Source organism: Panthera leo, chromosome A2, assembly GCF_018350215.1.
Source record: "Panthera leo isolate Ple1 chromosome A2, P.leo_Ple1_pat1.1, whole genome shotgun sequence".
In the NCBI taxonomy this organism is placed as follows: Eukaryota; Metazoa; Chordata; class Mammalia; order Carnivora; family Felidae; genus Panthera; species Panthera leo.
Window position 1 is genome coordinate 120,905,134 of NC_056680.1, and position 140,799 is coordinate 121,045,932.

General features: G+C 52.3%; 2 protein-coding genes and 1 pseudogene across 2 annotated transcripts in view; all 3 read left to right on the plus strand.

Annotated features, from left to right (window-relative positions):
- The first annotated feature begins 1,268 nt into the window (after nt 1–1,268).
- MINDY4 (MINDY lysine 48 deubiquitinase 4) lies at nt 1,269–110,759 on the plus strand. Its single transcript, XM_042921468.1, has 18 exons — nt 1,269–1,644; nt 9,308–9,427; nt 13,324–13,559; nt 16,502–16,748; nt 22,246–22,676; nt 51,469–51,527; nt 56,570–56,676; nt 59,164–59,280; nt 60,505–60,593; nt 69,692–69,793; nt 71,611–71,674; nt 72,744–72,809; nt 78,273–78,340; nt 90,757–90,820; nt 93,903–94,064; nt 100,147–100,327; nt 100,860–100,932; nt 110,327–110,759. The coding sequence occupies exons 1-18, from the start codon at nt 1,582–1,584 to the stop codon at nt 110,373–110,375; spliced, it is 2,298 nt and encodes a 765-aa protein (XP_042777402.1). The 5' UTR covers nt 1,269–1,581; the 3' UTR covers nt 110,376–110,759.
- Nucleotides 102,036–109,195, plus strand: LOC122213629 (annotated as a pseudogene).
- Nucleotides 110,760–129,742: 18,983 nt separating the features above from the next.
- AQP1 (aquaporin 1 (Colton blood group)) overlaps nt 129,743–140,799 on the plus strand; it is a 13,165-nt gene continuing 2,108 nt past the window's right edge. The window contains exons 1-3 of the mRNA XM_042921478.1: nt 129,743–130,295; nt 139,533–139,697; nt 140,004–140,084. Coding sequence (XP_042777412.1) covers nt 129,906–130,295; nt 139,533–139,697; nt 140,004–140,084 — 636 coding nt within the window. The 5' untranslated portion in view covers nt 129,743–129,905. The remainder of the gene's footprint in view (nt 130,296–139,532; nt 139,698–140,003; nt 140,085–140,799) is intronic.

Genomic DNA, 140,799 nt, shown 5'->3' on the forward strand with positions numbered 1-140,799 from the left:
GGAGACAGCAACGAACCTCAACTCTCACAGCACAATGCAGCAGGCCTGTTCTAAGGCCCATACCACACCTGCCGGACTCTGCTGTCAGAACCCAACAGGGCACTAGGCAGAATCCGGGGACCCCAGAAACTCCTGTGGTCAGACTGACACAAATGCAGGAGCTCACAGACTCCGATGCTTACAGCCACTGCTGTGCAGTGATGTGTGTGTGATTTTACACATGCATATATGTACGTATGCACACGCATGTCACAGAATCCTGTGTTATGAGGTAAGGCCATCTAAATTGTCCCTCTAATGTAATGTCTGCTAAATTCTCCTCTACTCCCCTTTCCTTCCTCCCTTCCTTCTGGACCTCAGGGGCACAGAATTAATAATACATCTTGGTGCACAACATCCTCTCATCATTGGTCCCTGCAAGGCCATCTGTTATTAAACTAATAAATCAGTAGAAATACTGGAACAAACGCTTATGAAACAAACGCCCTAAAAACACCCAGAACATTGACAATTACTTATATTCACCCATGTGGTTCTCCCCTACCCTGTGCCCCTTCCTCCCCTCCAGAAGCAATGGCTGTTTTGAATCATGTGGTCTTCACTCCCTTCCTCTTTTTACAAAAAAGCTTTACGGAAGCATTGTATCCCTACAAATTATGATTTTCTGGTTTAAGTTGTTTTATGTTTACACAAAGATATGCTGTGTTTAGGCTTTTAGGGGTTAACTTTTCCACTCACAATTCCATTGCTAAGCTCCATTGAATATCTGAGTAGGCGAAGAGATGACAGCTGATCACTAGTGAGGCCAATGTTCACTGCTTGTCTGGGCTAATGCTGGTTTTAGGCCAGCCTGCGGCCTGGAGAAATTGTATTTGCTGGTACCCGGGTCATGCTCCGTAGCTCTGGTGTACTTAACGGCTCCGTTTTATGGAACTTGGAAAAGCATATTTTTATTTGTAAATGATTATAGATATTTGTAAAGATCGAGTCCTTATTTTGATGACAGCTGTGTTAAAATGCTTGGTGCTCAATTACTGGCAGCCTCATTAAAGGGAAGAAGGCACTAAGCGGGGGAGGGAGGGACTTGTCCTTTGATTTCAGCACCGAGTACGCAGAGTCCTGGGCCTCCTTGCCCCACGCAGTCCAGGCCAGCCGAGGTCTTTGGCCTCGGTGAGCCCAGGAGCCAGCTGTGGTGCTGTGGGTGGCCCTCTCTGGGCCGCCTCACTGTGGGTTTACTCCTCCAGGAACAAGGAGGCAGGCATTCTCCCCATTTCCCATCTTGGGCAATACAGACTCAGCGTGGAGCAGTGGCTTGTTTTAGGCCCCCTAGATGGGCAGGCCAGAGCCAGGACCCGAGCCCGGAGCCCAAATCGGGAACCTCGCCCCCCTCCCGCTTCCAGAAGCCAGAAGGAAGACGCTCCTCCCCTTCCTCCCGCCCTCCCAGCCCGCGGGCTCCGGGAAAGGGGAGGAGCTCTCCCGGCTCCTGTGACACCGTCGCCACGGCAACGCGGCCATACTGGCCCCAACGGACCGGGGGTTCTGGGCTGCGGCGGCCGCGGCCTCGTGGGCAGAGCCGGCGGCATGGACAGCCTCTTCGTGGAGGAGGTGGCCGCCTCCCTGGTGCGGGAGTTCCTCAGCAGAAAGGTGGGTCGCGCCGCCTCCGCCGCTCGGGGCCGCCTCTCCAGGGTTGGGGCGCAGTCTGGGGGCGCTCTGCAAGCCCCGCACTTCGCGGAGGGAGAGCCGCCCCTGCCGCCGCCTGCCCCGGGGATGCCCGACGGGAGCGCCGCTTTCCCGGCCTGCCGAGACTACATTTCCCAGGAGCCATCTGGCCCCGCGCAGTGCCCGCCCGCCACGCCGGCCCGCGGCCTCCGCCCTGCGCAGGCATCTCGCCCCTCTGGCGGGGGACGGGGCGCGGGACCCCGGGGACGGGGCCAGCGGGCGGCGGCCTGCTAAAGCATAGCCGCCTGGTCCGGGCCCCGTGGCCCGTCCCGGCACTTCCATCGCACCGGGAAGGAACGTCCCCCCGCTGGGGGAACCCAAGGGACTGAAAAACGTTCCCGATGGGTGAACCCTTCAGTCGCGCTCCGAGGTTGCAGCCTAGTTGTTTTGAACTTCCATTGTGTTGCACCGGAAGACTTTCCGGAGTACTCAAAAGTTGGGGAGGTCCTTAGCAGTCATCTGCAATGCAGGTGGGGACACCGTGGGAAAGAGGTTACTGCGGATGCCAGTGTAGGAACAGCCCGTATTCCTCATTTTAACTGTACAGAGTGACTCACGGCTTGTCACTCACGGTGTCCTGTGGAGCAGGGGCCGTGGGCAGTTGTTTGGATTAAACATACATAGAAACAAAATCATTTTTTTTTTAGAGATTTTATTTTAGTTTTTAAGTAATCTCTACATCCAAAATGGGGCCGGAACTCACAACCTGGAGATCAAGAGTCACATGCTTCTCCCAACTGAGCCAACCAGGTGCCCCAACAAAATAATTTTTTGAATGGAAAAGGGGAAGGGCTTTGGAATCAGGTGGAGGGTTCAAAAATAGCAACTGGTTAGCAGTGTGAGCTTGGGTACGTTACTCACTGCCTCAATTTCCTTATCTGTAAAACAGGCCTAATAAGACTCACTCTGCAGATTTATGATGAGGACTAATAATAAATAACATATGGGTGGGTGCCTAGGTGACTTGGTTGGTTAAGCTACCCAGTTGGGCTCAGGTCATGGTCTTGCGGTCTGTGAGTTCGAGCCCCCCATTGGGCTGTGTGCTGACATCTCAGAGCCTGGAGCCTGCTTTAGATTCTGTGTCTCCTTCTCTCTCTGCTCCTCCCCCACTTGCATTCTGCCTCTCTCTCTCTCTAAATAAAGACATTAAAAAATAAATAATATATGGGCAGTCCCCAGGCATTGCATCTGGTACATAGTAGGTACCTGTGTTCAGCAGTGTCTACACCCCCATCTCTTTTATGCATCTGTTTTGAAAGTATCTTTCTTCGCTTAAAAAAAAATTTTTTTTAATCAAAAAAATTAAAATTTTTCAAAAATGCAGTGTGTCTTCATTGTATTTGCTCTGTTTTTATGGTTACTTGACCTTCCGTCACCAAGTCCTGGGCGCACATTGGGTATCAGTGACACAGCCTTGTGAGGCTGCCCACCATCATCATTTCTTTTTTAATTTTTTAAAAAAAGTTTTATTTATTTATTTTGAGAGAGAGAGAGCACCAGCCAGGGAGAGGGGCAGAGAGAGACGGAGAGAGAGCATCCCAAGCAGGCTACCAGCGCAGAGCCCGATGCGGGGCTCGATCTCACAAACCAAATCGCGAGATCATGACCCGAGCCCAAGCCTAGAGTCGGATGCTTAACTGGCTGAGCCACGCAGGCATCCCCCATCGTATCTTTTAAGTCTGGGCCACCAAGCAAAACTCTCAGAGAGTTTTCCTCCTGGCTTTCCTTTCTTGAGTACAAATGAAATCTAAAGTCCTCCATGGATACCTGAGGCTCTCCCCTGTAGTCTGACCCCAGCTTAGCACCCCAGCGTTGGTTCCAGCCTCTCCCACTTGCTTTCCCCTGTTCCACTTGTGGCCTCCCCAAGTCTGTTTCCTGCAGGAGGTCTTCTTGGATAAGTCCCGTTGGAATAACTGACTTAACCTTGTCTGTGGCTTGCTCATTGGCAGTCACGTTATAGTTTATACATCTGTGGTTTATACGTCTGTTTCTACATCTCACCCACTAGACCAGTCCACAGAACTGACACCTGATCTGGGTTGAACCTTGGCAGTTGTCTGGTTCACTGGGCCTCCTCTCCCTGCCATTTTTTTTTTTTTTTTTTTAAGTAGGCTTCACACACAGCTTGGAGTCCAGCATGAGGCTTGAACTCACAATCCTGATATCAAGAACTGAGCTGAGAGCCAAGAGTTGGATGCTTAAGCAACTGAGCCCCCCAGGTGCTCCTTTCTCTCTCTCTCTCTCTCTCACTCTTTTTTTTTTTTTTTTTTTTTTTTTTTTAATCTGGGCACACTAAATCTCTGACATGAGAAAGGAGTTGCTCACAGTCACTCAGAAAGTTGTGGGGACGCCTGGGTGGCTCAGTCAGTTAAGTGTCTGACTTCAGCTCAGGTTGTGATCTCACGGCTCCTGAGTTCGAGCCCCACATCAGGCTCTGCGCTGGCAGTGTGGGGCCTGCTTGGGATTCTCGCTCTGTCCTCTCTCTCTGCTCCTGCCCCACTCGTGCTTTCTCTCTGTCTCAAAATTAATAAATAAACTTTAAAAAAAGATAAGTTTGTATAGAGCTGGGATTGCAGTCCAGAGCGACTGCTTTCCTCCTCACCTTCTGCTCCAGAGCAGAGACCACGTACTCCCCTCTGGACTTGGCCCCAGGCAGGTAGAACCTAGAGAGGTCCCATCGTGGTGTGAGGTACCTGCTAGTCGTCTGTTCGTTTTCTCAGATCCTCATAACCGTCCTTAGACAGGAATACCTGTTCCCTTTCACGTAAGACGATCATGAGGAAACGTGCCCCTGGTGCGCAAGTTAGATCTTGTCACATTCCTCTACTCAAAACACCCTCCACGGGCTTCTTACTTCAAGCAGAAGAAAATCCGAGGGAAAGCCTCACCAGGGCCTGCAAGGCTCTCTACGACCCTGCTGCAGGCCGTGCCTCCGACCTCACCTTCCACTGCTACCTCATGTGCCCCCTACCCTACATCGAATCCAGCTACACTGGCCCCTCCAAGCATGGCCGGCCCTCAGGGAGAGCCATGATAGTCTCCCGCAATGTCAGGGCCTTCCAAGGTGACTCTTCTGGTGCCCCAGCCTCCCTCTCCTGCGGTGACTTGTCCCCATCCCACCTCCGCCACCCTTTTCCAAGTGGTCATGTCCTAGGCCTGTTGTTCCCAGCAGGGCACCCTTTCTGTCATCTGTCTGGGCATTCTGTCATTCCTCACTTGCGGCTCACCTCCCTCAACAGCCTGGCATAAACTGTTCTTCAGTCTCACTCACGTCTGCATTCCACAGTTTCTGCCAGCTTTCCCCGGCCCGAACCCCTGCCCCCCAGCCCTGTCGTGACCTCTCCCCACTTCTTACCCACCCTTCATTATAGTCACACCCTCGACAACGTGCTCACCTCCTTTGCCCTCCTTGCACCATAGCCCCCCACCCCCACCCCACCCCAAGTTTTCAAATTCAGCCGGGCCTCCTCCATGCCTGCCCTGCAAGCTGAGTGGGGCTGGAGGAAAACACAGCACCGTGTCCACGTTTTCACGGCCCTTCACCATCCCCCCGCCCCAGGCATGCCTGCGTACCTGGTTAGCCCTCTCCAGCCCGTTCCCTCTCTCTGCTCTTGGATGACCGTTTCACACCTTCTCTCTCCTCCAATCCCAAAGCTTCTTCCCCATTCTCAGGTCACCGGGGAAGCAGAAGCGGTCTTGAGAAAACTCCCAGCAGCCTGTACCACCACAGTTGCTAGCCTTCCTGGGCCTGATTCATCACTCCAGCCTCTGTCCGGCGCCTACGAGGGAATTCTCCATACCCCTGGGGAAGGCCACCCTCTCCCCGCATGCCTGTCCCTGCTAGCCTGCTCAAGAACACTGCTGTCGTCACCTCTTTATTGCATATATATTTTGCCTTTTCTACTGTCGCTCCTACAGAATCCCATCCTGACCCTCAAGTCCCTCCAGCTATTGGCCTATTTTTCTTCTCTCTTCTATAACCAAACCCCATGGAAGAGCTGTGTGTGCTCCGATTCTAATCCTGCTTCGGGCTTGCCATAACCCACTCTAATCTGGCTTCTGTCCCCACCAATCCTTGGAAACAACTCTTGTCAAATTTGCCAATGATCTTTAATTTTCAGTCCTCACACTTCTTGATCTAACATTGTGTTTGGACAGTTGATTGTTGACTTTTGTGAAATGGTGCGGTGGGGGTGGGTGAAAAGAACAGCATGGACTGATTGTATTTTTTTAAAACTTTTTCTAATGTTTATTTTTGAGACAGAGAGAGACAGAACATGAGAGGGAGAGGGGCAGAGAGAGGGAGACACAGCATCCGAAGCAGGCTCCCTCCTGGAAACTCATTCTGCTTGGCTTCTGGAGACCACCTTCTCCCACTTCCTGGCCTCTGCTATGATTCTTTGCTGGTCCCTCTTGTTTTCTGGAGCTGTATGTGCTGGGGACTCAAAGACTCAATCTTCTCGGCTTCTCTCATTTTCCAGATGCCTCTGCCGGTCTACTGGATCCCAGTGCTGTCAATATGCTGATCAACCCCAAATGCCTGTCTCTGGCCAAGGTCTCTCTCAGAACTCTTACATTCTTTCCCACTGCCGATTTTATATTTCCACATAGATATGCAATAAATATCTCAGCACATCCAAAACCTAATTCCTGATTCCCTCTGTGTCTTGCAATTTTCCCCATTTCAGTAGGCAGTATCGCTGTCTTTCTGGTTGCTTGGGCCCAAACCTTTGCAATCATTCCTGGCTTTTTTCCCTTTCATATACCCCGCATCCAGTCCATCAGCCCATCTGTTGGCTTTAGCATCAGAGCACATAGAGAGCATAGCCACTTCTTTCCACCTCTCTTGCAACCACCCTGGTCCAAGCCACCTAGATAGCATCCTAACTAGTTTCTGCTTAATACCTTGTCTCCAAAAAATCTGTTCTCAACCTAGCAGCCAGTGATCCTTTAAAAATACAAGTCAGGGGCATCTGAGTGGCTCAGTTCGTTGAGCGTCTGACTTCGGCTCAGGTCATGATCTTGCAGGTGACAAAGTTTGAGCACCGCGTCGGGCTCTGTGCTAACAGCTCAGAGCCCGGAGCCTGCTTCGGATTCTGTGTCTCCCTCTCTCTGCTCCTCCCCCTCTCATACTCTGTCTTTCTCTGTCTCAAAAATAAATATAAACATTAGAAAAAATTAAAAAAAATACAATCAGTCCATGCTGTTCTTTTCACCCACCCCCACCACACCATTTCGCAAAAGTCAACAAGGCCTTTCCTTATCAGGCTCTGGGCAGCCTCTCTGACCTCATTTCCTGTGACTTTCCCCTGGTCATGCGACTCTAGCTGTACTGGCCTCCTGTGACTGCCACGGGGCCTTTGCACATGCTGTTCCTTGCTGAGAACACACTTCTCCCAAGTGTCTGCATGGCCTGCTCCCTTACTTCCCTCAAGTCTCTGTTCTAATGGCACTTAATCATGAAGCCTTTCCTGACTACCCTTTTATTAAAGTATCACACCTTTCCTGTACCCCCTCCTGGTCCTTTCTGTCTCTTGCTCTGCTAAACTTTCTTCCCCCCCGCCAGCATATTATGTTTGTTCCCTTTTCCCCACTGAATATAAGCTCCATGAGGGCTAGGACTTTGATCCGTTTCCTCCTCTGCCTCCAGCAGCCGAACTAGTGGACCAGTGATTCGTTCCCTTCATTTCACAGATGGGAAAACCGGAAGATAGGAGTGAGCATAAGTAGCTGACTATGGAAAACAGTGTCCCTCTTCTGTGTCTCTGCTCTCCCCGTTTTATCTGTGCATAGTAGTGCACGTCAGCAGCTGCTGCACTGTACGTGTACCCCTTTGTTTGTGGTCCGCTTCGCCAACAGAATTTCTGCACCCTGTGAAGGGGTGGGGTTTGTCTTATTCCTTATGTATCTCCTGCATCTAGAAGAGCCCGCCACCTAGTAGGTGCATGGGAAATGTTTGTTGAGTCATGACGATTAAACGAACCAATGAGACCAAGGACTGGCTGATTCCCGAGGGCATCCTTGCCCACTGCCCTGGTGGTTTTCAGACGTCAGTGTGTACCACGGTCCCAGCGAGTTTGTTAAGTGTGCCAAGACTTGCCGATCTGAACCGTTGACAAACGTGAAGTGTTATCTAGCAGAGAGGGACTCTCGTTATGGTTTCTGCCTCACTCCAACTGGAAGGAAAGCCATGGGGAAGGTGCTTGCTGTGAGCCCCACCTCTCCTTCTAGATCCCTCTCCCTGGAGTGCCCACACATGCCCCTACCTTTTCCCCAACATGTACACCCGTTTCTTTCTGTTCTCCCTCCTCAACTTCCTTTTTATTCTCTGTGGTTCAAGGTTGTGTTGGTACCTCTTTTTGTTTTCACAAATTCTTCTTCCCTCGTTTCATGACAGGCAACAGGTCTTGTCTTGTTTGCCCATCAGCGGGAGCCTCTGTGAGATTCTGAACACAGAGGCTGGGAGAGAAATTGAGGCCTGGATAGCACCAGGGTCTGGATCGTGAAGAGCAGAGGGGCCCCTTGGTGCCAGGCTGAACTGTTTGTGAGGCATCTCTTCCTTCTCTACTGCTCTGTGATCACCGGAGCCTGGGGAGGTGGGCAGGTAGTCGGTTCTTTTCCAAATGAAGAAGCCAGGTTCCTGGGAAGCATAGCGCCTGTCATTGCCAGACTATGTTTTAGCTGGGCCTTCTGGGAGGTCAGGGCTGGATGATGGCAAATGGCTTTCCTGGGAACTCAGCAAACGTTTACCATGTGCTTCCAGTGGGCCCCAGGCCTGACCTTGCTGACTCACAGGCTGGGATGGCGGAACCCCCTGTCATGTGATCCTACTGTGTTACCCGGGCAAATCAACCCTTGCTCCCTCCTGAGAAAGGAATCATTATTGGCCTTTTGCTTATTTCTTTTTTCCTTTGGCTTATTTTTATTTGTTATTTATTTATTTATTTATTTATTTATTTATTTATTTATCTATCTATCTATTTATTTATACTTTAGAGAGAGAGAATCTTTTCTTTTAATGTTTATTTTTGAGGGAGAGAGCGAGTGAGCACGAGCAGGGGAGGGGCAGAGAGAGAGGGCAACAGAGGATCTGAAGCAGGCTCCACACTGACAGCATCGAGCCCGATGCGGGGCTCCAACTCATGAACCATGAGGTCATGACCAGAGCCGAAGTTGGATGCTCTGCTGACTGAGCCACCCAGGCACTCCTCCTTTTGTCTATTTTTAAAGCTTCATATTCTGTGGCTCCAAATCTACTGTCAAACCCAGGGCTCCTGAGCCAGCCTTGGGCGAGTCAGTAACCTGAATCTCACTTTCCTTTCCTTTAAAATGGGCCAACAAGTCCAACCTTAGCTCAGCCCATGGGGTCACTGTAAGATTCAGAATAATAATTATGAAGATGTCGAGTGTAAAGGTTATATAAAAATAAATTCTCAAGTCAGCTTCTGGTGCTTTGCAGTATCCTTGCAAGGAAGGCAGGACAGGAATGATCATAATGAACATCAACAGTCTTTTGTTTATAACCTGCATCAGGGAATGAAAGGCTTTGGTTTAAAATGAAAAGAATGATTCAGATTTCTTCCCACAGGGCTTAAAGAAGACATGTGTGACCATGGACCAGGAACGCCCACGCTCTGACCTCAGCATAAACAGCAGAAACGATCTCCGCAAGGTTTTGCATCTTGAATTTCTCTACAAGGAGAACAAGGTACATGCTTTTAAGGTGTGGTGTAATGTTCTGGAACTGAGATTGGCAATGTCAGAGCACTCGTGGGCCCGGCCAAGCTGTCGGAGATGGGTGGTGGGAGGCTTGCCGTGCCTGTGGCCGGGGAGAAACAGACCCAGCCAAGTGCCGACAAATCCCAAGTGTGAGTTGGGCTTCCAGCCTCAGGGAGGCCCCGGGCCGCCCCTGTGGGCTTATTGCGCATGTGTGGCTATGAAGCTCACTTTGAACCTGGGCCTATGACAGTTATTCCCTGTGCTCCCTCCTCCCTCATGAGGCTGTGTTTAGTCAGACTAAAGAATATAGTGTTGGGTTATACTAAAATTTTCCATTCCCTGCCTGTGTAAGATTTTCCTTCTTCAGTTCTGAGTAATAGCTTATTTTTGAGTCCACTGTGACATTTAATGAGGCAGACCTGGGGCTTGGGCTCAGCTAACCCTGGTGCACCGGAGTTGAGGTAGCAAATGGAATAGCACTTCTTTGGTTGGGGGGCTGGGGGGGCTCCCCTGACCCCTCGGCCTTGTCCCTCCCTCCCCCTACCGGCTGTTACAAGCTTCCACGGCACGGCGCCGTGTACTTTTTCCTTTGTTGTGCTCAGCACACTTATAATAGACTGTTTGTGTGGTAGTTTAATTAGTGTCTGCTTCCCGACCACCTTGGATGCAGCAGGAGGCCAGAGAGGGCATCTCTGTTGTTCACTATCGTATCCCCTACTTAACATGTTGCCTGAGGCCACGGCAAATGGTCCATGTGTATTTGTGGATTCTATGACTGACTGAATGAATGAAGCTACCATTCTGGCTTAATTGCTTTTTCTGCTACGAACGCGGTATCTTCTTCTTCTTTTTTTAATGTTTATTTATTTTTGAGACAGAGAGAGACAGAGCATGAATGGGGGAGGGTCAGAGAGAGAGGGAGACACAGAATCTGAAGCAGGCTCCAGGCTCTGAGCTGTCAGCACAGAGCCCGGTGCAGGGCTCGAACTCACAGACTGCGAGATCATGACTTGAGCTGAAGTTGGACGCTTAATCGACTGAGCCACCCAGGCGCCCTGAACGCGGTATCTTCTAATTTGCTTGAAGAATGGGCTCTCCAGTAGGTATTGCCTTGTGGTAGGGAATAGTGTCAGAGTTGGAAAGAATCTAATGATCATGCAGTTAAGCATTTATCATAATTTTTTGAAAAGGCAATAAAATGATATTTCCTGCAGAAGTCCAGATATGCAAAACAAAGAAGGGAAACCCCCTAGTTAGATTGGGGATAAAGAGGACTTGCCTTCTTGGCCTTTTAGGGCAGCCCCTCAGGGCTGGACTAAGCAGCTTCTATTTTTTATTTTATCTTATTTTTTAAGTTTATTTATTTTGAGAGAAAGAGAGAGAGTGTGTGAGTGGGGGAGGGGATGAGAGAGAGGGAGAGAATCTGAAGCAGGTTCCACGCTGTCAGCACAGAGCCCAATGCAGGGCTCAAACTCATGAGACCATGACCTGAACGGAAATCAAGAGTTGGACGCTGAACTGAGTCACCCATGTGCCCCAAAGCTTTGAAATTACTGATAGAATGGGCGACCCATCTGGAGGAGCTGTGAGCCAGAGGAAAGTGGCTTGTCAAAATCTCACAGTGACTTATGGGGTAGGGGTGAAGCTAGAACCAGATCTAATTCTCAGTCCTACTATAGTAATGGCAGTCAAACTTCCTGTAATTGTAACCCTTTACTCAAACGATATCTTAGCAGATGAGGTTAGAGTGGGGGTGGGATGCCCGCCCCCCCCCCCAGCCCTCCAAGGCTATTTCTGAGACATCTGGAAAAACCTCAGAGCAGCTCAAAACCTGCCCTTGCACGTGTCACATAGCCCAGGGAGGAACCCAGGCCAAGTTTCCCTCAAACGAACAATGGTATCAACCTACAGGAACACTTAGGTTGCCACAAGTTCCTGTGCCTGACTTTGATGAGAAAAGGGCAGTGGCAGCCAGGTGAAGTCCTGGCATAGGTTCAGTAAAGACATCAGATCGATGCCCTTCATCCTTGGTCCCGGTGTGATACCGCTGCCCCTCCACCGCTTCTGTGTGGTCAGCTGGGGTCCTGTAGACCCCAGCACCAGACACTCAGTAGATCTCCATTGGCTGCATTTCAAGGCAGCAGAGTAGACTGTATATTTTAGAAAGGCTTTTCCATAGAAAGTGAGACGGGTAACCAGAAAATCAAATAACCCTGCTGATACACTGGGATTTTTTATGTAAATGCAACTTTACTTAATTTCCTGGAATCATCTTTGCCATTCAAGTTATTTTTATTTCTGCACTATAATATAGTCTCCCTAAGGTAATAATTATCTGAAGATACTTAAGATATTTTCATTAGATCTTGGTAAGTGCCCTGATTATTTGATTTATACAGTAGTTATTATACAATGAAATGAGCTTATATTTTACAGAAAGACATATTTATTAACCTATCTATCGCATAATGATTTTGACATTTGCACAAAGCTAGCCTGCTTCTAGGAAAGCCCTGCAATTTAATGTTAATTCCAGGAACTTGTTTTTCCCTATTAAAGATACAATATATAAAAATGCCAGTGTAAAATTAAGTTTTTGAAAAATGGTGTCTAGATTCATATAAAGGCTGTGAAGAGCCACAAAGTATAATTCATGTAACGCAGGGCTATAAATCTCTCGTATTGAAAGAAAAATAGGACGGTCTAAATTAATTATGCAACGCCTTTCCCCTGACTCTCTTCCTTGTGAGTTTCATTTAGACTTAGACAAAATAGTTCTTTTGGGCCCCATTCTAAAAAAATAAAGCTGTCCCCTTATTTTGACTGCCTGATAAATCTGTTGCTGTTGGTCATAACCCATTTGGCTGTGGGTGTGGGTCCCAGGATTTTGCTGTGCAGAGCAGGGGAATAGGAAGAGGGAAGGACTGGATGTGCCTGAGGGTCCTCTCTGTGCTAGGTTCTTTGTCAGGCGCTATATTGCTCTGATTGCAGACTCACCAAATGTCCCATGTCTGACCACACTTCCCAACAGCTTGGTGTTCCTGGGCAAGTGGGGTGGGGACTGACACAGTTCCATGGCCTGAGGTCAGCCTGTGGATTGCTGCTTGGATAACTATGTCCAGCTTACTTGGGGGAATTTTAAGAGAAGCCAGGACTCCAATCTTTGCAATTCTGGCTTAGTAAGACACAGCAGGACCTGGGAATATGTATTTTTAAAACCTCCAAAGATGATATTTGGTATTGTCAGGATTGGGAAATACTGATATCATTTCTTTCTAAAACCGACCACTATAGAGTTTCATTTCTTCCTTCCTTCCTTCCTTCCTTCCTTCCTTCCTTCCTTCCTTCCTTTCAAGATTCTGGTGTAGATTGAGTCAATCCTGATGGCCTCTCATGTTTTTTGCAATAGACTGCTGCAGAAGAGTCCCTGTGGTCCCCAGTGTTAAATGCAGAGCACACAACCTTAGAGCACATTCGGGTCCCAAGTATTTATAAACTTGTAGAGTTAATGATCCCGAAAAAAGGTTTAGTTTTTTTAAATGAAGAGATATCTATTTTCTAAAATTACTCCTAGGAGAAAAACCAAGAGGAAATTTTCTTGGGTATTCTTCTATTCATATCATATTTTATTACAGTTGTTCATCGGATCGCCTGACTCATGCATCGGATGATAGTTCTTTTAGGATAGAGATTTTTGTCTTCATCTCTGTCATACCATGGCACCTCACACATGGTAGGCAGTCACTGAAAACTTGCTGAAAGAAAGAGTGTATGAATGAATAAGAAGCTGATAAACTATGTCAAAGAACTGGACTAGTCATCTTTTCCACCTTTTTCCCCTGAAGTTGTACCTGTGGTTAATGATATTTTTTCTTCCAATGATAGGCAAAGGAAAATCCTCTAAAAACAAACCTCGAACTCATTACCAGATACTTTCTGGATCACTTTGGGAATACTGCTAACAATGTCACTCAAGAAACACCAATTCCTGCACTCTCAATTCCAAAGAAAAATATCAAATCACCACCGAGAGGCTCAGAGACCACGCTGGTGAATATATATGACCTTGCAGAGGAAGATGCAGAATGGAGAACATCGTTGTCAGAAACAAGCAAAGCCAGGTATCTCTTCTTATTTACACTGTGAGTTAGTTTCCTATCACTGCTCTAACAAATGGCTATAAATGCCGTGGCTATAACAGTCAGGGTTTTCTAGAAAAACAGAACCAATAGGAACCAACAGGATGTGTGTGTGTGTGTGTGTGTGTGTGTGTGTACATACATGCAAATATATATGCACATATATATGTGTATCCGTATTATATATACATATATATATATTATTTTAAGGAGTTGGCTCACATGATTGTGGGAGCTGGCAAGTCTGATATCTGTAGGGCAGACTGGCACACTAGAAACTTAGGCAGTATTCTGTGTTATAGTCCTGAGGCAGAATTCTCTGGGAAACCTCAAGTTTTGCTCTTAAGGCCTTCAACTGATTGAATGAGGCCCACCCATATTATCTAGGGTAATCTTCTTTACTTAAAGTCAACTAATCATAGATGTTAGTCCTATCTTAAAAACACCTTCATGGAAGCATCAAGGCTATTATTTATCCAAACAACTAGGCAACATGGCCTAGCAAAGCTGACATAAAATTTAACCATCACCGTGTCTTAAAGCAACACAAATATATTACCTTACAATTCTGAGGTCAGAAGTTCAAAACTGGTCTGGGTTAATGACAAGGTGTCAGTAGGGCTTGTTCCTTCTGGAAGTTTTTGGGGCAAATCTGTTTCCTTTCCTTTTTTGGCTTCTAGAGGCTGCCTACATTCCCTGGCTTGTGGCTGCTCCCTCTGTCTTGAGGGCACATCACTCCAGCCTCTGCTTCTGTCATTGTATCCTACTCCAGACACTGACCTCCTGCCTCCCGTCTAGCAAGGGCCCTTGTGACTCCAGTGGGCCCTCCCAGATAATAGAGGATAATCTCAAACTTTAACACATGTGCAAAGTCCCTTTTCCACGTAAGATAGCATTCATGGGTTCTGGGCTCAGGGCATCTATGGGGGGCCATTATTCAGCTTCCACATTGTGTGCTTTCCAATTCCCTGTTGTGGGGCACTGTTACCTTTCTCTGGAGGCCTTGGGAGTAGAGGAGGATGCGAGGGGGGATGCTCATGGTTCAGATGTTTAACATTTGTCAGGTTCAGGGGCTTGCTTCATTTGCATTTTCTTAAAAACGAAACAAAACAGGTACAGGATTCCCTAAGCAAGTTAACACTGTAGAATTAGACACATCTGAAAAATAAGGCCTTTTGGACCTCTTAGGGAGAAAATGAATTGGGATTCTGGATTGAACCTCCATTATTTGGAAAGCAGTTATGTTACATTACAAACTTAATAGCCGCCGTAGTCACCACCAGTGAGTCTAACTCCCCGGGACTGGGTGTTTCCTTCCGGCTTTGTTGAGAAGCATTTTCTTTCCTGAGGGTAGCCAAAGTATAGGGTCTGGGCATCGAGCTGCCAAAGGATGAGCACCGTTAAAAACATTAACACAAGGCTTTGGATGTAAAAGTGAATCAGGGTGGTACGGAAGAAGATGGTTCTTCTTCAGAGATCCTCACCGCCTGGCTGGGAAAATAAATATTTGAGACGATGAAGAGCCGGCAAAAGAAAGTAGTCGAGGCTCCCGAGTTCCACCCGGTTGCCCAAGCTACATATTTGGGTGTTATCCTTGACTTCTCTTAGTCTATCATTTTTGCCTCCATGAGTCCTTAATGACACTAGACTCTTTCCTACTTTCTCTGCCCCGACAGCAGTGCTTCAGTTCATACCCTCCCCTCTTGCCTGCACTGACTCCCACCGGCTCTTCCCTGGTCTCTAGGCCTCTAGTGATCTGCTCGAGTGCACCCTCCACCTAAGAGAGCATGAGCTTCCTACAAACGAGTCTGGCTCTGCTGGCTTCCCCACGGAAACGCCTTCAGATGTTTCCCATGGCTTCCAGGAAAAATCCAAACTCCTAAGGGTAACTTGCAAAACTCTTTCCACAGTCAGCCTGCGTGGCTCACTTGGGCCTGTCCTGCTTTTACAGGCCTCTGTGTTAGTGCCCAGGGCCTCTGATTATCTCCTGCCTACTCATTCCTACAGACTCCGTGCTGTCCTCTCTGCAAGTCGTTCTCAGCTTCTCCAGGCTGGTTCTGAGCCCTTCCTCTGCCGGACATGCCCCAGTCATGGCACATATTACCGCTTCTCTCACATGTGACCCAGTGCTTGGTGATAAGCAGCTTGGCACAGAGCAGCAGTCAGTGCCCCTTTAGGCCAGAGTCTAGTGGTAGAAAGCATCCCAGCCTGTGTCAGAAGGGCTCTGGGTGATCCATCACAGATCATAGGCGAACATCCTCTTTATCTGGGTCTCTGGCTCTGTTCTTTCTCATTTTTGTTATTCCTCCTTGCTTACCTCCCTGTGTTTCACCTTCTTTTGTTCTCTTGCTCTCTCTCTTTAACATACACCACACACACACACACACACACACACACACAATCTATCTTTCTTACTCTCTTTCAATGCCGAGCAACCCAGGAAAGAAGGCATTAGCATGCCCAACTTAACTGGACATTAACTGAATAGTTGTGGGAAAATTTACCACAGGTCTCTATCCACCAATCTCAATGAGGTACAGTAAGACTGGGTTCCATGTAACTCATGACTGTATTGAAGGGCTATGGTTTTCTATAACTTGGGTCTGGAATAAGGATGCTCTTTATATTTGAGGATACACAATATCTAAGGATATTTGAAGAATCCTGTCATGGGTCATCAATTCTGATTTTGTTTCTTGTTTCCTGGTCTTATTTTATAGGTCCGATTTGCCCTGATATGAAAGTATTTTCTGTTCTTTACCTTAATGATAGGCACTGGCTGGTTAGAATCCTGGTTGGTTAGAACCCTCGCATAGTTATGAATGGGCTTGCTCTGTGTGCCTGTTGAATGTGGAATTTGTTATCAATGTTAGCTGTTCCTTTTGGGGAATCTGTTTTAATGGAGATATATCTTTTTTTTGCAGACATGACAATCTTGATGGGGATTTACTTGGTAATTTTGTATCATCCAAAAGGCCCCCACACAAACGTAAGCCCACGCAGGCTGTCCCAGGTGAAAGTCCCCCCGTGGCCTCTGCATGGGAGAAGATGGACAGGCTTCAGTTATCAGAACCTTCCTTGGACACGAAAAGGATGGGAGAGAAGATCAGGCCAAAGTCTGGCCTGATTGTCCGAGGCATGATGACCGGGCCCATCGCCAGTTCCCCGCAGGTAGGGTTGCCGATCTCACTGCTCATGTGAGAGTGGAAAGTGAGAGGCAGGCAGGGCTTAAGGAGCTGCCTGGGATCATTGGAGGGTTCCCCACGACGTAGTCCAAGAAGCGGGGAGCTGTGAGCTGGGATGGGAGGAACACCTGCCTGTGTCTTCTCTGGTTGTACTGTCTTTCAGTACATGACTGTCAGCCAGACAGTGTACGATCCTTATGGGATCATGGCCAGGCCTCGTTTCCTTCCCTGCCCTCAGTTTACCCACCATGTCAATGAGGTGGATGCCATGGCTTTGTCTTCCTTTGCTGAGTGAGAACACATGTATCTTCTAGTTTTACCTTTGCCATTCAGGAGTGGTGGGTGACCCATCTGAGTCTAGAGAAAATCTTTTTTATTTTTTTAAGACATCATAGTTAAAAGGGTAAAAGAAGTCCCAACCCTAATAGTTTCATTTGCTTTGCTTTAAAAAGAAATTCTAATAATTTCACATCATTCTTTCATAGTCTTCCTTAAGGAGGGGCTCTGGTAGGGTCGCATTAGGTGGGGGGACTAAACCAAATGAGAGAATGAATATAAAAGGAGTTTGTGAAACAACAAAGAAACAGAAAACCAAAGGAAAACCAAACACCAAGTCACAGTATAGTATTAGTCAAACGAGGGAGCCTGAGCAAACCCACGTAGGTCATCGGTGTCCATGGCTGGTCACGTCCTGTCCTGTGCTGCATGGCTAGATGTGGGCTGTGGCTCTAGAGGCTGGTGTTATTCTCCCATTTCACTTGGAATCAAGACATAAAGAAGCCGACCCTCTCCCTGCCTCTGCCGGCGTCTTGTGGGGTTTTGGTCAAGGTCTTTATTCCTCTTGGCCGTGGTCTTGTTTGTTAGATCAGATGGCTAAGGCTCTGCCGAGCACTGGGATTTCACAGCTTGGAGATGGTCCTACAGTCTTGGTGTCCAGATCAAGGAGGCGAACCAGTGTGTGGCTCACAGTGCACGTTCACATCATGTCCCATCCTCCTGTCTTGTGTATTTGGAGAGGGACTGGACCATGCCTAGAGGAAAGCCGCCAGGAAGGTGAAGAGTTTGGCGGAAGTGGCAAGATTTGGGAATGTTTAGTCTTGGGAAGAGAAGACAGAAGGTGGGAGGAGGGGCAGAACAGAAGAGATTTCTTCCACCACGGATGTAGGAATAACCCGGTCCCAGGATGGCAAATGCCTGCAAGTGCCCGATGCTGTGCCTGCAGCAGACATTGCTAGTGAGCTCAGTGTTCTTTTCCTGTCAAGCCCGGATGTGACGTCACAATCTCCTGGGCATCTTCGGCCAGTGCTCCAAATGGGTGGACTGGAGTGGCGAGTGAGATGATCCCTATCAGGCCTCTTGAGCTTAGGCTGTGGGCCTCCTGAGAGCAGGGACTCTGCCATACTTGTGTGCAGAGTGCAGTGTGGGCTTTTGTTGGGGTGAGTGGTGTAGCCTGGCCTGATGTCTCCTGAGAGCACACCTGGGACCAGCAGGTGGAGGCCCGTATGAGGAACTTCAGTCAGAGATGCTTCAGGAGGAGAGCAGGCCATGTCGGAAGCAACTAGACTAGTTGGGTCAAGGGGAAACCAGGGACGCTCTCTGCTGGAGACATTGTTTTACACCCTATCAGTAGTTCTCAAACCACTGTAGTCTCAGGGTCTCTCCATACTCATAAAATTACTGAGGGACCTGAAGAGCTTCTGTTATGTGGGTTATAGCTGTTGACATTTGCCACGTTAGAAATTAAAACTGAGAAATTAAAAAAAAATTTACTTACTAAACCATCAACAATAGTAAACCCATTACACTTAATACAAATAACATGTTGTGAAACCAAACCCCGCCCCCCCCCCCTTATTTTCCAAAACAAAACAGTAGTGAGATGAGGAGGACTGTTTCACATTTTTGCAAATCTCTTTATGTCTGGCTTAGTAGAGGATAGTTCAAGTCTCATATTTGCTTCTCCATCCAGTCTGTCCCATTATGATAGTTTAGTTGAAGTCCATGAAGAAAATATGGCCTGACACAGATATGTAGTTGGAACAGGGAAAAGCGCGTAATTAGTCTCTTCTGGAAACCAGGGGTATTCTTTGATACTGCACCAAACTAGACAAGTTGTGGTTTCTTATTGTGGAGTCTGAAAGCATAGCCAGGAACTTTTTGTACCTTACCAATATCTATCGGTCTGCCTTGCACTTTGAATGGATCTTTTGCCACCGCCTAGTTTAGTAACATGATGCATTTGCTCATTTGGAAAATATTGGCTTACTGAGTTATCTGGGTTCCTGAGATCTTCTGAATGTGAACACATTTCATTAAAAAAAAAAAAAAAAAAAAAGAAACAACAACAAAAACAACCCAACAACCCACATCAAAAAAATCACATTGCTTCATGTTGCCACCCAATTCATCAGAAGAAATTTTTAAGTGCTGAGAAGCCCTCAAGCTCACCGTGGCTGATTCAAGTTTCCCCAAATTTTCATTTTTACCTGATAATTTGTATTTTATCACTGACCATTCATCAGTTGTTTCACTTGAAGTGACAGGCTCAGTTTATTTTCAAGAAAACGCCTGCCAGATACCCAAGTCTGAGTAACCATAGTTTGTCTGTCAGTTGTTCCGCGAAAAACATTAGCAAGTTCGTTTCACAGCTCAGATGGTTGCACAAGTGCTTTTCCTTGAGACAGCCGGGTCCCCTGCACCCAGAGGAGTGCGTATATATACCTCCCATTTTGTCCCATGGAATATTAAAGAGATGTGGACCATAGGGTTGAGATTGAATACAGTTAGTAAGTGTTATGCTTCAGCATGGACGTTCTTTCTCTTTTCTTTTTTTCCAATTTTTAAAAAAAAATATTTTATTTATTCTTGAGAGAGAGAGAGACAGAACATAAGCGGGGGAGGAGCAGAGCGAGAGAGGGACACAGACTCCAAAGCAGGCTCCAGGCTCCAAGCTGTCAGCACAGAGCCTGATGCGGGGCTCGAACTCACAAGCCATGAGATCATGACCCGAGCCAAGGTTGGATGCTTAACCATTGACTGAGCCACCCCGGCGCCCCTCATCATGGACGTTCTTAAGCAAAATTAGCATTTTACTTGTGTACTGTTATTGCAAGTGGTGGCAAATACCTCCAGTGCTAGTAAAGTTCAGTGCCACCCCCTGGATTCGTGCTACTGGCCAGCAGTTTTTCCCACCAGGGCATTTGCATTATTACGGCGAATGTCAACACAGTGAAAAAGGCAACTCATGTCATATCATTATTATGAAAAGAGGTTTGAGCTCCCTAGAAGGATTTGGGGACCTTTAAGGCTGGCGGATCACACTTTGAGAACTGGTGGACCAGATGAATGCTGGGGTCCTGTCCTACAGCGACATCCCATCACATCCGTGCACTTGAGACCCCCTTCACAACTGAGATTAGAGGCAGATTGCATAGATCTGCTTTACCACTAGGAGGTTGACCCAAACTTCTGAAGGGGGGGTTGATTGCCTCGGGAGGTGTGTTTTTCCCTTGGGGTACCTGAATCCTATGAAGGGCATTGAAAGATGGGACAGGTTGTTGTAGAATTTCCCCAGGCTTTCTAGAAAGTGTTCTGTGGACCTGTGAGTACCTTGGCCATACTTAATTGGTTGCTTGAGAGAAAAGAGCAAGATTTGCTAAGTATTTCATCATTTTTTTTTTTTTTTTTTTTTTTTTTTTTTTTTTTTACTTACTAGGTCAGCTCTGTACTTACGAAGGATGACTAAGAGGCTGGGTTCCCTGCCTTTGGCCAGAGCTTGAGTCTCCTTGGGAATGGTGACTAATATTTTCTGCACTGTGTGGCAGGGATGCCCTGGTGGCTTTCGGAGGGTTGTAGTGCCTAGTAATTTCCACTAGGCAAGAATACTACAGAATTAGCTATTTTTATTCCAGCTCGGGCTTTACCACTGGGTTCAGGATTATTTCTGGAAATTCTGAGAGATCCCAAATTTTAAACCCAGGAAAAGCCTTGCAGGTCTGTTTTTGTTCCCTCTACCTCCACTCCCCTATCCTAGATTGGTAAATTGAGTTCCCATTTCATCAGTTGATCATTGACAGTAAAATAGGACATTTCTGTTGACTCCTTTCAAATTCCTTCATTTCAAAAACTAAGCAAGCCTTGAGCGCTTACTAGGTATAGGTCACTGAGCTGGGAACTCTGGACACCAGAGATGAATGAAGATTGGCCTCTGCTGTTCCTGGTCTATCAGCAGGAGAGGCTAAGGCCCTGTGTGACTGGGGACTGGGGAAAAGCTAGAGAGCAGTGGCCGATGTTTGTTGATTGCCCTCATGGGTCTGGCTCTGTGCCAGTGCCTTCCATGGGTGTCTCCCTTCGTACTATGATCTTGTGGAAAATAGATGCTATAGGTCCCCAATCCCTCATTTGACCTTTGGGCCAGATGTGTTTTGGAATTCAGAATTTCATTATTTTCAGGGAAGAAACACCATGCACAAACCATATATCACCTAATGCTTTGCAGTAGGGTTTGGGGTAGCACCCCCTAAGCAAAAATATTGACATTTCTACAACTAAAGATATGAATATTCACACTAGAAAAAGACTATAAACAACCTCGTAACAGTTCAGAAGAATTTGCCACAGGATTCCAGAAGAAACTTGTTTTGAGAGGTTTTAGAAATTACAGATAGTGTGGGGTGCCCAGAGGGCTCAGTTGGTTAAGCCTCTGACTCTTGATTTTGGCTTGGGACCGAGACCCTGCATCAGGCTCTGCACTGACAGCTTGAAGCCTGCTTGGGACTCTCTCCTTCTCTCTCTGCCCCTCAAAATAAACATTAAAAAAAAGAGAAATTAGGGGTGCCTGGTTGGCTCAGTCAGTTAAGTGTCTGACTTGGGCTCAGGTCATGATCTCGCATGATCTTCGTGGGTTTGAGCCCCGTGTCAGGCCCTGTGCTGATAGCTCAGAGGCTGGAGCTTGTTTTGGATTATGTGTCTCCTCTCTCTCTCTGCCCCTCCTCCACTCATGCTCTGTTTGTCTGTCTCTTTCTCAAAAATAAACAAACATTAAGAAAAAAGAGAGAAATTCCAGATCGTGGATTGTGGACAGGTTATATTACAGGTGAGGGCAGTGGGGGACAGAGAAATTAATAACTTGCCACAGGGAGCATGGCTGGTAGGTAGGTGGTGATGCAGGAATTGGGAAACAGATCCGACCCTGGAGCTACAGCTGCACCTGCTCCTGGACGCTGTTCTCTGTAAGACTGTGGGAGAAGGGCCGAGGCACACTCTTGGGGCTTATGCACGTGGAGCACGGTGACAGCATTACAGATGTGGCAGCCTGTGAGTACCTCCTCAAAGGATAGGTGGGATTTTAAGAGGAGTTGGGAATGGGGAAAGATGTTCCAGGGGGAGGAAACGCCATGGGCAAATGCTTGTCGTGTGGGATGGAGTGTTTTCCCACCTCCCTTGAAGGGAATCCTCACTGCCCTTGTCCTTGCCCCTTTCAGGATTCCCTTCGCAAGCGCTCCCTGAGGCGGTCCCTGTCCTTGAGCAGCGGCGCCCCCCAGGCCCCCGAGGAAGAGGGCCAGAAAGTGCCTGAGCTCTCCGCCGGTGCCCTGGCCCATCCTGCAGCCCAGGAGGGCCTGGCATCCAGCACTGGCTCCACTTCCAGAAGTCCCCTGGGCCCACTCAGTGAGCTGACCTCAGAAAAACGGAAAACCACACCCAGCAGCCCCCCTCACTTGCCCAGCAAAGGGCTCCTGCAGAGGGGGAGCGGCAGGTGGCGAGATCTTGCAGAGGACAGCCCAGCTGTGGACAGTGGCCCGGAGGGCAACAGGATGCCCTCGAAGTTCTCCTTGCCAGGTGGGAGTGCCAGGACGACCCAGGAGAGGCTGGAGAGAGCGTTCACACGGCAGGGGACCCAGCCCCTGCCCCTCAGGTGAGCAGGCTGTGCTGAGGTGATGGCTTTCCCAGAGATCTGCCCAGTCCCCCGTGGCTCTTTGGGCTCTCAGAGCAAGCCTGTGAAGTCCAGAAAGTGGGTATGGTCCTCCCATGAGGGAGAGAACAGCCCAGAGTGCGTACATATGGGAAGCTTCAGAGGAGGGAGGGTTCCTTGGTCCTTTTTTCTTCTCACAGTCTTGATACTTTGGCATGTGATTCCCAGACTTACCTGCAGCAACATGGCCAGGTTGATGTGGCGTAAGAGATGTTTCTTGTGGGAGGCCCCAGACATGGTGATGTATCGGCTCCCACAAGGCTCTTGGGGGCAAACTTTTTTGTGTGTGTTACTCTTCTTTTATTCTTTCACAATAGACCTTGATGATTCCTATATTGATTCATCTTTGAATGTCAACCAACCTTACATCCCTGGAATAAATCTTACTTGGATGTATTATCTTTTTATATATTATTTGATTAAATTTATTAATATTTGTATGTAGGGTTTTATATATAAATTCGTGAAGGAGATTGCCTAGCAAATTTCCTTCCTTGCAACAACACCATGAGATTCCATTATCTAGGATATGCTTGAAGGGGTGCCCCTTTTTTCTGTTCTCTTGAAGAGTTAGGCACTTGGGTGCTGGTGGTACAGGCAAACTAAATAGATTATAGTCCATAAACTCCCTTTATGACCCTAGTAAGCTGGGCCTACTCTGCTTAACACATTTTGTGGCTATGTTATTCGATGCGTGTACATGTAGAAGTTTTGTATCTTCCTGTCGGATAGACTTTTCTATCATTATGAAATTTCTATCTCTGGTAATGCTTATTGCCTTAATGTCTATTTAGGGAGAGCTACCCCAGCCTTCCTTTGATTATAGTATAGCGATGGACTATCTTTTTCTATCTTTTTACTTTCATCCATTCTATAGCCTTTTACTTAAGGGTTCCGACCAAAACCCTATGGGGTTTGCCAGGATCCTTCCCTCTTTTTTAAAAGATTATAATTTATTTAAGCTAAAAAAAAAAACCCACACAAAAACCCAGTTCACCCATTCCTCCACCCTCTGCTCCCCTCAGCCTTCTTTTGTGATACCTTTTATGGCGACAGATTTTCCTCTAAGCAATGCTTTGTTGTATTCCGTGAGTTCATATGTTGTCTATTCATATGACTTAGTTTAAATATTTTCTAATTCCCGTTGTGATTTCTTCTTTTGACCCATAGGTTATTTAGACACATATTGACTGAAGCAAACATCTGGGGTATTTTTCTGGTTTCTGTTTTTGATTTCTGGCTTGTTTTCACTTCAGTCACATACACTCTGTATGAGTTCAGTCTTTTGATATTTGTTGGGATTTCTTTATGGCCCGGTATAGATTTAAAGCTTATCTCTTCTCAGCAGTGAATATTGGGAATTTTTAATCCTCTCAGATAATTTTTATTTTAGTTGGGATAATTATTGCCTTTACATTTGCCTGTTGCGTTTGGTAGGATGAAAAGATCCGCTTCTATTTTTCTCCACAGAGTAAGACAGTTTTCCAGCACCATCTACAACCTGTTCCTCACCCCACTGATTCATGAAGCCACCTTTATTCTTTATAAAGTTCCCATTTCGATGTGGGTCTGTCTTTGAGCTCTCTATTGGGGTTATTGGTCTTCCGTCCTTTTTTAAAAATCTAAAACCACATGACCATAGCTTTTATTACTATGACTTTGTAGTTATAGCTTAGTATCTTGGTGGGGCCAGTCCCCCCTTCTCTTCCTTTGTTTCAGCATTGATGTAGCTACTTCTGTTTTTTTACTTGAAAGTTTTTTTTAAAGGTTTATTTATTTATTTTGAGAAACAGAGAGAGAGGGAGAGAGCACAAGTGGGGTAGGGGCAGAGAGAGAGAGAGAGAGAGAGAGAGAGAGAGAGAGGACTCCAAGCAGGCTCTGTGCTGACACACTGCAGAGCCTGACGTGGGGCTTAGACCCACAAACCCCGAGACCATGACCTGAGCTGAAATCCAGAGTGGCCACCCAAACCACCGAGCCACCCAGGCGCCCTCTTGTAGCTACTTCTAGATCTTTATTCTTTCTACAGGTCTTTTTTCCCGTTACCCAACATGGGTAGAACTGACTTGTCCTCTTGCCATAAAGGCCCGACTTCCGAATCATTTCGTGACTGGCTCTTTCTTGTCAGTCAGATGTTCTGGACTCAGACTGGTTTTCTCTGACCAACTGCACCTCTACCCCCGCATTTCCAGCCTATTTTTTTGGCCTCTCAGCACCTATCATTACCTGAAGTTATTTTATTTACTTACCCATTATGTGTCTCCCTCACAATAGAAAATAAATTTCATGAGATCAGAGACTTTATATTCCCTGCTCCTAGAATAGTACTTGGTACACAGAGGGCATTTGATGAGCATTTGCTTAATACTATTTCTACCACCACCAGCAGCAGTAACAAGATCAATAAACTTTTGAGATTGACCTGTTTTGTGTAAGACACTGTTCTAAGTGTTTTGAGTAAATTCACTCTTTTAATCCTCATACGGTTCTAGGAGGGATATACTATTATAATTCCCATTTTACAGGCGAGGAAGCTCACCCAGAGAAGTGGCTGTACTTGTGCATGCTTATACACCTGGTAAGAGGCAGAACGGGTTGGAACCCGGGCGGCGAGCTCCAGAGTCTGGGGAATACGTGAACAAATGGCGTCACCTCTCTCCCTGAATAGAAATCCTTTCCACAGCCTTTAGGGTGGTGACTGGCTTCCACTTGAACCCCTCCTGCCATGGGGAACTCCCCAGTTCCCACAGCACTTTTGCGTGATTCTGACTGCGAGACAATTCTTCTTCACACTGAGTTAAAATCTGCTTGCTGTGGTTTGACTCAGAGGGCCTTGTTTTGCCCTCCCATGCCACAACCTGAGCGCACCTGAAAGGGAACAGTGCCTCCAACCTAATGGATGGGAGCATTCTCAGGCTGCGGTGATCGGCGGGGGGAGATGGTGGGTTGAGGGGAAAGAGGAGTGGCTGGATAGCAGGTGGCCTGGGTTCTAGTCCTCGCTCTGCCCTGGCTGACCTGCGCCAGTCATTTGTTTCTAGACTTAACTGTCTCTGACAGTAAAATGTGGCCACTGGGTAGATGAGGTCCAGGTTTCTTTCCAGCCTGTGCATTTTGCTGGCCTGTGGCTCTTACTTTCAGAGTTATTCTGGGCCCTCTGCTTCAGTCATCAGGTTTTTATTGAGCACCTACTGTTTACAGTGCTCTTAGGAGGTATGGCACATGGGCTCTGGAATCCAATGGGCTGGACTCAGATTCCATGGACTGGCAGTTCTGCCCCTTATAACCCCTGTGGCCTTACCCCAGTTAGTAAACCTTTGAAAGATGCTGTGAACTTTGTCTTACAGTAAGCAGGTAAAAGTGCATTCACATCCCCCATCCCCAATACCAGAAGTATAATCAGGGGTGTTTCACACATGTTTAATAGTGTTGACCCTTATATTGATCAATCAACAAACATTTTGGGGGGCTTTGTTTTTTACCTACCACTTACTCTCTATTTGTTGGACACTGTGCTAAGTGCTTATATGTATTATCCCATTTGCTCTTTATACTCATCGGTTGAGGTGAATATTATTTATTGTTGGTTTTTTTTCTTTTGTGTGCTTATTAAACAGTATTCTTCTCCTGAGCTCTGAACAAATTGACAAACAAAACAAAGGGTATCAGTTAGATTGAAGTAACATACATACCATTTCTGTGATTGATAAGGGGAAGATAGAAGACACAACAGACCCCGAGGCCTCGTGGGCCCAGAACTAGATGGACTTCCCCACCTCATCTCAGGCCATGGGCAGGTCAGCTCTTGTGGCCACGAGGTAGGAGCGGCTGCTCCCGGGAGAGCAACTCACTCTCAAGAGGAGAAAGGCTACAGCTGAGCTTAATGTCCCCCTTTTCTTTCTTTCCCAAATTAACTGGTCAGCTATGTCACACTTCCTTCCTTAGGCTGGAGTGCATAGAGGGAGGAGAGTAAAGGTCTGCAGGAGGGTAGACTAGTAGAGCTCCCTGCAAACTCCCAGAAGACACTGCAGGTTCAGAGTGGGCATCCTCCCACCCAACAGTTATTATCCCTATGTTACAGATGAGGAAACGGAGGCCAGAGAATTTAAGGAACCTCTCAAGGTTCTGGGTGGAAGCAGGTCCCAGGGCTCAGTTTGGTGGATGGAATATGGGTTGGATTTCAGCTGCCTCTTGTCCCCTCAGCTAGGCATGTTTGTACAGTGCACATACTACATAACCGTATGCAGCACCTTTGACTTAAAAGCCATAGTAAGCTCCCTGTCCTTCCCAACCCCCCTCTATCAGTCCTGCCCACCTATACCCCCTTCCCCATTCATTTCATTCGATTCAGTAAATGTGGATTGGAGTCATAGTGTGTATCAGACCTGTGAGCTCTTCAAGATGAGAGAGATGTGTGGGTATGTAATTATTTCATTTTATTTTTTTTAAGGTTTATTTATTTATTTTGATAGAGAGAGAGAGTGCATGAGCTGGGGAGGGGCAGAGAGAGAGGGAAAGAGAGAATCCCAAGCAGGTTCCACACTGCTCAACACGGGGCTCCATCCCACGAACTGTGAGATCATGACCTGAGCCGAAATCAAGAGTTGGACACTTAACCGACTGAGCCACCCGGGCACCCTGCGTATGCAGTTATTTTAAAGCATGGCAAAGACAGTGAGATGACAGCAGGGCTGGCTTGTGTGTGCAGCGCTGCCCCATCACCCTGCCCTAATGAAGCTGAGGAAAGGTGGCTACTTGGAGCCTTCTGTGGGCCTTGCAACGTCGGGCCCAGGGATGACCATGGAAGTCACACCTAGGGGCAGAGGCAGGGGCAGGAGCAGGGAGCATGTGTCCTGGGAGAGAGTGTGGGGAGGGGGGGGGTGGCGGATGATATGACCTGCTGAGATGTTAGGGGACATGAATATCTATGCAATCAGGCCCTTCTAACCCCTTGGATCTAACTCAGTGGCTGAAGGGACCACTTTCTGCTTTGATTTTTGTTCCTTTCCCATGTCCTTCGATCTAAGAAGATACTCAGAAAATATGTCTTCTGGGCTCCCACTGTGGGGGTTGTGGTTGAGACAATCTGTCATTTGTCACTGGTTTGTCAGGGCTGCCCTTGTTAGGTTTCTGTGCTCATCAGTTGGATCTGCTGGGACTCTGGCCGTGACCCGGGTAGTCCTGTAACCCTTGCCTCATTCTGCTTCCCGCCATTGCACTATGTTGTGGGCAGGACATTCCTCTGTACCTTTACATATGTTGCTATCACCCACATGTCTTGGCCAAAGTAGGTCCTCAGGAAACCTTAGGTGAAGGACCAAGAGCACGGGAGAGGAATTCATTATTTAGAAGTCCCCAGAGCTGGGTGTTCTAAGCCTGGTGGCTCCCCAAGTGGCACTTTGTGAAAGTTGATGGTCTGGTTGGGGGTGACCAGCCCTTGCGGTGCTTACAGACCTCTCTGAGGACGTGCTGGCCTGTCATTTGTGTAAGAATCCCTCAGAGTGAATTTCTGGGCCTTCTGATGGCCACATGGACTGTGCTGTGGTTGTTTTTCTGCACATCTGCTCAAAACCTGTCACTCTGGGCATCTGGCAATAGGAACTGGCTTCAGCTTTTATTTTCCGGGTGTGCATGGGCCACACAAGCTCCAGCCACTCACTGTTTGCCCAAATCTCCTTTGGAAACACGGTGTGTAGACATGGGCATGAAATTGAAAGTTGTTGGCCTCCCTTGGGAGTTCAACCCATGGCAGGGGCCACAGCAGCAGTCTTTAGGCACCAGAGCCCCTGAGCAAATGAGCCTCCCCTCATGCAGTTTGAGCAATGGGGCCCTGGAACTTTGGGGGTGAAGCCCAGCAGTGTGTTTTTTTTTTTTGTATTGTTAAAAAAATTTTTTTTAACATTTATTTATTATCGAGAGACAGAGAGAGGCAGAGCATGAGCGTGGAAGGGGCAGAGAGAGGGAGACACAGAATCCCAAGCAGGCTCCAGGCTCTGAGCTGTCAGCACAGAGCCCCATGTGGGGCTTGAACTCACAAACCGCAAGATCATGACCTGAGCCGAAGTTGGACGCTTGACCGACTGAGCCACCCAGGCGCCTCCCAGCAGTGTGTTTTAACAAGCCCTCCAGGTGATGTGCTTCAGGTGAAGCTGAAGAACCAGTGCCCTAGAAGCCTGAGATGGAGGGGTGACTGCATGTAATTACTGGGGTGCTCTCAGGAGAAAGTCAGTGGGGGGGGCGGATAGGGTGGGGGAAGGTCTCAGCCAGGATGTGGGGCTTAGTCTGATCTCCCAGGGAGATGAGAGTGTGAATTGACCCAGAGCTGGCCCCACCTTTAAGCTAGGAGAGGGCTTTTTTCCCAAGTCAGTCACTGGCTAAGGGTCACCCGTCCTGGGGGGTGGGGCGGGGGAGGGTTGCGATGGGCAGTGTGCCACCTCCTGGGTGAGTCTGGCAAAGGGTGATTCTGTGGAGAAGGACGCAGCTGTGAGCTGTTAGCCAACATGGACAGCAGCTGGGATGGGCACGCTGAGGCAAGGGCACCTGGGTGGGACACCAGTGTTGTCTGTGTCATTCTTGTGGCTCCTTGTACACTCGCCCAGAACTTGGTGTTATTTTAAAAAATATTTATTTATTTGTTTGTTTGTTTGTTTGTTTGTAATGTTTTTATTTATATGTGGGTGTGAGAGAGAGAGAGAGTGCACAAGCAGGGGAAGGACAGAGACAGAGAGAGGCACACAGAATCCAAAGCAGACTCCAGGCTCTGAGCTGGCAGCACAGAGCCCGACATGGGGCTCGAACCCATAAACTGTGAGATCATGACCTAAGCAGAAGTCGGATGCTTAACCGACTGAGCCGCCCAGGTGCCCCAAACCCGGGTTATGACAGACAAGCTGCAAAGCCTGTTCGTGGCCATCACCTCTGGTGCATAGGGTGCCCTGGTGAGGCAGGCCAGGCAGGCTCGTTTATAGGCTGGGAGACAGACTCTAGAGGGGACACTGGAATGAAGCTTAATTCAGGCCCACAGGCAGCCCCTCCCATCATGAAACCTCAGCCCCTGCTGCAAGAATGCCAGATGAACTGTCACTGGCTTCGTGGCTGCTAACGTCCTGCTGTGTCGATCAGACGGGAAGTGCCTCTTGAGCCCTTTTGGTGCCCAGGCCACCACTAGGGCTACAGAAGGGTGAGATGGCTCCTTGCCTCTGAAGCCCAGGGCCTTTCGTGAAGCTGTCCGTACTTGGGTGCTCGATTGTGGCCCTCAGAGGAGTGGAAGATTGGAGCGGTTAGGGAGTGCTGCGGACAGGGAAGAGGGCCTTGGGCTTGGAGAGGCCACGGTTAACGCAAAGACTTCATGGTGAAGCAGTGACATCGGGTGAGGAATGTAATTAAACTGCCTTGTTGTGCAGCCTGGACTCCGCTTTAGCCCCGAGTATCAGTGTCCCTGCCTCTGTGTGGAAGCCAGTAGTCGATTCCAGGGGTTCAGTGAGTGCCATTAGGGGGCCCCAGCAGATTTTTCGGGTTTTGTAGAATGGACAGTAGGTGGCGGCAGATCGTCATCAGTCATCAGGACTCCAGAGACCCTTGCTGGCGATTTCATTCAGCAGGCCCTCAGCAGGCCCCTCTTAAGGACAGTGCACCCTGAGGAGCTAGGAGCGAATCCCGGTCCCTTCCGGATCCCCATCCCCTCCCAGGCTCCTGATCGTGAGCAGAGGCCGGCAGGCACACAGATGCCTGGCTGCGCCCTGAGAGGGAGTGGACAATGCCATCTGGGGCTTGGCAGAGGCTTAGCTGAGGATGTGGTATTTGCGGTTTACAGGCTGTTCCCCATACCCGAGCATCCCGGGTCTGACGCCATCTGCACTGCATGGGATGAGTAATGGGTGGGACTTCCAGTTTGATTTATCTCTGCACATTATTTGGAGTCAGTCTGTAAAGATTCGAAATTAGCTGACTCTTGACACATACACATTTGCTTTCCTGTGTCCCAGAGGCCCCGTGTGAACAGGTACCGGCCTGCGGCTCCTGTGCTGGTCCGGCTTCACCTTCCTAACTGACTCCAGGGACCTCTCTTCTATGGTGGGTACGGCTGCTCTGTGCTCAGCTGGCCTCCCTCCCACCTCTCACCCACATTTACCCTACATGTGTGCTCCCCCAAGCCCCCCACCCGCGGGGGAATACGAGTTCTCGTTTCCTCACACGTGCAGGAGATTAAATAGGAGAAACTGCCCCAGTACACATTTCAGGCCACTTGGAGTCCTGTAGGACAGGGGCAGATATCCCTACCCTGTGGGGTAATTCTCGCTGCTGGCCACCTTCAGCTCCAGGGCACCTGGGTCTTCTGTCCAGGGCATCGCCTAGGGCGAAGAGACTTTCCATGACCCAGACTCCCTTTGAGATCCAGAAAGTACGGCTAAGGAAGCGAGAGCACATCCACACCTCTCCTTGGAAAGGTGAGTGGTGTCATTTTGTGCATCTCTGGACATCAGAGTGGCAGCTCCATGATCCTCCTCTGACCACATCTGGGCCTTGCTGGCTCTGCCCAAGGCCCAAGTTCAGGCACGCAGGCCGGGAAGATGTTCCCTGCGGGGAAGCCACTACTGCTGGGTAGAAGGAGGCTCTTAAGGCTCAGGGATAATTTTTGGGAGATGGCTGCCAGCAGGGGTAGTATATGGAGATTCTTCTCTCCTGGATGCTTTTTAATTTTCTTCCCCCCGCCCCCTCCCTCCATGATGCTTTTTTGCTGGTCTGCCAGTTAGCTCACTAGACCCTGGCTACCAGAACTGCAAAGAGGTCCATCTAGAGGTCAGCAACAGGACCAGGATGAGAGTGAAGCAAATGGGGCATCTAGGGTGCAGGGTTTAAGGAGCACTCGTTCTCAGGGTGGCTCATCTGCATGAACCTGGGAGTGAGTGCCTCCTTAAAATTTTCACCTTAGGTGCCTTGAATATGTCACTCTAATGGTGGCCTGATCGACATAGTCTGTGTGCTTCTCTTCTGCTCCTGGGTATCGTGGATAACCCTCACTATAGCGTGGTGACTTCATAACTCACCTTTACTTCCATGAAGTCCTTAAGGACTGGAGTGGACCTGCCTGCCTCCCTCCCTCCCTCCCTCTCTCCCTCCCTTCCTTTTTTTCTAGCTGTATCCCTGGACCTGGCAATAAGTATTGGGCAAAAGAGAGAGACTGTACATAGCAAGGAGAAAGGAAGCAAAAATTATGCTGATCTGCTTGGGACAGTGTCATAAAACTTTAAACTGATAATTTTCAGTAGAAATGAAACAATCACAGATTTATCCTCAGGGTCACGTGGTATTCATTCATTCACTCATTCATTTTTTTATTCATACATTCATTTAACCAGCCAACCATCCATCCATCCAACCAACCAACCAACCAACCAACCCGCCAGCCCACCAACCCAAACCATCACAACTGTGATGTCCTATATTTAAGTCATCTTGAATGTTGCCTTCTCTAGGAAGCTTTCCCTGATCTCTTTTCTGCTCCAACACCTGGACATGACCCCCTTCTCATAGTTCTCACAGCACATGTCACACTGAAGAGAGCTCACAGGCTACCTTGTTCATCCTGCTGGACTGTCAGCTGCCTGAGTGTGGGGGTGAGTTGTCTATGACCCATCCTCCCTCAACTTTGCTCAGAACTGTTCCACACTTATTGGATGCAACTGGATTATATAGGCTTTGCCTTGGGGAGGGGGAAGTGAAGTGTGAGGTCTTCCCTTCACTCAAGGAACACGCAGAAGAGTGGGATTCGTGATTTTTTGGACAGAAAAAGTCACCTAAAAGTAGCAGGCAGCATCTGTCCCAGGCCAGGTGGATGGTGCCCATTCAGATGCCACAGGGTCTTAGAGGAGGGGGTGTTCCTGGGCTGGGCCTTGAAGGTTGAGCATGGTTGGAATAGCCAAGTTGGGAAATTGCCAAGGGCCTCACCGTGGTGCCTGGACATACTCATTGTTCTCCACTTTTCTCCCAGTCTGAGATTTCTTGAGAAAAAGTGTGCTGGTATTCCTGGGAGTCTCATTCCTGAAAGCTAAAGCAACTCTCTCAATTTTCCTCAGCACCCCCCTCCTTCTTAGAGTTTATTTATTTATTTGAGAGAGAGTATGAGTAGGGGAGGGGCAGAGAGAGAGGGAGAGAGAGGATCCCAAGCAGCCTTTGTGCTGGTGCTGCCAGCACAGAGCCTGATGCGGGGCTCAAACTCACAAACCATGAGATCACGATCTGAGCCGAAACCCAAAGTTGGATGTTTAACCAACTGAACCACCCAGTTGGTGGTTCAGCTGAACCTTTTTTTTCTGGAGCCTCCTGAACCCTTTTTTTTCTGGAGCCTGTATTGCGTTCTGCTGCATTTGTAGACATTTATGGATGATGTGCATCTATGGGGGCTCATATAGAAAGAGCCTAAGCTCATAGCTTTCCCTAAAGATTGTGAAGTGGCTTTGGTTTAGGGAAAAGATGGGCATTCTTGCTAGCACCCTGAGTGTAACTTTGTTAGGCTAACTGCCTCAGGGACTGGGGCAGAGAGAGCTGATGATGTCTTTCCCCTGCTAAATCCCTTTCTCTTCTGATGGAGCAGACCTTCCCTTGTGACTCCCCAGCTCATTTTCCCAAACAGCGGCCATGGGATGGAATACTGCTGTGACTCACTCAGGCTGGTGCCTCTACTGTAGAAAGATGGGCTTTGATCCTGAGTTCTGTCAAGGGCATTTTGGGTAGAGTTCTTCAGATCGCAAAGATGGCCTGCCAGGGCAGTTTCCTGTATAGCTGGATTCCATGTGTGTGCCTCGTTCCAGAAAATTCTACTTTGTTTTCTCTGCTCATTCCACAAGAAGTTACTAAAGCCATGGGATTCCTTCCATTTCCTGTTGAGGCCACTTTTGCAGCCATGGGTCCCTCAGAAGTGGAGCCTTTTCCCAATAGAGTAAACAGTTTTTGATCTCAATCTAAATACATGTTATTTAATTTTATTCAATTCAACAAAGCATTTATGGAGTACGTCTTGCTTGTTCGACTAGTGTTGGAAGGAGAGATGATGGATAGGTTCCTGTCCCAAAGAGGCTGAGACATCCATGCAAATGACTGTCATACAGGATTAAAAAAAGGCAAGTGACAAGGGGACAAGGGCAGAGAGCCATGGAACTAAGGTCTGGATTATTTCAGGGATAATTAAGCTCTTGAGCACTCACATTTGACAAGTCCTGTGGCAAGAGCTTTAGATACATTACTTTATTTAATCCTGATAGCCACATGGGGAGAGTTATCGTCTTCATTTTATAGGTGGGGAAATTGCAACACAGAATGACCAACCGGTCTGAGTTCATGCAGACGGTCTGGCTCTTGGGGCCTCAGTCTCAACCACTGTCCATAGGCCCCTGTCTTGGGAAGAAGGGCTGTGGGGGAGCTGCCATTTGTGAGGACTTGGAGAGTTGATCCGGCAGTTTAGGAGGCAGAGGCGTCCCCTGCTGAGGGGACAGTGTAAGCAGGGGCCAAGAGGCGGGCACACTGGTGTAGTGGCTGTGGGCCAAGGAGGGCCGGGAGGCTGGGTGCGCAGGTAGCAGAGATGGGGCCCTGAAGGGGAGGCGAGTCGGATCCCGGGCACGTCCAGCTGAGCCTTCGTGTCCACAGTCAGGTGTGGGGCAGAAGTGTAGATCCCGGGAAACGCTCAATGGAAGCATGAGAGGTACTGGCATGGGGCCAAAAGCTGAAGTCCTTGGAGCGATGGGCACTGCCAAGGGTATGTGGTAAAGGCACCTGGGTCCAAATCCTGAGTGGGAGAGCCATGTGTTCGGTGTGATAAGGAAAAACAGTGGTCAGAGCAGGAGGACTGCGGAGGCGAGGGAAGAGAGGGTCTCTAGGAAGCAGGAAGGTGACAGTTTTGGACCCTCAGGAGAGGCTGGGAGCCTTGCGGCACCTGGCCTGGAACAGATGCTGCCTGCTACTTTCAGGTGACTTTTTCTGTCCGCAGAATCACTAATCCCACGCTTCTGTGCTCCCTTGGGGGAGGACACACCAGGTGTGCTGACAGAAGAAGTGTTGGAGAGAGCTCTTTCAGGAGGGTACCGGGGGCAGGAGACCAACTGCTGCAGATCGAGGAATGGTGTGGGTGAGGTCATCTACACAGAGCGTGGAGCTTTTGAAAAGCTTAGAGGTGAAGGGAAGCACGGGGACAGGATGGCTGCTCCAGACCGGGGAGGGTCAGGGAACAGGGTCTTTTTTTCCAGGACCGGAGAGATGTGAGGATGTTTGTAAGCCCAAGGCTGGGTGCCAGCCACACAGGAGAAACCAGCCATTCACAGAGACTCCCAAGAGGCAGGAAGTGTGTCCTTGGGTTGGGTCTGGGAGGGGCTGCACTGACAGTATCCAGATTCATTTTCTGGCACTCTCCACAACGGTAGTTGAGGTCGTGATGCCGGGCCTGGGGCATTACAAGTTCTCAGAGTAGCTTTGAAAGCCCCAGTGAAAGAGCCAGTTCTGCTCAGAAGGGTTTTTGAGTTATTTGAAACTTAGTCCAATGAAGCAACGCTTTGTTAAGTTATTGAGGACTGCTGTTTGGAAAACGTTGCGTTTTATCGAGTTTTGAGACTTTGAAACAGGGCTCTCCATCTTTAACAGATTTAGTGACTCTCAGCCTGGTGAGGTTGAAAGAACCTGGGATTTAGAATTGGACAGATTTGCCACTTACTAACAGGGTGACCTCGAGCATGATGTTTTTGTTTATCTCTTTGTGACTGAGTTTCTTCATCTAAGAAATGGGATATTATACCTGTTTTTACGGGATTGTCATGAAGAATAAGGGAAATAATGTATACAGAATATTTGGCCCACAATAGTTAATAAATACTGGCTATCTTTCCTACTCTTTGGTTGTCCAAAACACACTGTTTCTTAAGTGGATGGATATATTCCTGAATAAATGGAAATTTTGTAAGGAAGAGGTGGGAAGTAAGATTAGAGATTATGGGAGATTATGATGGTCAAAGAGAAATGTTTCGATCTGTTGTGTGGGCCATGTGGGCCATGGCCAAAGGCGGTGAAGAGGAGCATGACCTGGGTTCCTGTGCCTCAGGACGGGTCTCCTCCCTGGGGCCAGGCACTTAGTAGGTCTTCAGGGAGCATTTGTAGATTAAATTTGCCTTCCATGAGGCATTTCCTCCCTTTCACACTCAAGGCCAAGGTGAGGCTGGGCCCTCATTTGAAAGCTCTTGAGGTTGACACAGATGTGTGCTCCTGCCTGTCCCTTTTCTAGAAGTTCCCCCTAGGCTGGCACAGTTGGCTGCCCTTGTTTGGGCCCCCGTGGCTGTGGTCTTCCATCTCAGGGCTACTGCACTGGGCCTCAGGGCTTCGTTAGGTTCTGTGAAGGTGTAAAGAGAAATGGGAATTCCATGAGAGGAGGGTGGCATTCCTATAATCTACTTGGTTCAGCTTTTCTGCCTTCGAATAAAATTTCTTTTGTATGAGAAAAAAAAAAAAATTAACCAACCAAAAAACTTTCTGAATAGACACCATGACCAAGTTCTCTGCCATCATCTGAGACTGGAGGCTCTTTTGCAGGCCTTACAATCACCTTCATAATTTCATATTCCCCTCCTCACGGAGCAATGGCTCACTGAACATCCACGTTCCACAAGCCACTCTATAGAGGGCAGATGAACTTATATGGGCATTTTGACAAGTGTCTAGGAACCAAGGCCAGCGGAAGTCAAGGAAATCCATCTGGGTGCTACAACCCAGAGCCTCTCCACACCCCCCCGGCCCCCCCTCAGCTTCTTGACAAATCTTAGGCCGCTTTGTAGCCTAGATGTGGACAGTCAGGCATCCTTAAAACCCATTACACTCCTAGGAGTGTTTTAAAAGAAGAAAAGAGAAGTTGAAAGTATCCATTTTAGATAAAAACCAAAAGGGGAGCTGGCCCATTAAATAAAGACATTATGATTGTTCTCTCCATCTTTTTAAAGAAAATAACTCTGAAAGGTGTATTTACCAGATGTCGGGATGTGGGAGAGCCTAAATGAGGATCGTGGCTTTAAAAAGTGGTGTTATGCAAATAAACCCCACATGCGTTTTGTAGGAGACTGTCCTTGTTCTTAGGAGATACAGGCTGGATGGAGTATTTAGGGATGACGTTATAACTCACTTTCAGATGGTTCAGCAAAAAACAAAAAAGAAGTGTGTGTGTTTCTGTGTGTCTGCATGTGTTTGGAGGGAGGGAGGGAGAGAGGAAAGGAGAGGGAGAAAAGCAAATGTGGTAAAATGTTAATAATTTGTCCCTATGAGTGAAGGGTATACTGGTGTTCATTGTATTATTCTTTCATTTTTCCTGTAGGTTCAATAGTTTTCCAATTAAAAAGGGAAAACGCGCATGGAGCACATAGGAAAAATGACTAGTCAATAGAATCTATCTTTTATCTCTCAGAAAAGATCCTAAAGAAGTGTAACAGGGTCGGGGTGTGCCGTTAAAGGTTGGAATCTGGGCGAGGTGATGATACAGAGCCCAGGGCCAGCCCAAGAAGCACCGAGGGAATGCCCCAACATGCCCGGCAAGTGGTATGACAGCCCCTTCTCTGTCCTATGTGGGCATCCTCAAGCCCTTTGGTCTCCAAGGAACCAGTGGCTGTTGCAGAAACAATAGTCCATACACCTGGTCCAGATACACAGAAAGCAGCTTCCTTCAGTGTCATCCTGGTGGGCACTCGAAGCTGACGCCTGCCTGTCCCCCAGCTCCGGCCTCCCCTACCCACACTGCCAGGACCGGAGTCCATACACCCACAAGCTGGCAGTACAAGCTGCCTGGGTCTTCCCTCTGCAGACCCTCCGGATGTTTTCTTGCAACCTCCGATTTTTTTTTTCTTTTTTTATTACACCCACATCGTGAGGCTCAACGTGACATTTCCAACAGGAGACTGCCTGACGTGAGTCCAGCTGCTTCACATGGTTTTTATATTTGTTCTGGAAAAAGCTCCAGATACCTTTGGTCAAAGCTCTTCCTGTCGGCTGCGCTGCCGGGGCCATTTCTCGCCCACACGGTCCAGAAGGGGCTGCCATCTCTGGCCCCTCACGTTTGCCCCCCTGGGGACAGGTGATGGGTGGCAGAAGGGTGCAGCCTGGGGAAGCAAGGAGTCTAGGTGTGGTTTTGGAGGGCGTGTGCCTTCAGTTTCATTCTTGTGTTATTTGGATTCAGATCCTTAGAAACCAGGGAAGCCAGAGCCTTGCCAAAGCACTTCATTCTGCTTCAGCAGAAGTTTCTCTGTTAAGTAGAAAAGACTGTGCTCCTTGCATTTCTTCCCCCCCCCCCTTTTTACAAACTCACACTAATGTGTTACCTCTTAAGGAATTGGGAAGGAATACTTGTCCTGTGCTAAAATTCTAAGTCCCCATTTCCTGACTTCTGTGTGAGGTGTTCTCTGGGCTCCTCAGCTTTAGTGCTCGCTCGTCAAGTTGCAGCGTGGATTCCCTACCTTTGGGCAGTGTCCCAGCTCCCCACTGAATACCCCCATCCGCTGGGCTTCCTGCACAGAAACCACCCGTGCTCAATAGCTGGGAACTCTTCATTAGAGGCAGAGGCTGTAACTCCGGCAGGTGGGGAGGGAGGGGACCCACACTCTGGTTGGTACCCAGGGACCCTCACACCCCATTTCGAGTGAAAATGGCTGCCAGAAGAGGCACAGGGAAGCAGCCGAACTGGCTCAGGGACACATCTAATTTTAGCTTAGGGTGTGCTCGTTCTGAGTTGGGGCTGGTCCACCCATGGAAATTCCACAGCTCTCTGGTTTTATGTGTGTGAGTGGCGTAATGCTCAAAGTTAGCAAAGCTAACTTGGTTTTAAAGCAGCATGTTTCTTTCTCTTTTTTTTTTCTAAGAAATTTCCAGAAAACAACCTGTTCTCTGTGCTTTTAGAGTAGGTCAGAATTTCCTGAAGATTCCTCTTTTGTGATGGGGCACTGTGAGCTGGGAGAAAGAGATGTTCTGAGAGCCAGTCTTGGCTGGGCCTTCCTCAGTATGAATGAGGCCAAGACAATGACAGGGTCTCTGGGTCGGAGGAGTCCTTGTGGTGTCAGACATCTGGTACAGTGGGTCACCGGGAGTTCATAGGTCAGCAACATAAAAACAAAGTTGGAAACAGAAAACAGAACCCTGGGGGACCAACTTGGTTCAGGTCCAAGCGTGGAGAGCCTGAAACGTAAACTGTTTTGGCAGCCTCTTTAAGACGAAGAATATAAAAGTATCTCATTTTTGCAAATTTGATAAAAATAGAAGGCCACGCCAGCACATTGCTTGGGCCTCTGGGAAGGGGTCTGCGTAGGTGAGGGCCCGTGGAGCTTAAGCCCCGTCAACGTCACCGCCAGTCACATGCTGTTCAGTGTGGTGTTGTTGTTATTTTGTTTTCTGGCCAAGTGGGAATGTTAAAACCAATTTCGTAAAATTTAAATGTAGATATAATCTTGAAATAAAATTCTGGCGTTTAACACGAACGCTGTGTGAAAGATGCACTCTATCGGCACTTGTTTTCCTCACTTGACCATGGACCTGTGTGTCAGGAACTGGTTTGTGTCAGACAACTTCCAACTTTCTCGGCCTCAGTGTCCTCGTTTGTGAAAATGCCGCTTCCCACATAGGCCTCTGGGGGGAATTAGATGAAAAACTATGCTTTGAAAGGGCTTGGTGAAGTCGATCTGAACGCCCAGATAAATCATGTTTATCGTAAGGACAAAACTATGGAACATTTAGAAGCTTTAGAATGTAACAGGAAGGAAAATAGAAGCCTAGGGAAGGTGATATCCATCTAGGACCACTTGGGGGGAAGACATGAGCTCCAACAAGAAGAATTATTGAAGTGTAAACCTACTCTAAAGGTTTTCTAAAAGGAAATGAACCCAAATTTCTCTCTTTTATTTTTATGTGTCTTAAAATTTATTTTATTTTTTCAAATTTCTCCATTTTAAAATTGGGAAGAAGTTAACGCACCCAGACAGCATTGTTTCAGATTTGTGACTCATGGCTCTTTTATTACTGCTTATGCAGGGGAGAGTTTTGTGTGTTCAAAATGGAAATACTTCATCGCAGAAGTTGTTTTAGGCCACTCTTTGACATATTTAGCCACACGGAACCCAAGTGGAATCACTGTTTAATGAGACTTGGAGAAAGTCGACCTCTGTCATTGGGACAGCTCCTTCCCTGGATGTGTTGGCTTTTACTAGGACAGTAACAGGGCAGGGACAGTGCCCCAAAGCAGCTGCCCCTAGCAGCTAAGTAAACATCTCCACGCAGCTTTCCAATCCACGGTGGAAACCAGCGGCAACTCTTATGTAATGTCTTTCAGGTGGCATGTCAGAACCTTCCCCTTTATAATGCCAAGTGTGACTTTATAGACTCCCTGGGACAGGGCCAAGGTTGTAGAGGCAATCCTTTCCATCCTGGGCTCTTATACCAGCCTTGGGGCGGGCAGGGCCAGGGCTAGTCTCTGTCTCTGGTAGAGCCTTGCCATTGGGTCCTCCCTCTGAGGCCGGGAGACCTAATCAGAGGCAGGCTTGTGATCCCAGTTGCTGGGTGTGCAGTCTGGGGCTCACACCTCGGGGCCCTTGTGGCGTGAGCCAGGCACCATGTCACATCTCTAGCTCTGGCCGTGGTCATTGGCCTCACCCAACATCTCATGGTGGCTAGGTTTGGCTGAGCTGTGCAGCCATGTGCTGGTGGGCAGAGGGGAGGAGACAAGACCAAGGGAGATCGTGGACTAGCAGCATTCTGCTTGGTGAACTGCATAGCTCAGGTGAATGAATAGTTCAGTGAATTTGGCCATGCTCCAGAGATCCACTCCATAGAGACCACTTTCCTTCAAGAGGATATTTTTCTTTCCCTGGTGTAACACCAGCTCTACCCACTTTTTCGCTTCCTGTTGGGCAACGTCTGCCTCTGGGCACCAGTCTCCTTGTGGAACTGAGCTCAGCCACACCCAGGAGAGTGTAGCCTGTGAGAAGGGCAAGAGATAGCAATTGGGAGAGCTGCAAAGCCCCTGCGAGCGGCTTTAAGGGAAGAGCAGTCAACCTGTCCTAATGCGTTCGGGTCTTAAGGAAGTGTAATCAGTGCTTCCGATATCCAGCGTGGGATAGATGAAAATGAACTGAGATGAGAGTCCTGTTTCTGGCTTTGCCCACTAGCCAGGGTCCTTAGCAAAAGCTCTGCACCACCTTACTCCTATCCCTGACAGGGCTGCGGGATTACGTTAGATGGTCTGGATTGGCCCTTCCAGCCCTTCCAGATGGAAGAGCCGTATCTAGGTGAACTCTGAGAACTTGTCAGCTTTCAGAGGAGGCATTCATTAAACACCAGTTGTATGCTAAGGCCTTGTGCCAATTGGGAGAAGGGGAGAATAATACGAGGGAAGGTCACACCTAGTACAGTTTTGTTTTGTGAGTTGTGTGCCCTTGAAGGAACCCTCCCAGTCTGATGTCTTGGTAACTGGGTAAATTTCTTCTCTGTTTCTGGAATGTGCCAGAATCCGGCCTGACTCAAGGAAAGAGAAATAAATGTTGGACTTGGTTTCAGATCTTGCTCTGGCTCTGCACACTTCTCATCAAGGGTGTGTGCCAGAGCCTGTGGGGAAGGGCACATACGGAAAGATAGTTAAGCTGAGAAATCGTCACCCCGAAAGAACAATGGTCCAGGAGGCTGGAGTACGTGTGTTCTCTCCAGCTAGACGGGCTGAGCAGATGGCTTTTCCAGGAGGATGCGGGGCCATCCGTGCCCCCTCCCCTTCCCCAGATCTGTCCTCACCGGGCGATCCCTATCTTTGTCCAACCTTCGTCATCATGGACCCGGATGAGAGAGACTTGGGTATGCAGCCCCATTCCCAATTAACTTTTTTTCACTAGTTTCAGGAAGATAATTTATTTGGATTGAATTGTTAAGGCAGATTGCTTTCACAGTATTCCAAGCAGAGTGCTTTCTCACAGGAAATGTCAGACCAGGCAATTCTAGTCAAGTTTTCCACATCCTTAAGAAAAAAGAAAAGAGAGAGGGGGAAAGAAAAAAAAAAAAAGATTCCTTTTATATAGTGAAGGTCAACAGTTTGGGAATTGGCAACTGCAGGGTATGAAACTGAGATCGGTTAAACATTGTGATCCTGCGCAGGATGACTTCTCAACAGCCCCACCTTTCATGAGGCCTCCTGTTCTTTAGGGCTTAATTTAAAAAGTGTCTGTGGATTGGGTTGCCCAGGGAGATAGAGGGCTTCTCAAGATTGGGACATGGATCCCCCGGGGGGCATCTGGGCGGTGGGGACGTTGGATGAGCTCCCTTCCTCTCCCCAGAGTTCAGATTCCTCATCCATCAAACCAAGGTTATGCTGGGTGACCCCCAAGCTTCTTCCCAATCTAGGTCACCATGATTCTGTACCTTTACCTGGGGGAGCTTGGCTGAGCCTCTGTAGGAAGCCAAAGAGAACTGGAGAGCAGGAAAGTGAAGAGTCTTTTTTTCTATAGAGAGCTTTGATTTTTTTTTTTTAATTCTTTTTAAATCAGCTGGCCCTCAGGGATCTGCCTCATTAAGGCTTACTCCTCCAAAGTTCAGTCCTTAAGGAGAGGCTTTATTTCAGCACAGGCTGTGGAAGGTCACTGTGAGGAAAAGAACCTAACACAGCTGTTCCTCTGAGGGCGCCCCCTAAGGACTTGCTCTCCTCCCACCCCCACCCCCTCCTGTGTCCAAGGAGTGTCTGCAGGTGGGGAAGGGGTGGGTCCCGAGAGCCGAAGTCCGGAATCACTAGGTGTTAGGGCCCTCGTAGCTTCCCAAAGATGATTCTGGCAAAAGGGAAGCTGAGACTCAGAGGCGATCACAACTTGAAGCGATGCATCTTCTCTGGCACGAGCTGGTCCTGTGGCTTGTCCGTCCAGTGCCTCTGTGTCCACTGACCGTGGAATAGCTCTCTGCTTCATTACCGTCTAGTCCTGAAAGGAGGTGCTGCTGGGAGTTGGGCAGTAGCAAGGGTGCTAAACCTGTGTCGGCAAACCTGGGCTCTGCAGCCCCTGCCAGCTCGTCGGTCTTGCTTGTCTTGCTGCACTGCCTCTGGTGCACCTCTGGGAGACTTCGAGTCCCGTGGGGTGTGACATCCTCAGCTGGCTACTGCTTCCAGGGCTTCAGTGTTAGGATGTCTGGTCGGGTTGAAGTACATATATGTCAAGTAGAGCGAAACCCTTCTTGTCCTTTGGGCTCGCTAGGTTTATCTTTATTTATTTTTTGAGTGGGGGCGGGGAAGAGGGAGAGGGAGAGAGAATCTTTAGCAGGCTCTATACTCAACACGGAGCCCGACGTGGGGCTCGATCCCACGAACCGTGAGATCATGACTTGAGCCGAAATCAAGAGTTGGACACTCAACTGACTGAGCCACCCAGGCGCCTCTTTGCTAGGTTTTATTTTAAAAATATGTATGAGTTTTTTTAATCAAATGTTTTTGCTGAATCTATTGAGATCGTTTTCCATTTTTTCCCTCTGTTGGTGTGAATTACATTATTGGGTTTTCTTTCTTTCTTTTTTTTTTAATGTTTACTTATTTTTGAGAGAGAGAGGGGTGGGAGGGGTAGAAAGAGAGAGATGGAGACAGAGTCCGAAGCAGACTCCAGGCTTTGAGCTGTCAGCACAGAGCTGATGCGGGGCTCGAACACACAGACCCATGAGATCATGACCTGAGCCGAAGTCGGATGCTTAACCGACTGAGCCACCCAGGTGCTCCTGGACTGTCTAATGTTAAAATATACTTCAATCCTTTCTTGGCCAAGATCTGCCTCAGACTCATGGCTGATGCAGTTGTTTGTTATTTTATTTCATAGTTTTGCACTTGTATTTATACGTTTAGGTGTTTGGAATCGAGGTTTCATTGTGTTTGCGAGCATGTGGCAGTTCTGTGTTGGGCACTTTTCTCAGTACGTGATGGATTAGCCTGTTTCATTGCCACCACAGTCGCTTGAGGTAGGACTGTAATTAACCCATTTTATAGAGGTTGAAAATGGTTAAATTTTCCTGTTGAATTCCTTTTGTTATTGAATTTCCTGTTGAATTTCCTTTTGTTATTCTGTAGGTTTATCACTAATAATGCTTTTTATTCCAAAGTCTATTTTTAATCTGATGGTACAGCATCAGTTACGTTAGCTTTTAAATGGTTGGCCCACAAGTGATCTATTTTTTTCCCCAGGCTTTATGGTTCACCTTTTGTGAAACAAAAGGCTTCACCTTGTGACACAAAACAGCATATTGCTATTTAAAAAAAAAGTCTGAGTGTCTCTTTGAACTGGCCCGTTGAATTTGCTTGCTTTTATTATAATTACTGATACACTTGAATTCATTTGTATTCTGTACTTTCATGCTGCCATGCTTTTTTTTTTTAATCTTTTTTCTTCCTCTTCTTTTCCTATTTTTTTAAAAGTAACCATTTTTGAGCGAACAATTCAGTGGCATTTAGTACATTCAGAATGTTGGGTAATCATCACCTCTGTCTAGTTCCAAAACATTTTCTTCTCTTCAGAGTAAATCTCTTCCTATTCAGCAGTTTCTTCCCATTTCTGCCCCCATTCCCTCACCCCTGGCAACTCCCAATCTACGATATTTCACATAAATGGAATCATACAGTATGTGACCTTTTGTCTCTGGTTTCTTTTGCTTAGCATCATGTTTTCGAGGTTCCTCCACGTTGTAGCCTGTGTCAGTACTTCATGCCTTTTTAGGGTGAAATAATATTCCATTGCGTGGGTACACAACAATTTGTTTCTCCACTCATCCATTGGTGGACATTTTTTTTTCCACTGGTGGACATTTGAGTTGTTTTTACCTTTTGGCCATAGAGAATAGTGCTGCTATGAACATGTGTCCCTGTGTTCACTTCTTTGGGGTATATACCTGGGAGTAGAAGTCTATCATGTGGTAATTCTATATTCAGTTTTTTGGAAGAACTGCCAACCTGTTTTCCACAGTGGCACTTTCTTGTGAATCAAGTGGTGTTTATTTTTTCTTCTTGGGCTTTCTGATTTGGAAGTTATATAAATATGTTTTTACTATTTTAGCAGTAACTCTTAAAATATTTTTTATCGTAATGACTTAAAGTTTCAGTTGAATCAATCTCTTTACCCCCTCAAAAAATACAAGGATTTTAGAAAGCTTCAGTTGCTCATTTCCCGTTCCCATGTTTCCTGTGTATTGTTGTCTAACGTTATCCCTTTGTTTTTAACCACCCCCTAACTAGTGCTATTGTTATTAATTTTTTATCATCGACTCTCATTTAGGTTTATCTACATGTTTATGGATTTTTTTTCTCGCCACTGCTTTCTTCCTGCTCTTTTCTTCTGGGTTCACTTTCCTTCTTGCTAAAGTAAGTCCACGAGTGGTTTGTTCAGTGAAGGTCTGTGATGGTAAACTTTTTCAGTGATTTTCTGAAAATGTCTTCATTTTGTCCTTACCTTTAATATTTTGAATATTAAAGATGTCTTTTATTAAAGTAGTTTTTGTTTATAGATAGCCTGCCTTTCCGCTAAGATTTTTCTCATTGTCGTCAATATTCTGGTCATTTCACTATGACATTTCTAGGAGTATATTTATTTCCACATGTGCCATTTGAGGCTTCTTAGGTTTCTGTGAGGTTTATGTCTGCTAAGTTCTTAGCAGTTATCCTTTCTCACACTCCCTCTATTTTTCCTTCTGGAACTCCTTTTACATGGGCATTGGAATTAAAGTTTTTTTCCCTCCATGTCTCTTCTTTGCTCTTTCATATATTTGATCTCTTTGGATTGAGTTGCATTCCAGATCATGTCATCTGATGGCCCCTAGTAATTTCTTATCTCTTCATTGTATCTGATCTCCTGTTTAAGCTTACCCCAAGTTTCCCCCCAATGTTAAAGAAGATCTAACCTATAGAAAAGTTGAAAGAATGGAAAAATGAACATTTATACGACCTTCACCTACACTAAATGATTCTAGGACTTTGTCGCATTTGTTTTTTCTCCCTCTCCCTTCTCCCCTCTCTGCATATTTGTAACCCATACATTTTTGATGATTTCCTTGAAAGTAAAACTCAGACATTGTGGCACTTCATCCCTAAATATCACAGCTTGCATTTCCTAAGGACAAGAATGTTCTACTGCCTAACCACAGTACCATTAAGGCACCCAAGAAATTTCCGTAACATCAGCTAACATAAAGCCCATAATCAGATTTCCCCCACATGGCTCCAAAGCGTTCTCTTAGGCTTTAGTTGTTTCAATCCAGGATCCATTCAAGGTTTACCTGCATTTGGCTGTCATGTCTCTCTAGTCTCTTTTAATCTCAAACAATTTCCTTTCTATTCTTAGTTTTTCACGCGTATAGTCTTGTTGTCTTACGGAATGACCACATTCTAGATAATGTCTGTTTCATTATTAGGTTTATGTTAAACACGTTTTGGGCAAGGACAATACATATGTGATGTTGTGTATTTCCCATTACATCACATCAGGAGCACATAATGTCAGCTTGTTTGATTTCTGCTGATGCTAAATTGGATCACTCCATTAAGGTGGTTCCTGCCAATCTCTCCATCATTATAAAGGAAATTTTCCCTTTTGCAATTAATGAGGAATCGGTAACTTTCAGACTAGATGATTATCCTGTTCCTCAAAAACTTTTTAACCAGTGGTTTTACCATCCATTGATAATCTTTTCCCATATTAGGAGTTTATAAAATGGTGATTGTCTAATTTTTATCATATTCTCATTCCTTTTACATTTATTAGGTGATGGTGTCATACAGAGAAGAGCTGTCCATGACCTGTCCCTGTCTTCCTCCCTCACTCCCTCCTCTAGCACAGATTCACGGCATTTTCTATGTAAATTTCCTATGTTGTTATCTGTTACCATCCTTATATGTCCATAAGTTTTTTATTTCTATGATTGTATTTACTTTTCAAAATGGCTCATTCTTTTGGTATAGTGTCTATGTCTTTCCTTATAATTTCCATTCCTTTTTCTTTCTTTTTTTTTTTAAAGATTTTATTTTTAAGTAATCTCCATACCCAGTGTGGGGCTCAAATTCACAACCCCGACATCAAGAGTCACATGCTCTGTTGACTGAGCCAGCTAGGTGCCTCTGATTTCCATTCCTTTTTAAAAAGTCTTCCTATTCTAATTACAGTCTCTTTTAGATTGTTGTTCTATCATCTCAAGTTCTTGGGAGTCCTATTGGCTGTGTCATCTGGCTTTCACTTATGATGCATGATTTTCTCATATATTTACCAGTTTTTAGTGTTGAGCATATTTTCAGTGGGGCTTAAAAAAAAATCTGTCTCCCCTGGGGAATCTTGTATGACCTGCTTTGTAGAAGTGCCCCACCAGATAATTTTACATTGCTTTAGTTAGGTGTGCTAGGATATCACTGGCTCAGGAAAATTTTGTGTTATTTATTCTGGATTCCTGTGCCGCGTGAGTGGGGTCAATTTGGACTCCGTTCACACTGGGTTCTGAGTTTTCATCAAATAGAATATATAGTAAGTGGTCAATATCTTTATTCTCATGGGACACCTTTCTTTTGTACTCCGTAACTTATTTAGCCATGTGTCCAGTACCAAACATTCAGGAAGGAGCATCTCCTCGTCTCTTTTTATGTTAAGAGCTAGTGAAATATTGAGAATGTGGGACTGAGGAGGCAGTAGAGCATCTTCAAAACTAGTGTGACCCGGCACCTCAGGCTTCTTGGAGCCCCTGCACCTGGTCATGTCCTGCAATGACCAGCATGCTCAGGCTTCCCCTGAGGGACAGATGAGGCACTTGATGCCCACAGAGGGTAAATGACTTGCCTGCGGGCATGCAGAGTTTGGGAGAGAAGGGATGAGAACTCAGGTCTCCAAGTAGCTCTTCCTACCCAGCCAAGATTCACTTATGTGGGATTGAGTCCTGGCCCCGTGTAGCCCTGAACACCTGCAGTGCCCTGGTCCTTGCTTCTCCCTCGGGGCCACAAAAGGGAGCTTGGGTAGGAAGTGGTGACCTCAGACACAGCGGACAAGCTGGGTGTCTACAGCCCGGCTCCTGCGGATTTATTAGATGCACACTCTGACACATGTCTCTGGGTTATCTGCACAATCACATTTTGAAAAAGTGTTTTGACTCCTTGATTTATCTTTTTGTCATTGTTTTGCATAATAGCTTTTCACTCAAAGGCAAGAACATGCTTTTAAACTGACCTTTTAAACTTTGCAATGCTTATGCCACAAAGGGACACATGAAAGGAACAATAAACACATTCCCTGAGTGTGAGCATAATTGAAGTCTCCTCTGGTGATGAGATCTATGGGAAATGGGCACAAAGCATCTGAGCTGGGCTTTTGCGGCTGATGGATGGCGCTCCGGGTGGAAGTCCCATGACCCAGGAGAGGCCTGGCTGTACCCTATGCGGCAGGAAAATCATCACCACCCTCTCACCGTGGCTCTTGGCCACCCACATCCTCCAAGGCTTTGCCCCCAGGAGCCAAGGGGACCACTTGGGAGGTTTGAATTTTGTCCTGTGGGCCATGGGAAGCCATGGAGGGTTCCGGACAGGGGAAGGAAGCATGAGATAGAAGAAAGAACAAAATAAAGCATTTGGAGCCAGCGACCTGGGTTTGAGTGCTGGCTTGGGCACTCCTAAGTTGCGTGACCTTGTGTGAGTCACCTCACTTCTGTGAGGGTCACTCTGGTACTTAGCACCCATTTATGGAGCCCTGACCAGGTGCTGGGCATGAGGGGTACAGACCTGACCCAGAAAATCCATGGTCCTTCGTCCCTCCTTGTTTATTTCTCTTACCGTATGTATTCATTTCCTGTGGCTGCTGTCACGAATTCCCACAAACTTAGTGGCTTAAAACAACATGAGTTTATTATTATGGCACTAAGTTCTGGAGGATCAAGGTCTGACATCAGTTCCACTGGGGCTAAAGTCAAGGTGTTGGCAGGGCTGGTTCTTTCTGGAGACACCAGGGGAGAATCTGTTTCTTTGCTTTTGTAGTTTCTCATGGCCACCCACGTCCTTGACTTGTGACCCTTCCTCCGTCTTCAGAGCGCGTCCCTCCAACCTCTGCCTCTGGTGTGATACCACCCCTCCTCTTCCGGGTCGTATTTCTTTCTGCTTCCTTCCCTCTACATCGTTCCCACTTGGGTAATCCAGGATACCCTCTCCCATCCCAAGATCCTCAATGTAAATGCTCTCTGCAAAGTCTTTTCTGCCATATAAGGCACTATTCACAGGATATCTTTGGGGCCTGTTGTCCAGCCCACTACACCACGTCAAATTGCAATTTATGTCTCGTCCTTTTGCATGCCCGGGTCTCCTTTGGGCAGGGAGATTGGCCTGCCAGATAACTGCCACGTTTGCTGAATGAGAGGGTGAAGAAATGAAGGAATGCACGTTTGGAGTTGAGAAAGACGTGGCATCCCACTTGGGCTGTAGGGGATTAGCATGAGTTTGCCAAAGTATATTCTAGCAGAAGGGAAGGGCTTATGAAAAGGTATAGAGGCAGAGGCTGAGAAGCTCAGCATTCAGGAGATGCACGTGGAGTGTGAGGGTGCAGAGGGTGGAGTGGTAGGTGGCCAGGTCATGATAGCCCATAGGGCACCCTAATGGGCCTGGGTTTTGTTTTATGTTGTTTATTTATTTTTATTTTTAAGTAACCTCTACCCGCAGCGTGGAGCTCGAGCTCACAACCCCAAGATCAAGGGTCGTGGGCTCCGCTGACTAAGCCAGCCAGACACTCCATCCTGGATTTTATTTTTTAAGGAAGCAGTATGTGTGGTGGTTGCTGCCTTTGTCTTTGGGGTCATTGCCTGGGTTCAAATTCCTGTGCTGCCACTTGCTTGCTGTGTAACTGGGAAAATTACTGGACTTCTCTGAGGCTCAGCACAATGGCTACTTCATAAGGCCGTCCTGAGGAGCAGATGGCTTTTGTTGCTTGCACAGCACTCAGCACAGTGCCTAGAACAGTCAAAGGAGTCGGAGAGTGTTTACTGCTATGATTGCTGTCATTTTTATAAATATTGTTGTTGGTGGTGACGATGGGGAACCCTGGAAGAACTTCAGCCAGGCTGTGGCACGGTCAGGTTTGCTTTCTAGAAAGATGCCTTTGACACCCATGTGAAGATGGTCTGGGGTGGGGCATCACACTGGGGGTCAGGAAACCCGTGAGGAGGCCATTCCGATGATTCGGGTGACAGATGAAGAGGCAGAGAACAGAGATGGGGTACAAGGGAGATGTTACTTTCTCCGGGGTAGTCCAGAGATGGCTTTGTGCCTGCTGTTCCCTGCTTGAAATGATTCAAGGCAGGTGTTAGGGGCCATTTAGTACCATGCCTCAGTCGTCACTTTGCAGAAACGGATAGTGAGGTGCAGGGGGGAGGCATTCTGCCTTAGTCCCCGGAGGGAAGAGTGATGGAAGGGACAGATAAAGGTGGGACTCCGGTCCTCAGCCTTCAGTGGCATAGCCAGTTGCGGTGTGAGAGGTACACTTCCAGAAGCTTCTGACGAGCATGCTGTTTCTCATTGCTGCAGGCTGGGGAAGAGGGGCTCTGACACAGCATCTGCACTGCTTCCTCCGTCACCTCCTTCTACTGCCCCTTCAGGCCTTAAATGCTCTTTCCAGCTTGTTCTTTTACCAGTCCCCAGAATGCTCGCAGAATCCTGGTCGTGTAGGGGCATAGGAATTTTGCCATTTTGAATTGAGGAAAATAGGCTTGAGCCAGTGGGGAGAGGATTAGGGCTGCCTGGGAGGGTGGGGAAAGGAGCTCTGTGTTCTGGAACCAGAAAAAGAAACCCAGAGTCCAAAGCAGTACGTGCTCACAGATTTGGTACCGTGAGTCCTCCGTGGTCTTCCACTCACACCCCTTCAATACATCTTCAGGAGGAAGCCAATTCAATAGAACGAACCATGGCAAGATTACGATTGTTACTTCAATCATATCTTACCCTGCAAGGATGTTGGAGGAAAATATATTTCAATTCCACGTTCAAAAGAGCTGTCATTTTAACGTAGTGAATGGGTTTTCAGAGAGTGATGTAATATTGTTATTTTTAATACATTCTTTAAAAGAAAAGATTTTACTCTAGTACAAATCGATGCATGCTGGAGGGGAAAAAATATCTAAAGAGAGCTAAAATACAGGTGGGCCATTTTTAGAAAGCTCCACATGTACATACCTGAACTTACAAATCAGAATCACAGAATAGGTTTTTGGTGCACTTTAGAGGTTTCTTATAAATGGTAGCTGATAGCTTTACAAAAAAGCTGGGAGAAAGGAAATAAACAAAAAATAAAATAGAATGAGATGAAAAAAATCTGGGCAGTGATTACAAGAACTTGTGTGTGTGTGTGTGTGCGTGTGTGTGTGTGTGTGTGTGTGGGTGGGTGGGTTGGTGTGTGTGTTTTCTAGCAGTATCATAATGACATCAGCAAGATACGCTTGCATTTTGGTTCTTGGCAAGTGTCAAACTACAGGGTTTATCACCCTGTATTGGCTGGTGTGTGTGTGTGAGAACACAGAATTGAAAGGCACTTTTGGAGGCAATTTGGTCCCATCCAATATGGAACCTATGGCTCAGAGAAGGGAGAGTGACTGGGGCAAGGCACATATGAGGGGCAGGGCCAGGGCTAGAGAGAACCCATCTTCTGAACCCCCAGCCAGTGCTCCCTGCATTCTTTTCTGCTGTTTATATTTTCCTCTGTTACATTGACATTTTCTTTTTTTCTAGGAAAAATCAATTGCCAGTGTCCAGCAAGGCTGATGGGGAGCTGAGCGTTTTGCAGCTTGGTAAGTGCAGCTGATGCCTGTATGCTGTGCCCATCAGGGTCCAGTGGTCTTCATTTGCTCCGTCTGGGAGGCAGTGGGTGGGGACTCCTTTCCTCCCACCTGATCTCAGGAAGGAGAGGCTGGCCCAGTGAGTAGAGCGGGCTTCTCTCTTTTGGGTTGCTGTCTTCTTCTGCTTTCTGTCTTTCTGTCCTGGAGAAATCCTTATAAGAAGTCTGGGCATTTCTGGACCCACACGGGGCTGGGGGGATGGGTGGGATGCAGAGGAGCCTTTTTTGCATTTGGAGGTTCTTTTAGGACTATTCAGAACCTACAAAGGTCTCTAGACGACAGCTTTGCCTGGGGGAGACCATCCTTTAAAAACTTTTATCAATGTATTATTGAGGCATAAAATACAGTGAAGTGCATAGTACATACATCTTAAGTGCATTTGCACATATGTGTACACCCATGTAACTGCTGTCTCAGATCAAGGTAGAGAACGTGTCCACCCACTCTTTAGTTTGGAAGCAATCTTTTGTTCGCCTTTGTGTAATTCTCCACTGCCCGAAGACCGATGTGTTTGCAGGGCTTGGCAAAGCAGCAGTAGAATGGACGATGGCGAACCAGTGACCAGGCACGAAAGGATGAGGCTTCAGTGCTGTTGACATTTGCTCTTCTCCCGAAAGCCAGCGATTTACCTGTTTGGCCATCTTGGCAGACGACAGCCGTTCAGTGACTTTTCCTCTTTCCTCTCCTTTTAAGCACTCCTTTTAAAGTAAAGGAAGAAAGCAGCGCTCTCTTTAGAAGTTACTTGTGTGCGACGTGCAGTCTGACAGTTTGCTTTGATGAAGTTGAAAGGCAGGGGCCTCTCGGAATGATGAGGCAGGGGTTTATTTATTCTGCTCAGCTCGCGTCAGAGGTAACAATTCCTTCGAGTTTTAATCATCAGAAATGGCTGGTGGGGATCACTTGGCCAGCCCGGGAAGGGGCAGTTCTGCCCACGGCGATGCAGAATGAGGTCCGGAGCCAGCAAATGCTGGCATCTGAAGCGTTTCTGTAAAGCACTGCACTTGAAGATTTTCCAGTGAAAGCCACTCCTGTTTGGACATAAAACGAAGCACTTCCTGGCCTTCAGAACCCAAAGGGCTTCTACTGGAAGGAAGGCTTTTAGCAATTCTCTCAGAACTCAGTTGTTTGAAGTGTGTGTGTGTGTGTGTGTGTGTGTGTGTTTTCCAGAGGGAGGCAGACCCCTCTTTGCTAGTGGCTCAGCTAATGATTTAGAAAAGGAGAAAGAAATAGAAGGTAAGAGATCATGGAACGCAGTCACCAAGGGAAAGGGACAGAAGTTTTGGGGTGAAGAGGAGAACGGAACAAAATTTGGTTAGAGGAATGGCATTTTCTTCTCCACCCTGATTCATTTTCCTTTGCTGCAGTTCCACAGACTTGTTAGCAGTTATATGTCAGGGCATAGATGAGGCTGAGCAGATTGAGGTGAATAAAAAGTGGGCTTGCTTTCTTGGAGGGCCAGGTTGGGTGGGACAAAGGAAGAGAGGTGTCCTCTGACAGCAACATATAAAGCAGATGATCAGCAGTTCATCACTGCTTCTAGACACGTATAAGCTGAGTTCTGTGGTGGGTTCCAGAGGTTTGCATAATGAGGTGGTATTTAGACAGGGCTTTGGATGTTGAGCAAGGTCTCGCCAAGTAGAGATGTGCAACAGACCTTACATGCAAGGCCTGCAGGGTGAGGGAGTGATTGGCTTGAGGTGAGTGGCCTGGAGGGGAAGTTGTAGGGTCAGGGGGAGATGAGGCTGGGAACAAAGTTGTGGAAGAGTGGGGATGATTTGAGTGCTGTGCTAATGAGCTTGACCATAAATCATTAGCCAGTAAAGAGCACTTGAAAATTCTGTGTGGGGGCAGTAATGTATGCAGGGCTGTGGCTTTGGGGCTATCTCTGGATACGTGTGTAGGATAGATTTTAGGAGTAAGAGCCTGGATATTGGAAGACCAGGGAGGGGGTTCTTGGAATAGTCGAGAAAAGATGTGATTGGGCCCCTGTTCTATCTGGTGAAATCCTCTGGGTATTTCAAGACCCTGCTCAAATATTTAGCTCTTATGGAAAGCTTCTCTGACTCTTTAAGGAAGAGCTATTTACCTCTTCTCTTCTGCTCTTAAAACCCTCGCACTGTCCCTATTTTAAGTGGAACTCATGTTCCATTATTTGGGCTTCTCGCCCCCCCACCCCCCCTCCCCCAGGCAGTGTGCTCCTTGAAGGCAGGGGTTATGCTTTACTCATCCTGGACCTCCACTCTCCCACATAATTCCTGGCACCTCATGGATGCTCAATGAAGTGCTTAATGAACAGATAGAAAAAGAATGACATATTCCTGTAACAGCGGAGGGGAAAAAGGCGGGGGTGAGGTATGAGACATCCTGGAGGCAGAATGATCGGGAGGCTAGATCATCATGATGTGGGAGAGAGGGCTAAGGTCTCAGACTGAGTCCCTGGAGGAGTACTGAGGAGATGGAGTCTGTTATCAAAACTGAAGCCTGGAGGGGTGCCGTGCTGAGATTCTGGAGTCTGGGGTGGTGGGGCACTTCCAGGAGAAGATATCTGTAGTCAGCGGGAAATACTGATTAGGGTACCTGGAAAAAGAGGTATATGGACCTTTATTATATATTACCACATATATACGTTTTCCTCCAAAGGGTAAATAAAGTGGTATGGGAAGCAAGCTCCCTTGCTTCTTTCAACCAGACACTTATACCAGGGCCTTAAAAATAGCATTCTTAAACCACCGGCATTTGCAGATGGTTTTGTCTGCTTGGCCAACATGTCATTCTGGACTGCTTTGTTTTTCCTTTGCATGGCGGTCCCACCACATCTGGGCCTGAGGCCTGCTATGTGGTCCTGAACCAAATCCCTGCACAGGGGCCAACTTCCTCCTGGCAGAAGCCAAGGGAGGCTGCCTCCTTTTAGGGGCTCCACCCAATCTGGGCCCCCAACTTTCATCCTCAGATTTACTTCATGGAGCCCTGAGCAGGCACGTTTCGGCTCGGGCTCCCTTCCGGACAACCTCAGACTAAACAGAAGCCTCCAAATAGGCTTAAATACTGCCCCTTCTATGCCTCCAGGAAACAATCTGGCCTGAGTGATTGCAAGGAGCCCTTCAGGGCTTGGTGGAATCACTCAGGTTACTCTCCCCTACTCTGTTTTGGGCCTCAGCTGCCCAGGGTTGAATTAATCACACATCTCTATTCCTTCAGGGAACATTCTCAGTATTGATCTTTGCAAAGCCTTCCCCTTGGCCTCCCTCCCTTTCCTCCCTTCATCCTTCTTTCCTTCCCTCCCTCGCTTTCTCTCCTTCTCTCTCTCCTGCCTTTCCTTCATTTTTTAGCCCCACCCCCACCCTCCCATGACCCTCCTCTCCTCAAGCAGTCATTCTCGTGTATTTAGTTGGTATCTGTTTTCGTGTGTATATTCTTGCAAAATGCATAGTGTTTGTGTGCATATATTTGTAATGGATGTAAATCATATTGTGTTATATATGTGTGTGTATATATGTGTGTGTGTGTGTGTGTGTGTGTGTGTGTGTGTATATATGTGTGTATATATATGTATATGTGTATATATATATATATATATATATATATATCTTATTTGTGTTCTTGCCTTCTCTACCCAGCACCCTGTTTTTAAGACCCATGCATGTTGCTAAGTGAACATCTCGTCATTATTTCAGGGTGCTTTTATAAGACCATGGTCACAGGGTGGCTTTTTCAGAGACCCTAACTAAGAAGAGTTTGCATTTAAATTCAGATTCTCATTTAAATTCCAGGCTTATTTTTAATTTTTGTTTTCAGCCTAAAGGTGGGAGGGTCTCCTTTTCAGTGGACTGGGACTCTGGGAGCTGGTCTTGTGCTGCTGTGCCTGTTCCTCCCCAAGGGAAGAAAAGGAGCCTGTAGAATGGGATATAAAACATGTGTCCTGGGGGTGTTGGCCTTTGGATAGCCTCTCCAGAAGAAGTGGGGCAGGGACAATGACATTTCTATAGTCCTAGATATACAGAATTATAGGAGATAATGTTGATTTCTATGTAGTGTGGTGTACTTTTTAAATAATCATTTAGTCTCAGGAAAATGGGAGGCAGGGATGGTTCAACAGGCTCTCTGGAGACTGGTCTGCTCAGTTTTGCCAGCATTATTACCTTGGATTGTTTACACTTGGGTCCTTCCTCTGAGTGTTCTGGTAAATGCTACGGCTGTGGGTACAATCTTGAGAGGGAGGCCCGGCTGGGAGACCCATGCTGGGACCCTCTCTGGGCCTCCGTCACCTCAGCTGTAAGATGACTGTGAGTGGCAGGTGACTTAGCGGCCCTTCCAGCTGGAGGTCCAGGGAGGTCTGGTTGGCAGGAAGACAGAACGATCAGGAGCTGGCCTGGGTTTTATCGTGTCTCTTTTCCATCTGTGTGATGTCAGGCCAGTCATTTCACTTCTTTAAGCCTCAGTTTTGCATCTGCAAGTAGGGGTGACAATAATTACCTTGTCCTGGGCTGTTATGGGACCTAGGCGTTAAAACACAAGTGGCTGGTAAGTGAAAGCTGCGACAGTGATAATCTGTTGTTATTTTATCAGGAACAATGGCGTTTTTCCCCCCTAATTCTGCCCTCTACATGTTTGTCCTCAGGCACAGGTTTGTTTGCCATGCCTACCTTTTGTAAGAAATGTGTCTGAGTGAGGCTCTTCTGGGCCTGACTCCATGGCTTCGGCCCCAGGCTCCTGTCTCCCTGCGTGTCCACAGGCAGAGCTTTCTAGTGGACCGGTAACCACCTTGTGCCCGCCGGCATCCTTGTGCCATGGACCAGCATGGGACTGCGACAAGGAACCAGGGCCCTTACTCTGTCTTTTTTCCTTCTTGTGAAGGCCTGGGAGCCCCAAGGGGGAGAGGCAGGTGGAGGGTGGGGAAGCCCTCCCTTCCTTCAAACTCATCCATGCGGTGTTATTTCTGATTCTGTTCCCCGTGGGTCATAACAAGGAGCTCACATGCCCTGGTTTTCTTTCAGAGGATGTGGAGGATGAATTGGTAAGGGAAGAAGTCATCCTGTCTCCAGTCCCATCCATGCTCAAGCTGCAGATAATATCAAAGCCAATCGACCTCTCAGTGGCCAAGGTGCGTTGTCAACTTGAAAGTGCGCGTTCATACGTCTTGATTTGAATTGGTGTGAATTGGTGTGGTGTGAATTGAAGCTGTTTTGATGTGAACTGGTGTGGGTGAGGTGGTTATGATCCCCCTGACCCCAACCATCTTATGTCTCAGTCGTTGTTCAAGTGGAAATTCGGGCGTGGTATAGAAGAACCTGAACTGAGAGTCAGGAAAATGGGGGTGTGGTCTTCTCCAGGAAGAAGTGTGGGTACAGCCTCCTCCCACTCAAACATTCCAGGGTCTCGTGCTTCTTTTGGCCCGGAGCCGCTTCTGCACATCTGCAGTGGGCCACTCCAGACTTGTGACGGCACTGGGAGAATTGTCCTCATTAGAGCGGCTCTGTTTTAGCGCTCGTCCCCCATGCTGGGCTTAGGCTGGGCTTGCAGTGAGGGAAGGACAGGAGGGTTTTAACAATTCCTCAGCACCACTGGGTTCACACCAGTGGCCTCCTGGAGGGACTTGAGAGGACTTAAGGGGCAGGTTCCTGGCCTTATCGGCCTCCTCTGCAGGGATGCCCTGGATTCCTCACCATCTCAGCTGCCAGATGGCCTTACCCCTCCCCTTGGCCAGTGGTTCCTGTGGGATGGAATGCTGCTCTTACACTATCCCACTGGCTTTTCAGCCAGGATCCAGGAGGAAAAGCTAAAATGTCTGGGGACACAGCTGACCCCCTATTTACTCAGCACACAGATAAAAAAGTCAAAGATTTTTCTAGAGGTTTTTTTTTTCCCCTTCCCCTTCCTCTCTTCCCTTTTCTTTCCTTCTTTCAAACCATGGAGGGCATGGGTGTGTGTGTTGGGGGGTCGGACACTTTTACATGGCCCCAAGCCTGGGAAAAGTGCTCTGGCTATCTGTAGCCATGAGGCTGTGATTGTTTGCTGTGAACACAACACTCCTATTTTGGGAAGGGCCCTAGAGGCCCCTAACTTCAGACCACCCAGCAGTAGCATCTCCAAAAGCAGCTGGAAAAACTAAGGCCCACCCAGAGAAAAGGAGGGCTCAGGACACATGGCATCCATAGCACCCAGGTTTCCAGGCTGTTAACTCTGTGACCTGGTGACCATGCTGTGCCTAGCTGGGGGCTGTCGTTCTGTGATTAAGAGAACAGACATGGGCTTCAGTCAGAAAACTCAAGTCCCTATAGTTTCTAGGCTCTCAAAAAACTCAGTTCAAATACACGGATGATTGTTGTTGGCACAAGAAGGAAAAGCAAACCCTGATAGATGAATTCGCCCAGGCTTCTCTCCTGTGTGCCGCCAGCCCATGTTGATGGGCCGACATGTTGACAAATGCTTCTGTCGCTGAGATTTTCTTAATGAAAAGCAAAAGAGAACCGATTCTAGAAGGAAATAATCTGAATCTATAAGAAAGATCTGACCTGGAGAGGTGGCAACAGAACCCATGAGTTGGCCCTTCAGAGACCTTGGGTGTAAAACCATGGTGGAGAGAGAGGAGGGAGCTGGCATAAGGAGGGGGTATCCAGGGAGAGGCTCTGCCTTCCAGGGCTGGTCAGGTGGAGGGGTTGGCACTTTCGGGGGCTCTGGAGGGTGGGGCTTTGGTTTATGGGAGATGAACTGTGAGATCAGTGTCATCTAGAAGTTTGGGGAAGACAGAGCTGTGGAAAAATGGAGGGGCTGCCTTGGGAGGGGGTGGGAACCCCTCCCTGGGTTGTTGGAATTCATGCTGAGTTCATGGGGGACCACTTGTGGGTGATGTTGTAGAGGAGATTCTTCCCTGTAGTAAGAGTATAAGAGCAGGGGCTGGCAAACTGTTTCCAAAAAGGGTCAGATCGTTTATTTTTGGCTCTCTGTCACAACCACTCAACTCTGCCATCGTAACGTAAAAGCCAGCATAGAAGCAAATGCCAACATATGTAAGCAAATGGGTGTTACTGTATTTCAATAAAACTTTATCCACAGAACATGTGTGGGGCCAAGTTTGGCCTGTGGGACGTAGTTTGCTAAGCCTGTCTGTCAGCACCAGTTCTCAAATGTAGCTGCACATTGGAATTGTCTGGAGAGCATTTAAAATCATAGATACTGGAGTCTGACACCCAAGCGTTCTGATTTAGTTGGCCTGGCCTGTGGCCTGAGCATCAGGATGGTTAAACACTCCACAGGTGGTTACCGTGTACAGCCAAGAACCTCCAAGATCCCTTCTAAAACTAAAAGTTTCTGTTTCAGTTTCCCCTAAAGAACCTACCAAGACTTGGGCCCAGGTCAGCACAGGCTGGTTTGGTTTATGGACGTTCCAGAGATGAGACCCTCAGGATCGACTTTTCTCTTTTCTCAGATAATAATGAGTTTGCAAAAGAAAAAGAAAATAAATAACCCTGCTGGAAAACGGGATGCCCTGCTAGAATGCAAGACCAGCTCCTGTGGGAATCCGTAGACCGCGCAGTGTGTTATTGTTTGCTTTTAAGACAACTGACGAAACTCTCTCTTCTTTTGACAGGACATAAAGGCCCTTCTGTTTGGTTCCAGTTTTTGCTGTTTCAATGAGGAATGGAAACTTCAGAGTTTTTCCTTTAATGACAAAGCCTCGTTAAAATACGGCATCGTGCAGAACAAGGCAGGTTGCTTTTAAGTTTCCCAGGGACATTTCTGTGGGCCCATCACAGACAGGGGCAGGATGTCCCCCAGTTTGGTAAGTCCTGCGAGCATTTCCTGAGCTCTTCAGTGCCAACTAGCCCTGTGTTTGCCAGGTTGTCACCCAGTGCTGGAATTTCATGTGTGGCTGGCAGAGCAAGAGCTGGGGAGTGTGACCCTTACTCTATGAAGACTTCTCCTCAGTGTCCAGAATCTTCTCTGAGAGGAGCAGAAGGAGGCTCTGTGTTTGTTGGGGGCATCAGAGTGGGTCCACAGGCAGAGTATTGGGAAATGGTTTTGCAAGCAGGGCTGGAGAGAGGACACTTGAGGCAGGAGGCAGCCTGAATAAAGGAGAGGCTTCGAGAAGAAGTGTGTGAGGAGGAGGTGTTTTCAAGACAGGGAAGTGTAGGTAGACGGGAGCAGGATTTGGACCCGGTGTGTACACATTTCCCAAGTTACACACTTTAAGGGCCAGAAGATACTCTAAATCCAGCAGCCCAACGAGGTTCCATTTCTCAAATCCCAGGAAGCTCCCCTGCCCCACACTGCCCGAGGAAGAACCCCAAGACCATTAGCCTTTGTCCCTAGTGTGGCCAAGCTCAGCTCATTTTGCACCCCCAGCTCAAGGGCACCCACATCTGCTACTCTGATATTCCTTGTCCTTGTTGATGCCTATAGGAATGAACCCCTCAGGGAGCCTTCTTCCTCTAACGTGGGGTGGGGGGGCAATAGAGACACACATAATGGGTGCTGAGGCAGGCCACACCTGGGCAAAAGATTGCTCACATAAGCAGAGGCTGCTGCAGGGGGTACTGAGGTGATCAGGGGAGACTTCCTGGAGGGGGAGGCCGTTAGGATGGGCCTCGAAGCTGAGTAAACTGTTGACACCCTCAGCCTGTGGACATGGAAGCATTTCTCTGGATGACTGGGAACCTATGGTGATGAACCTGGTTTTACACCTGACTGGTAGTGAAGGCCTGTTTTCTTCCCATGAGACATTGCAGACTTGCTCTTCTTCCAGTGCTGGGCACCGTGGCCTTTGTCACCCCCTCTCTGTGACTAGGCTCAGTGCTTTGCAGAAGTACTCAGCACATCAAAGGCCCGTGTTGGAGGGGCAGGAACTGGTGGGAGCAGGCTGGTTCTGGAGGAACAGCCGGGTTTGCCCTGGTCAGTCCTCACTGGTACTAATGTGTGTCCTTCTTTGCAGGGGGGTCCCTGTGGGGTTCTGGCAGCTGTCCAAGGCTGTGTCCTACAAAAACTCCTGTTTGAAGGAGATAGCAAAGCTGACTGCGTTCGGTAAGTCAGTGCTCATAATAGCAATATCTTCTTTTCCCAAGGCCTCTCCTCAGTGTCCAGAAAAAACAAGTAAGGAAGCATGTGTGTTCCCTGATATTTCCCGTCTTCTGAAAAGGGAAATGGCGACCGGCTAGCAGGTCCAGTGCTGACCAGTTGAAATGACCTGTGTGCACTTGCCTCTAAAAGAAGGGAGGGTCGTTAAGTCCCATTCCACGTGGGAAGCAGCTGCTGGAATGGCATCGAAACTAAGGCCACCCCCCTCCTCAGCAGTTGAGCGCGGTAGCTGCCCAGCTCCCATCCACACCCACATCGACCCGCTGACCCCTTGACTGAGCCCAGGTCTCAGTTACCTCATGTTACCCCATGTTACCTCACCTCTGCCAACAGCCATTACCACACATTCCAGCCAGCCCCGCGGCACATTGCTTCCACTCCCTCTGGCCGTTTGTTTTCCACCTCACGCTTTAAGTGTTTGCACATGGACCCCCCCTCATTCTCATTTTCTCTCTCACTCAACAGACTTTTCTGGAACATCTCTGTGCAGGCACAAGTGATACAGACAGGGATAGATGCACTCTCTATGTTCCAGAATGCTCTGTGAGGGATGGATGGATAGAAAACCCTCATTCTATAGCGTGGTCAGGGCTAAGATGGAGGGATTGGCAAGGTGCTGGCCAGGGCTGGGGCTAGATGGCTGATTCGAGGAGACCGTCGTCTTACTTTTGTCTCTCTGTGTGCCCAGTTACTAGCTTGTTCTGAGTTCCCCTCAGACCTACAGAACTGGTGCGTCTCTTTCTTCTTTTAGTTGAAATATAACATGCATGCAGTAAAGTGCACATGTCAAAAACGTGCACAGCTCAGACGTGTTCTGCTCAATGAATTATTGCAAAATCCCACACTCATGAACCTCTCAGGCAGATCACAAAAGAAAATTATTTCCAGCACCCCAGAAGAGTCCTGCCTAGTAGATACCCCCATTCTCTTCCCAAAAGTTGAGATTAAACAAATTCTAAAATCACAGCTTAGTTTTGCCAGTTCCCGAATTTTAATTAAAGGGGCTTGTTCTTTGATGTACGTATTTCAGTGTCTTTTTTTTTTTTTTAAAGCTTAGGTGTTATAAAGACAGCAACTCATTCCCCATTCACCCATGTTCAGCTTCCTGGGAGATACGCTGGCTCCCCAGACATCCTGCCAAGCTCGGGACAAATGAAACATCTTTTACCAGCTTAGAGGATTTTGCCTTAGACAGGGTCCAAGGGAAGGCAGCTTTGCATGCTTGGCATTTTAGAATGTGTCCAGTAATATTATTTGTCTGATTACCAAGTAATCATCAAGGTGTTTTATCTTAAGCTAAAAGATGTTAATTCTCAGCATAGCAGAACTGTAACCAGAAGCAGAGTGATATAACATTTCCACAGCAGGATCTCACCTTATTCTCCATACCCCGACCAGTCCACACATAGCTGCTCCTGTCTGTGCACGGCCATTCCCCATTGTGTGCTCTGGAAGTCCAGCCAGCAAAGTGCTGCCCACAGTGTGGACAGAGACCCTGCTGCCGACTCTCCCAGAGAGGCAGCACAGTGCTTGATGTTCTGGAATGTTCCCGACTAAGTGGAATTTGCTAAATGAGGGAGCTGCCCTCAAAGGGTGCGGGGACTGTCCCTGAGTGTACATGTCCCCACCTGCCTACCTACCTTCCTTCCCTGCATTCAGAAGAAGCATGCAGGGAGGACTTGGCAGGTGCTTGGAGGGAATACACGGCTCAATAGGACAGCTGTGGCCTTGCCTTCATGGCACCTTTGACTAACCATGAGAGCCAGGCAGATAGGAGGCCTACAGGGGATGTGCAGGAAGCTTGAGGTTCACCCAGACATGAAGAGGGTGGGGCAGGCTTGTTGGAGGAGTGACATTTGAGTCTCACCAAGGTCTGGAGGTAATCAGGACTCCCAGTTGGCTTGACACACATCCTCGCACATGCTTATTCTCCCTCAGTTTCCCCCTTCCCAGCAAACCCCTCGTACTTGGTTCTGGGCTCCTCACCACACAGAGGCCATGATTTCAGGGAGGCCTTCCCAGATCTCCCTGGTTGAGATAAACCCAGGCCTGCTCCAAGGCCTCCCCACCAAATGGCACCCTTGTTCATGGACATCATTACCTGTCCATTGTCTGCTCCCCCCCATCCCCCAGCCCCTGGGAACACAAACCCCATGAGAACAGGGGCCTCCCTGGGCTGCCTGGTTCACAGCCTGTCTCTGGCATCCAGCCCAGGGCCTAGTCCACAGAAGAGGCCCTCAGAATTTTTGTTGAATGAACACATGGACAAATGCATGAGTTATCCAGACTAACAGGGAGGGGAGGGGAATGGTGTTCCGGTAAGGAGAACAACATGTGCAGAGGCCTGAGGGCAGGGAGAGCAGGGCCAGGAGCCAAGAGTTGCCTGGGGTGGCCGGGGCAGAGTTCGGAGGGGCAGGGTGAGACCGGGGATGGTGGTCAGGGACATGCTGCCAGAGGGGCCTTGGAGGCTTACCATCCACTTGGGCCCAGTGTTGGCTTCGGCCCTCATGGGAGATGTCTCATAACTCATTTTGGCCCCCTTCTCATTCAGAGCTGCTTTTGAACTTGGACTTTGTACTTGGGGGACATTGGGGATTGCTTCCCAGTGATCAGGATGGGGTGTTTAAGTTGGTTCCAGGCAGGGCTGTTCCTGCCCAGGGCACAAGGCAGGCTTCGTTCCTTGTCACCCACCCCACCCACCACTAAGGGAGTATGCGAGCCTCTGGATCCACAGGTGCATTCTCCAGGGAACGCTTTGCTCTCCACACCAGGGAGTGCAGCCAGGGCTTGGAAAGCAAAAAGCCAACCTGGTTGTGGGTGCAAGTTGGGCTCTGGGTGGAAAGAAAACCGGGCCAGCTGTATAAGCGAGGTTCTCTTCCATGTCCCGCCATCTGCCAGTCAGACACCAGCCAAACGTGGACTCAGGCCCAAGTTCATACTGACAGACCTCTGTTTAAGCACCGACTAGATGGAGAGTTCCACCAAGGCCTTGCTGGGAGGCAGGGGAGGGAGTGCAGCCTTGGCTTCCATGGGCTCCCTGTCGTCTGGGACCCTGCAAGAGGAGTTGGGGCCAGCCTAGATTGAAGGCCCTTGGCAGCCAGGCTGGTGGGGCTGAGTTGGGTCCTGGGGGCAGCGGTGGGTAGGCAGAGGGAGAAGGGGAAAGGAGGAGTGGCTGGGGTGTGTGTGTGGGGGGGGGGGTTCCAGGTGGGAAGGAGCCCCACTCTGTCTGCCTGGCTGGACCAGAAGAGGCCTGTGTTGAGTATCCACAGAGCTCGGCCTGCTGGCCAGGGCCCCCTCCTCTAAGAAACATGGAAGGATTCATGCTGCAGAAGAGTGACCTCAGTTTTCTTTGGAGCCTCCCAGCTATGGGTGCTCCTGGTAAGTCCCTCCCCTCCCCACTCCCAATCCCTGCTTCCCCGGGCACTGCAACTAGGGCTGATCTCCACACAGGTGGAGTGCAGTGGGCTGGCTTTCTGTGTCCATCTATCAGAGCTCTTTCAGGGGCTCAGGCAGAAGTAGTTCAGAGGGGGACAAGATGGGGGAGGTCCAGTGGTGTCGGGCTATTGGCGAGGGGCACCAGATGTCTACACACACACACACACACACACACACACACACACAGTCCTGTGCTTTCTTCTCCCCCTTCCCCTGCTATGGGGTTTTGAGGTGAGAGACTGCCTCAGGGCCTGGAAGGTGATTGGGGGTGGAAGGGGAGAGTTCTTCTGGTTCAAGCTAGGACTTGGGTCAAGCAAAGGCCGGAGGAGCAAGGGGCTGGTGCCCAGGGCCGGCAGCAGAGGAGAGAAGTGAGAGCAGAGTTGGGGTTGCTGCTTTGTGATGGTGAGGCCCTGCAGGTCAGGGGCCACCCAGAGTTGTCCTTGCCGCCTGGGTCTCGGTGCATCCTGTAGGTGCCCATGCTGAGGCTGGAAGGGGTGCCTGGCTCTGTGCTCCTTAGCCCCTTCCAGGGTGGGGCATGCTAGGCTGGGTCCAGAGACGTGGACTGCAGGGCCTCACCTTCTCATTGGTGAATCTCTGTCTTGCCTAACTTTGACTCAACAAGGAAACACAAATGAAGTCCTTTGTAAATCATCAAAGGCTGTGCAAGAAGGTGGGACCATATGGGGAAACTGAGGCTCAGAGAGGGAAGATGCTGGCCCAGGGTGACCCCTGGTATCTGTGGCCGAGCCCTGTCTGCCATCCCATGCTGCTGTGCCCCAGAAGAGACGCTGAGCAGTGGGAGAGCCAGAGAGGTCAGGAGTGGCTGGCACCAGGAGGCTGATGTCATGAGTTTGAAACACTTGAATGCTGGACTCCCAGACAGATTCTCAGTGACCAAGGTGCAGCTCTGTGTTTTACAAAGGGCTTCTGGGAAGACCCTCCCCTTTTCCCCTAATTTGGAAAAACTCAGTACAGAAGAGTACAAAGAGTAATACAGAAACACCTAGGGGACTCACTGCCTCACGTGAGCAACGGGTGAAGTCCCTGCAGCAACCTTAGTCCCCGGCTCCTCCAGTCTCATTGATTTATTCATACAATTTTATTTTTTTTTTAACGTTTATTTATTTTTGAGACAGAGAGAGACAGAGCATGAACGGGGGAGGGTCAGAGAGAGGGAGACACAGAATCTGAAACAGGCTCCAGTCTCTGAGCTGTCAGCACAGAGCCCGACGCGGGGCTCGAACTCACAGACTGAGAGATCATGACCTGAGCCGAAGTCGGACGCCCAACCGACTGAGCCACCCAGGCGCCCCAATTCATACAATTTTAATATGGATGGGTTGGGTCACTGGTGTTGCTGCATGGGCCGGGTGTGCTGAGTTGGGTTTGAGACTTCAATACTTCCTTTTGACTCTGAAATTCCAGGATTTCAGAAATGACCCAACTGAAAAAAAACAAAAACAATGCAGGCGACCTGCTCTGTTCTCTTCAGGAGCAGCACGGTGGCCTGGCTAGCCACAGCGAGGCGAGGCGGTGTCTGCAGCTGCCCCACTCGGGGCCCTCCTCGCACCCTCCGCCCACACTCACAGCTGATGGGGGTAATGGTTCTGTGAAAGCAGCGTGGAGGATGTGACTGCGCCCTCCAGGGAAGTCATGCTGAAATAAAGGCCTCTTGGCAGGGATGGTGTTTTTTTCTGCAGGACTGTCTGGCTTCATTAGGACCTATTCCATCAGGCCGGCAGCTGGCCTCTCCTCAATCGGGAAGGACAGCGCCCGGTGACAGGACTCCGTGTTTTTCCACTTGAGGAGGGCTGTGCCTGTGGCTGGCAGTGGGAAGACCATGAGCCCCACTCCCCTGCAGGCCTAGAGAGAGCCACAGACAAGATTGATGGCCCCACACCTCCTCCCCTTTGGAATTGTGAAATTCAAGGCCCAGAGAAGGAGGGGCACTTGCCCAGGGCCTGTCTGGCTGGACACTAGGGGGAGAGCCAGGCCTGGACCCCAGGTCAGCTGGTCCCCAGACCAGCCTTCTTCCCCTCCCCTGCAGCAGCTTTTGACCCTGAGAGGGAGCAGAAAGCCTGCAGTCGTTCCCAGGCCTTCCTCTGGATTGTCTGTAGATGCTGTAGGCTATCTCGAGATAATTAGGATCAAAACATCTCTTTAATCTGAAGGACTTAAGTAGTTTAAGCAACTATGTAGGATGTATTACTCTGCTACGCCCTCCACCATCCATCGACACGTATCTTCAGTCTGTACTTCTGTGAGGAAGTAGGTGCTTAAAGAAACTGTTCTTGCTTGAGGAGCCTGGCTGGATGCTACATTCATGGTAGGAGTTTGATGAACGTGTGTCTGACTGATGAAGACAACACAGGGCCACCCCTGTCATTGAGGTTTTGCAGGTGAAAGCCGGGAGTTAACCGGGTGAAGCTGGAGTCGGGGCAACTCACCACAGCGCCTCCTTCCTCTCGTCCTTGGCACGGACAGCCCCGTCTACCTGTGGCTGGTTAAATGGCAGAGATGGCAATGCTGGGATGATGCTTGGGGGCGTCTGGCTCGGGGTCTGCCTCTATGCGGGAAGGCGAAGGTCAGTGAGGGCGAGGGGCTTCCCCGAGGCCTGTGAACCAAACCTGGAACCACACCTGGGCCCGACCACTGCACTCTTCCACTTCGTTCTCTAGAAAGATGTATCTCAAGAGAGCAAGCTAGAGAAGACTCAGGGAAGGATGCAGAGACTAGAAGCGTTTCCAGAAGGAAGCCAGTGAAAAGAATGAGGATTTTTGTGTAGAGATGCAGAGGTTCCGAGGGGCTGTAATCAGTCTGTGAGAGAGATCAGGAAGACACGGGCCGGACCGAAGAGCCAGTGTTGTCCGGTGCTGAAGAGCTGAGCTCGAAGGCAGAGGGATGCTGATTCCTAAGGCAAGAGCTCCAGACAGTTGGTTCCACTTCCCCAAGTTCTCCTTCCTCCCTCAATGCTGCTTTGATTTTTCCAACTTTACGGACTGTGTGGTTCACTTGGATGAATCATTTAGTCGCCGTGCCTCAGTTTTCGCATTTGAAAGGGGCAAGGATGCTACTGCCGTTACAGGGCGGCTTTAATGACTAATGGAATAATACACGTGAAGTGTTTCTAACCGCGCTTGGCATGTGATAAGCACTCAATATGTGTCGACTGTTGAATCTCATTTGTGGCTACACTGAGAAGCTTTCGGTCAAGCACATGACTTGCTTCAGCAAGTTCGTGTAGAACACAGTGAATGTTGAAAGGTGACCTCTTAGTTCCCTGTCTGCAGGTTTTCCAGCGTAGATGTTCTAGGCAGAGTCTACAGTGCAGAGACGATTTTGCACAACTCGTACCCACGGCAAGGGTTCTAACTGGGGAGTACCCTCGTCGCACCTGTGATGTGGGAAGAGCCCACAAGGGTGAGATGGGGCGGAATGCTGGTCGGGCACTAGCTGTAACAACCCCTCTGGGGAGCAGGGCATCCCGGTCCTGGACGGGGGCAGGAAGGGGATTGGCAAGGGTACTCGGGAGGTGTGATTGACAGGGCATGACGGTCACCCGGGTGGGGGCAGGGCAGGAAACAGGATCCATGGGGATGACGAAGCCCACTTTCATAGATTCTGAATCCAAAGAGATAAATGTCCAATCCTTTCTCCTTTGTCTGACAAGCCCTGCCTTCCTGGCCCCCCCCTTAGTCCTTGGCATCACCTCTCCGGAAACCCAGAACAACATTTCCTCACCTTTGTTTTCATAGCTGATGGTGACCCGGGCCAGTGCTCCCTGCACAGCTCGGGCTGCCTGGCTTGGTGATGGCGTGGTAACCATTTCCTCGAGGAGCTTGGCGGGTCTCCAGAGGCTGCAGAAGTACCAGGCAGTCTGCCATTTCATTTTTCAAGTGGGTTGAGGGTGGCTTGTTACTTTCACACCAGATGTCAGGAGTTCACCTTCGTGTCACCATGGCCAAAGTGGGGACTTGATGTTTCCATAAAGACAGCAGTAATAGGTATTGGTTATTGAATATTGACCACGTGCCAGGTGCTGGGCTATGGACCTTACACACATCGTCTTGCTTAAAGTTCCCAATGCTATGAACGAGGTCCTCTTGTCATCTCCAGTTTATGGAAGGGGAAACTGAGGGAGGGCTATGTCACGTCACCTCCCATTTTAGTCGTTTGACAGCCTGGATGCAGACAACTGGTTCTGTGTCTCAGGCACTGGGGAGTGACCACGTGCTGCCCACCATGGTGACCTGTGTCCGGGTCTCCTCGTTCCCATTTCTCCAGTTTCTTCTTCCTCCCCCCACCTCTGCAGCTCAGCACGGAGCTCAGATGTTAGTTGGCTACTGAAAACATAGAAAACTACCCCCACTCCGCCCTGTGTCTTCCTTTGAGCCCCAGCAGGGTCTTCATCAAGGCACCTTTGTTAGGAAGAGCCTAACAGGCTGCTTTTGTAAGAATGTAATTTTTCTAAGAGTTTAGAAGAAATCCATGGACTCCAGGGGTGGGCAAGAAGTACAGCTCTCAGGAGCCCTGGGAAGGTGAAACTGAAGGAAGTGTCTGTATCAGGCTGTTGCCTGTTCTTCCCTCTTGCTCGTGTCACACAACAGGGTTTCTCTGTTACCCTTTTATCATAAGACATCTCTCTGCCATTTTTGACATTGCTGGCTGCCTGTTCTGCTCAAAGCCCATTTGCTTCTAAAACTATGTAACAGCACCGTCTCCCAGCCGAGCCCCTACTGCCTTGCCACTTCCTGCCTTCCTCTGCCTCCCTGGTACGCCAGAGTTCTGGGGCGTTTCATCCTTGGCCACCACCTCTGCCCTTCCCCATCATTTCTTTGGGGAATCTTAGCCACTCAAAGTGCTGAGGACTCCTTACATGCTGGTGGTTCATAAACTTATACTCAGTGCCAGCTGCTGTCCTGGGCTTTAGATGGGTCAGATAGCTTCACCTGGGGGTCCCATGGGCACCTCCAGCTGCTCCCCCAGTTCTCCTCTCTGCCTGTATTCCTCATTTCAGTGAACAGCACCACTGTGCACTCACGAAAGCCCCAGAGATTACCCTGAATCCTTCCTCTCCCACCTCCCACGCCCTAGAGCTAACCAGCAAGGCAGGCTGCTCTCCCCTCTGTACCCATGACCTCCTTTCCTGTGGCTCGTGGGAGTGAAGGGCACCTGCTTGCACAAACCATTGTCTCCACAGGACTGGATATTGGGACTGGTCAAGGCTGGGTCAGGGCAGTACCAGACCTTTGCCAGGGATGGCTACCTTTCCTCGGAGTGGCGGTAGTTCCAGAATGCCTTCAGCTCAGCCTCCTGGGCTCTGTCAGAACGCACCGCACTGGCTTACACATACCTCGGGCCCTGCCAAGCCTCCAGGGTCCCCTTTGCTCCCTGGGCTGTTTCCTCAGCCTGCTCCTCCTCCAGCCCCACCCGGGGCCCGTCCCCCAGGGCTCTTCCCTTGGCCCTCATCTGAGGAGGCCCTGCTGGGAGTCCCTGAGCTCTGGGGCCCTCTGTGTGGCAGAGGAAGGAATAGGCTATCTGCTACAGGGCTACGCGGTCCCTGGCTTGTGTCCCTACCGGCATAAACACGTTCTCTTTTTCCTCCTCAGGCCGCTGCAGCCTTCCAATGCTCACAGGACCCACTGCCTCGCCCTGGCCATCGCGGACATTGTGTGGCGGGCCGGGGGCCATCAGAGAGCCGTGGTCACACTGTAAGTGCTTCTCAGGGCCTTGTCACTACCACTCACATGGGGCACGGCTGCAGGCAAGCTGGCTGTGTGCTTTCCTGTCCTTGGGGAAATTGTCTTTCCAACAGGCTGTCTGTGCGTCCTCCTGGGTGCCTGTCATGTGCCCCATGCCAGTGTGAACCCAGAGAGGCAGCCCCACACTTGGGAGAGGTCTGGAGGGGTCTCCATGCAGCTCCATTCTCCTCTCTGCCGGGGGTCGCATCTGTCTCACCTTCCTCCCTGGGGAGCTTTGGGGGACACAACCCTCTGGCCTAGGCAGCCTGCTCCCCTCTGTATTTCTGACCCCGTGTCCTTGGCAAACAGCCTCTCGGTAACCAGTCACCCTCTGATTCATACCGCTTTCCTAGTCCCAAAGCATGCTCCTGTCCACTTTGTCACCTGGACCCCTGTTCCACTGAGGAAGAGACTTACCCCCACTGCCTCCATCCTCCCGCAGGTGGAGGACGCCATCCATGTAGTCCACATGGGCTGCTCTTCAGTCTGGCCCTTCACAGCGGGAGCATCACTCCATCCCAGGCCTGTGGCTAAGCTTTAGTAAAAAGGATGCCTTTGGGGGCCAAAGATTACACTCTGGTGGGGTAGAATTGTCCGTAGAGCACACTGCTAAAGAGAGAGGACTCCCGGGCACCTGGGTGGGTCAGTTGGTTAAGTGGTGGGCTTTGGCTCAAGTCTAGATCTTGTGGTTCGTGAGTTCAAGCCCTGCTGATAGCTTGGAGCTTGGAGCCTGCTTCAGATTCTGTGTCTCCCTCTCTCTTTCTACCCCTCTCCCTCTCATGCTCGCTCTCTCTCTCTCTCTCTCTCAAAAAAAAAAAAAAAAAATTGAAAAAAAATTAAAGAGAAGGGGCTCCAGAAGCTAACTCCTGTTGCTTATTGGCTGTGTGGCTTTGGACAATTGACTCAACCTCTCTGCACTTCATCTGTTTACTCATCTGGCAAATGGGGATGATAGTAATGATTATTTGGTAGAGTGACTGTGAGAATTAAATAAGTTGTATGTAATAAGTGACTATATTACCAGTTTAATCATTTACCCACATGAATACATAGTGCATAATAAATGTGAAGTACTTAGGACAATGTCTGGCACATACTAAGTACCATCTCAGTGTTGGGTATTATTGTTGTTCCTGTCGAGTGCTTGTCCTTGGTACTCGTGTCCCAGTTAACGGATTAGCCCTGGCCCTTAGGATCTGCATGGCAGTGCTGAAAGCAGATGGGACAAAAATTCAATTTCTCCCTGTTTTATGGATTAGAAAACAGGAGCCCAGAGAGGGGCAGTGGCTGGTCCCAGCCCAGGCAGCAGGCTAATAACCCAGTGGGCCCCAAACCCCACTTTTAGTGCACGCCTTCCTGGGCTGCACACGCAGGGTGTTGTGTAAACGGACGTGGGGTTAGGGTGGGAAGCCTCAGGCCAGAGGTTGAAATTCCTCCCAGCCCTGAAAATGAAGGACAAGTCAGCATTCCTCAGTCTGGAAATCTATTTGTCAGTTGTGGGTGAGAGGCAGGCTTCCTCCTGCCAGGACTTGGGTTTGGTTACCCTAAGCTCTCCTCCTGCCGTCTTTTTTCCATTCCTTTTCCCACCCCCACTAGTGGAGTTCTTTGGACCCAGCCTAGTGGGTGAGTACAAAGTGGGGGAGAAACGAGAAACCCTTGGTCCCGTTCTTTCCTCTGGAGCCACCTTTTTATTTGTCCTCATTTAATGGCACATGTGGTTTCACCCTGGCTCAAGGGCATGTCTTCTCCCCATGCAGAGGACTCATGCATCTCCCTTTCCTTTTTAGGGCTTCAGGAACACAGCATTTCAGTCCAACAGGGAAATACAAAGCAGATGGAGTCTTAGAAACAGTACGGCTTTCTGGAAAATTATCACGCAACCTTTGGCTTTGTGTGGGGACGGTCTCCTTTCATATAAGTAAATCCTCCCTCAGCTGGGGATGGGCCAGCCCTCCCTGCAGCCCAGGCTAGCAGATCCTCCACTTGGGATTGGGGTGGGGGCAGAGGTAGGGGCTCGGGGGTGGGCTCTCGCCAGGACTGGCTTTATGGCCAAGAGGCCAACAGGCGCCCTGTCACAGAGAAGAGCAGGCCATACGTAACGCCTTCTGGCCGGACCGCAGCCCTCTCTGTCCCTCTGTGTCTCTTCAGCATCCTCTCTGGGGTTGTTGCGAGAGGGCAGTGGGGTGGTATGGAGAGGGAGGGGGGTTCGAGGGTGGGGAAGAGCTTGTGCGGGACAGAGCACCGGCCATAAAGCCAGACCTGGTGTGACCTAGTAAGGGAAAGAAATGAGAGACGTGAGAATACAAAGTGACGTTTTCCACGAGTGGACCTCCTCTGCACTGAGGACTTTTTGTTTTACCTAGTTTGCTTCATTTGACCTGAGTCTGGGCACATGTGGCCCCGGGATCCTAACTGGGGGCCTCACCTGGTGGGTGTTTTCTCTACAAATGGCTTTTTCCTATCCTGCCTGAGAAAGCAAAGGAGACTCATACCCGCAGCTTCCTGCCAAACTCAGGACACTGCCTGCTGGGCTTAGAGCTGGGTGGGTCTCTCGCCCCGGCTCCCCTGCACCCCCAGGTGCTTCTCAGATCCCGCTTGTCAGTGGGGGGCAGGCACAATGTGGGCTCCTTTGCTTTGGCTCCGCAACACCTCCATTCCAGGGCTCTGTAGGCCTGGTGTGGCTGGCAGGGCGGAATTCACCCCCGAGACCCCAGCTGGGCCCTGTCAGCCTTTTAAGTTGCACACGGGTCTGGGCCTGTGTGCCTCCCCGCCCCAGCTCTCAAGGTCACCCGTCTGACTACAGGGACATTTCCTAGTGGGTTTTGTAGCTGCTGAAGCCGGGGTGGTGGGAGATAATCCAGGACGTGGAACCATCGGTGGGGGCTTGGGCGGCTCACCCTGGGGGTCTGTGTCTCCTCAGCTCACACTGCACAGTTTGACCTGCTATGAGGAGCTGGTGACTTTTCTTCAACAAAGCATCCATCAGGTATGAACAGTGGTTTATTTGGGGGGATGTGCATGGTAGAGCTGTCTGCTTTCTTTATGGAGACCCTGCTCAATATATCCCGGCTGGGTGGGGCCTCCAGCACCCTGTCTGCTGGTGGAGATCTGTGCCCCCACCCCTTGCTGTGAGATGGGGCGGAACACATCCAGGGCCTGAGCAGCACAAAGTACTGTGGGAATTCAGGGCTGTAGCCTCACTGGTTTTGTGGAGGAAGGAGCCCAAGCCTCCCTGGTAAAGGACATGATTACTGGAGCCTTCTGCCTGGGTTCCAATCCAGGTAACACCCCTTGCTTAGTAGCTCTGTAGCCTTGGGCAACTTATTTAGCCTCCCTGTGCCTCAGTTTCCTCATCTGTAAAATGGGGCTGATAAAAACGGTGCTCAGAACTAGCGTGCCTGGCTCAGTGTGGTCAGTGATTTTAGCTTTCGTTGTTGATATAATGGTCACCGCTATCACGATTATTTAAGGTAACCTTGAGACTGGTAAGTTGTAGACACGTAGAAATGAGGGGGAAGCATTACAGAGGCAGGGTGCAGCATGAGCCAAGGCCAAAAGATGACCTCTGAGATTCCCCAACTGCAAGGTCTCATCTTCTGACGTCTGTGTGTCAGGGTGGAAGGAAAGAAACGGCGCTGAGCCCTTCTCTCCTGGTGTGCAAGCAAATGGTCCATGCCTCTTCGCCTTTCTTTCAGCCTTCTGGGCTGTGGGATGAGCTCTTTTAGGCTCCCAAGAAGGTGACTTTGCCTAGAGATTTGCTGGCGAGCCCGGGTGGTGGGACTGGACATTCTGCTGTCTTACTATCTCCTGTTCCCTGAAGGTGCTGTGCGTCTGGGCGGAGCCAGGGAAGAGTGGTTACAGACGCTGCTTGGGTAGGAAAATGGGGCCTGTCCTGAGACCACTGCGAGGCAGGTGTGCAGTCACCAAGGTGCTGACTCTTCAGAAACTTTCTGCCCGAGAGCTGTTGCCCAGAGATGATTCAGTCCGAGGAGCCTGGCCCGTGTCCCCAGCTTAGGACGCTGTCTTTCTGCACTGACCGTTCCGCCTGGCCTTTCTGGGAGGTGCAAGAGAGGGGCTCTGGCATGGGAGGGGTCCCGGCCTAGACTGGCTGCCACCTGCTCCCTGTTTCTGGCTCTCTCTGGTTCTTCACGGACATAACCCAGGGGGCTGTCTGCCGATGCAGTGCACTTCCCAGCTGGTGCACACAGCTGTAGGGATCCTGGAGCAGGGACCTGAGGGCCCCTGCTAGCTTATTCCTCAGCCACATGGGGCCCTTGGGAAAGTCACTGAGCCTTAGTTGCCTCATCTAGAAAATGGAAGATGGAGCAGTTAGCAGGTAACTTCCAGCTCGTTACTGTCCAGTGGTGGTTTTTAAAGAAGAAACTTAAATGCATGGACAAGAATGCCTTGTAAATTAAGCATCAGGCAATCTAAATAAGCAGAAAGGATTCTACTCTTTTTTTTTTATTTTTTATTAAAAAAAAATTTTTTTTTAACGTTTATTTATTTTTGAGACAGAGACAGAGCATGAATGGGGGAGGGTCAGAGAGAGGGAGACACAGAATCTGAAACAGGCTCCAGGCTCTGAGCGGTCAACACAGAGCCTGACGCGGGATTCAAACTCACAGACCGCGAGATCATGACCTGAGCCGAAGTTGGCCGCTTAACCGACTGAGCCACCCAGGCGCCCCAAGGATTCTACTCTTAAATGTACTCAGAGTGCTGTGAGGATATAGCAGTGCGTCCAAAAGACGAGCAAAGCCTGATCGCCTCCGTGCATGTGATTTGACCAGGGAGGCAGGCCCCCGGGCTCCTGTGTTCACACCATCGGGTGAAGCGGAGCATGGAGCCACCGGTGCCAGGAGAGGGAGGTGCCCTGGAGGCTTCGAGGGGGCAAAGGAGAGCCCTTGGGAAATAGCTCAGATGCTCCTGGGGCCTGTCACCGCCCACTGATGGCCCTGGGGTGATGCCTCAGCACCAAGGTTTTCTGCATCTTCGTCTATGAAATGAGGCCTTTCTCCTCCCTCTGTACCCTGGGGTTTTGGTGAAGCCCAAGCAAGACAGTGACTTTGGAAGAGGTTCAGAGGGTGGGCCTGTGCTGAGGAGGGGCTGCCTTCTTTCTGTCATTCTTCTGGATCCAGAGTGGCTCCCCCTCCTCACTTGGCTTTGGTCCCTGTGTACCAGTGGTCAGTATTTGGCCCTCCTCACCCTGGAAGGTGGTGCCTTCCCCCACAGTGTAATTATGTTTTTTCTGGAAGCCGTTGAGCTGCCTCAGCACTACCCTCACCAAATTCATTTTTCATGGCCTGGGCCTAAGAGGGGTTCCTCGTGCCAGGCCTGGAAACGAACACTGAACCATCGCTGCCCAAAATAAATAGCCTCCTTGCTGTGTTTTCATTACCACTCACCCTCGGGTGAGATGTCTGGCCGCCCCCTGCGAGCTGGGCGAGCCTCCGCCCCTGCCTCCTTTTGGGGTTCTTTGGTGGGCTTCGATCTCCCCAGGGCCAGAGCAGCGCTGGAGGATGGCCCCTTCTTCCCAAATGGCACCATACATTTTTCTGGACCCTAACGGCAGTTTCGGGCCCAATTGCCCATCCGGAGAGCTCTCCTTTCAATGCAGGCACCTTGCCCTGTGGCCTCCCATGTCTTGGCAGCTTGGATTTGATGAGATAATTTTAGTAAATTTTTTTTAATGTTTTTTTATTTTTTAACAAAATGGAATATTGGTGCCATTCAGTCATGTTCTGGTGGGGGCCAGAAGCCCCAGGCAGGCATCTTTTCTCCCTGCTAGCCAGTCTGCACAGAGGGGCACATCCAGAGCTCATGGGAAGCTCCCCTTGAGGCTGTTCCAAGGACTGTGGAAAATGCTGGCCCACATAGTACTGACCGTTCTCCATGTTTATGCAGACTTGGGGTGCACAGCAGGCTTCTGTGTCCCCTGGTTCATTGCAGCCCTGCAGCTGCAGGTGTGGCTGAGGGGGAAGCAGACAGAGAGGGTGCCATGGCTCCCCCAACACCTTGGGTGGGTCCATGGCAGCAGTTGGTTGGGGAAGCGGAGACAGAGAGCTTTGTCACTCCCCGAGGCAACATGCAGGTCAGTAGCAGAGCTGTGACCAGAGCGCCGGCCCTCCTGAGCCTGTGTCCTGCTGTACAAGGGCATCAGCATTACCCTTTGCAGTCATCAGAGCATGTCCACAGCCGTGGTCTCCTAGAATGTGCACCAGAGCCCAAGGAAATACGCAAAGTAGGGATTCATCATCCTCGTTTTGCAAATGGAGAAACTGAGGAGAGCAGAAGTTAAGTGACTGGTTTGAGATCAGAGAATTACAATGAGGTTGATATAAGATTGTTGTTGATTTATTTGTTCCATTTCTATATCCCCCCCCACCAAAATATTTTGTTACTTATGAATTTCTAGAAAAAAAGTTAATTATAAAAAGATGATGTTCTTGGGGCTTTTCTATGCTCCAACCATAGTAAATCTGCCCTCTCTTGCCTTTGAGCCTTTGCACTTGCTGTTCATCTTGCCTGGAACAGCATTCCCTCACTTCTGCTTGTTTCTTGTCCTTTGGGTTTGGATATCACTTCCTCCTGAAAGCTTTCCTTTGCATTCCTTCCTTCCCTAAATCCTTAGTCTGCTTGAAGGCCCTTTCTGTGTGTTTGCAGAGCACCTTGTATTTCCCCCCTCCTTTTCAAGTTGCTTCTTGTTCTTTCTTCCCTGAGTTACTTCCTGCAAAGGCAGATCCGCGTCCACCTTGTTCACAAGCATAGCCTTATCGGGGAGCCTCCTCGTGGCACGAAAGTTCACACAGCAATTTTTTATTTATTTTTATTTTTTATTAAAATTTTTTTTAACATTTATTTATTTTTGAGAGACAGAGAGAGACAGAGCACGAGTAGGGGAGGGGCAGAGGGAGAGGGAGACACAGAATCTGAAGCAGGCTCCAGGCTCCGAGCTGTCAGCACAGAACCTGATGGGGGGCTCGAACCCACGAACTGTGAGATCGTGACCTGAGCCAAGGTCGGCTGCTTAACTGACTGAGCCACCCAGGTGCCCCACACAATAATTTTTTAGATGACGAATTGAGTTGCAGTATGGAAATGAAGACTGTATTTTGAAGGAAAGAAAAGATAATTTTATCAGAAGCTTGAGCTGAAATAATTACCGCAGCTGAATACCCTACTTGGCTCTGAGCTTCCTGGCAACCAGGGAACAATGGAAAGGGGATCGAAGATATCATTCTTATTGTTTCAGCAACACAAACGTGTTTGAGGGTCTGGTTTCAAGTCCAAAAAGAAACTGACCACACATAAGGAACACTGACCATCATAAGGCAGCGTCTTCATCCACAACGCACTAGAAGTGGTGTCATCCCGAGAGGGGGGATGCGTAAGGTCTTCACACAGTTGCAGCTGGGGGATGGCGTTTCTCTAGGGCGTCAGCGTGACGTAGCCCTTCGCAGGAGGCTACTGGACAGGTGGGCAGTGCAGAGCCAGCACCATACTAACAGCCCACACGGGTGGCAGGCCCCGTCCTACGGGCTTTATAAGGATGATCTCACTTAATCGTCACAATACCCTGATGAGAGTAGGTCCTGGTATAATTATCCTTGTTTCACAGGTGAGAAGACTGGGGACAAGGAAGTTAAGAACTGTCCCCATGATCACAGAGCTAGGAGTGGCACAGCCAGGATTTAAACCCAGGCAGCCAGGCTCTAGGCTGTGGGCTCTAACCCAGGATTGGGACCGGGGGGAGATAAATGAGGTGCTCCCCTTGGGTAAAAAATTCAAGGAGGTACCAAAATCCTCAATAATCAGTATCAATAATATTTTTTAAATATCAAAATTAATCCACAAAAAACGAAACAAAACCATGATGAACAAAATACCAAAAATTTTTGCAAGACAGGACCTGTCCTTGTACTTGAACGGCTTGGGTCACTCAGCCATCCTGACCCTGACTCTGCCCCACACCTGCCCCTTGCCGCTCTTAACACAGTGCAGGTCTTTGGAGTAAGGGATTCAGAATCAAATAGAGCCTGCTGGAATCCCCCTGGGCTGTGTAGCAGCTGTGTGAGCTCGGGCCAATTGCTCGGTATCTGACCCATTTCCTTGTGTGGCAGAGGGCAGTATTAACACTACCGTAAAGCACAGGCCTGTGACAAACACTTGCATGGTAAGGGAGGCTGCCCCGGCTGCTGTATTGTGAACTTCCGGGACTCGGTCGTCATTGGTATGCACCTTGGCGGCCACTGTGTCTGCCCCCATTGTCACTCAGGCTGGTGTGCTCCCCATCGTTTAGGGGGCCTGCCATGGAGCCACCTGGTGACCTCTGGGACCCGGCTGGGGCAGCTGGCTCAGGGTCAGGCTGCTCCCTAGGTGTGGCCCCTGAGGAGGTGAGAAGAGGGTGCAGACTTGGTGGATGTTCATTCCTTTCTCCTCTTCCCAGTTTGAAGCGGGTCCCTACGGATGCATCCTGCTCGCCCTGTCTGCCATCCTGTCCAGGTCCACGGAGCTGTGAGTGTCTTCCTCCCTCAAACCCCCAGGCAGGGCTTGTCTGTCTTGTTCGCTGCTGCCTCACCCCCACCCCCGAGAAGCCCAGGACCATGCTTGGTGCATAGCAGGCATGTCGTGAGCATAGTCAAGAGGATGAAGGAAATAGTAGAACAGGGGATGGTCGGCTGGTGGAGGAGAGAGAGCAGTTATATGCTACGTACATGTGTGTTCAGAGCTACCTTCTAGGTCTCCCCACGTGTGCTGGGGCTGCCTGGAGGGACTCCCACCCAAACAGCTAACAGTGCTGCTGGGTCCCCCATAGGACTGCGGTGGGCGCATACTTCAGCACATGTGGACTCCCCTGGGACGTGGATGGGGATGGGCAGTTGAGACGGAGGTCTGGGAAAGGACCGAGGGCCTCCATGAACTCAGGACGGGGCTCACCGTAGGCCGTGGCAGTCTGAAAGCTGCAAGGTCTGGGTCCAGGGCCAGCCCTGAGGATACAGGTAGGTGGGTACCCGGGGGCCCTGGAAGCGGAGGACTTCAGTTCTGTGTACCCTTATCAAATGTGGCCGCCCGGCTGCCCGAGAGCTGGAGTTTCTCCATCATGTCCATTCTCCATGAGCTTTCTAGACCTCTAATCCGTATTTGTCATCTGTGCATTATGTCACCAGGGAGGGGAGCAGATTAACAGCACATTAACAGTTTTGTAAAGTACAATCGATTACTCCTTCCTTTTCCAAGTAGCGAGCAGACTCCAGAGGCCATGAAGATCCAGGGAATGAATTTTCATTTTGTGGGGTGCTTGCTGTGGGGCATGATTTGGGAACAACCCCATGCAGGTGGGCCTTGGGGAGTGGAGAGGTAGAAAGAGTAGCCATGTGGTGCCCAGGCTGGGGAGGCCCTGGCAGAAGGAGACACTTGCTCCTGGTGGCCGGGCCGGGCCAGGGCCTGTCCCATGCCCTGTAGGCTCTGGCTTGGGTAGGAGGAGGACGCGGGGGCTCTGTGGCCTCATGCTGCCGGCCTGCCTGCTGCTTGCTGCTACTGACCTTATTAAATGTGGTGCACACACAGATTTTCTAATGGCATTTTTCTTCTAATCCTGCCATAATGATATGATTCATTCTTGGCCCGGGCTCACGTGCACCAGAGACCATAAGCCACACTGTCTTCTCCCCAGGCGCAAGTTTGCTAATCCCTGCCTGACCACGTTGGGTGGGGGTCTCTGGGTATGTGGTTGAGACCCCTGAGCTACCTGAGGGGAAGCTGGGCTCTCAGGAGGCCCATGCCTGGTGACATCTGGCTGTGTGATCTCCTGGGTCTCAGTCTCTCCACCTGTACAGGGAACCATCCGGCTCTGAAGGTCTAGGACTCTGTGATCAGAGTGTCTCTGCTCTGGTCACTGGGGCAGCTGCTAACGGTCTTGCTCACCAGCCTGGGTGTGCTCCTGCAGGGAGTGGCTCTGGAGGCCTTCTCCATGTGCACGGGCCTTCACCCCCCATAGCCAGGCTACTCTTCATGTTGTCCAGAGCGGGAGGACTTGGGCTGTGTCTGTCCCCTCCCCGCCCAGGCTCTGGCTCCTTGGGGGCATCTGTGTGAGGCATGGCTGCCCTGCTGGACCTGCATGGCCTCATGCTACCAGGCCTGACATCTCAGCTCTGCCACGTCCCTCCTGTCCACTGCACACACGTACACATGCAGATGCACACACACATAGATACACAGAGATACAGACACAGAGACACACGGATGCACACAGACACATGCACACATATAGATATACACAGACATATACACACACAGATATATATACATATACACACACAGAGATGCACAGAGATACACAGACACATACACACAGATATACATACATATGCACACAGACACACACAGGCACAGAGACCCATAAGATCCGTCTGGAGTCCCCTCCTTCCCCTTGCTCTCAGGGCAGAGGAAGGAGTAAAAGTATGTTGAGACCATCTCCCTCCCACTCAGGGCTCCTGAGGACCTTCCCTGGTAGAGATCTGCTTTAGCGTTGGACCCGGCAGGCACTGGGGGGGGGCTCGTCTTATCCTGGGCCTCCCCTTCCCTTCCAAGAAGACGGTGTGGAAGATATTCTCAGCAGCAGCAGCAGGAACGATGGTGACCGACACCTAGTAAGCTTCCTGTGTGCCCAATCCTTTGCTGCAACATGTTACACAGCACCCGCCCCTGGCAGCCCTGTTCGGTGGCACTAATGATTCCCGTCAGCATCGCTGTCTTTCGGGTGAAGAAACGAGACCTGCCCCAAGCTCACACAGCTTAGCCCAGACAGCCTGGGCCCGGACAGGACTCTTTGGGTTTTCTGTTTAAGGAACTTGGGAGTCAAACAGACTTGATTTCAGGCCTGACTCTATACTCCTTTGCACCTGAGTTTCTCACTCTCTGGAAGGGGGATGCTAATTCCTGCTTCACGAGATTAAATAAAGATTTATATGTTGAGCGCTTGGCTCAGCTCCCGGTGGGTAGCCCGCTCCGATGACGGCCGCTGCTGGCGTGGTCCTGTCACAGCTGTGCTCAGAGGCATCTCGTGCCCCATCCTGTCCGTCTTGCCCTCAGTCTTGGCCCCGTGCCTGGTGGTGCAGACATGGCCGCAGGGAGGCCCTGCTAGTGGTGATGGGTCCACCTGCGTTGGTGCCCACCCTGGCAGGCACTTCCTGAGCTGCCCGGGGCCTCCCTGGGTGCTGTGTGCTGTTGCTCAGAGCGGGCAAGAGAAGTGGAGGCGGGAGAACCAGTCCCTGCCTGGGAGGGTGCCAGCCAAAGATGTGCTCGAGAAGACACTCGGCTGTCTCTTATCTGTTCAAGCTTAAAACCGCTTTTAGAGAGACTGTCTGAGGGCTTCGGGGGGGAGTGGGGCAGGCTTTGGGTACAGGGCTGCTGGCGACATCATGGAGTGGAGCTGGCCGTTCCTTCCCGCCGTCTGGGACTTCCTAAAAGGGGTGGCAAGTGTATGGAGGAAAGACAGGACTGATGGTGAGGAGGAGAAGAGCCCCTAGAAATGGTGCCCAGATCCTGTGAGAGAGTCACGCTGACATTATTTGAAATAGCACGTTAACATTGCTGGCATTTTCTGGGCTCCTCTGAAGAAGCTGTTAGAAGGGGGAGCTCCTGCATTGGTCTAGGCCCCTTACGTCTCAGTCACACGCTCCAGCGGTGCTTCCGCGGCTCCCCAGAGCCTCTGATCCCTGTTCTCAGGAGGGATGCCACACCTGGCTGGAGGTTTGCTGGGATTCACTTAGCACTGATAACGGTCCTGGGATTGTGAAAGGCCACCCCATCCTGGCCTGCCGCAGGGGCTAGCAACTTGCAAAGGCCTTTCTCTGTGGACCCTTGGGCACATGGGGGCGGATGTCATCCAGCACGGGCTCCATTTGTCAGGCTGAGCTGACAGGCTTGTCCCGGGTGGCCCGGTGGGTGACGGCTCCCATGACAGCATCCCACTCATTGGCTGCCGCTTCGGAACACCTGAGTCCCCACCTCTGCTCTGTTGCCAGCACGTTTATGGCTGACCCAGCCTGTGCCTTAGGCCTCGGGGGGCAACTAGAGGCGCTTAAATTCTTTCTATTGTGAACCTGACATCTGACTGTTTTCCAAATACACTGTATCCCCAGGCTCACTATGAAAAGCAGATGTAGCCAGGACTGTTTTGAGTAGAGCCCGGGGGAGGTAGGGTGAAGGGGGTGGGGAGGCGGAGACCCCTGCCTGCCCCTCCCAGTCTCCAGCCTGGCCCCAGGAGACCCCTGTTTGGAGAAGCCCCAGCTCTGCATACAAAGCTTAACAGCCGTAGAACCAGACCATCCCCGAGGGCCTTCCTGCTCTGGGGTTCAGATTCAGCATTGCCAAACCCTTTGATGCCATTTCAGGGTGATCTGTTATCACTTTGGGTAGTTGAAAACCTGTCCTGGTAGCCCAGACAGGGCAGTCTCTCAGATCACATGCTGTGCAGCTGAGGAGGAGTGGAGTGTGGGGCTGGGAATCACCCACTCTTTACAAACACAGTGTGCATTCGTGGTCCTGTGTGTGTGTATGAGGGCTCTGTGAGGTTGTGGGGCTGGGTGTGAGGTGATGTGGGTGCTGGTGGCTATGAAGGTCACACGGCCGCCCCTCCCTCCTAGCAAGGGTCTCAGACTCATGCCTGATGTCCAGGGACAGGCCTTGCACCCAAGTCAGTGCCTTCTGTCCATGGGCTGTTGCCAGCTCTGGGTGGGGCCAGGGTGAGGGCACCAAGGGCAGATGTACACGCAGCCCGGCACAGCCTGGTCACTTCTCCGTCAGAGGCTGAAAGAATAGTAGCGAAGCTGGCCTTTGAGTTTTGTTTACCAGGGCTCACTGCAAAACCCTGTGAAGGTTTTATTTTTTTCCACTTGATTTCAAGCCATCTGTTTTCCTTCCTAAGATCTTGAGTTGCTTACAGTAAATCTGTACAGGCTTTCATGCTTACCTAGCTCCACCGCTTTCCAAACCACACAGCCTAGAACTTTTCCCAGCATGCTCTCACGAGTCCCAAAGATGCTCAGGACCCTGGGGTCCTGGCTGGCTCAGAGCCAGACCTGCACAGTGCGGTGCGAGGGTGCTCCGGCCCCCAGGGAGCCAGCAGTGAGCCAGCGCCTGGCATAGGGGAGGGCCCCGGAGATACCCACTTGGGTGGTGGTGGGGGGAACAACTGTGAAGAGACCCTTTTCATGCCTCAGACCCTTGGCATTCGCTACAGGGGCAACTTGGGCCGTCCAAAGGCAGTCTTGGAAGTCCAAAATAGGCAGTAGTTTGTCATGTGCTGAAGTAATTTTTAACAGCGCCAGCCGGGCATCACGGTGAGGGGTAGCAGCCACACCATGGTGGCTTTGTTGCTCTTTGTAACTTTCTCCAGGAGAGGAAAAATAACAGCACCTTTTCTTTCTTTGTGGAAATATCCCTGAAATGAAAGCCAACCGTGAGTGTTGGTAATGCAAAGGCGAGTGATGGAAACTTGATTCTCAGCCAGTGTAAGCAGAAAACAGCGCTGCTAATTGATTCATATCAAAAGCCCAGGGCTTTAAGAGTAGCTGGATCCAGGAACCAGACGGTGTCTTTGGGACATCGCGTCCCTCCTTCTGTCCTGTCACACTTCTTCCCTCTGTCTTGTCTGTGTCCTCAGGAGGGCCCTGCTGTGTGGTGGGCTCTGGTGGGCCCAGTGGAGAGGAGGCCCTCTCCCCAGCACTCCTCAGCCCTGCTGGCAGCCATGACCCCATTCCTGACACCTATGGTGGCTGGGCCTGGGCTCTATCCGTCATGGGGGCCCAGAAGGCAGGCAGAACCCACAGAGGTGTACCACACTGGCTGGGAAAGGGATGCACTGGATTTGGGGATGTGTCAAGGAACAGGAGGGAAGATGTGAGTTTGGGGGCGGGTCAGACCTGGGCTTTAATGGAGGCCCCCACTGGTTCCTCTCAGAAATGAAGAAAAGAAAGGACAACGTTTCCAGATCCAGCGGAACTCACTGAGTCAGAGACCACCTTCGCAGTGGGTGGGCTTGTGGCATAAGGATTTGAGCAGTGGGCTATTCTTGTTGAGAATCCCAGGCTTGGTGGTCCCAGATGTGCTATTGTGATGGGAGGGGGTAGATGGGATACTTCTGGACTCCTGGACTCCTCCAGCCCAGAATAATGTACTGCACACAGAACCACCCAGACCAGGCGTCCCGACCTCACACAGTTAGCAACTGCTCTGTGCACCTTGAACAAAGCCCTTGGCCTCCCTCACCTGGGTCTCCCACATGCAGCATGAGAGACCTGACATGGTGGCTAAGGGCCCTGCCTACCCGACATGCCAACATCTTTTGCATATAAGCTAGGGAACAGGAGGAGAGGGACCTCCTCATCGAACTCCAAGTCAGCTTAACCTTGATTCAGATTAGGGCAGAGGCCATGCTAGTGAGCTCTTTCGGCACATGTGTCTGAAGAGGCCAAGGTGATGCGTGGCAGATAGACCCAAAGGGCTGTGGGTACCTTTGTCGTTGGAAATAGGAGACCCTCCACTCAGATCCCACTTCCTTACACTGACCCTCCTTCCTCTCTCTGGCCACCTGCTCCTGTGTCCCCTCCATAGTGGACCAGAGCCGTGTCCTGTAGATCTCACTGGCTCCCTCTGGGGGCCCTGTGAAGCCCTCTCGCCACATGGAAGGCAGGGACTAGAGACCCAGCCTCACTGGAGGTGGAGGAGAAAGAGGTCCTCATTGTCACCTTGGGCTTTTGGGGCTTGCAGTAACCCAAGGGGGCAGGCCCAGAGGCCTGAGGCCATTATCCCATTTTACAGATGTGGGAACCAAGGATCTAAGATTTTAGGGCAGGTTGGTGGCAAGCTGACACCATCCTTGAGTGTCCTGGCTTCCAGGCTAAGACCCTGTGCCCGCATCCCCATCTGGACTGGGGGAGGAGTGACAGACACTGCCCCAGTGTGTCTGCTGACTCAGAAGGAGAAGTGGGAACCAAGACCCCCAAGTAGGCCCATACCAAACCAGAAGCGGTCCAACAGCTTCATTCTCCATTTAATTTCAGCCGGCATAGTCTGGGCAAAGCAAGCCTGGTTCCAGGCTGCTAGGGCGGCAAGTCACAGCTGGTGAGTGCCAGTGGGGTGTGGCTGAGGGCAGGAAGTCTGCCCATGGGCACTGAGTCTCCCATGGCAGAGGAGGGCGACTAAGCCCAGACCCCACTGGACTTAGTGGCAGAGCTGAGAGAATGTCCTGACATTCTGTGCATCTAGCACTCCTACCCATTCACCTAAGAGCTATACCTCCATGTTCCTCAAAGGGCTTGGGTGTCCAGATAAAGAGCATGGGCCTCAGGAGGAGGGAGAAGCAATTAACTTTTTGGAAGAATCTTCTGTTCCAGGCCAACCTTGGCTGCTTGGGTGGGAAGCTTCCTTCCGCCTGCCTCTGCACATCTCCTGGGATTCAGCTTCTGGAGCCTATTCCGTCAGGGCCTTCCTTAGAGCTTCTCCTGGGACGGGTGTGGGCCAGGCTCACATAATTTAGGGCCCATTTGCTGTGCATCTGCAGAGTTAGAGCTCAATTCTGGGTGCCAGGTTGGGGGGGGGGGTGCAGATGGACACAACATAATCCTGGCCCTCAAAGTCCTTGCTGCCTGGAGGGACAAACCAGGCGCAGGAAAAGCATTGGCGAGTGCTCTTAGGAAAGGGCCAGCTGAGGAGAGATGGGGCACATCTGTCCTGGGACGAGGGAGCTATCTTTATGGAGGAGGTGACATTTAGCAGGGCTCTGAGGGATATGTGGGAAGGGTTTTGGCAGGCAATGAGAACAAAGCAGGCAAAGGCCAGTGGTGGGGTTTGCAGAAAACAATTGCATAAGGTCTGGTTGGAAAGGATGGTGCCAGCACGTGGGGAGAGGTCTAGTGGGTGGTGAGGCGGAAGGCAGCTTGGGAAGGGCCTGGACACCTCTGCTTTCCCTTCCTTCCGGCTCCTTTCTCTCCACCCATGCACCTTGGCCCTTCCTCTGCAGGGCCCTGCCTGGAGAGGGGAAATAACAGCCACCCCCTCCAACTTGTGGGGCTCTCTGCAGTGTGCAAGGCCCTTTTATGGCCTTGACCCTTATGGAAACAACTCTTTGATGTGCGTATTGTTGTCCCCGGCAGGGGATGACACAGAAAGCCATTTGCTGAAGGTCACACAGTGCACCTGACAGCCAGGTGTCCTGCCTCATCGCCCACTCCCTGCAGGCCTTCCTGGGAAAATAGTCAACATCCACTCTACCCAAATCCTTGTTAGATATTCGTAGCTAAATTTCGACCGCTCGCAAGCCTCCATGTATTCTGGGTTCTTGGCCGCGATACGAGTAGTTGAGGTTACTGGAATCGTGACCTCTCGGTCATTGTGTTTTTAGTTGTTGTTATTATTGTTGTTATCGTAGGAAAAAGGAAGTGACATTTACCAAATGCCAGATGCTTTATATAGTTCATGTCCTTCAGTTCTCACAGCAATCTGTGGTAGAGGGAGGCACCATCCCACCCCTCCTGCTGGGGGAACCAGCCTCGGAGAGGGGACAGCCAAGAAGTGGCAGTGACTGGATTTGAATCCAGGGCCCTGACCTCAGAGCCCAGGTTCTCTTAGTTGTTCCACAGCTGCCCTTCTCCCTACTGATTTGTCCTCAAAAGTCAACAGAATTCTCAGGGGAGGGGGCGGAGTGGGGTGTGGTGGTGGCCCTGGGGCCTGGCGCCACCTTGGGGTCAGGTGGAGGGGAGGTGTCTGGCCTGACCCTCCTGAGTTAATTACCACCCATTTTAGGCTTGATGTTTTAAACATCAGAGTCATGAACCAGACAATTTCACATCCCAGAAGGTCCCTAGAGACCCCTTGTTCCAGTCCTCTGGTTTTATAAGTGAAGACACAGGCTGAGAGAGAGGCAGGGACTTGCCTGAGGTCACTCAGCCAGTCTGAGGCCGAGCTGGCCACGACTCCACCTCGCAGACATTGATTTTAGGTGAGTGGCTTTGACTATAGACTGGAACCGTGTCTCTAGGCCACTTAGACATATTTCTGCTTATTCGGAAACTTCTGTACAAGATCCTCAGGTTCACATGTTCAGATGCATGTTGGGGAGGTTGTAGGGTGAAGGGACAAGCCATGCCCCAGTCAGGGAGGGTGGGACCAGGAGTGGGGCTTGAAGGCTCCCGGATTTGCCTGGAGCTGGCCCGCCAGGCTGACCATCCCGTGTTCCAGGCCACAGGGGACACTGTGTGACATTGGCACTGGGGACACAGTCCTGGCCTGCTGACTGCCTGTGTGACCACAAGACCGCAAGTCCCTTCTCCTTTCTGGTTCTCTAGTTTCCCCCTTAGAAAGATGGAGATGGGGGCCTTTGTTCTTCTGGCCTCATGAGGCTTCAGAGAGGATGGTGTCTTTGAGGGAGATGACAGATTCTGCAGGTTCAAGGCTCAAGCATTGTAAGCTGCTCAGTGGCAGAACCTCTGTCCCTTTGAGATGTGTGACAAGGAATGACTGGGAGGAGGCAGCAGAGCCCCAGCCCAGCTTTGGGGGCTGAATCTGGGCTGGCCTCTGTCACTAGCTCTGGTCCACTTGTGTTCTTTTGCTAGGCATCTATTTTTCCATCTGCGCAGTGCTGAGCCCGGAGGGCCCTGCCAGCCCTGGTGTCCTCTTCGTTCTGTTTCTGGGTACAGTGCATTGTCTCTGGGACCTCTCAGTGGGGGCACAGATGGGCGAAGTGGTCCTTGCTGGCATTCCCAGGAAGAGCTCTCTCTTCCCCTTCCTCCGGATACCTCTGAGGGGGGCCGTCACTCCGACCGCGGGTCCGGGGTCTTGCCCTCTGCTCCCAGAATGCTGAAGAGGTCAGTGGTAGGGCAGCTAGGGCCAAGCCCCTCCTCCTAAGGTTCCCTGCCCTGGGCAAGTCCATTCAGGCTTCTCTTACACGGTGCTTCTTGGAATCCAGAACCCAGGTAGGCTCCTCCCTGAAGGGGTCCCCAGTGGGCAACAGCCTCAGGGGGCAGACTTCATCAAGCCCTGGCTCCTCCCTGCTCCTGGCACCTGTGTCCCCAGGCTGTGCAGGATTACTTTAGGACCCAGCATTTGTCCAGTCCTCAGGTAGCCTATGGAAGGGACAGCCTGCCTGTTAGGAATGGTTATCAATCCCACAGAAGGGCTCATCGTTGTTTGTGGCTCAGAAGCCCAGAAAGTGTGGGAACCTCAGAGTTCAGGCAGCCCCTCCTTTGATTCAGCCCCTGCTCCCAGGACACTGCATGCCTTGGACACCTGGGGGTACCCCAGAGGGGCCCCAGAGGCGAGGAGAAGGAGAAGGATGGGATGCTTTCGGAGTAGCTCATGTATTTGGCTTCTGCCTAGAAGATGTCACTGGAAGAGAGAGCTCTGAGTCTAAACAGATGTTGGGGGCCACTGTGTTAGTTTGCTAGAGCTGCTGTAACAAAATGCCACAGCCTGGGTGGCTTAAATAGTAGGAACTCACAGCTCTGGAATCTGGAAGTTCAAGATCAAAGCGTGAGCAGGGATGGTTTCCTCTGAGGCCTCTCACCTGGGCCTGTAGGTGGCTGCCACCTTCTGTGTCCTCACATGGTGTTTTCCCTGCCAGGATGCATCCCTGGTGTCCCTCTGTGTCAAGAAGTTTCCTCTTCTTGAAAGGACACCAGTCAGATTGGGTCAGGGCCTACGATAATGGGCTCAGTGAACTTAAATCACTCCTTTAAAGGCCCTGTCTCCAAATACAGCCACATTCTCAGGTACTGGGGTCAGGGCTTCAACATATGAATTGGGGGGAGGGGGGCATGCATCTGGTGCATGCAAGTCCCTTATGTCACAGAAGGGGAGACTGAGGCTGGAGAGGAGAGGTTTGCCACCACACCGCAGGCCGGGGCTGGAACTCGGGCCTGGTGATGGCCCTGCCCTTTGAATTGCCCTGTCTCTGGGCAAAGCAGAAGCCGTTTTTCCTTTGCTCAAGGACTCCTGACACTCAGCTCTCCAGGGATTTCCCCTAGAGGGAGGTCTGGGCATCTAGATTTGCCAAAGTTGTAAATCTCTTAAGCCCTAAGCTGCTCCCTGACGTCTCCTGAACGCCCTAATGTGAAATGCAGACGTTCCTCCCTTTCAAGCTCCATGCTCACTCCTGAATTTCCCATCGTGTTTGCACCTAAGGATGCAATTACCATTTCCTCCCATTGTCCTTTCCGCCTGTACCCCTGTGCTCAGCTGACGCAGGCTCTCAGACCCGCTGGGTGAGCACGAGGCTGTGAGATTATGAAGATCAGACCGCTTCTGAAAGCTTCAGGCTGGCTTGGGGCCAGCGATGCTTATCGGTCCACCCAGGGCTCCTTTGAGGTTATTTTCTTCTCTTCAGAAGATGCCCGTATATGCTGCAGAGAGCATTTCCATCAATTCTTCTGCCTGAGCTAGCGCCAGTCGAGTGCTGCCCGCGGCCATTTGGCACCCCAGCCTGCTCCTTCCCGGGCCTGCTGGGCTGTCTCTGGTGGGTGAGCCTCCCTGGCCGTTCCCAGGACCCCCAGGCCTCCGTGCTTCTCCTCTGGGCCCCTGCAGGGCCAACCCCAGCCCATCTGCCCATGTGGACCGCAAAGCATCCCCATTTGGCCACGGTTATTAAAAACCACAAGAAAGCGTTTTCTCCTACAAAGGTCATGGAGCTTGAGTTTCTAGACTCGTTTGGGAAAGATACAGGGGCCAGAGTGGTTTAGGTTTGTGGACTTTCGGCAGATCTTAGATTTAAAGCATAAAATTGAGACCAGGTTTCTCTTCTCTTGCACTGAAAGGGAAAACAAACATCGCGATTGCTGAGCCCTTTCCTCTGGGCGGTCTGTCTGTGGTCTCTTTGGGGTGGGGCCGGAGGAGGCAGGCCGGGCCGCGGGCACGGTGCTGGGCTGGCAGCAAGCCCCGGGGCCTGTGCAGCAGCCTCGTGTCACCCCCAGCGATGCCGTACTGGGACTTTCCATGCCTGTAAAATATAGTCATCCTTGCTTCACCGGGGACGAGGCTGAAATTAGCATCCCCGGACACGTTCCATAGATGACGGCTCCTTTCCTCTTTGCTCATCCGCGGTTCTGGTGGACAATGACAGTCTCCTGGAGGATTTAGGTGGGGGTAGGTGAAAGGAATTGTGTCCTAGTGGTGGGCTTTCTAGATGGTAGGAGAGCTTTGAGATTCATGGAGGGGTGGGGTTGCCTCCTGGTGCTGGCCCCGCGTATGACAGAGCCACTGCTGACAATGACACCTGGTTTCCAGCTCCATACAGCCCTAGAAGTCCGTTTCTTCCAGTTTGAGGGATGTGTTTCGGCCAAGGGGCTTTTCACCTCCTGCCTTTTAGGAGCCCCCTGCTAAGGGTAGAGCCACTGTGGTAACCTGGGGTCAGGGGAGCACAGGCCTCCAAGACTGGCTTCTGGGTCCTCCACCAGCTCCATAGGCCATAGCCAAGTGCCCCGGGCAAGTCAGTATTCTCAAAGCCTTGGTTTGCTCTTGGGGTTGGAGGAATAATGGTAGTATGGGGTGCAGGGTCTGTGCCCAGGTGGTGGCAGTTACTGTCTCAGGACTCAAGCAGGCATTAGAGACTGTTGCTGCCACTAAACAGACTCGCAGACAGATGCCCAGAGATGGACCGGGATGTCCCTGCCCCCACTGTTAGTAAGCAAAAGTTGGGATGTGAAAGCAGACGCTGGATTCCATTGCGGGGGCCTTTCTGCCATGTCATTCCTCTGTCGCCATTCTCCGTGTCGGCGGTGGCCCTGGTGAAGCCAGTGTGGAGGCCGCTGCCCAGAGCAGAGTGAGTGTGAACTGAGGAGTCCTGGCTTCCCCCCAGACCCAGAGCTCACCCGGTGAGGCTTGCCCAGGAGCGCCAGGCAGAGGCATCCTAATACCATCACTTCTGTGTTTTCCAGGGTTCGCCAGGACTTCGACGTCCCCACCAGCCACCTGATTGGAGCACATGGATACTGCACCCAGGTAGGGGGTGCATTGGGGCGCCGGGCAGCTGGGTGCTTCTTTTCCTTCCTCCTCCCTTCTTTCTTTGCCCGTGCCAGCTCCCCTCCTCCCCCCCTTCCCCCCTCCCCCCTCCCCCAAGCGTCTCTCATGTGCCAGCCTCTTTTGGGCTTCACTGTCATGGAGACCTAGAAAGGCCACTCAGTTCAGCTTCCACTTCTGGAGAGCTTGCTGCACCAGACCTGTGTGCTTGGCACTGCAGGGGGTGCAAGAGGGGCTGAGGACACAGCCAGGCGCTGCATAGCCCAGAGCCCCAGCCAGAGCCCCGGGGGCACAACGGGGGCTCTGGGCCAGCTGGGGGAGATGAGGGCCATGGCACCCTTTATGTTTGCACAGGACATCGTCCTGGCAATAACCCTCCCCTCTGCAGCCTCACAAAGGGGCCCTCGGGGGGCCTGATGGAGCAGGGGGTCCCTTAGCACAGTTGCTTATCATCGATCCTCCCAGATGTGCGGTGATACCAGAGAAGAGATCTGTTCGTGATCCTTTCAGTGAGCATCAGGACCGGGAGCTAGATGTTATTCCTGGCTTCCGTCTGTGCCTTTCTCGGCATGGCCAGGCCTCCGAGAGTGGCCCCCGGGCCATCGTTATATCTGCTCCTCGACGCACACGGGAATAGCATGTGTAGCACAGACAGGCTGGGCAGAATTGCTCAGGCCCAAACGAGGACCTTGTCCTGACGGTCCTGGCTCACTTGTGCCATCTCTGCAAACACCTGGGTACTGTGCAGGGGCCAGCTCCAGAGCTGCAGTTTGTGCCGGCAACCCGAGGGACTATGGGGTTGACTGATGCCCACCTTCCTAGAGAAAGGCCTCAGGGTAAGTGGCCGTCCGGGATGGCCCAGTGCCCCCTCTGGGTGCCTGCCTTCTCTGTGGGAGCTTCCCCCTCAGCAGGGAAAGAGAGATGTGATCAAGGGTGGGCACTCAAGCAGAGCGCAGAGGATGCCAGACCAGAATCTCTGGCTAGTTCTGAGCTGTGTTCACGGTTTCACACACAAATGAGCTGGGCTGATTTTCTCCCCCTCCCCGAGCCTCAGTTTCCTCATTTGTAGTATGAGGAGTTTGGATTAGACCAGTGCTTCTTAAACTCTGATGTGTATATGAGCCCCGCCCCGGGAGGCTTGTTGAAGAGCGGGCTCAGATTCGATGGGTCCAGCCCGGGTCTGAGGTTCTGAATTTCTAACAGGCTTCCCAGAGCAGGTGATGCTGCTGGTCCACAGACCACACTTTGAGTAGCAAGGGACTACATGACCACTGAGCTTTGCCACTGCATGATTTTGAGACTTGGGGCAGGGAGCCGTGTGTCGCCCCTTTTCCCTCATTTCAAGAGGGCCTTCTGCTCTGAGGAAGGTTGGACACAGATGGGGTGCAGGGGCCTTTTACTTCTCCTTGAAAACCAGATGGGAATACTTGAACCCATCTGAAAAAGGCCGTGCCTTTCCTAGCGGCCACTGCCCCTGAGGTACAGTATCTCAGAGCAGACATTTCCTCCAAATTTTTTCTCGTTTCCTCTGCAAGGACACAATGGGGCCCCTTTGCTATCTGCCTCCAATGGGGTTCGCTGTCTGGCCATCAGAGGGGACGTCTTTTACTGCCACCAGGGCAGGGGTCTTGGTATTGACGGAGGGATTTACTAACGGGAGCGTGGCTTTTACAATTCAGGGGAAAACACTCCTGTGAACTCTTACCTCCAAAGTTTATGCTGGGAAAGGGCTATTCTGGCCGTTCCCAAGTAGCATGGGGACGGTGGCCGCCTGCTGGCCTTATAGGCACTCCAGAGCAGATAGGGTGGGTGACGCAGAGGGTCCAGCCTGCCCAGGTGCTAAGGCTGGGCTCACTCAGCTCTTTCTCCAGGGGTGCAGCAGACACCCCTGGGATCTTTAGCAGCCAGCTGGTACCCTGAGGGTAACAAGTGAGGGGCGAGGAAAGGACACCAGGCAGGGAGCCGGAAAATGCGGACAGAAGTCCAGCGCTGTCACTAACTAGCCGTGGGGCCTGGGTAAATCCTTTCCCATCTACGAGCCCCAGTGTCCCCATTCCTCACAGGGGGTTGGACCCCTAGCTGCCTTGCTTAAGGAAGAGCGCTTCCTGCCACCTTGATGCAGGAGACACTGGCTGAAGGAGACTGCCGGAGGAACAGGGCTCCGCATGTCCCCGTTTCCCGGTTCTGGGGCCAGCGGGAATGTCGACCTGTTGGCCTTGCGGCACAAGTTGCATGGCTGCTGAACATGTGATGCCACCCTGGCGATGATGGCGGAGACAGAGCCAGAACCCAGACTGGGGCTCCTCGCCTCCACCTCTCTTCTTCTGCCGCCCTCCACTCTCCCTCCCTGCTCGAAGACCCCACCGTCACTGGTGATATCCAGATCAGGCCTGGAGCTGAGTTACTGGTGCCGCACACATTGTCCACTTCCTGCTGCTGCTAATGGGCTCTGGTCGTGTAAGATGTTATCATTCGGGGAAGCTGGGTGAAGGGTGCACAGGAACTCTCTGTGCTGTTTTTACAAATCCTTCTGAATCTAAAGTTACTTCAAAATAAAAGAAGTTTAGGAAAAAAAATACCATCCTTCACGACCCCACCCAAATGTGGCTTCTCCACAAAGTGGCTGTGACTCAGCCATGTGGTCCCATGTGTGCCTGGCCCTGGAGTGTGCCATGCACACGTTTTTATAGCCCCGGTCATATCCTACATCGTGCTTCAGCCGTGCAGGGACACACCTGATCCCTGCTTAGACCGGACACCTGAGGTCATGAGCCATTCTTTCCCTCCTGACAGGACACCCCCACTCCCCTGCTGCCACCCAGAGCTGAGGACAGGGTCCTGTGCACAGCTGGCACTCAATGAAAGCCTATGGAGTTAAGATCAATGCGCTCCTAGAATCCCTTGCCTGGGGCCTCTGGCAGCTTTCCTGAGGGCTCATAGGAACTCAGTCCCAGCCCCCTGTAATTTTGGTCTCTCTCCCTCCTTGGTTGCCTTCCTCTTCCACCCCTTTTCTCTTGTTCCCGACCTCCCCTGGACAAACCCTTCCTCTTGCTTTAATCTGCAGGAACTTGTCAATCTGCTCCTGACCGGGAAAGCGGTGTCCAATGTTTTCAACGATGTGGTTGAGCTAGATTCTGGGAATGGGAATATCACGCTGCTGAAAGGCATTGCTGCGCGCAGCGACATCGGATTCCTATCTCTGTTTGAGCACTACAACGTGTGCCAGGTACCGGCAGCTCAGGTCTCTGGAGACGGAAGGGCCCGGCTCCCTGGGATGGGTGAGAAGGAAAACGGGGGGGGGAGAAGTTCCACTCCAGGTCCCAGAGCTGGTCAGAGTTTGGTCCAGGCTCAATCACAGCAGGTTTGGAAAGCAGTATAGCTTCACCACTATCGAGTATAGGCACGTAATTCACCCCCAAAGCCAGCGGATACCATCTTCTGGGAAAGGTTGTTTCAAAGGGACTCCTGGGGATTTATAGTGTGATCGTGGGCCAGAGTGGGTGCAGTTGTCACGCACACGCACACGTGTGTGTACGTGTGGGGGGGGCAGGTGTTGGGATGGGGTCTTCTCTGGGGACAGGGGATTTGAGCTCTTCGGCCATGGCGTAGTTTCCCAGGGCTGCCACAACAAAGCACCACAAAGTGGGTGCTTAAAACAGTAGAGATTGTCCGGGAGCAGAAGTTCTCCCTGAAGAAGTCCAAAATCAAGGTGTTGGCAGGGCCATGTCCCTGCTGAAAGCTACTGAGAGAATCCATCCTCCTCTCTTCTGGCTTTTGCCATTTTCTGACAACTCTTGGCATTCTTTGGCTTGTGGATTCATCATGCCAATCTCTGCCTGTCGTCATGTGGCCATCTTCTCCCCGCGGGCCTCCTCCTTTTCTTAGAAGGAAGGATGTTGGTCATGTTGGGCTAAGGGCCCACTCTACTCCACTAACCTCCGCTTAACTGGTTACATCTACAACAACCCTATTTCCAAATAAGGTCACACTCTGAAGTACTGGGGGCTAGGATCTTAACATATTTTTGTGGAGGGCATAATTCAACCCCTAACAGGCCACCCATGTATTTGCTAGTGTACTAGTCCCTTTCCCTCCTCTCTCCCTGCAGCCAGGGTCCTGGAAAGGGCTGGGCCCAAGGCAAAGCTGGGCAGGGTAGGGTGACCGTATGTCTATAGGGTGGGCAGGGCCACCGGGCCCTGGGTTCCTATCTAGCCTACCGCTGTACCTTGTCTGAACATCGGTTTTCGTGTCTTCAGAGAAGACATTGTTCTCTGGTTGATTTCGTGGTGCCCTTCCTGCATGACCACAGGGTCAGGTATCCTGTCCCATTGCTAATGGGCCATTTGGCATGGCTGCACATCCAGATTCCCTCTCTGGGTGACACCCCTTCTCCCACGGACAGGAGGCCAACCTGTGGCTTCCAAAGACTTAGGGAGAAAAGAATGATAGGGCTCCCTCCCTGATTTGCTGGTGTCAGGAGGGAGCCCAGGAATGTGGCCACGTGGCCCATGAGAAGCACCAGGGCCCCTGAGCATCCCTGGGTGGGCTCTGAAAGCATTTAGCCCGAAATTCCATGAGCTGAGAAAGGTAACCTTGGCCAGGCTCGTGGAATCCCCAGGCTTACCATGAGCCCTGGTTTCATTCTTGTGTTGAGGGCGTTGGTCAAAAAGTAAACTATTTTCCTTTGGTCTGTGGAGGATAATTGATGGGAACATCAATTGGGGGTCGTCTTTCCCTTGGAATAAATTGCTGATTGAAGAAATTCAGGCCCTACAAGGATCCAGATTTTTGAATCCGGATGCCCCTCTGCTGTTATATGCTTGGCTGAAGCCTGGGGCTTGTACCTCCCTGCAGCAAGGGGGATTTGCTCCTTTGCCTTGAGGCTGCAAGCTCTTTAAGGAGGGCTTTCTGTCCCAGATGGCAGAACTGGGCCTGACTGTCATTCAGCCTGTCCTGGGCTTCTCAGTGCAGCCTCTGGCTGGGAGGTTCTAGGACCCTTACTGAGTATGTGGGGGCTGGAGGGTAGGGAGGTCCTGCCTATTGGTGAGCTTATTAGATGCCCACACTCCGGTGTGTCTGGGGGGAAGCAGAGTAAGCTCTGGGCCAAGCACCCCCTGCTGAACTAGCCAGCCTCTTGCCACAGCCCGGCTGTGTTCTGGACCCCCATTGGCTCTCCATGACCCCAGTGGGCTGGTCGTGCCTATCTGACTTGCACCTCATTCTCCCTGCCCTCGAGCTCACAAATGTGGGCTGCACCGCATTGTCGAGCTGTAGTTGGAAGGCCAGCCCCTCCTGGCTCGTGGTGATTGTGGCAGTGGGGGACTGGCAGTCCAGGAAAGGACAGCATGGGACCAGAAGTTTAACTTTAGTGCTTCTCCCATGCCCTGTAGGGCATGTGCCTTGCTGCCTTCACGAAGGGATCTGAGCAAAGACTGAGCTTGGCGGGGAAGGCTCTGCCGGCTGCAGCCTCCTCCCATTTTCCCCAGCTCCGCAAATAGTACCATCCACTCACTTATTCAACCCCTGGAGCATGGCTGACCCATCACAAGGTCATGTGGCTCCTGCCCTAAGTTGTTTTTTCCAGTCCATCCATTTCTACTACGGTCCAAGCCACCAGTATCGCTGATCTAGACACCAGTGACACCTCTGGCCCCTGGCCCCACCGCCACCCCCCACCCCCCCCCCCCCCCCCCCCCCCCGAGTTCTGTCCCTTCACTGAAGCCAGTGTGATCTTTAGAAGAGCAGATTGAATGACATCATTCTTTTGCTTTCCACCTGTCAGTGGTTTTCCAATCCTCTGAAACTGTTCAGGGCTGACTTGTGTCCCCTCACAAGTTGGCACGTTGCAGTCCTAACCTTCAGAGCCTCAGAATGTGACTGGATTTGGAAAGAGGGCTTTTGAGAAGTGATTACGTTAAGATGAGGTCATTAGGGTGGCCCCTAATCCAGTTGACTAGTATCCTCGTAAGAAGAGGGGTTTAGGACATAGACACACACGAGGGCAGAGCACGTGAAGACGTAGGGAGGAGGCGGCCCGCTGCAGGCCCAGGCGAGAGGCCTCCGAGGAAACCAGCCCTGCGACACCCCGCTCTGGTACCTCCAGCCTGCAGGACCGTGAGTAACTTTCTGCTGTTGAAGCACCCAGTCTGTGGCACTTTGTTATGGCGGCCCGAGCAAACTAATGCAGACTGAAATCCCAAACTTCCCACAACTTACAAGACCCTATGAGACTTGCCCCTGCTTTTTCTTCCCTTCACATTTTGACTTAACTGTCACTTCCTAAGGGAAGGCTTTCCTGACCTAACCACTCCATCTAAATAGGGGTCTGCTCTCACAGTCCCCTGCTACCTTGTCATTCTCCACCGTAGAATCTCAGTTCTTTCCCGGAGAGGCCTCTTCTTGGTTCAAAGTGTCACATTTCATTGCTTTTGCGATGAAACTTTAAAAAAAAATTTTTTTTAATTATTTTTAATGTTTGTTTATCTTAGAGAGAGAGAGAGAGAGAGAGAGCACGCGTGCATGAGCAGGGGAGGGGCAGAGAGGGAGACACGGAATCTGAAACAGGCTCCAGGCTCTGAGCTGTCAGCCCAGAGCCAGATGCGGGGCTCGAACCCACGAACTGTGAGATCATGACCTGAGCCAAAGTCGGACGCTTAACCAACTGAGCCACCCAGGTGCCCCTTGAGATGCAAACTTCGTGCACATTTGAACATTTCCGAGATCTTGATGCATTAATGCAGTCGATGGTGTGTCAGACTTCAAGTGCCAGCTTGCTTTCTTTCTTAGTGAAACAAAATATAATGGCAACTTCGATGGCATCTTAGATTCAGTGAAATGCAGTGCAGATGTGTCTGGATGAGTATTTGGTTACTGTCTGTCTTCCCCGTTAACCTGGTGAGCCCCGTAAGGACAAGGGGGTTGCTGTTTCCTTCGTTACTGTAACCCCATTGTCGAACGTGGTGCCTAGGACCAGAGTGTGTCAGGTTGAATGACAGTTACCCTTAGAGATGACAGACAGCAACCCTGCCATTAATCAAATGTTGGTTCTTTTGAATCAGGGCTTTTAAGCTGGCAGTCCACGGATGGGGGTGGGGCATTCGCTCACCTCACCCTTGCAAAAGATTGAAGAATCCCTCTTTAAAAGTGATTCCTAACTGTGCTGAATGTTCGCTGTAACTACGTCTACCCACGAGGAGAAAGCCTCAGACTGTACTGAGGGAAATGTGGCCCCCAGCCTCACTCCTCACCCCAAGCCTTGGGTCAGCTACCTCCAAACCCACAGGAAGTGAATTTCATCTTTGGAAAATGTCACCCACTTGGAAGGGGCTCCTGAATGAGAAAACTCATTTATAAAGTCTCTGGGCAGCTTTTTTGCCTGTAATCTTTTGACCGTTGAATAAATAAATGGCACGCTGCCCTTTTGTCCCTCTGCTGGAAAATTCAGGGTGGCTGATTATGTAGACGCCTGCCCCCTGGCAGGTTGCATGGTTCTTTTTCCTGCAGTGAATGAGCCGTGAGTCCCCAAGAAGGCTCCCTGTTCGAGGTGATGCCCTTGCCAGAAAAGCCTCTTTTGAGCCTGGAACAGGAGCCAAGTTTGCAGTGGGGTTTAGGCACGTCCGGCCACGTCCTCTAAGGCATCTAATTCCCCCGCATCCACCAACGAGTGAGCTCTGTAGTCACATTTTAATGTCACAAGGGGCCAGGGTGAGAGCCCTACTGGCCAGGTGGGGGTGGGGCGGGACGCTTTGAAAATGGGAAAACGAGTGCATTGTAAAGATCGCCTTCCTACCCTTTGGAGGAGGCGGCTGTTTATGGGCAAGCCTTTCACCAGGGACCTGGTTCAGGGCCTTGTGAGCACAGCCCCCCTGTCCGAGACACCCCAGCCCAAAGCCAGCTCCCAGGAGGGCTCCAAGAGGCCCCAGGAAGACCGCTCGGCCACTCTTCTGTGACAGGCCAGAGAAAGTATGCCCTTCTCCCCACTGGAAAAATAATTCCCATTCTTTCCTTAATCCGCAGGCTGTGGCTGTAAATACCTGAGCATGCAAACATCTCCCTGGGGCTGGTGGGGATTAGGCCAGAATCAGCCTGGCCCGTGGTGTGTGCAGAGCTGAATAAACCTGGGCCCGGGGTGGGGGAGAGGTGCTGCTCAAGGGAGTCACAGGTGACCGGGAGAGAGCACACTTAGGGATGGCTGGTCCGAGGGGCAGAGCCAGCCGGGCACCTGAGCAGGACTTTGCGGGGAGCTCTTGCCACTTCTCTGCCCTTTGCTGGTAGAACAGCAGCAGCACTGAGGGTGTAAGTTCCATCGTATCTGCCTTTCCCGAACACCCCTCTGCCATGGAAGTCTCTGTGGGGAGCTTTCCAGAGGAGTCTCTCATCAGAAAGTGCCAGCCCTCATCCTCCCTTTCCCCTGTGTTCTTTCCCAAATGCCCTGCTAGCCCCCGGGTGTTTCCGGACATCTTTCCTGGCATCCCCTCCCTACTCCTCGCCCAGAGGCCCTCTCTCCCTTCCCCCTGGGGCTCTAAGCCCACCTGCCTTCAAGGTAAAGTCCTACCTAGTTGAAGATCCACTTCATGCATGAGGACCTTCATTTGTCAAACATTTGCTGATGTTGACCTCGAACCTCCGCCCTTGCTGCTAGGGGTATATAGTCCAGTGTGCAGGGCAGGCCGGCGCATCGCTGTGAGGCAGTGACGCACTGTAGGAGAGAAGGCGGGTACCTGAGACCTAGTACCTGGTAACCCCCCCCGCCCGGGAGCTACAAGGAGGTGATTCGTGCTCCCTGCTTGGGTAACGTGGGCGACGCAGGACCCGGCAGGGGAGGACCCGTGTAGCAGTGCTCTAGGTGGTGGATGGTGGGTGCAGAGGCACAGAGGCTCGCCATGCTGGCGCGTGGGGGGGGCTGATGAGAGGCTGGTGCGGCTGTGGGCCGGGTATGTGGAAGAACCGCTTCGGAGGCCATCATCTGGGGAGGAGAGGCTGGCTGTGAGGGAGTTTTGGAGGCAGGATGGGCGCACTGTGAACCAGCGAGGTGTGGGAGACGAAGTGGCAGGGGTGCCTGGGTTTCCGGCCGGGGTATCTCGCAGGACTGTGTGTGAGGGAAAGGCCCAGAGAGTGCTGGGGTCGGCTCCGGGAGACCAGCTGGTGTCTGGGAGTGGTGCCTGGGGCCCCCAGCGTGGCACGCAGGCCGCGATCCCCAGCAGGGTCTCTCTGAGGCCAGCCCAACCCCGGGGTTGGATGGATGATGCTCAGGCCCTTTCCCTGGTGCTGGCGCAGACATCTCTGTCTGCTCCTTCCGCCTCTTCCAGGTGGGCTGCTTCCTGAAGACTCCGAGGTTCCCCATCTGGGTGGTGTGCAGTGAGAGCCACTTCAGCGTCCTCTTCAGCCTGCATCCGGAGCTCCTGAGGAACTGGAGGGCTGAGAGGCTCTTCGACCTGTACTACTACGATGGCCTGGCCAACCAGCAGGAGCAGATCCGGCTGACCGTCGGTGCGCTGCCCTCCGCTGGCCTGCACTCTCGGGCTTTGCACATCCCTGGGGCAGAGAACCATGCAGACCCGGGTCTGGACTGGGGGATCAGAGATCGTGTGTTGGCGGGTCCTCCTACAGGAGGGGCCAGAGCTGGGCCTTGAGACACTGATGGCAGTGGGGGGTCTAAGGTGGAGTTGAGACCACGTAGTAGAGGACCTGGAATACCATGCCGACAAGTTTGGGTTCTATTCTCCAGGCAACGAGGAGCCATGGAAGGTTTTGGAGCAGGAGAGTGGTGAGATCAGATGTGTTTTGAGAAAGACTTTTTCTGGTAGCTGAAGGGGGCGGGAGGGTGGGGGTGAAGACTGGAGGTAGGAGGCCATGAGAAGAGTGCTGTGGTTCAGAAGTGCACTGATGGGTGGGAACAAGGGTGGGTCCCATAGAGATGAGAAGTGGGGCAGGTGCCAGAGAGTTGGGCTGTCGGTGCCGACCGTAGGCCGAGCTCGGGTCCTGGGCTGATGAGTGGGCACCTCTCTCTCCTGCCCCCCAGACACCACCCAGACCATCCCTGAGGACAGAGACAATGACCTCGTCCCGCCCCTCGAGCTCTGCATCAGAACCAGGTGAGTCCGGTCTGTCTCTGGCTGTGGAACCTCACCTGAGTGGCTGGGAGGTGTGGTGGTTGGGGGTGGTTGGACCTGTGGGAAGGAGGGTGGGTTTCTGGGTCTCCCCAGCCAGGAGTGTGTGGTGAGACGGGGCCCCTGCAGAATGGAAGGACACAGTGCCTGGGGCTTGTTTGTATGGAGCGTCTTGTGGGCTCCGTGGCCCATGTGGAGACGTGTGTGACCTGTGAGGTGACCGGTCTCCAGACAGCTTCTGAGGATGCCCCCGTGGCAGGGGTGATGGTATGAGTAGGTGCTTCTTGAGGTAGCCACCACATGTGGCAAGTGCCGTTAGGTCCAACCAAGAGGAGGGACGGGTAGGGGGAGGGGCGGGGATAGGAAGGCGCCGGGTAGGATGGCGAGAGGGCCCAACTCCTCAGTGGCCCCTAGGGTGTAGCTCACAGATGGCTTCCTGTAGCAGCAGCACCCTCGGCATTAGAGAGGAGCAGCCCCAGTCATTCTATTGGTGCGGGTTGGGCGCTCTGAACCCCGGGCCAGGGGCCCTATAGTCTCAGACACAGGGTGGGGGTCCTTGACTCCTCCAGTCCAGCTCAGACTCGGGTGAGTCGAGGCTCACTTCACTCATGAGCCCACTGGCCAGGCCCCAGGACTGGGAATGGCACTCTGGAGGGCCACCCCCAGCCTCAGGCAGGCCCTCCACAAAGCCTTCGGGCAATGACTTGGAGGCCTTCGGGGAGCAGTGGGCGGGGGTGGGGGGGGACAGGGAGGGGAAGAGGAGGCCTGGATTCCAGTGCTTTCCAGGGAAGAGGTAGAACTTGCAAGTGGTGAGAGTTGGGTTCTGGATTTCGAACCCTGGTCTTTCTGCTTTCCGGCCATGAGCTGTTGGTCTTTCTGTCTGTGCCTCACGCTGTCAGCTGTAAGACAGGGAAAACGGGCGAGCCAAGCGCAGGCTTGTTGTGAAGAACACCTAGCACTTTACCAGGTTTTCCGTAAACAGCTCTTACTATTATTATTATTGCCTTAGCGGCCCGGTGTGACCGGTGTGACCTCAGGCAGAACCTCATGTCCCTGACTATGAAATGATTGGGTTGGGATGGAGGACGATGTGGACGATACTGAGGCCCCGTGGCTCTGACCGCCTGAGATCCAGGGGGCTCGCCTGCAGCCTAGGGGTGCTGCCCACCTGCCCGCAAGTGAGCCTTGACTGGAGCCCCATTCCCAGTGGAGACCCCAGAGAGGGGATGCGGGAGATGTTGGGAACCCTCATGACGCCCCATCCATTCGTCTGTCTGTTCATCCGTCCACCTGCCTGCCCACCAAGCCAGGCACAAAGCATTCTTGTGGGGTCACGTGCTGGCTTTTCTTTCGTCGGGAGGATTAAAGGCCCATGCAGGTCGCTTTCCTTTCATGTACAAAGGGCCACTCATTCCAGGTGATGAGAGAAGAGCGGCAGTGGAAAAAGGAGGTGACACTGGCCTTGGCACCCTCTGCAGGACCGGGTGGGAGGCCACGGGGCATCCTTCCTGCAGGTGAGCCTGCCAAGCAGGGCTGTGGACCGCACCCTAGGCACAGGCTCCGCCTACCTCCCCCACCCTGAGGACCTCCATCTGTCTCTCTATCCTTCCTGGGGTCCGGGCTTGGGGAGCATCCCCGGGACCTCTCCAGCTACTCCATCTGGAAAAACTCCTCTTCCCCCAAGAATGGTTCCACTGCAGGACTCACCCAGTACCTCCCATGGGCCCAGCGGTTGGACTTTTCTGGGCTCAGCCCTAGTTGTCCAGTGCTCAACAATAACTCGGAGCTCTGGTCCATCAGGGAGCTCAGGCCAGAGCCATCTGAGTGTGAGCGCAGGCACAGGGTGCCTCTTCCTCTTCGGTCAGCTGTCCCCTTCTCCCAGGACCCCACCCACCCAGCTCTAGTGGTGTGCCATGGAACGAAACGGTGAAATGATGAGGAAACTGGGAACACTGCCTGCAGCCAGGAGTGAGCCCTTGGTCTGGGGTGTAAGGTCCAGGCTGAGTCCCTGCCCTTCCCTTTTCTGTCCCTGTTCACTGTCAGGGCATGGGGGTTGGGCAAGGCATCTAGCCGTGTTTCCTAGTCCTTGTCTCAGGTCAAAAATCACATTTGTGTAGCACACACTGTGTAGCACACAGCACTGGCCTGGGGACTCTGGTTGGCCCAGACCCTACCCAGCCCCTTGATGGATGTGTGGATCAATGCTCTGACACACCCGTACCCATCTCTGGTTCACCCATTGGGAAGATTTGCTCTAGACTGTGATCCTCAGGCTTTAGCAGGCATCCCTGGAGGGTGTGATCAGCGGGTCCTACCCCCAGGGGTTCTGGTTCAGGAGATCTAGGTAGGGCCTGGGGATGTGCATTTATGGGGAGTTCCCAGGAATTGCTGGCACTGCTTGCCCCGGACTACACTTTGAGAACTTCTGGTGCCCGGTGAGGGTAGCGCCTATCCCTCCGTCGCCCTTCCTGGCTGCCTTGTGAGTCAGATGTCAAGTCAAGTGCTGACCCTCTAGCATCTGGCCTGCTGTAACACGCTGGTCCAGGGGTCCTTTCTTCCTGACTGTGGGCTGCCCCCTCCCCCTCCCTCTCCCCCTCCCCCAGGTGTGAGCATCCATCCTGTGCCTACTGCTTCCCCTGTCACTTGTCCCACCGTGGCGGGTCCACCTGGGCAGTTAATGCGGTGAGGTTTTTCCCAGTACTATTCTCAGAGAAGCTGAGTGGGTGAGTGAATGGTGGGAATGCTGGCTTCCTCCCCCCCCCCCCCCCCCCCCCAAAGTACCCATCAGATAACATACCACTATAATGGGAAACAGCAGGCCTAGCCTCCTGGAATCCTGTTCTGAGGGGTTGGATTACAAAGGCTTTGCGTCTTGTTTTCATCCCAGATTCTCAAACAGCTCAAAGGGAGAAACTTGGGAAAGTGGCCTTCAAGGTCAGTGAAGACCCTGGGGAGAAAGGGCCCTGTCTTTTGGGGGATGAGCCCTGCTTCCCACAGGAGGTCCCCACCCTGACAGGAAGGGGGTATCTGTGGTGCCATGGCCTGAAGTCAGGCCACATGTCAGGTCATTACCACAGGAGGGACCAGACCTGTGGGCCCATCACTTCAACTTCATGGGACTTCTGGGCTGGACTCCATGGAAGAAACAGCCGGATAAGACTGGATTCTTGCTCTCAGAGAGTTCACCATTGAATAGAAGTTCATGATCGACCCTGTCCTAATCCAGGGAGAGATGTGCTGGCTACCCAGCTCTGTTGCCCCATAAGGACCTCTGATGCTCACCCGGGCCAGCACCGAGGACACCACACATCTGGCCCATCTGGCAACTTGCCGAGATCCACAGAAAGGCCCTTGAACACCACCTGATGTGGGCCTTCCTTTCACAGATGGGGGTCTCCAGAGTGGAGGTCTGTGCCCCAGGTCGCACCTCGAGTCACAGACAACCCAGGTCCTGGAGCTTAGGCCCGTGCTGTCCCAGCCCTGGGAAAGGTCACAGAGCGGGCAGTGTGATTTCCCGCCACCTGGCTTTGTTGCCACAGCGACATTGCACAAGACCAGACTGTCAGCTTTGCCTTCAGGGAAGAGGATCCTAAGTCGAACTATCCCAGGTCCTGCGCCACCTCTGCTCTCAAGTGTGACTCGCATCCCGGCCTCAGGAGGTCTCCCGTTGCCGCCACTCGTGTCAGGAATGTAGGGTCTGTCCTCCACGCTCCCATTCCCGCTGTTCTGTAACCATCTCAGCAAAACCAGACTCATTTATGGTCATTTCCAAACAAGTTGCACAGAGTGACCTCTCGAGCTTCCAGCCTAGCTAGAGCGGGAGAAAATGAAACAGTTGTCAATAGTCCAGAGGAAAGAGGAAAGAACTCATAACCAGGGCCTGGGGCTGGGCCACAGATGTTTCTATTTGGAGGCTCAGACAAGAAATTGAAAATATAATTTCAGTTGGGAACAGTGCCTTCCAGGGGCTGGAGCTGAGTGCCCAGCTCCCTCAGCTGTGTCCCCACCTGCCTGGGGGCCTGTGCCAGTCTTCACGCCTCCGCGGACGCCCTTCTTGCTCAGGTGCCCTCTTCATAGTGGCTCTCACTCATCAAAGGAGGGTTCCCTGGGTGCTCCCACGGCCCCAGCTGCCCCTTCTGATTCCCTGTCATGCAACCTGCACACACCCCTGCCCATTGTGTCCTTGTGGTTGGGTTCACAGAATACTCAACATCATGATGCAAGGGAGGAGTACATAATGGGACTCTGGAGACCTCAGTTGAGTCCTGGCTCTGCTGCTGTCACCTTGTATGACCTCCAGGAGGGTTAGTTCTGCTCCAGACCTCAGTTTCCCCATCTCTTGATTGGGTATAAGGATCCCTTTCCTTTGGAGACCATAGGGGCTCATGTGTGTGTGGGGGCATGGGGAGGAGGAACAATCAGGAAGGAACAGAGGGGGAGGGACAAGAGAGGACGAGGTCCATGGGCAGGGCTTTGTGACTGCCTGGGTCAAAGGCAAGGGAGAGTGCAGTGTGCACGAAGACTAAGGTTTCCCCACCAGGCGCCCAGGGCTTCAGAAAAAGCAGCTGCCATGGAGGAGTGTGTTCATTTAACGGCACCCCAGCAGCCTGTGCTTTGGCACTGAGAGGCCTTGGAGGGCACAGAGGCGAGTGATACCAGCTCTGCCCTTGAGGGGCTTCCAGTCTAGTGGTGGAGGGAGACCCCATGATAACATGGTGCTGAGAAAGGACCCTCAGGCTGCTTGGGGTCAGAAAACACTTCTGGAAGGAGGAGTCCTGGATCTGATCCTGAAGAATGGGGGGCGGGGATGAGGGATGGTTATTCCAGGTGGAGGGCATAGCATAGGCCAAGGCGCACAGGTGAGAGCCAGCCTATGGGGCTCATTCCACAGTGCTCTGGCTCCCAGTGGCTGGGGCACAGGCAGGGGAACTTGCCCACAGGATGCTTGTCTGGAAATCCACAGTGAGTAAGAGGAATTCCGTGGTATATTTCTACTGGTCAGCTCTGGGGGCTTTAAAGCCAGGTCTGTCCTCTTCTTGCTGCTACAGGCTTTATTAGGTGTCCTCCCTAGAACCCCCTGCTGAAATACAGTAGTGTCATCAATGCTGAAAATCGGGGTGGGGAGGCAGGTACCTGCTGCTCTTCTATAGGGATGGCCCATGGGAGGCGAGGGCCTCATTTGTGGCCATGAGGTGGGCCCTCTCTGTGATGCTGAGCCTCCCTGAGCTCCAGGGACCACAGCATCTTCACTGAGCTCAACCCCTAAGCCAGTGGTCCTGGCCAGGTGATTGCATGCTCCAGGGAATATTTGGCAATGTCTGGAGACATTTTTGGGTATCACGGCTGGGGAGGAGGGTGCTAAACATCCCAGAATGCACAGGACAGCCCCCACAACAAAATCACCTAGCCCACAATGTCAGTGGTCCAAGGCTGAGCAAGCCTGCTGTAAACTCTCACTCTTACGTCCTGAATTAACACTGGATGAGTGAGCTGGGATTCTGCCTGCTGCGCTGTGTGTGGTTCCGTTTCATCCCTCCCCTTTCTCTGCTAGTCCCTAATTGCATATGCAGAGCTCTGTTTACGGTCCTTGTAATTGACCGTGGACTTTCCTGCTCGAGAACCATTCATCCCCACACAAACACAGTATCCTGTGTCTTCAGCCCTTGCCGTTGAAAAACATTTCTGATTTTCTAGCAATTCTGAACTGCTTTTCTCTGGCGCTTCTAATGCTCTCCCCACTATTGGCCCCTGTTGGCTGGGCTGCAGTGAGTTAGTTAACCTCTGTAAAAAGCCTCAAAACTAAACATAACCCCCCCCTCGCCCCCCCGAACTGTAAGACTCGGTGACCATTGTCGTGGCATGCCCAGTAGCAGACAAATGTGACCCTGCATTGAGGCCAAACCCCATGTTGCCAGGATCGGAGATATTTGCAGATTGGGAGCTCCTAGGAGGGACCTCTCTCTGCTCATCAGAGTCAGGGGTGAAGACTGGGAGGGATGGCGAGGGTTGTGGAGAAGGGCTGCGGGGGCCAGGCTGAGGGTAGGTCTTCTAGGGATACAAGAAGTCTGGTGTACTTTTGACTCCCCCACCTCCATGCCCATTCTTGCCACGACTAGGGCAAGGAACCATTGTGGTCTGGGCAATAGTTTTACCTTCACAATCTGGGTCTGTGATGCCTGCCTGGAGTGAGGCTGTGGGTGGAGCATTGCTCTCCTCCACACCTCGTTTCTGCCGCCTCATGGGGGGTGTCTGGATTCAGGATGTGTCCCTAGTGTCCAAGACTTTGATAAGAAACTTACAGAGGCTGATGCTTACGTATAAATCTTAATGGAACAATAAAAGCTTTTTCCTGACATGCTTCAAAACTGCAAATATGATGAATAGAGAAAGAAAACTGAAAATCTCAAGTTGCATGGTAGAATCAATTAAGCCCCGAGTCATGTTGCTGCGGATGGTTGAAGTACTCGTAACCCACTTGGCGCAATAGGTCAGCCTAGTCCCTTGGAGCCTGTGATCAGCACAGAGCTTTCTCAGCCTGTCTTACCCCCACAGCCTGCTCGGTTGTGCAGGTGAGAGCTGCATCCATCATTGCTACTGACTGGACCTATAGGGGCTACCCTGGGGCATCATCGACTCCAGTCCCAAACAGCACAGGCATTGGGTGCTGACTACCTAGGAGTGGCCTGACCTCTCCCAGTCATGTTGAAGAGTCTCCAGATGCAGTCCCAGTGCTTCTTCAAGCAGTGATTGGATGCTATGATGCTGATGGAGTCCATCAGAGTGGCTCAACCCCAGACCACCTAATAGATTCCTCTGGATCTTCCCCAGTGCTGACACAGAGCAGCTCAAAAAATCTAAAGCACCCAGACACCACAGAATCACTGAATGCCCCCACAGCCAAAGGAACGAGTGGTACCGACCATTTCGATTCACGTGACGTGATTGACGATGAGCAAGAGGTAGGGTCGGTGGACGAGCACAAGAGGGTTGTGTGTGTCATCACAGGTGATGTTTGGAATGTGTCTTGCTGAGGTAGGTCTTCCAATAATTAGTCTTGAGAAAAGACCTCTTCTAGAAATGTGTGCAAACTTTTTTGCACATCCAGACCCACTTCTGAGCATTTGTGACCAGATGGATCCCAGGGATCGAAACGGTTCGTTTGGTGAGAGGCACCTCCCTGCCTTTCATACAGGAGGGACAGGGTTGGCTGTGAAAAAGCCAGCCAACCCCATTTTGGGTGGGCTCTCTCAGCATCAAGGGCATTATCAACAATAATGAAGAGCACGCAGAGCTAGCTTTGAAGGACGAGTTTGCTAAAGCAGTGTAACAGTCATAGCTTGGCACGTTTTCTGCCATTATCCACCATTTCAGCCTTCTATGCCAAGCATTGTAACGAAAAGATGCAATTCGGCATTCCTGTATAGACTGGATAAGAAGTTCTGGGGACATCGACCGGCATGTGCCACACAAGGCAGGGCTGTGTCTCGTGTCTAGACTGTGACGAGCACTACATTCTCAGATTCCGTCTGTCCTCACAGTGTGCTGGGTGAAGCTGGGAGAACAACGGGATAGTAATCATTCCAAAACAGATGACGTGCAAATATCTCCCACACTAAACCTTTCCACGGGAACAAGACACACAGAATTACCACTAAGATTTTTTTTCTCTTCACATGACAAATCTTTTTGCCCATTTGAAGAGGAATGGGCTGGTATAAAGTGTGCAAAATATTCAACAGAGGAAAATCCAGTCTTACAGATACCAAGAAGCTGCCCGTAGTCAAGAGGAAAGTAATCCCACTCCCTGGGGAGGGCCGTCCCTCCCCACCTAAAAACCAGAGCCATTGATGTGGCAACCGAAGCAAGGCACACACATGAAGAAGGACAAAGAGAGGAAGCCTGAGGAAGGGAAGAGAAAGAAATTCAGAGGGAGTCTGGGTTATTCATGAAGGCGGAGAAGGTTGGGTTTACAGCCAACGGCTACCGAAACCTCTTGGTGCGTCTAAGCATTCGATCGGGAAGTCTAACAGGCTTCCTTCTGGAGAACCCGTTCGCTCCCTGGTTGTAGTTCCCATCTCAGCGATACTGGACTTTGCAATGCAGATGTACAATTAAAGCGAGAAAAGCTTCCTTTTTTTTTTTTAAACCCTCCTCTGTTGGCAGTTAAGATTTTGACTTCAGTTGGAAGACAAACTTCAGGTTTTGAAAATGTCTGCTCTCTCCTCGAGCCCCACACTGTGAAAAGCATTTCTAGACCCCAGTTCCCAAAGTCTGCACCCTAGGACTGCTGTTGAGGTGTGCAACACCTGCTTCTTAGTTCATATAACCTTAGGATGCATGTATATGTGTAATACAGCCAGTGCCAGAACTTGCAGAAATATCCCATCCACTGTTTTAGAACACTAGGGTGCCATGTATTAAAATCAAGTGTTGGGATGTTTTGTGGTCTCACCTCCAATAATTCTGATTTTGGAATTGAACTAGTATTAAATTGTATCCAGCCCTGGGCTACAGTAAAATTATACTCACTGCTTTTTTTTTTTTTTTAATGTTTGTTATTTATTTTGAGAGAGAGAAAGCATGCATGATCGGAGGAGGGGTTAAAGAGAAGGGGAGAGGGAGAATCCCTAGCAGGCTCCGCATCATCAGCACAGAGCCTGATGTGGGGCTTGAACCCCTGAACCGGGAGATCATGACCTGAGTCAAAATCAAGAGTCGGATGCTTAACTGACTGAGCCACCCATGCACCCCAGTACTCACTGCTTCTTAAGGCTTCATGAAGTAATTTTTAAAAATGCAAGTCTGTGTTTTACCGAGCTGCTCACAGCCTTCTACTGGCTTCCGGTGGCTCTTAGAGCAAAGCCCAGATTCCTTCGAGGCTTTCAGGTCCTGTGCTGTGTGCCACCTTGCCTGCTTCCCACCCTCTGCCCCCACCTCTCTCCCTCCTTCTCTGGGACAACACTCCAGCCTTCTCCCATATCTCTGTCTTCCCATGTGCTTTAAAGTGTCACCATCAGTACCCCTGGAAGGTGGCCGGATCCGCGCATGTGAATCACCTACTTGCATCAGCTGAGGGCCCTCCAGTGCCAGGCATGGATGAGGTTCTCAGTAGACCCTTGTGGGATGAATGAATGAATGAATGAACAAATGACCTGTCGCTTCTGTCTTCTCCATGGCTCTCTGGGGTCCGAGGTGTATTTGTGTTTCACAAGGGCCTAGTGTGTAGGTTCGTGTGTGAATGTGGAGAGGTGAGGTAGGGAGGGTGGAACCAGAGATCCTCAAAGCCCCTGAGACAGGAACTTCAGGTGAGTGAGGACAAGAGGCAGCTCCTCTGTGGGCCCCTGCAGCTCTAACTCTGTATCTGTCACTCTGTGCATAGGTGGAAGGGGGCATCGGTGAACTGGAACGGCTCCGACCCCATCCTGTGACCTTTCCTGTGGGTAAGCCTATGGCTCCACCACTCATCACTGGGGGTGACAGCTGAGCCCCAGGCCTCAGGGACAAGTCCTTCAGAAGAGCGTCCCTCCTGTCTGGACCAGCAATGCTCCAGAAGTGTCCAGAACCTCCCTGCCCCTTCCATGAAGGGCCCCCAGGATGGTGATGAGGGCCTAGCGTGCTGCTATGTGGCTTCCTCTCAGCTGAGCCGTGACTGCCAAGGATTGGACTGCCTCTGCCACTTTTTGTCTGCATCCCTCCCTTGCACCCCGTTGGGCCGCCTGTCCCCTCATCAAGCCTGTGATATGGTCAGCCCGGGGACCCCGGGTTCATTATTTCTGGTAGTTGGCTTTTTATAAAGCAGAAGTCAAACCCTTGCTAAGGACAGAGAGAGACTCATTCGTTCTGTGATGGCGAAGGAAGCATGAGGTCTGCGTGGTTCATGGCTAGGGTGGGAACAGTGATGGCGGAGGGGCCCCAGAGCCCTGGAGATATCACCTAAAGGGTCTGTGCAGGCAGGTGGTCCAGTAGGGTCCCTGGCTGGGCTTCTGGTCTAGCCTGTCTTCTACTGATCAGCCTCAGGTCTAAGGCACCAGTGTAAGCCCTGCTGACCAGAAACAACTCAGGTCCCCTGGAACCTGTCTCAGGGCAGACCCAGATCCCTGGGAGATCCCGGGAGGATGGTCCTGTGGACCTGGCCAAGTGGATATGGGGGGAAGAACCTTCTAGGGAGGGACCTCTTGGCCACAGAGGGCAATAAGATGGGGATGAGCAGAGGGAGCGGGGGGAGTCTCCCCCATGTGGCTGCCACAGAGCCCCTTATGAAGAGAACTGCCGGAAATGTGGGTGGGCAGAGCCTGTGGAGACCCCCCCCCCCCCCAGAGCAAGGGTAAGACAGGTGGGAATGGGAAAAACACATTCATAAAGGGAAAATTGTACAGTTGCAGCCTCCTCGATTCCATTGATTTACATCCTCCTGGCTTTAGAAGGGAATATGAAGAAGTATAGAGAGGCAGTGGCAGGTGGGAGAGAAGACCAGAGAGAGAGAGAGAGAGAGAGAGAGAGAGAGAGAGAGAGAGAGAGAAAGAGAGAGAGAGAGAGAGAGACATGTGTCCAAAACCAAAGTCAAGGAACCCCTCGCGACGGCTCCTAACAGTGGGACTGAGCAAGGGCATGCAGAGGCAGAGCACTGGGCTCCAGGAGCCTCTGTCACGAGGTCCGTCCACGTGAGAAGCCATGAGCAGCATAAGGGCAGAGCCTGCAACAGTGCCCGCCCCTGCTGCGCACAGCAGGGGCGTGGGCCATTGCTGTCAATGGGCCCTGCAGAGGTGGGTGTTTGCACAGAAGGATCAGGGTGTGAGCTCCTCCTGTGTCGCCCTGGCCCAGGGAGAGGCCTGGGAGAGTCCTGGACACTGGACGGCAGCTGGTCCCCAGCCTCTTGTGTGCCCCCTCTTGGGCTCGGGACACAGCAGCTCAGGGACTGTGTTCTCTCTGCAGTGCCGGCTGAAAGGAGACCCCTTTCTCTTTAAGTGCCAGGCGTATGGAGGTGACAGCTCAAGAGCCTGTTTTGCACTCTTGTGGGCTGGGCACGAGCCGTGGCCGGATTGTCGTATTGTATTATCGTATTGTGGGTCTTTGGGGAGAAGCTGGGAGGAGCCGGGAGGGAAGTGCGAGGCAGGGAGTGCCTTGTCCAGGCTGTGCGGAGGCCCCACTGGGGTTTGCTGTGTAAACTCCAGCGGCCATTCGCAGCAGGCGTCCAGCAGAAATGCTTCCTATATGTCCCCGAAATGTTTATGCATTTGTTTTCCTTGGCCAGGGACAGGCTGCTCCAGCTGAGCGCCAGTGGAGGAAGTCGGTTTCCCTGCAGCAGGCTTGTTTATCAACCCGGGAAGGAAAAGTGTGTCTTTGCAATGAAACTCACTTAACCTCCTGACCGGGGTCCCATTGGCAGGGCTGGACAAATCAAAATATTCCCAGCGTTGCTTGAAAAACCCAGTCCCAACAAATTATGAAAACACTCTTCTAGAAGCCAAGATGCAGGTACACGCGCAGGGCGACACCCTGGGCCTGAGGTTTCCTGGAATGGAAGAGGGGCAAAGCCCAGCGCCACCCTCTCCTGGAGTAGAGCCACAGCACTGCCACCAAGCCTGCAAGAATGAAATAGAGGCCCGTGCCTCCTTGTAGGCGGGTGTTCTCCACCCAAGGTGCATGGTTTTCTACGGAGACTGTGGGCAGGCTTCAGCGGGTCCACAGTCTCCTTCCCAAATTCTATTAAAATCTTTGTGTTCACGTATGTATGTGTAACTTTCTGGGAAGAGCATCTTTAGCCTTTCTTATACCCTTGAACTTGGACTAACACCCTCCTGAATTCTGCAGAAAATGTTGAGAGTTCTAGAGTTGGGTGGCTTCCCACCCCACTCAAGGGCAGTGCTGGGCGTGGCTGCCCCATCTGTGCCCCAGGTGCACGGGGCAGGGGGGGCCGGGCCCCGCCAGGTCAGTGAGCAAGCTGACCTCAGTGAGGTGTGAATTCTTGGTCTCTGGGGGAAAGAGCCGGCCAGTTGTACTGCCCTCCCAGTTATGTGAGCAGTAAGGGCCATCTCACGACCGCTCAAGTCCATACTCCCCCATCAGTGGAAACTCCTCTGCCCCCTGCTTCTTTGGGGCTCCGGTCACTAGCGACCTCTCCTGAGTCAGGTGATTCACGCTCCAGCTGCTGCTTACGACAGCTCTTGGTACCTGGTCCCACCCAGCTTCTGGTGAAGTCAACCTCCTCCTTCCCCTCTTAAGAAGACCGGAGTCTTCCTTCTGCAGGATCCACGTCTGAACCATGCAAGGCCTACCCAGCTCGGGAGGTCAGACCTTTCCCACCTCAGCCTATCTCTCTGCTCAGCCTCCCATAGGGAACAACAATGTCTCCCATCCTTAGGTGGGAGTCGGGGACCATCCCACACTGTGGGCACACACAGCAAGCTTTCAAGCAGCTTTCTGGAAGCCTCCCCCACTTGGCTTTAGGAGAGGAGATGCACGCCTCCGTGCCCCATGGCTGGGGGAAGGGATCCTGGCACACTGACGCCTCTCTCCAAAGAAGTCATCAGTAGTTACTGGCCTCTTCCACTGCCAAGTGCTTTCTTCACCTTCTTCCGTGGCCAGAGGACAGGATGTGTTGGCTGAGCAGAGACCTGCTGTCTCTGTAGGTGCTTTGTGGCAGCAGCACAGGTAAGAAGAGTAGTTTCCAGAAGAACTGCAAGCATTCCTTGGGGGCTCAGAGCTGGGCCAAGGCTTGGAGGGGTGCTGGGGGATATCCTAAGGCAGGGGTGCATCCAGACCCCAGCCCACTGCTTTTTTCTGAGCAGAAGGAAGTTAGCGGTGGGGGCCCAGCCTGTCGCGAGCACCGACAGGGGGCCCACCCTCCTGGGAGGGCCACGGATGGTGAAGGACCAGTCTTAGGCTCCCACAGTCCCGTGGCTCTACTAAGCCAACAATGGCAAGGGGAAGACTTGTCTGCCCTAGTGTAGGCTCTAGTCTTGCTACTCAACGTGTGGTCCTTAGACTAGGAGCACCAACAACACTGGAGCACTTCCTAGACAGGCAGACTCTCAGGCTCCACCCACCACCTCCTGAATCGGAATCTGCATTCTAATAAAACCATCAGATGACTCAGGTTACAGTTAGAGAGAGCTGTACTCTAGAACTTGTGATTTTGTGGGGCTGAGGGTGTGATGACGCAGAAGTTGGCCCCATAACGAGGCTGTACTGAAGGGACGTGCGGGAGAAGTGTTGTACAAGGACAAGCAGCATCAGGACCAGGGGTCCCCTCTGCTTCCTGCCTGTGCAACTGTGAGCCCCTGACCTAAGCTCTTTGGGCCTCAGTTTCCTCGTCTGTAAAATTAGCACCTGGCCAGGGCTGTACTGAGGATTCAGTGTGTCAATGCACAGTGAGTAGGGCCTGGCACGTCACAAGGACCTGCAAAGTGTTTGCTCTTAATATTTCCAGAGGGGACTGGAGGGCTCCTCGGCAGTGGCAGCATCTTACCTAAGTCTTGATGGATGGGCACGGTTTTGACAAGTGGAGAGTTGGATGGCAGATCATTCAAGGTGAAAGGTTGGTGAGAGACCCTGAAAGTCCATGAGGTCTGTGGGCCTCATTGAGGTGACCCCAGAGTGGGAGTCCCAGAGAATCAGAGGAGGGACAGAGTGGGGGAAGGCCTCAGACGGCAGGCCCAGGGCTGGGACCTATTCCCAGGAGACAAGGTTTGCTCAGAGCTCTACTTGAGATCTCTCTCCCTGATGGGGGAGTGAGTGTGGGGCAGAGGCAGGGGGCACATTGAGGGGCACATACTGCCCAGGGAAGGCAGTATGAGTGGGGAGGCCAGGAGATGATGGGGGTGACAGACGCTGATGGCCTTTGCTTTCCAAGGCCCCAGGATGATCCTCACTGGCCACTGAGCCCTTCCGGGAGCCTAAACTTGCAGGAGGCAATCAGGCTGCCGAGTCTATTTACAGGTATTTCTCCCCATCTGCCAGAGTCCTCCCTACTCCCTAATCGTGCCCTAATCCTCCTGGGGCTGTGGGAGCTGTAATTACCAGGCAAAAATGTCAGGCATTTGCGATAATAGAGATTGCTTAACGCAGGACGAGGGGTGGTTGGCAGGTGGGTGGGAGAGTGGGCGGGCAGGCTGCCCATGGGTCAGTGTGGCGCACTGCCAGTTTCGGCATGTTGCTCGGGGATGTGCTTCACAGCAGACCTCTGCGCAAGAGAGGAATCAGAGCCCCACGCTGGTCAGGGGCTCGGTGCTCACAGCTGCCCGCCCTTGGCCTTTCCTGCTGTCTTGGCGTCAAAGTGCTTCATCTACTGTTCTGTCCACATTCCCGGGAGATACCTATGCTATATCCTGTTGTCTGGGAAATCATCGAAGGCCTTCTGTTCACGGATGGGGAAACTGAGGCCAGATAGGAATTGTTCGTGAAGACCCCTGCTGGGACATTTCTCCTTCATGGAAGGGTCTCTTGGAGACCAGAACACCAGACGGCCTTTGGGCTCAAGGGAATACGTGTGATGGGAAGTCTAAGGGGATGATTCCAACCTGCCTGTCTGCCTCCTCACCTTACTCCCAGCTCCACACTCCTTGCACCCCCAACCATAGCAGCTGCTTGAAGCCCCTTGCCGCCTGCAGCGTTTGCCAGTGCTCTTTACTGCACCTGGGTCCCTGCCCTCTGGCTCCCCATGACCATCTGCCAAATCTGACCTGACCCTCAAAGCCTGTCTCCAAGGCCCCTCTTCTAGGAAGCCCTTTGGGATTACCTAACTGAAAGTGCAGGACCCACCCTCCGAGGGCCCTCAATCAGCACCTCTCTCACAGCCCAGATCCCAGCTACAGGTTTCTCTTGTTACCCGACAAGTGTATATGCATGCACGCATGCACACACACACACACACACACACACACACACACACACCCTCTACACCACCCTGTTTCCTCGCCCTTGGGCCTGAGGCTCCTGGTCTTCCTTCTTTCCCGCTCCTCGTGTACCTGTCTCATCCTGGGGGATGAAGCCCAAAGATCATTCCCCATCTTTGGAGAAGCCCCTCCATCACCCACCCCTGCGCCCCTCCCCCATCCCCCCTCCAGGCATAAAGCCCCAGTCACTGGGTGTTGGGGTGCAGAGGTACTTACTGCCTGAGGTCTTTAAACCGTTGATTCCGGGTGTGGTTTTGAGATTAAACCCTGCGCCTTTCCTGTGGCCCTTGATAAGGGCAATCCTGGGTGCTTATCTGGCATTTTCTGTTTTAAGGCCTCTCGGCATCTGGGAGGTTCAGGAAAAGCCCTGCCTCCCTGTGGAATGGGGCTCACCTCCATGATAGCACCCACCTCCTTGTGTCCTGCCTGGGTGCCCAGCGTGAATACTCTCAGGGCACTATAGACACCGGTTGTCAGCACCGTCTCTGGGCTCTGCCCCGGCACGGGGACCGGGCCTGAGGGAGTGTTATTAATAATCACGCCAGGACAGTTGTGTAAACAGACTGTGCTGTGTATGGGAACCTTACTCTCAGGAAGGATTGTTTTGTTACCGATTGATTTCCTGACTTGATTCCCAAGTCCCAGGCTCAGATCCTTCTTGGGTTTTATTGGGGGCATAGGGCTTAGAAGAGGGAAACTTGTACAGGCCGGAGCAGTCAGTGAGGCTTCTTGGAGGGGGAGAATTGAAGGTGGGCCTGAAGGAAAGTAGGGGAGGAGGAGGGGCAGAGGTACCCCAGCCCGGATGGGCAGGGTCAGGGCTGCCAGGAGGAAGGGAGGGGCTGGGGCATCTGGGGCGGCGGGAAGATAAGGAATGTTAGAGCTGAAGGGCTTGTGTGTCCGGCAAAGGGGGTGGCGCTGCCTCCTGAGCCCTGGGAAGCCGTGGGGGGTCTCGGAGCAGGGCAGCGGTGGCTCCACGCTGCTTTAGAAGACCGTGCTGCAGCAGCGTGCGGGGTGGGCCAGAGGGCAGACGCCAGCCTCTGAGCTAGGGCCCCAGAGAGGAGCAGCAGTGGGAGACACCTTGCATTTTAATGGTTCAGCCTAGGGGGTGAGGTGGGGGGAGGGGGCCCATGGGCTTGGAGTCAAGGCCCCTCTCTCCCCTGCTTCCTGGCAGGCAGACTTTGGCCTTGAGCAGCCGTTGCTTCTGTGTGCTCCCCTGTTGGCACTGGTGGCCGTAGCTCTCCTGGGAATGGTCTTTGCAAAACATCCCTACCTCCCGATGAAGGCTTCCTCCGTCTCCTGTCTTGGCAAACCATGAAGGAGGGGGCCTCAATGTGAGGAAGTGCCCAGGCCTTTGTTCTGGACCCGGCTACGGCTGGACCCACTGCCCATTGTTTTCGAAGCTGTTGGTGACCTTGGGCCAGCTGGACGGGACCGGCTGGCTCCCTTGGGCCTGGCCACCTCCAAGTACACATGGACGACAGCCAGGCTGGCAGGATGGCTCCCAGTCCCTCTGTGGGGAGGGCATCTGCCACGTGGGCTGCCCCAACTGTGTTCTCAGAGCCTGGGACCCCCAGCTTGGCCATTTGGGGTGTTAGTGGGCATTATGGAAACTGCTCCTCTCCTGAGGACCAGGAAGCTCTCAGGCAGGAAAGCACAGTCCCAGTCTCTGGTCTGAGGCTCCTGCTTCCTTCACATGCACTGTCGTTTGGGCCCTGGCTCTCTGGAACCTATGGGTCAGAAGGCCAAGCTCTTGTCTGCCGTGTTCCCTCTGGGTTGGGGGAGGGGGTCCTTGCTGCACCCACGGGGGGCTGTGTACCAAGACAGGGGACTGCGCAGCCTGCCGGGGGGTGGGGAGCATTATAAACTGGGACCTGGACTTTGATGACCCGGGTTTAGATCTTAGCTCTAACTTCTCGGTTGTGTCACCTGAGTTGCAAAACAGAATAAAAAGACGAAACAAACCAACAAACCAAAAACCTCTCTGGGCCTCAGTTTCCCTCCCTGTGAAATGAGAATAATAACATCCTGTACCTCTTAAGGGTGGGATGGGAGTAAGGGCACAGTGCTTGCAACTGGCCTTGGTTCCCAGTCTGCACCCAGCAGATGTTGGCTCTTTGACTGGGAGCTGGATGGGAGGATGCAGGAATCCGGGTGGATCTAGCTCACGGAGAGACAAGAAGTGTGACCATGTGGGATGGGGTGACACGGTGAGGCCACTCCATCCCTGGAGGTCAGCCCCTCTTCCCTGACCCCCTCCCCCAAATGTCAATCCTTCCTCTCCTTTCTCCAGCTCTCATGGCCCCATAGCAGCTTCTGGGCTAACTGAATATGTGCTCCCCTCTCCAGTCACCCCATATGGCCCTCCCTCTCCACTTTTGTAAAATGAGGTCATCAGACGAGGTGGCTCTGCAAAGCAGTGACCACTCCTGAGACTGAGACGAGGGCACCAGTGGCAGGCACTGTGTGCAGCACCTGCAGGGCCCCTCTCTCAAACCTCTCACTTTCAGGTGGGGAAACTGAGTCTCAGAGAGCCAAGGTACTCGCTCAGGGCCTCCAGGCTAATAGATGGCAGATGTCATGTTCTTACTTGCTCCCCTGCCTCCTGGAAGGCCACCAAGCAGAGGGGTGGGGGAGGAGCGAGACACTTCCTGGAATCCCTCATCCCCTGTCTTCCTTGATTATTTTCCCCAGTCAGCAGCCCAGGCCTGAGACTTCAGGGCCTCTGGAAATGTCTGTGAGCACCCTAGTTTCTATACCTGCAAGCCATTATGGGAGCCCAGTGTTCCCTTTGACTCAGATGGCTCCCTGTCAGTGGCCCAGAGAAAAGGACGGGCCAGGCCCCCTGCCTGGCCCTGCTCAGAGGAAGCCCGGCCAGCCAAGGTGGGAGCAGGCATCCAGCTTCAGAGTCTCCTTCAAACCCCACTTCCTGTCGTCCCCCAGCCCCGATGGCTTTGGCAACCATAGAAAATGCCAAGCACTTTTTTTCCTTCTTCCCCACTAACACAGACACACCTTGGGTTTATTTGTCTAAAGATTTTCCATTTCCTTTTCTGGAAAGTCATCAGGATTATGCACGTCCCCTTCATCACAAAGGAGTCTGGGAAGAGAGAGGTATATCCTTGGTCACCCCAGGAAGGAAAGCTGAGAACCTAGCTTGGTCACCACCAAGGAAAGCTGAGAACCTAGCACCTTGTGACTCAGCTGTGCTCTCCTTGACACCCCCTTAGGCTGAGATGACTGTTCAGGTTGGCCTTTCATAGGAACACAGCTGCTTAAGAACCTCTGGCTGGGGCGGTCACCTCCCAAGGCCATGTGGCACAAGGCTGACAAAGTCTGTCATCTCCTGTGTCCCATCCATGGCTGTGCCCACAGTCACGTTCAGAGGCCTAATTGTTCAAACTCCTCATTCAGCCCCAGCTCCCCCCCCCCCCCCCCACCACACCGGTCTGGGCCAGGAGCTCTCCGAAGGCAGAGCCCCTGCATCCCCAGCCAGGTGCACCTGAGGCAGGCGGGGCTCAGGCCTCCTTCCCTGTGCTGACCTGGAGGGAAAGCAGAGATTCAGGCTCTGAAGCCCAGACAGACTCACAGAGCACACCATCCCTCTTCCAGCAGCCCCTCTCTGAGGATCTCAGTCAGCCCTGGAGAGAGGGGCAGCGAGGGAACCGCCCCACCCCTGCCATGGCTAGAAGCCCACTCATCCATCCATCTTCCTGCTTGGGCCTTTCCTCTTCCCAAACCACCTCCCTTCCTTTGCATAAACAAATCTGTCTGCCATGTCCCCTCTTCTAGGAAGCCTTTCCTGATTATTGGGAAGAGGTGGGGATCTCCTGCTGCCCACAAATCCACCTCACCCCTTCCTGAGCCTCAGGCCTGGGCCTCGGCTACCCTGCCTCGCACACCCAGGGCTGCATGGTGGAGCATCAGAGTTGTGAGTTTCTCTCCACTTGAGCCAGCTCGGGGCTGAGCCGCTGAGTGGTGGAAGGATGGTCACCTATGGGCATTGACCGTGGCACTGGCCCAGGCCGGGCACCAAGGGGCATCATGTTATCCGCACTGTGACTCTCCATCAGGATGCTGCACCCCACTGAGGTGCCCAGGCTCAGCCCTTGTCACAGAAAGGCCCACAATGCCCCTAAAGCACAGCCTCTGCCTGCTCCTCAAATCTCCTGATAATAAGGTCTCCTCGATCAGTTCCTTGAGCAGCCAGAATCTGGGGAGAAACTTCCTCCCTAGCACAGGCGGCCGTCTCTATTACCATAGAGGAAGCATTGGTAAACATGTCTTCCTTTCTTGCGATGGCTTCCGGGAAGCTCAGAGGGAAAGTGATGCTCCATTGTAATCTCTCTCTGGTGTCACAAGAAGCTTCCTGCCTCTCTGTGTTTTTATTTTAACTAGACTGTGATCCGGAGTTTTGTCTTGTTTTGTAATTCAGACACTTGCTGCTCAAAGTCCTGAGACCAGAGAGCATTAGTGTCGACTGGGAGATTGTTAGAGCTGCAAAACCTTGGGGCCCCACCCGGACCTACTGAATCAGGAGCAGTGTTTTAATAAGCCCTCCAGGGGACTCACGTTTGCAGTATAGTCTGAGAAGCACTGACGGAATCCCCAAGTGCTTTTAGAACAGATATAAAAGGTAGATGAGATAAGACCTGCATTGATTCTTCCCCTTCCTACCCTGACTTCTCTACCAAAGAAATTTACCTCTGCACAAGCCTGACCCCACTTCACACCAGCCCTCTTTGATTCTGACCTTCGGTTCTGCCCTCTGGCGAGCAATTCTCTAACCGTTCCCATGAGCTGTCGAGTGGGAGACGTACCCACACAGGACATCATGACCCTCTGGATATCAAATGATATCGAAGAGCATCCTGGGTCGGTGATGTGCAGGTTTAGGCAGCTTTTCAGATCCCTCCGGATCCTGAAATTCCATGCCTCCTCCAGGAAGGCTTCTATGATTTCTTCCACCCTTACTGATCACTCCCCACCCCCAGCTCATAAGCTCACCTGGGTTCTTCTTTGCCTTGTATTTGTGAGTCTGGGCCCCCAACCGCCAGAGAACTTATGGCCTGGGTCTCCTCCTCTGTCCACCTGCCCTTAGACTGGTGAGTGGGAGATACAGGCAGGCAGCTGACCCAGGCCTCTTTCCTAGCCTCTGGCTCTAAAAATGGCCTCTTCCGAGGGCTTCTCGCTCTTGAACACGGAGTGCTTGGGAGAAGGCCTCTCACCCACCCCTTGGATGCTGCCAACACTGTATATTTAGCCTTTGTTAGGCCTGGGCCTGGCCTGGGCAGAGGCAGGATCACTGTAAGGGGACTGGACTTCCTGAATTCCAGACACTGTATCCCCAACCCCTGAGGCCCTGGTTCTTTAAAGTTGCCAGTGAGTGAGGTTGGCCTGGAGGAGGTGTGCAGTGATGAAACAGGGTGTGTGTCGTGGGGAGTCCTGCCTCCCTCATGCTGCAAGTCCTTCCTGGTCCACTGTGTGCCCTGGTGGCTGTTGCTCTGCTGGTGGGACGGGGCGGGGGGGTCACTGCGTGTGACACTGGGGAAGCCACTTTAGCTCATGGCCTCAGTTCACTTTTGTGCAATAGGGTCTTAATGACCTGAAGGCCCTCCTATCCTAATGGTCGAATACCCTGGGCGTTCAGAGGTGCCCAACCCTTGGTGACAGGGGGGCTCTGGATGGGGAGGCACAGGGACCCTGTGAGTTGCCCATTGGACACACCTGTAGAACAACAGCACAAGCGGGAGGTGTGCATGTGTTGGGGTGAGGCTGCTGACACTGAGGGCTGGGGAGCCAGAGCCTGGCTGGGCGCAGGGGCCCGGGGCAGGGGGCCATGTGATCATTTTCTCATTAGGCAAGACAGCGATCTGCCTGTGTGAGATGATCTTGCTGGCCCTGTGGGCTCCAGGAATGTTGGCTTCACATGAATAGAATCCCCAGAGCGGACCACAGAGGGAGGGGTCTGCAATGGAGAGGGACAAGGGTGGGCACCTCCCACCTTCCTAGACTCACCCCTACCGGCCCCAGCCCACAACATCATGACATCCTAGGAAGCCAAAGAGTGAAAAGGGTGGTCCCAGAATTGCACCTGCCCATCCCCACTCCACGGGGGCCCACCACACCCCTCCTGACACTGGCTGGTGGGCTGGCAGATGGCTGGCTCTCTTCACCGTTGAAAACTTTCGTGAGCTTCTCTGTACACCGAGCCTGCTCCCCATCTGGCTATGAGCAGAGAGCTGGGTCAGATCCAGTCCCCGTCCCCACCCCCCCCCAGGGTAGGGGGTCCTGGCTGGAAATGAAGAGACTAAGACACACATAGTGTATTCCCAAGAGAGGAACCTTGGAGCCATGCAGTTACAGAAATGCCTACCACTGCATTCCTCTTGCTCACGCCTCCTCCTCTCCACCATCTAAAGTCAGCTTCCCGATAAGGAGATGAGTTGAGAGAGGCCCCTGGATTATGAACAGCACAGGTGGTAACAGCTATGAGAGCTCGAAGGTGCCAGAGAGACCATGCAGTCTCCAGGGTTCAGGGTACAGGCAGCAGAGGCCGCAGGATACACAGCAGAGGGTTTAGGAGGTGCAAGGTTCATGGCCACCATGTGTATCTCTGCTCTGTGTATTTACAAGCCTGTGCACATGTGAGGTTGTGCATGCACTTGCGTGGGTTTGAGTATGCACACGTGTTTGCATATGTGTATACACATGTGCGTGCAACCGATGTATATGCTGGTGTGTACGTGTGCATTGCCTGTGCGTATGTACACGTGTGTGCAAGCACATGCTGTGTGTGTGTGTGTGTGTGTGTGTGTGTGTGCGCACGCACGTGCACCCACATTTGAGGATGCAAGCCCATGCACTGTCAGGGGAGGGGGAAGGGACAGCTAAGCCTGTGTAGTGGCACCCCAGCCAGGTGTGGCTTGGCAAGGGCAAGTGAGAGGGATTGAGTACTCATCGTGAAGGAGAGGGCTGGGGACACAGCTCAGCCTGGGAATATGCTTTACTTGTTAGAAGGGTCAGTCTGAGCCTGGCGGGAGTGTGCTCATCTCTGTCCCTGCCCTGCGCACTGCTGTCTAGCCGTAGTGGTGGGGGGCGGCCGTGGTGGGGGGCAAGGCCATGTTTTCACTTTCATGGACCCTGGGCTCTTTTGCGTTCATGGGCCTCTGCCTCCATAAACAAATATGAAAAGCTAAATTTTACAACTGTGTTGGTGTAAAGATGAACAGGTGAATCCTGGTGGTGAGTTGTGAGAACAGCCACTAGCGCGGAGAAACAGGAATTTCCCGAAAGCCCCGCTACCCGCTGGCACCTAAGTGGCCCTGCTGTCGGGCCCAGGAAGGAGCAGGAGGCTGCGGCTGGGCCCGAGTCTGCTCCTATGGCGGGAACCCAGCCGGGACTTGCTTGGGGGAGAAGCCAAAGAATCCAGTGAGGCTTTGGCCCTGTGAAGCGCCAAGCCGGTCCCAGCAGCGGGACCCAGAGGAGGCAAAGGGAACCCGGCACAGGTGATGGGACCAAGGGACAGCTGGGGCAGGAGCCAGCAGCCGTGGCGGTTCTCAGGAAGAGACACGGCCAAGGAAGATATAGTAGAGAGCAGCAGTGGCCGTGGGATCCACAGCAGAGCAGTGAGGCCAGGTGGCCACGTGGCATGGGGCATCCAGGAGAGGGGCTGGAGGAGGAGAGGGAGCATCGTTCCTGCCTGCAGAACTTGCTGAGGGCATGTGGACACCCCTTCTGGGGACACTGGCTATAGGCGAGGGGGCAGAATGAGAGGGGGGCAGGGTGGCTGGGAAACCTTGAAAACTGAGCAGAACTCGAAAGAGCCACGGGGGTTAGACATTTGGGGGACAACGGCATTGGTGGGGGGTTGACCTACCTCTACACTGGCTCAGGCCCTGCTGGGAGATGGAAACATTAGGTCCTGCGGGCTGGGGGAGTAGATGGCAGGCTCCCTCATGGATATGTTCTTGCTGCCCAGGTCTCTTTCCTCTTACTCAGGGAAGGCGCTTTTCTGAGTCCTTGCTGGAGTCCAAGGAGGAGATAGCCTCTCACCAAGTAGAGAAGAGGGGAGGAAGAGGCTGGGTGTGGCTAGCAGGCCAGGCCTCGGCAGGCACCAGGAGACCCAGACTCTAGTCCTAACTCCCCCCTGACTCACAAAAGGATGCTGGGCATGCCACCTTGCCTCTCCGAGCCTCAGTTTCCCCATGTGTAAAACGAGGGCATCAGATCCACGGCCAGCGGAGCCTCTTTTCCCAATCTTGATGCGTTAGGATGTAATAAGGCACAGAGAGGAGATTTTGAGGGCCCAGGCAGGAGGGGTTAAGGGCCTGGAAAATAGAGCGGAAGCTGCAGTAGCAGTGAGGTCAGTGGAGAGGGGAAGTGTGTGTGTGCCCAGGGCAAGGAAATGCTCCGAAGTCGCTTATACACAGGACGAGGACTCCCCTTCCAGGGACCCACACTGCAGAGGCTGGCTCCAGGCAGAGCCCTCTGCCCTACCTGGCCCCCAAGGGTGTTGCCGGCCGCCTGGCAAGTATGCCACCACCAGCATTTTCTGGAAGTGAGGGATGCCGCCCTCCTGGCCTGGCACAGCCTCCTCGCCCGCAGGGCAGGGCTGGGGAAACCGTGACTTCATTCCCTCTTTTCTCCTCCAGTCCAAGCAGAGTTGGGGGTGGGACAGGGGGTGGCCCTGTGTCCTCAAGGCACCCTCATTCAGTCCTGGGAGCCCAGCCCATCCTCGAAGCCCTGCTCCCATCTTTGAATGTGGCGTGTCGAACTCTCATGGATGCTAGCAGGGCTGGGGGCGAATGTCCCCATCTTGTCTCTCTGTCTCCTCCTCTGCAGCATCAAGCAGGGATATTGCTGGAGAGCTGAGTGAACATCCAAACAGAAGATTCCACTTTCCAGAAATAGGCTCGACATCGCCCTCCCCCCCAGCCCCCAGCCCCAACACACACAGTATTGCTCAGGGAAGGCAGGGGTGGGGGAAGACGGCGAGAAGAGAAGTAGCTTGGAAAATTAAAATTACTAAATTGTTCTGCCCCTGGTGAATCACTGGTGGCCCGCTAAATCCGGTTTTGATTTAAGGGGGATCGTGTGACGGCTAAATGGCCAGGAGTTATCTGTCAGGGAGGAATTCTAGGCTTTGAGAGGTGGGTGCTTATCTCTCAGGGAAATCGGATGGTCAGGGTGCAGATATCTCCTGGATCATCCCCCGAGCTCAGCTCTGCTGGACGCATGGTGGGCTGGGGGAGAGAAGACCCCAGCCCTGTCCTGCAGCCCAGCTTCACCAGCAGGGCCATCAGCGGATGGGGTGGGGGCAGGGGTGTGTGGGGGGGTGAGAACCAGGTCTGGAGGCCAAGGTGCATCGCCTTAACTGAGGGTGCTGCCATGGAAGAGGGGGTCAGGAGAGGAGGTGCCGCTGGGAAGGGGAAGGAAGGAGGGTGCCTAGCATGAGGAAGAGCCGACATGCAAATATCCGGGGACAGGGAGCCTGGTGGCACAGGAGCCGGGGCCCTTGTCTGGAGTTGGGAAGGGGTGGAGAGTGGAGAGCCTTAAGGACTGGGCTGAGCAGTGTGGGGGACATTCTGTCTTCTTTTTGGTCTCTGGGCCTTGGTCCCTTTTCTGCTCCCCCAGGCTCAGGGGTGGGGGTCTGGCTGAGCCTCACTGGAAGGATGACTCCACACTAATGTAGAGTCCCCACTTTGGCCCATGCCTCCCTGGCCCATGTCTTCCAGGCAGTGGTGTGGGGGGCAGGGGTGGGAGACGGGCCCCGTCTGTGCAGCCAAGAGCCAGGGCTGGCAGGTCCTAGATCAAGTTCAGGGGAGGGATGCACCGAGCACCCTGTTGAGGAAGGGGCAGAGCCACGAGGAGGCAGAGGGATTCTGTGGGAGAAGGCATTCTTTTATGTTTCACCCCCTCCCCAGGACTTTGTCCTGTCTTCCCACCCTCTGTTAGCGCACCCTGCCTCAATTCAGGAAAGCCTGACCGATTCTGGAAGATTCATCCAACATGCTGGTGAGCTGATGGTGACCGCATGGTCAAAGCCAGTCTGCTGTCAGAATTCCCTTCCGCCTCCAGCTCCATCTTCCTGGTGGGCCTCCCGGAGGGAATGAAGTCATTGTTTCCCACACCGAGGCCTGTGAAACCCCTGCCCCGCCCAGTAGGGAGGGTCCACTCCCCTCAGCTCCTCTGCGAGGGGCTCCACAGAAGCTTCTGGCTGAAAGAGTGACGGCTGCGACCACACCCATGGGTGTCTTCTCCCCATGCAGCCTGGGACCCCCCCTCCCCCCATCTTCCATGCATCTGAGAAGCTGTGCACCCATCTCTGGACAAAGCCTGACGTTCTCCCGCTGGATCTTGGTGGAGCTACGGCCCAGATTGTCCTGGAAACAGCCAGCTCTGACTGGAAAGTGGGTCTCGCCGGGCACGTCAGAAATAAGGCACATCTGGTAAAACGATTTCAGACTGTTGCTCCTGAAGGGCCAGACAGTGCCCGGCCTTGAGTGGCTTCAAGCCCCGCCCGGGGCTCAGGAGTTGGGGAGGGGAGCAGTCTCCGATTATGTAGCCTGGCTCGGGCCTGTGGGATCTGGAGGCTGGACCTGTGCCACTGTCCGTGGGAGGGACACGGACGGAGCTCACGGAGGCAGGCCACGCGGTGGGGAGGAGCTGAGGTGTGGGTAACACCCTGCCTCAGAGCCCAAGCTCCCCGGGGTTGTAGGGCTCAGGGGTGGCTCTGGTCTCTCCCAGCACTCTGAGTGTCTGCTCTTAGCTCAGTGCGTCCTTCTCCATCCACCCCTCACCTTGTCCCAATTGTGGGGAGAGGTTGGAGATGGCCCTTTCCTTTCCGCCCCCATGTTCCCTGCCCATCCTGGGGCCTGGATCTCTCGGTCCTGTCCTTGTTACTGGGCCATCAGAACTTGGCTTTCTGTCTGGTAATCAGGGCCATCAGGGGCCGTTCCTGACAGGCGAACAGAGAACCAGACTGGGGTTCTGGGAATTGGGCCGGGGTGGGGCGGGTCCTGAGTTCTAATCCTAGCTCTGCCATTCTTTGCCCAATCACTTAACATCTGAGCATCCCAGGGCGGTGGTGAAGATGAGCCCTCAGCCCGAGACTGTTCCCTCCTTCCCTTCCTCCCTTCCTCTGTTCCCCGGTTAGCCAGGATTTGTGGCAGACCAGGAAGAAGAAGGCCATGGGGTTTGCAGCCTTCCTGGGTCTTGGGCTGCAGTGGCATTTCTCCCTCTTGCACTGAAATGGTCAGGTCATGACTACACAGGCCCTTCTGCATTATGGGAGATGGTGGGTGAAGGAGGTGGGCATTGTTCTAGAGATGTCTGCACTCTGACGGCCTCTCCTGGTGGTGGCAATGCCTTTGCCCAAAGGAATGGAGTATAATGGTGGGTGGCCTTTAAGGCAGAGGCCAGGTGGGCATGGGGGAGGGGGCAGGAGATGCAGTGGATGTCCAGGGTGTTGTCTCGAGGACCCTCATATCATCCTGAGATGGGTGGGTGCCTAATTTGCCTAGGCAAAAGTGCTTTGCTACTCCGGACCCCCCCATGTCGTGCCCTGCTCCAGAAGGACGCAGGTCCCCGGCAAGTACACACTCATGCGCGTGTGCCCTGCACAGCTGCAAACTCCACCATCTGGAGTGCCCACATGGAGCCTGCCCATGCTAGAACGCAGGCTTCAGGAGGACAGGGAGCTGGGCGGTCTGCTTTGCAGCCGTCACCCCAGTGCTCAGAACAGTTTGGCACATGACGCACGCTAAGTAAATATTTGGTGGATAAATGAGAATGTCCCAGGTGACTCTCAGGTGCATAGCAGCACACGGTGCTTCCTCACGGATCCTGACCCGGCCTGTGGAGCCTGTCATGGAAACCGGAGCAGGAAGTCCCGCACCCCCGCACGAGCCTGAGTCCAGTGGTCCTTGTGGGCCTGGTGCCAGCTCTCCCCCTGCTGCCTGCCTCAAGCCTCCAGGCTGAGTCCTGGTACCTGCCAGCATCTGAACTCCTCCCTGCACCAAGGGCAGGGACAGATGTGGGCCAGGACACTCAGGGGGCCGGAGGGGTCGTGGGAAATGGCCAGGGCCAGGCATAAGGCAGCAGCCTTCTGGGGTGTGGAGAGCTGAGCAAGTGCTGCCCAGAGGAAAGGATGTGGAGGAGGTTCCGGGAAGTGGCCCAGTCCGGCTGGCTCCCTCTCTTGGGTGGTTAATAAGGCACCGATGACCTCCGGCTGCCGGGCCTTGCTGAGCGTGCAGGGCCCTCTGGCCACCGTGCCAACTCCATGCCTTGCATCCACTCCATCCTGTACTTACAGGCAGTTAGGTGGCCACGGCTCCCCCCACCTCCACCCCCAGGGGGCCTCCTGCTCCCGGCAAATCCCGGGCTGATCCCTGGGTGGTTCGTCACCGTTCCAGGGTGGCTGCGGCACGTGCTGCAGCCAGGCAAAAGGGTGGCCAACAGGGAATGGTGTCATCTTCGGCAGATGGCCCCTGGACACGAGGCCAAAGACCCGCATGCCCATTCATGCCCTGCCCTTGGCACATGCAGAACTTAGAGATGTCCTTCCCCTTGCTGGGCCTCAGTTTGCCACCTGTAAACTGGGGAGAAGTCAATACTCAGGAGCAGGACCGAGGACGGGTAGGCAGGAGGTGGGAGGAGAGGGCCAGAGTGGGCCCCTCCCTCCTGGGCCGGGCCTTGCCTGCCTCCCAGGGCCCCACCTGGCTGCTCTGTCCCTAACTGCACACCCTGACTGCCCCAGGCTGGCGGACGGGCAGCAGCTGCCTGCCCGTGGGAGTCTAGTTGCTTGCACAGTTTATCAGCTGCCTTTGGGCCTCTGGTTTGAGGCTGTGCAGGGAGGGCACAGGGTGGACCACAGGGGTCTGCAGAGCAGCCTCGTCCCCTCCCCCATCTTTCCCCCTTTGTATCTCGCCTCTGGGTCCAGTCCTGTCTCCTCTCTTTCTAGTTTATCTCTTCACCCTCTGTGTTCCCTGTCTGTCTCTCCTTTTCGGCCTGGCCTGGAGATGTCTCTGTTTCACTTCCACTTTTGCTGGGATTCTACTTCCCCTTTTTCTTTTTCATTCCCTCTGTTTTCCCCTGTCTGTCTGTCTGTCTTCCCTTCTCAGTCTGTGTCTCTGCCTCTCCCCTTATCTTGTGTCTTTTCTCCTCTTTCCTTCCTGTCTCCAGGCTAGGTTGCCGTCCCTTCTCTCTCCCCAGTGGTCTGCCGGCTTGCAGCCTTTGAGAGTAAAAGTCCTAGACTGCTCCCATTTTCCCCACCTGCCCTGAAATCATTGGTTCAAATTTCTCCCGAAGCGTGAAGGCCCCCAAAGCCTGCCCTTGACCCCAGAGTGGAGGGTGGGCCACAGACAAGCTCTCTGTGCCTCTTAATGCCTCTGAGCCCCCATCTACTGGACCTGGCCAGTGGGTCTGGGGTCCGGGACATCCCTAAAGGGACTTCCAGTGGCCAGGCCTAGTCTGGGATGCAGGAGGCCCAGAATGCCCCCAGGGACCCCTGGACCCGGGGACTCCAGACTAACGCCACCCTGGCATGGGATGGGGATGCCAGGCAAGCAGTATCATGGTGCCCCGCCTCCAGGGAAGGCACTGTCCACCTGCTGAGTCCAGTCTGCCCCATCCAGTGCTCCTGGCTCTGCCTGCGGGCACCCCCTGAGCTTTGCACGTAGGGCAGGGACACCTGGACTTCTGTGGCCCCCTGAGCGGGGCCAACTTGGAGGAATTTCCCAAAGCTTATTAGAGCAGTGGCTGCCTCCTGCCTGCCTCCTTGGGCTGGGCAGGGCTGAGGGCGGAGGGAGAGAGGGAGGGAGGAGGGAGAGGAGGGAGGGAAAAAAGTTGGCAGGCCGACAGCAGCGCTGTGTCTGCATCCATCGCTGAGAGGAGGCCTGTGTAGTGTGGGGCGGGCCAGGAGCGAGGAGAGGCCTTCCTCCCTTTGTGCTCCCCCCTCCTCTCCTGCCCCCGGGGCCCTATAAATAGTCCCAGCCCGGGCTGTGGCTCAGCTCTCAGAGGGAGTCGAGCACCAGGCAGCGGTCTCAAGCCAAGCCCCCTGCCAGCATGGCCAGCGAGTTCAAGAAGAAGATCTTCTGGAGGGCCGTGGTGGCCGAGTTCCTGGCCATGACCCTCTTCGTCTTCATCAGCATCGGTTCCGCCCTGGGCTTCAATTACCCGGTGAAGAACAACCAGACAGCAGGTGCCTCCCAGGACAACGTGAAGGTGTCACTGGCCTTCGGGCTGAGCATCGCCACCCTGGCCCAGAGCGTGGGCCACATCAGTGGCGCCCACCTCAACCCGGCCGTCACGCTGGGGCTGTTGCTCAGCTGCCAGATCAGCATCCTCAGGGCTATCATGTACATCATCGCCCAGTGCGTGGGGGCCATCGTGGCCACTGCCATCCTCTCGGGCGTCACCTCCTCCCTGCCGGACAACTCGCTCGGCCGAAACGAGGTATGTGAGGTCGTCCCAGGCACCAGGGCTCTGGAACGGGGCAGAGATGGCATAGGTCTCCCCCTCCACCCATTGTGCAGATGGGGACACTGAGGAGCTGAGGGGACAAGAGGCTTCTGGGGGTCATGCGGAGCTGGGGCTGGTGCTCAGCTACACCTGCAGCCCAGAGCCTGCTTTCTGCCAGGCACTGTGGGAAGCCGAGACCCAGAGAACAATAGTCTTGCCAATGTCCCCTGTGGGCACCTACTGTGGGGAATAAGCTCTGGAGGCAGCTAACCTTCCGGCCAACGGTGCTACACCTTTCGGCTGTAGTTTCTTGGCCCTCCCTCCGCTCTGCCTGTGCAGCCAGCTCCCTCTTCCCACAGCCCGGCCCCCAGGAGCCGCTGTCCGCTGTCCCTAGATGCCGCGCATGTCCGTGTCAGGTCTGCCAGTGCGTGAGCAGGACCCAGGTGGGCGGCCCCACGGTCACACAGGGCCCCGAACGAACTGCCTTCAAGGAAAAATCCCCTCCTGCTCCTTGGTCCCCAGGGAGTGGACAAAGATCGGGGGTGAAAACACTCTCTCGGCTGTTTGCAGGTGGTTTTCCTGGATTGCAGTGTGGGGTGGCGGCCAGCGTGGGGACATCTTGCCTCCTGTCTGGGCTCCATTCTCTGTCGCCAGGCACTGTGAGGCATGGCACGTGCGTGTGTGTGTGTGTGTGTGTGAGCGGTGTGTGCACGTGGATGCTGGCATGGGTCTCTGAGCTTGTGTAAGCTTGTGTGCCCCCGCGTGCGTCTGTGTCTAGAAGTGTGCCTGGGAGAGTTAGGGCCACTGCGTGAGTGGGTGGGGGTGTGTGCGTGTACCTGTGTGTGCCCACTGCTCCTGGCTTGAGTGGGGTTTGGGCTGGGGGCGCTGGTGGTAAGCAGAGGTTGGCGACTGGGTGGCAGCTGCTGAGAAGCATTCCTCCCGGGCCGCTTAGCACAGCTAATTGGCCGTTGGCGGCAGTTGCCTGCTGTCGCGGACCTGGGCTTTTCCAGACCCTCAGCCAAGTGCAAACTCAGACCTGGCTTGGGCCACAGCAGGGGGGAATCTGGCCTGAGAGAGGCTGAGGAAGGCTTGGAGGGTGCCGTCCCAGGGAAGGGGAGAGTGAAGGAGCATAGAGGAGGAATCAGATCTACAGAAAGGAGGCTGGCCAGGCCCGGGCAGGGCAGGCGGGTGTGGGGACGGTGAGGGAGCCGGCCAAGGGCTCCTCGGCGGGTGATTATATAGCAATCGTTCTCTTGCTTCCCAGCCGAAGTTCAGACCCGGGTGCTTCAGCTGGGGGAGGCTTGGTGAGGGCATGGCCTTGCCACAGGGGAATTAGCACTTCTTGTGTCACAGTGACACCTTACCCAGCCCCCTCCGAGGAGCTAACTGTGGCTCAGCCCAAGATTGAAGATTAGCCTACAGGCTGGAGTTTAGACTTTAGTCAGGGAAGATGTGGCCAAGGTGGGTAGAAGGGACAGAACTCTGGCAGGCCACGTTCCTCCAAGCCTCAGCCTCTCCAGAGGGGCAGAGCCAGGTGACTTCGGAGAGTGCCCCCTGGGTAGGGTCAGGTTCACGCTAGGGCTGGGCTGGGCGCGATGGGGGGTGGGGAAAAGGGCCTCGCAGGGGAGGGGTTGAATCTCTTCAGGCCTTCTGCCCCCTCTTGACCCTCCTTCTCAAGGGACAGGCAGGACAGGCATCTGTCGTCAGACCTTGCGCTCTAACTCAGGCATCACGGGCAGATGTGGGGGAGGGTGGGCACCCACAGTGTCATTTTGATCTGGCCACACCCTGATCCAGTGTCCCTTCCCTTCTCTGACCTCCATTTTGCAGAGTTACCCAGATGCCTGGGCTGGGCAGGTTGCAGATAGGGGGGGAAAAGGGATAAGCTCATGCAGGGGCCAGCCCTGGTCTCAGAGGCAAGCACACCGTGTTCAAGGCCTGCTCCTGCTCACCTGTTGAGTTTCACTGGAGCTAAGGACCCTGAGACTCCAAGAAGGAACCCAGGTCTCTAGATCTCTCTCGGCCCTGCCCATACCGCCAGCAAGCTCACTTTGCAGACTTGAGTTTATCAGCCTTCCCCGGAGGGTCTGGCTGAGAGGAACCTAAGAGGGGCTGTGCTGAACACAAGGGTACTGAGTGTTGATGTGGGGTGCAGGCACTCTCCTGTCCACACAATGGAAGTTTGGGGTCCAGAAGCACAAGTTCTAGGCCTAGAAACAGAGAAAGCATCTCTCTCAAGGCCTCCTCTGGGACACCGGACTTGGGATCTGAAGGGATCTGAAGGGACCCGGCAGGTGGCCTCAATGCCTCGAGAGGGGCAGAGACCAGTCTAAGCAGCAAGTGACACATTCTTTCCCCCAGGCTTTGCTGGAGGCTCCCATAGCCCCTTGGGCCCCGGACCCCACCCTGGCCCAAACCTAGGTGGGGCCCTTTGTTGGCATGGAGATTTCAAAGGAAAATAGGGAAAGGAGGCAGGAAGTGGTTGGAGTGAGTCAGGGGGTGCCCCTGGGGGCATGGTGGGACAACTCTCTTCTCACTGAGTCAGGACTTGGGATGCACCCTGGAGAGACCACGGGCCTCTGTCCAGCCTATAGGATCCTGGCTGGTTCTAAGAGCCAAACCCCAATTTAGGCCCAAAGTGACAGTCTCAGAGGCAGGGGTTGGTGTCCCCGTCTCCCTCTGTCCTTGTCAGACACTGAAACGCTTCAGGCCAACAAGCTCGCCTGTGTGGCCCCAGTGTCCGTCTGTGAAATAGGGACACAGCGGGGCGTGGCTGGGCTCTGGAAAATGCAAGATGCTCCTGGACCTGGGAGTCCTGACTGTTAGCTGGCTCTTTTTATTCCTCCCCTCTCTGGCTCACTCACCCATGCTCCCTGCAAACCAAAATGGGACTGCTGGGGGCTGAGCTGGGGGCTGAGTCACCAGCTCCCTACCCTTGGCAGACCCTGGCGAGCAAGATAAGCCCCGTGCACAGCTGCCCACGATATGGGGCAGGAGGCAGGTGTGATAAGAGGTGTTGGGACTGTCAGAGCGGCAAAGGAACCTCTCTGCCTTTGAGCGGTGGGAAGGGCCTGGAAGGCTTTCGGGGAGGAAGCTCCATGGGGAACCTGAATGTGGAGGCAGGAAAAGGGGGTTACAGGCAGAGAAAGGGCGGCACAGGCTGTGAGCACAGGCAAGGCGGCAGTGGGAGGTCACGGCCTGGGCCTGGCCTCAGCCCTAAACTCTCCCCTTCCCCAGTTTCCCCAACCACAGAGCCAGAGGGTTGTCCCTTCCCTGTTGGCCCCCTTCCCCCCCACCCCCGCGCTGGGCCACCGGTTCTTCCAGGGTTGAGGGCCCCTCTGCCTCCTCCAGAGCTGGGGGTGGGCTGGGGAGAGGGAAGCCAGTTTTCAGACGGATGTGCCCAGAGAGGGGGGCTGGGGGCTGGGTGGTGGTGCCACAGCTGGGACATATAATTACTGTTTCCAGCCAGAACCAGATGAGGGGGAGGGCATCGAGAGGCAGGAGTTTTGTGGTGGAGACTTCCCTCGCCACAGAAAATTCTGAGGCTGTTTCCCCAGTGGGGGCCCTCGGAGCAGCCCTGCCAGCCCCAGGCTGCCCACCCCAATACCTGGCCTTAACCAGGGCTCGCTCTGTGAATCCTCGTCTGAAGGGGCAGTGCCACGAGAGGGGACCTGGCCCGCTGGAGTGCCTCAGTCTGAGGGGACTCGCCTCACCCTCACGCCCCTGGGTCACAGCCTTCCTCTCACACCTTGAGCCATTAGTTCATTGCAGGCCAATTGCATGTAGGGCCCTCTAACCTGAGCTCAGTCCCAGAGACTGCTCCCCACTTTCTCTAGGCCCCACTCAGCAAGGGTTCCTTCAGCATTAGCCGCCAGGGCTTTCCCCAGGTGGCTTAAACGTGCCGTATGTCCACCCCTCAGGGACTGGCTCAGGGCTTCCTCTGTTCTTGTTGGTAGAGCCTCCCTGGGGGCCATGGTCCCTGCCCTCTGGAAGCGCCAGTGGGTCTGGGGTCTCCTGAATAGCTGGGACTGAGCCAACACACTCACAGGTGTCGGCAGGAAAATGTTGTCATGGCCATTGTCCCCTCAGCCAGGGCCTCTCCCCAGGGATGTGTGTGTGTGTGGGGGGGGGGGCTCCTTGCCCACAGTGATGCTTAGGGGGATAAGTGAGGGGCTCTCTTTATGTAACCGAGGAGCTGCAGTTCTGTGGGGTTAAGAACCCCAACTCAAAAATGGTAGAAAAGCCTGGAAAATGCCCTGTTCCCATTAGTAGCTCCTTTCGGTGCCTGAAATTCCACCGCCAGGACAACTAGAGAGGCAGATGTCTGCTCAGTGCAAAGAAGCAATTTTTATTTTTAATCAGGAAGGGGCTGCCACCAAGCCAGTAAGCTCCCTATCGTTAGGTGTGCAAGTCGAATCTGCCCGCAGCCAGCTCTGGGGGTGCAGCAGTGTGCCGTATTGAGACCCTAGGTCAGATGGCTCTGTGGGAATCCTGCACTCAGGATCCTGGCCGGGAGGGTGACTGTAGGTCCTGGGGCTAGGGGTCCCATGTCAGGCAGGGAGGAATCCTGGAGACTGTCCAGGGCTGAAATCTGGGCCGAGGCTTCCACTTTACTGATAAGGAAACTGAGGCCACAGAGGCATTGAGATTGTGAGGTTGTATAGCAGATCACGGCAGGGCAGGACCATGCCCCCAGCCTGCCTCCCAGCCCTTGATTATTTCTGCTTCTCTAAAGTGCACGTGTACACACTTCACTAACGTCCCCTCCCCCTCAACACACACACGTACATGGCACATAGGGGCATACACACGTGGGTGTAGAGAGCATCTTCTCAAGCCTGGGTGGTTCCACTCGGGCCCTGGGATCCTAGGAAGGTGGGGTAAGTGCTCCTCAATGGAGCCTCTTCCTTTCCCTGGCAGGAGGATGGGGACTGCCCTGGAGTAAGGAAAAGAAGGAGGGAGGGAAGGAGGAAGCCATTACTTTGTGTATTGTTTCTTGTCAGGAAGATGAAATGGCTTCTGGGGACAAATAAGGGCCCTTTGAGATCTGTGACTCTTTGTCCCTCAAGGGGGCTTCCTTTCCTCCTCCTTCCCTTTCCCCAGCCAAGTAGTGGACCCTGAGTGTAGCTGTGTGATACAAAGAGACAGGGCTGCACACTCAGAAATGCCATCAGACACACAGCACGGCCATACAGGGCCACATGTCACAGAGACCCCCAGGTGCACAGGGCCCACCTTGGTAAGAGGCGGCACCCTGTGTGATAGGGATTCTCAGAGAACGTTGAGATACACTGGCCAATACCTGACTAGTTCGTCTGAATGTCCACACGGGCTGAAAAAGAGTGGATATTCTCAAATTTGGGGTGGATGGCTTTACAGAGTTTCCTTAAATCAAACTTGTTAATTATGTGGCTCAAATCCTTCCTGTTTGTGCTATTTATATTGTCTGACTGCTTCAGTCCATCAGTTTCTACGAGAGGGTTGTTAAACTCTTTCACTCTGGTGGTGGATTGATCAAATTCTCCTTATATTCTGTCAACTGTCGCTTATTTTTAGGCTATGTTGTTTGGCGCATACAGGTTTCGAATTTATGTAGCTCTCTGATAGACTTTTTCATTCAATTATTTTGTAATAAGCCTCTTAACATCTCACGAAAAGGAAAAGGAGAGAGTTACACCCGGACACATCTGGTCACCTACAGATCCTGCAGGTACCAATATACGAACATACACGGAGGCACACACAGCCGTGGATACCCACAGGAACATGCACACAGGAATATCCATGAAGGAGTGACACAAGGGACCCACTGAGGTCCCCCTCATGTGAGTGCTGAGTCCTGGAGGCAGTGGGTGAGCAGGGCAGGCCTCGATGTCTCCCCTCCCCTGTTCTTTGAGAGTGTATGCTCAGCGTGCAGCCAGGCCTGGTGCCTGCTGTTCCCCAAGGGTGGGACACCAGGGTGCCCAGGTCAAGTTGGGGCCCTGGGCCTAGGAAGCTACCTTGGTCAGTCTGTCCATGGGCAGCAGGGATGGTTCTAGGGACCCATTGTCTAAAAAGGTCAACCCTGTCCCCCACCCTCTCCTGGGTGCTGGGGCACACTGGCAGCTAGACAGCCATCTTCTGCCTGCTCCTCAGTTCAAGCTGGGAATAGCCAGGTCCCTTGGCTGGGCGTGTAGACATCAGGACACTTGGCTGGGACAAGGATCCTGGCTTTGCTATCTTGTCCCTGGGACTCAGCCTCCTCATCCATTCTCTTACAGAGGCTTGCATGGCTGCCCTGTAAGACCCACAAAAACTAATGACTGGCCTGTGGTCTCCAAGCTACAAAGCAAATAACCTAGCACTGGATCCAGAGAGCTTCCCTTCCAGGCTGCTTCTAGAGAGGATAGAAGTTCTGGAAAATTAGCATCATCTGCTACTTCTGTTGCTATGCAGCAAGTGTCCCCTATGAGGCCTGGGCAGCAAGATGGGAAGGTCTCCCTACTCTGTCCTCACCAAGCTCCCAGGCCAGGGGTTGGACGACCTACAGAGGAGGAAGGAGGGTTAACAGTGTGAGTGGGTAGCAGCAGAAATTAATTTCAGCCAGGGATAGGAGGAAGCTTCTTGGAGCTGGTGGGATCTGAACTGGGCCTTGACAGTGGGCGTAAATGGATTTGATGTGAAAATGCAGAGCTGGTGTCTTTCTGATACTTCACATTAAATGTGTGGATTATTCTGTTGTTTATCCTTATATTCATAAAACTGTGTTGTTGTTGTTGTTGTTGTTGTTGTTGTTGTTTGGAAGGGGGCTTAATCAGTGAAATATAAAGCCTTGGCTGGGCAAAACTACCTGGGGATGTGCAGACATATTTTTTTTTTTCCCAACACCAAGTGACCACAACTGGGATTAGCCTTATTTAAGCAATTGTTTCCAATTTAATGGGTTGTAAACAGTAACACGTTTTGAATGTTTACCTACTTTTCCTGGACATCAAGTTTCAACAGACCTTTAACTATCCTTTTCAGTTCTGAATTATCAAGTTTTTCCAGATGTAAGTCACACAAGTGCGTTGGTGGTTAAAGCAGAAGTAGCCAGTAGATACTGAAGCAATCAGGGGAGGCTTCCTAGTGGTGGTGGTGATGGGTATCGGGAGAGGAAGATTGTCAACCTGCGTGGTTCTGAGCTCAATGCCCTGGGTGGTCAGGAGGGGGTATAACCCAGAGTTCCCAGGGCGGGTGGCCACCTCTCCTGCTTCCTGTGGACTCAAGAGTGCTGGGCATGGCACCCGGCTCCTGTGCTCTGCTCACTTTGCATGAGAAGGCATGCCTTTGGGCAGAGCAGGGCCTGGGGTACTCAGACCTGGTTAAGAACTGCGGGAGGAGATGAGCTCGCCCAGGCCCAGTCTGTGAGAGGGTGGGGAATGGGGAGTATAGGAGGCAGGAACCACTTAGAACGATGGCTCCATTAATCAGCATGCCAGGCCTGGTTTCAGGACTCCGGCCAGCTAGCAATTAGGCTGGCGCTGGAGAGCAGAGGAGAGAGCGGGAAGAGCAGGAGGGCAGCAGCAGGTGTGAGTGTGACGGGCATCTGTACAAGTTGGCCCGGTCACACCAACCTCACCTCCACGGAGCCTGTCCTGGCTCCAGGCAGGCCTCGCTCCGGCCTCCACAACCCTGTGCAGGGCCCCGCCCCTTCTGGCTGTCCCCCAGTCTGGGGATAAGGTGAGAAAGAACCAGAACAAAGCCACAACTGTCCTGATCCCTCCTGCCTCAGCAGCCCTTTCCAGATGCCCCGAGACACCCCCCACCATTGCCTTTGAAACTCCGGCCACTCTGGAAGGTGGGCAGGAAAAGCTGTTTTACAGATGGGGAACCTGAGGGTCAGACTGGGGAAAGGCCATGGCCATGGCAGCACAAGTAGGAGAGTCAGGACCTGAACACAGGGATGGGAACAAAACTGGGCATTGCCCCCCGGGCTGGCTGAGCTGAGGGGTCAAAGCTCTGGGGTCGGCCAGGAAAGGCCTAGATCTGGGGCTGCAACACAGGGGAGGGGATGTGAGTCACTTTCCCTGTGACCCAGGGTTGCAGACAAAGGCGGGAAGAGAATTGTTCTTGTAAGATGGCCTCAGGGTGGGGCTGAGAAAACTGGGCGTGGGAGTGGAGGAGGGCCCCCCACCTAGAGTTTTGTAAAAATGCCCTCTGGCTTTGGAGGATGCCCCCCTCATGCCCCCAGGATGAGGCTTCAAGTTCAGGCATATTTGGGCACACCAGCCCTGCCCTGGGGGAAGACAGCCCACATGGCCACATCCAGGCATCTTTGCCAGTGAGCCTTTGCTCATGTGGCCCAGCTCTCCTGTACGGGTGCCCCTGGCCCCTGGGACCCCCACAAAGGGGCGGGTGCAGGGGTCCCTGGGGAGGGGTCTCCCTGGTGCAGCTGCAGAGGGAGGGCTCCGGTGACCTCATGACGGCTCCCATTCCCTTCTTTTTCCATGACTCATGTTTCTAAAAGTGGCCCAAAAGCAAGTGGTAGCCAGACGGTGGTGGCGGGGCCTATGTGGCCAGGGAGTTGGTGGGGGGGGGGGGGGGCGTTCCAGGAGGGAGAGGGAGGGGAATGTAGGGAGGGCTGAGAAGAAATGGGAGAGACACAGAACCGGGAGAGACAGACAGAGGGTGGGTAGGAGACAGGGCAGGGCAGCGTGGGAGACCAGAACAGGGAGAGAGACTAAGGGAGCTGGGGCCAGCTAACTGAGGAAGACCCTTCTCAACTCTGGGAGTTGTAGATGCAGCAGGAGATGGGGTGGAATGTTCTGGACTTTTGGGGTGTGAAGCAATGTCTCTGGCCATTTGCTTCTCTGCTCCCTGCAGGGTTGAGAATCCCTGACCGTCTCCTCCCATGTGTGGGGCTTGCCCCTTGCCTATGGCTTCGGTACCCTCAGGGCACTCTGGCTGGCTGGAGGTGGGGAGATGCCCTGCCTCACCCCAGGCTTCTCTGGCCTCTAGGCGGAGTGCTGCAGGGAGGAGGCAGGTACCAGGGGCTGAGCTGGCACCTCCTCAAAGTCATGGAAGGGACAGAGCCTGGTGTCCACTACCAGAGGTGTGTTCTTGGGAGGGGCCTGGGCCCTTCTGGGCCTAGCCAGGGGCTGATGTCATGGGCTTTGAGGACACCAAGTTGCCTGGGCCCGGGGGGGCGGGTCTCAGACAGAGTCCCTACTCTGCCCACTCACCCAACCTCCCTGTCCCTCTCTCCTACAGCTGGCCCCCGGTGTGAACTCTGGCCAGGGCCTGGGCATCGAAATCATCGGCACCCTGCAGCTGGTGCTTTGTGTGCTGGCCACCACTGACAGGAGGCGCCGTGATCTCGGGGGCTCGGGCCCCCTCGCCATCGGCCTCTCTGTGGCCCTGGGACATCTGCTCGCGGTGAGTGTGGGGTCTTCCTGGCTGGGGGTAGGGTGGGGAGAACAGGGCCAGGCAGAGGTGGTCGGGGTACCCTCTCACAGGTAGGGGGGTGGGATGATCAGCTCTTTGGGGCTGGGGATAGGGTCCTGCTCAGGAGAGGGCAGCACAGGGACCCCCTGACCATCTTTCTGGGTCAGCGTGCCCCTCTTTCTGAGCCTGATTGTTACCCCCCTGTTTTCTCTCTGTGTGTCATTGCCTCGCCTCCTCTCCCTCTGTCTGTGTTTCTCTGGCTCTCCCCCTTCTGCCTCCCTGCCCTTCCCCTTGCAGATCGACTACACAGGCTGCGGCATTAACCCCGCCCGGTCCTTTGGCTCATCAGTGATTACTCATAACTTCAAGGACCACTGGGTAAGGGGTCTCACCATCTCCTGGGAGGTGGAGGTGCCGAATGGAAGTTCCAACTCCACCCTGCAGCATCCTCCCTCATCACAGAGGCTGTGGGAGACAGACAGGGCCAAGGAGATTGGAAAACCAAGGCCTGACATGGGGGTGGTGGGATCAGACTTCAGGCTGGGCTGCTGCCTGCCAGCATCCCAGCGGCACCCCATTCAGGGTGACCTGGGGCAGGCTCCTGGCCCTCGTGGTGCCTGCATTTCCTGAGCAGTGAAGTGGGGCATCGTAGCACCCCCCCACTGGGGGTAGCACTGGGACAAGTGGCCTCACCGCCTATAGGTTGAGCTTAGCACAGAGTCAGCACTCCATGGACATAGCTGTTCTTACTGTGGATGTTTCTGTCTCAGACCAACCTTTGATCAAACTAGATGTTCCTGTGGCCCTTCCGAAGCTGGGGAGGGTGGGGCCGTGGCCACCCTGAAGAAGGGGCTGGTCTGGTCACACCAGGCACCCTGAATTGGGGCACATAAAGGCAAGGAGATGCCCGCTACCACAGTCCTGGCTTGGGCCAGCTCTGGAATCGGGATGTAGGGGTTCAACACCGCCTGCCTCTAAACCCAGGCACCGGTGGGAGAGAACCCTTGCAATGGGGTCGGCGTGGGGGGTGGGGGCGGACTCAGGAAAGGCGTCCCAGGAGAGGAGGCTTTCAGTGGACTCCCTCTGAGCATGC

Bases quoted from the DNA above. Each gene is read 5' to 3' on its own strand.
- MINDY4 (XM_042921468.1), top strand. From the start codon at position 1,582: ATGGACAGCCTCTTCGTGGAGGAGGTGGCCGCCTCCCTGGTGCGGGAG. The intron at 100,328-100,859 runs GTGCGCTGCCCT...CCTGCCCCCCAG, and splicing joins GCAGATCCGGCTGACCGTCG to ACACCACCCAGACCATCCCT. The intron at 100,933-110,326 runs GTGAGTCCGGTC...CTCTGTGCATAG, and splicing joins GAGCTCTGCATCAGAACCAG to GTGGAAGGGGGCATCGGTGA.